This window comes from Ptychodera flava, chromosome 11 (assembly GCF_041260155.1).
Source record: "Ptychodera flava strain L36383 chromosome 11, AS_Pfla_20210202, whole genome shotgun sequence".
Classification (NCBI taxonomy): domain Eukaryota; kingdom Metazoa; phylum Hemichordata; class Enteropneusta; family Ptychoderidae; genus Ptychodera; species Ptychodera flava.
The window spans coordinates 39,894,785-40,023,108 of record NC_091938.1 but is presented as its reverse complement, the minus strand read 5'-3'; the positions used below and the strand labels follow the sequence as shown (position 1 = coordinate 40,023,108).

General features: G+C 36.9%; 5 protein-coding genes across 5 annotated transcripts; 3 read left to right on the top strand and 2 right to left on the bottom strand.

Annotated features, from left to right (window-relative positions):
• Positions 1-6,810: 6,810 nt before the first annotated feature.
• LOC139144255 (uncharacterized) lies at positions 6,811-12,106 on the top strand. The gene is made up of 3 exons (XM_070714923.1): positions 6,811-7,075; positions 7,365-7,535; positions 10,547-12,106. Exons 1-3 carry the CDS (start codon positions 7,054-7,056, stop codon positions 10,936-10,938), a joined length of 585 nt encoding a protein of 194 aa, XP_070571024.1. The 5' UTR covers positions 6,811-7,053; the 3' UTR covers positions 10,939-12,106.
• A 15,598-nt stretch (positions 12,107-27,704) lies between these two features.
• On the top strand, positions 27,705-84,990 carry LOC139144254 (adhesion G protein-coupled receptor L4-like). Its single transcript, XM_070714922.1, has 26 exons — positions 27,705-27,835; positions 35,482-35,506; positions 60,340-60,483; positions 60,850-61,049; positions 61,623-61,773; positions 62,164-62,385; positions 64,031-64,137; positions 65,071-65,262; positions 65,829-65,897; positions 67,077-67,185; positions 67,846-67,944; positions 68,311-68,389; positions 68,904-69,009; positions 70,412-70,452; positions 71,241-71,352; positions 71,499-71,602; positions 72,007-72,109; positions 72,792-72,942; positions 73,343-73,409; positions 75,103-75,169; positions 77,088-77,173; positions 77,498-77,624; positions 78,561-78,602; positions 81,878-81,958; positions 82,244-82,310; positions 83,599-84,990. Exons 1-26 carry the CDS (start codon positions 27,779-27,781, stop codon positions 83,616-83,618), a joined length of 2,628 nt encoding a protein of 875 aa, XP_070571023.1. The 5' UTR covers positions 27,705-27,778; the 3' UTR covers positions 83,619-84,990.
• Positions 84,991-91,737: 6,747 nt separating this feature from the next.
• On the bottom strand, positions 91,738-92,613 carry LOC139144263 (sperm-specific protein PHI-2B/PHI-3-like). The gene has a single exon (XM_070714931.1). It carries the CDS (start codon positions 92,562-92,564, stop codon positions 92,010-92,012), a length of 555 nt encoding a protein of 184 aa, XP_070571032.1. The 5' UTR covers positions 92,565-92,613; the 3' UTR covers positions 91,738-92,009.
• Positions 92,614-94,451: 1,838 nt separating this feature from the next.
• On the bottom strand, positions 94,452-110,432 carry LOC139144261 (creatine kinase M-type-like). Its single transcript, XM_070714929.1, has 8 exons — positions 110,191-110,432; positions 101,107-101,293; positions 100,471-100,587; positions 97,374-97,541; positions 96,376-96,547; positions 95,881-96,004; positions 95,507-95,696; positions 94,452-95,126 (listed from the first exon to the last, which is right to left on the bottom strand). The coding sequence occupies exons 2-8, from the start codon at positions 101,282-101,284 to the stop codon at positions 94,954-94,956; spliced, it is 1,122 nt and encodes a 373-aa protein (XP_070571030.1). The 5' UTR covers positions 101,285-101,293; positions 110,191-110,432; the 3' UTR covers positions 94,452-94,953.
• On the top strand, positions 110,361-127,956 carry LOC139144262 (tRNA (adenine(58)-N(1))-methyltransferase catalytic subunit TRMT61A-like). Its single transcript, XM_070714930.1, has 4 exons — positions 110,361-110,853; positions 122,331-122,497; positions 123,353-123,452; positions 127,262-127,956. Exons 1-4 carry the CDS (start codon positions 110,523-110,525, stop codon positions 127,690-127,692), a joined length of 1,029 nt encoding a protein of 342 aa, XP_070571031.1. The 5' UTR covers positions 110,361-110,522; the 3' UTR covers positions 127,693-127,956.
• The last annotated feature ends 368 nt before the right edge of the window (positions 127,957-128,324 follow it).

Genomic DNA, 128,324 nt, shown 5'->3' with positions numbered 1-128,324 from the left:
TATCAATTCACCCAGAAAAAAATAATTAATATGATTTTAAATAATTGAATTAATTAGGAAATCATCAAAGCCAAAATAATTTTATGTAGAATTATCAGAAAGTTCAACCTTTTTTGACAGTTCGTAGTGAAATGCTTACCATCTTGGAGGATTAAAACATGTAAACGCAACTTTCCTGAATCCCAACTTTGACATATTCTGAACCGTCATTTATTGTGCCCTGTATGTTATCTAAAAGAAATTGCTCAAAATAGTCAATAGAGATAGAGATAGAGAAAGTTCTAATTTCCATTTATGGTTGACTTGGTAAGGATAAAATAAAATTACTTTTTGAGGAAAAAAGTGGTCAATTAAAAGAGTGGTCAAAGTGATAGGGTTTTTATGGTAAAGCTTCGCTGTAAGATTCCTCATGTGCTATTTATAGCAATTGTGCAATCTGTGTAAACAGTGCAATGAAAGTTACATGATTCCTTATAATGCTTTTGATGACCTTGAACTTCTTAAGTTTCAAACATTTGTCTCTTCAGTGTGCTTTCTCTGCGTATGTACAGTCTCAACTTATTCAACAGAACTCACTTACAATGTTAATGAAAGATATCCACCTTCATCAATACATGTGTCACAAAAGGTTATTCTCTACATATTACACAGCAGAGCTCTGTCAACTGTTGAGTTGCTTGTTTTTTCAAAACCGCTGGTCAGACAGCTTTAACATTTGGTTTTCAAGTCCCTAGGATGACCTATTAAAGTGAGATAAATTTCATTCAGTCAGGAAATACTTAATTTGTTATCCATGTCTATTGTAGCTTCAGGGACTTTGGCCCTATGTTTTGTTACTCTACTTCTCAACTGATGTCAAGAAATCAAGAGTTCAACTTGACAACGCTGCCTGTACATGTGTGTGCAATGTCAAATATTACTGGTTACAAGTGAATTTAGTATTGACCAGAACGTGTTTTTCAGCAATAACGCTGCGCAATGTACACAACGCGTTTTGTTGGCAAAGTTTATTCTTTGTATTTCAATACACTGTAGAATGAAGATTAAGGAAGTGTATTTATTTCATGGAACAATAGCAATGAAATATTATCAAACATGAAAACTCTTGTACCTGTCAGTCTTAGTAACACTGCATAAATATCAATTTTGGATCCACAGTACTATGAGCACTTATTGAATCCTTTTGGTTCGTACCAGTCTTTAGTTTGGTCAGTTATGGTGTTCTGAGAAACTGCAAATATCACTTGAGGGAAATGTCGTTGATTGTGGCTGTTTATGTGTCCGTAGTCACTGTCACCAACCTCACTTGTCAAATGAAAACAGTGAATCTGACAGTGTACACATGATGTACCGTAATTGTCAACACATGAGTAGTGAGGAAATTCTTGACAGTGTTCAAGTCATGTGAATTACTGCATGGCTTGACAGAGAATGGCGATGAAGTTTGTTGAGTTCATGTCGTGTCAGTGATAATTGCAACAGGATGATGTTCCCTGGTGAAATGAAAAGAGTTTTTGTTCATCCTCTACCTTTAACCCTTTGAGTGCTGTAGTTTTTCCCACCAAAATTTTAGTGCAACATTTTACCAATTTGTATGAATTTTTCTGTAAATTTTTTGATAATTTTTGATCAAACAGACATCACATTTCATTTGCTACAGTTTTTCATCAAAATTGTGGCAAAAATCTGAAAAAATTTGACTAGGGTACATTTTATATAGGCAACAAAAATTGACTTGGTGCTCAAAGGGTTAAAGCAATTGTAATTTGTAACTGCTGATCTGAGACAAATTGTCATGTCAGTAGAAGTTGAAATACTGAATACATGCTGTAGATGTTTTCATTGCTTTACAGAAGTTATAACTTATTTGCTCTATGTTTTCTTTTACCGACACCAGACATAATTAATATAATATATCATGAGAAAAAACTGCTGGTAGATTTTGTCTAGTCTGTGTTTGAAATAAAACAACATCGCTATGTAAGGTACAGTACAGATCAGCAATAGGTTTCAAACCTCTCCAGCCCGGCATTAGCTAACAAGGTATTTGTTGTGTATTGAATTTCTCAGAGGGCAAGATGCATGGTTGGAGAGGACCCTGATCCAAGATATCTATAGGTGTGAAATATTTTCATAATGAACAAATCAGCAAATAAGGAATCAGACAAGACAAAATCTATCAGCAATGCCTTGTATGTTGGCAATTGAAATTACATGACTGAAACAGCAGTGAAGTTACTTAAATTGATAGTTTTTCCATGTCAAACCGAGGAAAAATAACTTCAATTGATGTCATATTGTATTTGAGATTTCTGTAGGAAGTCCTATTAATTTAAGGCAATACCTCTCTACAGAGATTTCCAGTGGCACGTATGCAAGGGCATTGACAAATTTCCAATCAAGTCAAACACTATATTGATATTGTATGTTATGGTGCTCATGTATTATTGGAATTGTCAGCGGGCATCAACATTATTGCATACCAGTAGATGTCCATGAAAGCTTGACTTTCTGTGATAGACTTATCAGTTAGGATTAGACAGCCCTCATGTGTATACTGGTACCTTGAGAGTGATGTAGTGAACCAGTATGTGGCTGTGGAAGTTCATATAATCAAGGCATTGTCAAAACGTACACCAGTACTCCTAATGGGTATCAATGTGTTGGTATTGGCTGAAATTATGTGGGTTGAATTGGAAGAATAAGGCATTGTTTGTGTTTCAGAAATGTGTGAATCTTTAAGGAGTTACTATTTGCATTGAATAAATTGATTCACAGAAAGGATAGAGTGTTGATTTGTTTATTGTTCAAATATGAGAACTTTGTAATTATTTAAAAAGGAAACATTTCATTTGGCAGAGCCATCTGAAAATTCCAGAGATTTCCTTTGTTTGTCATCTCTTTTTAAAATATCTGAAACACATTTGAAAATCCCATTTTTCCAAAGTACAGCATATTTGATGTGATTTTCTGTCATTAAAAGGAAAGTTCTATGTAAAAGTACTGTTTTGTTTTGTTTTGTTTTGTTTCATCTTCAAAACAATTTGAAAACTAAATCTTTCTCATTTGTCTAGCTGAACTTTCACTTTGACGGCAAATCATGGCACCAGAGTAAATCGTTTCATGTCAGGTTGTTGACAATCACATTAAACTCAAGGTATCTAGAAGATCATTGTAATGCACTGCAGTGACATCATGGATAATGCTGCCGGCAGATTCCACTGTATGCTAAGATAAAACAAGTCTCAATGCCAGATTGTTGTGTAGAGATTTTCTCAGGGTGGCGAGACAACACTGGTTGGAGAAGACCAAGATCAAGGTGTTGATATGCTTAAAATATTTGCGTAAGAGCATACTACCGGTATTAAATCCTTGGTTTTCCAATTTTTATGCATCCAGCAAGGCAAATCAACCATCAACATATGGCATATGCACTGTCACTATGAAGTCAATAAAAATCATGTTTATGAATGTCTTGGCCAGAAATGTCTGAAATGTATTATTTAGAAGTCTTCAAGTGTGATATGATATGACTTTGCTGGTTTTAAATCATGATCTTGCTTCAGATGAAGGTATATGTATTAGCCAACTTGACCTGATAGCGGCAGATGAACCTGGCAGTTAAAGGAATATGTTATGTTATAAATGATCATTGTGTCAGCTTCCATCACAATAGTACCATACTCATAAACGATGTTGAAAGCAGTATAAAAAACACTACAAAGATTCCGTGCCACTTTAAGATTGTAACAAGTGTAATCAAAATTTCACTCTTTGAAGAGATCTTTAACATTTATGATTTTAGATTTTAGGGACTTGACATTGGAGTGTGGTGGTGATTGTGAAATAGAACTTTCATTTTTATCTCACAATGTATGTATATACAGCAAAGAGAGCTTATATGGTAAGTCGGGGTGGCATCTGTATTCCTGTATGTATATATTGTATGTATGTAGGTATGTATGATGTATGTATTTACGTATGTATGTATGTATGTATGTATGTATGTATGTATGTATGTATGTATGTATGTATGTATGTCTGTCCACATCAAAAACTCAAAAACTGCAGCATCTACCATATAAGTATTTGGTGTACAGGTGCTCCCAGGTATGGAGATGTGAATTTCTTCAAATGAACATGTCAGTGTCAAAAATATGCAAAAGGTAGAGAAGGGGGAAAATCCAGGAAAATTGCTCAAACTCTGTAACTGCAGGCCAGATTTGGTTGAAACTTGGTATGCCGATTCTTTATGGCAACTTTACTTAGATTTGTTCAAATTGTGGTAAAATTTTCATATTTGTATTTTTGGAGCAATGTTGCCTTTTTTTTGGTCAAAAATAAGTTTCTCCTAAAGTTCTTGTTCGATTGCTTTGAAACTTGATATCCTTGATCCTAGGGTTGACTTCTGTGGGATTTGTTAAAATTTTGGTGAAGTTTTCATATTTGTAGTTTTTGTGGCAATTTTTCATATTTTTGGTCAAAAAAATCATTTTCGCTAAAATAACGATTCTGATTGCTTTGAAACTTGGTATGCATGTACCTAGCGGCATGCTTAGTTGAATGTCTTCAAATTGTGGTGAAATGTTCATATTTGTATTTGTGGGGCAATTTCTGCCATTTTGGTCAAAAAAATCATTTTTTTCTGAAATCGCTCATCCGATTGCTTTGAAACTTCGTATGCATGTCCCCAGGAGTAAACTTAGTTAAGTCTACTCACCCTGGCCTGCCACATCAAACCAAATGTGAGCCAAGTGTCATTGACACTGTTTTTTTTCTGAATGGAACATTCTGCTGATCAAAAGCGGAGCTGAATTCAGTACTCCGTTTTAGATCAGCAGGATCTTCCATCTCATAGTGTTCAACATTTCTAAAAGAATGCATGCACTTATATGGCATTTTGATGAACATCTAGTGAAAAGCATGCATCATTCTTCACGTGCCCCAAAACATTCAAACTTTCACAGGAGTACATGGTATAATACAATGCATCATGGGTAATTTTGTATCTGAAGGTAAACTGCTAACTACTGTTCAGACACAGTAAGGTTTGCCATTTTTTCTCTTCTGAAGACTGTGGAATGATATTTGCAGATGATTTCAAGATGAATTTAGTATAAAACTAAAGTAATTAAGTATAAAAAGTATCAAAATCAATGATAATTCAAAGTGCCCAAATGAAAAGTTATTACATGTATTGGGAGGGTTGCACATTGGTGTACCCCTCAAGGCCCATAATGGATGAAAGCAAACTCCGCGCAACATAACATACGAGGCGAGTACACTATGTCATGCAAAATTTGATTGAGTCCATTATTCAATATAATTATTGGCTGGGAGGGGGAACATATATCTACTATTTTATACTTTTGGCAAGGTCAGTGAATTTTTAAGTGTAGAAAACATGTGGGGCTACAATACTGGATCATAGTAAGATATATAATTAGTAATTTGGGGATGACGTCACAAATTCACTGGTATTGACAAAGCTGTAATATAATTCTTCACTGTGGAAAGTTTTCACAGATTTGCCATTGCTCTTGGTAGTGATATCAGTTATTTCTGTTTACTAAGCTTATATCTGTGGGTTTGGTACTCTGTTCTGAAACAAGAAATGATCAGTTCATTTGAATTAGAAAGATGGTGATTTTATCAGCGAATGGTGAGTACTTTAGGGGTTCAGACACTCTGTAGTTGTTTGGTTTTGCTTATTGAATATTTTTTATCATAGAGAAGGAGCACCTATATCGATATTATCCGTTCTTTCCGTTTCTTTGAAGTGGCGTCAAACGATGTACTTGACTCACCAATTTGTAGGATGCCTTGTAGGAAAATAAATACCAGTTTCACAGTCTACATTTTAAACGGAAACAGTCGTCGGAAATGCACCTGTGCGAGTTTCTTGTTTACAAACAATGTATTTCGTGCACGATGCACCTCATCATCATATCTGCAACATTTAAATTATACGATGTAGAATATGACAGACATGTTTTAACTTTCATCAATCACCATCGTACCTTGGATACATTGTTCACGTTGGTCGTGTGGGTCCCATACGACCGTTGAGCGCAGTTCCGACGACTGTATCCCTTTAAACCAGTCGTGTATCCTAACTCCTGGAGTTCAGAGTTGACACACTACAGTACATCTCTAACAACAATGTGACTCACGTGTACCAGTATAAAAAGCTTCTCTTGAGTGAAGTTTCAGTTTTAATATAATTGACATGATGCAAAAGGCATGGAACTAAGAAAATATGTACTTGTCGAGATCTGAAATTTATTTCTATTTGGGAAGCATATTGATGGGACTTTGCAGTTTTCGAGAACCATTCCGTAGCAGGGTGATAATGCATGTCGTTGATTAGAATTCTCGAAATCGCTCTTCTGTATATCATATGCGTCATATATTTTGCAGTCAGCCTGTTTGTTAGTTTGTTTATCTGTTTTCTTGTTTGTTGCACCTTTCATTTATTTCTCCTTTCTTTTGTCTATTTTGTATGTCCGTTTGTTTGTTTATTTGTTTTTCTGTATTAATGTTAACATACATGTATGCGGCCTGTTCTTCCTGTGTTATTATCGCCGCCATAATTTTGTGAAATCGTATCTACCAGTACTCCTGTTTACTGTAATATTGCTACGAAAACAGCAGGCTAAAATTGTCCTGCAGCCCTGCATTGTATGTTCTGTTTCTTTAATCTATTCGGCAAGGGACGCATTGACATCACTTTCAAATCACGTTACAAAGCAGCCTACCAGCCTAACAATTGACCCCCAATACAGAGGTCACGTACTGTAGACAGTTTTCAAAGAGCTAGATTCTCTCTTAAAAACCGTGCCCTGTTTACAATAGTGTTCGGTGACCACCCATCAATTTGCCACCGCTCACAATAGCTTTAAATACCAAACGTCAACACACCTAGCAGGCGCTGTGTTGTCATATACATGATTTCACATCGATAGCAACGTGAATTGCGTGCTGTATTCAGAAAGATATAACAATATACGCTCTGGCGATTTTCACACGATAGAGTTAAAGCGACAAGTAAATATGTCGTGGATACGAAAAACTGGTAAGTGAATATGGAAAATCCCCCTTTGTAGTTGTACATGGAACTATGGCAAATTGCGGCCCTGGGAAGTGTATGTACTATGGATTAACAGTTTATACTCTCTATACCGTAGCTAAATGAATGTCCATGTTATCAAAACAGCGCTATATGTTAGAGAGCCTATTCAACAATTAATTTTGACGTCAGGATATGTATTCGCCCGTATGACAAGCGTGGCAACTGCATACTTAGAACTGACGGCAAACCAATTTGTGACGATGTTTTTGCATAAAATGTTTTTATCTTTTAGTCCAGCGACCAAAACCAGGACTGTCGAAGAGCGAGGCGTACGGCCATTTTAATTTTGATTTTCGGGGAATGAGAAAAGACACACTGTCCTTGTTTCATCCCGTGAGAGCTAAACGTGTGAAAGATTTGGAAGAACAAAGCCAACTAGACGCAAATACCATCATATATCAAGGTATGCTTTGTCCCATCAAAACGTAAATAAATAGGTTTTATGTGCGCCATCTTGCTCATCAACATAATATAGTATCTCGTCTGTGTACTACCACATTGTGTGAATAGCTGTTCTTGCTACATGATAGCTCATCAGATATGCAATAGCAAGCAACATTCCAACTGTATAAGCTTCGCTCCTTCGTCCAGTTAGAAACGCTATGTTAGCCTATATCAGATCTTTTAATAATGAAAGGATGACCGACACAAATTAACATTTCAAGATTGTCTCCAAGTTTAATGAATATTCCATCATTTTTGGTCGGGTCAAGATATGTGCTGAAGTAACGTTCAGTTCACACTGATGCACATTCATCAATAACTTGTATCGTGCTTCTGTTGAAGCAAAGACATTTCTAAACAAATACATGAATGTTCGATACCGTATGTCTTTCGTTACTGTACTTCTGTCAAATCGCAAGATGTAAGAGAATGCGAGCTGTGGAATCTTTCGTATATATTTCAGGTATTTTAGCAAAAGTAATTAATTTCTGATATTTATAATTGCACTACAAAACTTGTACGGAGATACTTCCCATAGCTTAGTGTCTGTATCAGTGTTCACCTTAGGAAACATTTATGAAAATCTAGATTGCTTGATTTTCTTTGCAAAACACGCTTTTTGCAAAGTGCAAAAATCAGTTTTAATAATCGGTATATGATAAAAAGGCACACTGGCGACTGTAAGAAATTACCGAAGTATAACTTCTCAGAACACATTAACATGTCAAACAATACAAATTTACAAAGTTTCTGATAAAAACTGTGTCATCTAGAATTTCTTGACATATGCCGTGCAGATTTGTCAATTTAAATCGATGGATCTGACAGTGATTGAAAAGCTATGTCGCGTCAGCGCTTTCCTTCACAAAAATAATGGAGAAAATCTAATTATCTGATAAATCAAGTTTCATTAAATACACTGAGGTGCAAGCTCTGACGAGTCAGAAATGTGTCTACCCTTTTGGTAACGCGTAATTATTTTGCTGAATCCAAATCCACTTTGATGGATAAAAGTCGACTTGATTTAAGGGACTGGTCAGTTTCTTCAGCCTGGGGGGGGGGGGCGGTGGATTATTTTTTGCCGACGTCAAAAACTGGTTGACCCCCCCTATTCCAAATTTTGAAAACAGGGTGACCCCCCCATTCCAAATTTCGAAAACAGGGTGACCCCCCCCCCCGGCGCGCGACATAGGTAAAACAAAAGGTGGACATAAATTATATATATATATATATATATATATATATATATATATATATATATTATATATTATGTATATATTATATTTTACATTTTACATATATTTAAATAATTTAAATTTTAAATAGTCATTCTATGTTTTAATGAAATTGTTGACATGTCAGTTGTAAGATAGGATTTCAAAATGTAAATCTTAAAGTTTGAATGTAGTACATTTTGAATGAGCTGTATTTTGAATGAGCTGTGAATGTATTTCACACTTTCTATGCTTAACCAGATGTCCTGAACTGTTGCACAGAAATGGATGTCAATCATTAATATCAAAGAGGAATTAGCAGTTAATCAAAAACTTTTATGGGTGTTAAGACTTGCCAACGATCCAATTAAATCTCCTGAGGAGCCATAGAGAGCTTTTTAGCCAAATCTGATGTGTACAGTGTCTGAGAGGACCTTTTCTTGTAACATTGAAACCATAAAAGCACAGGTAATAATGACAAAAACTGCCTTTTTTAACTGTTATTTTGTTCATAAAAAAGCATCTTTCTACAGAAAGCCAGTGACACAAAGGAAAATAATTGCATCAATGAGAAGGAAAGATATCTTGTCATTTTTCTATTTCTAAAATAAGTCACTGTATCAAATATATTGTGAAATATTTGTGCATGTTGCTTTCTCATACTGAATTCTCATAGAGAGAACAGAAAAGTATCAGGAATTTGTCATCCTTTTCATATGAAATGCAGATTTCATAATGGTACACTTTCACTTAGCAAACATCAAGATATCTCTGAAATATTAAAGTATGGCGCCCGAAGGGCGCGCCGAAAAATATGAAACATCCTGATATCTCCAATATATATGCCTTGTATATTAAAGTCATGCACCTGAAGGGCATGCTGAAAAATGTCTGATATATAAAAGTAATGAGCTTGAAGAGCACGCTGAAAAATATTGAACATACAGATATCTCTGATGTATGTATGCTTGATATGTTAAAGTTGGGCGTGCTGAAAAATATGACTGATTATTAAAGTTATGCGCCCAAAGGGCGCGCCGAAAAATTCAACTGAATGATGAAATTTGTGGCTGACACTAGCATTTTAGGCAATGATGAGCCTGTGTCAAAATTCAAAAACACACTGACCCCCCCTATTGGGCATTTCAAAAACATGGTGACCCCCCTATCACCAAAGTCAAAAACAGGGTGACCCCCCCCCCCCATGAATCCACCGGGCCCCCCCCCCCAGGCTGAAGAAACTGACCAGTCCCTTTAAATTAAACTACATTTAGGCTGACAAAAACTTTTCCTTTCAAAATGCTATAATTTAGACTGTCAAATTTATTGAAGAATTCTTGAAATTAGATTTTTATCTTAGGACATGTACAAAGGCACGCGTGGAGGTAATACCTGGTACTTGGTCTCAAATGTTCTGCTCCTGTCAATAGCTCAAGGAACATTTTGCGATGAATACAACAAATGTCGGAAATAAACTTATGTTCAGACGACACGATGCTTATAGAGAGATCTCGGAAAACAGTTGCCTAGCCTGTACACGGACTTACAAGTATGTTTTAATGGTTTACCGCACTCGTATGTATTTGTATTTGTATATATGCAAATGTTGGTAATTTACACTGAAGTTAAACCGACATGTAGTATCAAAGTCATTTCAACAACAGTCGTGTGATTTATGGATAGTGTTTGTCTGGTGTATCAGTTATACTTGGTACCAATGAGGAAAACAGCTAAACTTCCAATTATGGTCTTTCAGGTAATTGTGATGATGTACATGCGCACAGCGCCGTCTTCCATGCTCTTTGGATGTATCGCATAACGCGAGAATTTGGTCCCGTTTTGGCCAAGGACTTCGGTGATTCCTACGAGCTGACACACAGAACTGAAGATGAGTTTGCAGAACGTCTCTTGGATCTGTACAACAACTGGATGGGCAGAGTACTGGCGTCAGATCATGAGAATGTACCGAGAAATGACATGGAGGTTATTCAAGAAGCTCTGAATAGCGGTATCCTGCAGACAACTCTGGATCCTGCATACAGCAAGGAACGTCTACTTACCGAAGAAGAAATACTTAGAAGCAAAATATTTTCGTTCAATTTCGTTGAAAAGCCGAAAACTTACAACGCTTCTCTTATCCTAAAATAGACTTACATGTCAGTTTAAATATCTCTTGTGAACTTTAAGTGATATACAACGCAGTTTCAGAAGTATATATCTCATCAACGTATTGCATAGTGTAAAAGGCTAAAATTAAATGCAGTTTTATCAGAAACAAATTGCAACTCTGCTACAATATGTAAACCTTGCACCTAAGCAACTTTCTGTATTATACTGATAAGTCAAAGAGGGAACTTTACAACTTAGTGGAACCTATTAAGAAAGATGTTCACTAGACTTGCACATCACAGGATTTCAAAGGCTTAAAAATCTCAGGCAACTACGACAATATATTATCTAACCACTTATGCCAATTTAGGGGATACGTAATTAACACGAATGAAGTGACTATCGTATAATGTTCAATTCTTAGTGTGAAAGTCAATGTTTCAGTAGCTGATTGTTTAAGAAATGTACGCTAGCATACACGTATAAAACGTCATATGTAAATATTCATATAAGAGCTTTAAGATTTGCACAAAGTCCAGCCGATCTTTGCATCACCTTATGGAGAACTGAGTTTCATGTGTTCCTCCGTTTATCACGTCGATTTAGAGAGAAGTAGATCTAAGGTAACTATTTTAGTTGCTAAGAGAGGGCGCTGTCTTGAAGTCTCATCACGACCGCCATTTCTTCAAAAATATCACATTTATCCGCTTCGATATTGAGGCCACATCCACTGGCTGTAAAATAATATATTTGACTATTAAACCTAACTCGGCTATGTACATGATGTACTTTGAGGGAAATAAATATGTAAATAAGTGAGTAGATATTTTTACAGGATCAGTTGCTGTAACTTTGATGTTTTTTCACTATTTTTGTTCTGACTTGTTCTACTCCCCAAAAGCTTGAGATAATCAGTATTTATCTTGTAGACTCGGCCTGTACACGTGTAGACTGCATTGTTATTGTTGACAACTAGAATTCAAATGTAAAAAATAACAGTGAATTTACACGTATAGACGTTGTGTTGACAAGCTAAATAGTTGGTGTTTCGACATACTTTGGGAGTGAAAGACGAACTTTCAATTGACATACATAACAAAAGCAGTCAAAAATTCATCAAAAGTTACAACTACTGGCCATTTCAGACAATTCTATAGGTTCCAATTAGTGATGATGTGATCTGTGTAAATAAATTCTTATACATCAAGTATAATGTTTGTGTCTTATTGCTTCTGCAACAGCAACAACGTACTGAATACTGTATCTATTACATAATCAGTAAACACCTTTAAGTGAATAATTTCAAGTCGCCAGTATATTTTCTTATTATTACAACATCATTTAAGATGTTTTCGGAGATTATGGTTGACATGTCTACACATTTAATGCAAATTATCAGATGAGATTTATAAACTCTCTGAAAATACTATAGATTACTTGCCCCAAAGTCCAACATGAACACAATAATATGTCCCAATGTAAATCCTACTTCTCTGTGACCAAATTTGTAAAACCTCTGCAAAGTAGCGGTACAATGCTCAGGTAAACCTTGATTAAAGTGAAATTACGTCATAATTGCTTGGGATGGTATCAGACACAGTAATTTATTCATTCCTGCCACGAACCCACCTGCTTGAGATGAAAGGTTGCGTCAGATATTTCTTACGTGGTAAAAGGACGTGTTGACGCATATTTCAGTAACAGTTCTATTTCTAAGTGTGCGTGAACTGCACTTAAAATACCTGCAGGAGTGGGCTTTTCAGACCTGAATTGCATATGTGTAATTCCTACTATAAACCATGATTTGTGACCCAAACTCTCACAAATTACTATCAGGCCATGCCAGTCACTGATCTGCATGACATGCCACCCTGTCACCCTTTGTCATTTTGAAATATTCAAGATTGCCACCGAAACATGAAAAAATGGTCATATGTCAGCACTATGAGATGCGGTGAGGGCGGTTTTAGTGTCCTTTGCAAAGTAATTGGAATGGAGGAATTCATGTTTTACATCGGCTGACATTTATAATTAATTTGCATGATTATCAACATGGCCGCCAAAATTACTGTTTCAGTGCATAAGGGGGCATTCGTTTTTTACGGGGGGGGGGGGGAATCGGTGGAATCAGGGGGAGTTGACTTTACGAAACCGTTTTTAGCGGGGGGGGGGGTCAAATATTACAATTAATCACTGGGGCTCAAATTTTACGAAGGTTTGTATGGAGTTATGGCAACAAATTTGATTTTGGAATTTCACCGAAATGTTGATTCTCTATACATTGTAGTCTATGAAGAAACTATGAATTCTTTTTTGCAATACAAAACTAGCTAAATCTGTGGTTTTATACATGTTTACAATTAATGTAGATACGTAACACTGTTATGTTGGTTCGGATCCACGGCATTTCGAGCTCGAGAACTGCTACTTACTTCTAACGTCAAAAGGGTCGACGATGTTCTACAAGTCTTGTTAGAAGTTGTTAATTAAGAAAATTATCACTATGATGCAGGAATTGCAATTTGGCTTGCAAGAATTGGTACTTTTTGTCATCCAAAATCCTGGAGGGCAGTCGATACTCGCCTTATTCGACGTTACCTTGAATCCAGAGTCTTTCAGCAAACTTCTTGCTCTCTGCACAATGACGGAACGAACTTTGTACCATGAACACGAAATATTAATTTTCTTTGCGCCAATTTGGAAGATTTAATATGACATTGCTCTAAAAACAGAAATGCAGTATTAGGAGCGGCACATCTTTGCTGTCACATATTTCTCGTCCTATTCAAAGACTAGGACGAATGCTGATTGGTATCTTTGGGTGTGTAGGCATGTTGATGACAGATAGTGGAATAATACAAGTAATGAAGTCTGCCTTTCGAGGAGTAAGCTGTATGCTCAGTTGAAAAAGCAGATCATGTTAGCATACGGCGTTGGTCATCGGTAAAGCAATTTAACAACTTAAAATGCTTTGAAAAAGTCTCAAAATCACGAAGCTTGGTACTCCTGATGCCCATATAGATGAAACTATAGCAGAAACTAAGATTTGTTGCAGCGTGCTGTGGTAGCAAAACTAAAGGCACTTTTATATCGGAGAGGTTTCTTTTCGCGAGCTAGTGAATATTATTCTGGCTCGTTTTGATTTGCATGTTTCTTTATTTTGCGTGACCAGATGTGTTAATGATTATTAATTTTATAAACTCACACATTGCCATGTCGCGTTTGTTGCTGTGAGTACTGTGCCTATAACTCCATATTCATTTCCACTTGTGTGTTTGGATCTGACTCCTGCGTAACTCTTTTGTGAACTGTTCGTTAAAGTGGAAATGTCTTAGAGAGAGAGAGAGTTTTCAAAACCGCAGACATTCTACATTCTTGAAAAAAAGAGATGAGAGCCCCTGCGGCAGATATTCTACGTTCTGATGTCAGAATTGGAAACGTCTTAGACAAGAGTTTCCGTGCTGCTGAATTCCATGCGAGTTCTTGGTGTAAACTGTACGTCACGGTACCACGTGACTGTTCTGCAGTAATTAGAGCGCGCTCTTATCGGACTGTGAACTTTTATGTTGAAAGCCACACAGTATTTCTATTTTGTCATTGGAATTGTGGTATACATTTTGAATATTCGTAGTTCATTTTCCAGTTCATGTAACGAAAGATACTTAAATTTTCTGACCCCGAAAACCTGTCCAAATACACCAAAATTAGTCGCATAGCTGGTACTTGAAGTTGATTGAGATTGGAATTGATATCCACTGAAACAGCCATTTAGGCGACTGTATTTGATTTCCATGCAAATTAAGAATTGCACATGTCAGTCAGTGAAAGAAATCATTCGACCCCATTTACCTGGCAAAGGACACCAAAACCAGTCTTACAGCATCTCATGGAGATAAGATCTGACCCCTTTTCATGTCTTGGCGGCTGTTTTGAATATTTCAAAATGCCAAAGGGTGCCAGAATGGCATCATGTAGGTCCTCATTCAGTAGGCTTTGAAGATACAAAAAAACCCAAAGAACCATTGCGGGGCCAAAATTTTTAGGTTGAACCAAACGTTTAGCTTTCGACGTTGGACTATATCGACAGAGTTAGGAAAAAGATTACACACAGAAAGGTCGATTATTTCCTGCAACGCAGACTGCACCTGGCCTTATAGCTATTTATTAAATTTGCATGAATCGAAGTTCATCCAGAAAGGCAAATTTTAGGAGAGAAAATATCAATTCGGAATGAATATATTGAATTTCGTAGAATTTTATAGTTTTACTAGTCATTAAATAAGCAAAATATCCCTGTCGAGTGGAATGTGCAAGGTGATGACCAAATGGTTTCGCGTGCTCGTGGCGTGTACATTGAGCACCATGGTTCAAACGTAGTCTTCATTAACAGGACACTGAAATACTTGAACACAATTATCATAAAACCAACACACATTAATTCAATAATCCCCAGCGATGAGTAATGCAATCGTCAGATTAAAAATGTAAAGTGACCGTATGAAGCCACTGCATCATTGTAATGCTTCAGCCACATTTTTCTCCTTGTCTGTGCTTCAGCACAGCAAATCAATGTCTACATACCATATATGAAAAAAAAATTCACTAGCTAAGATTTTACCAATCCTCTTTTGTTATCAGTGATATCGTTTAATTGATATCCTTATGACTCATAAAGAAAACCTCATGAAGGAAAGAATTGTTTGTGATATGAAATACACATACCAAACATTATGGCTGAAAGAACGCTGTTCCTTTATATACAGTGCATGGTGGCGTTATGAAAATTCATCTCAGACTTAATCGTGTTGTTTTGATTGGTTCAGCATTTGGCATTTAAATAGTCATGGAAAGCTAAAAGTGTACATATTGAACACCATTACATACTTTTTCAATTCTTTTTCTTAATATTTCCGTACACACATCTGACATAATAACCTACATGCATGGGGCATCGGAATGCTGACAACATCTGCTTGATGAAAATTCATAATTTGGTTACCTCTTCCTGCGCCATATCTATTTCATAACATTTTAAACACTCGCAAAGGACGGGATAATATCCAATAAAATTTGAGATATGTTGGACCGGAGCAAATTTATTGCAAACACATTAAAACATTTCAAGTTATCATAGAATAATTATCGAAGCAGTTTTGAATATGCTATAGGAGACAGAAATCTGTGAATTACAAAATTTCATCAAATTTCCTTCGCTGCTTACTCAGTCTTAGATTTAATACACATCACCATCTTACATGCGTAATGCATCTTACTTATATATAATGTGACAAGTATAATAACTTTGAAGATGTGTGGTACAAGTTTTCACAATGAACCATTTATTCTATTGTGAATTACGTTAAATCCCGATTCTTCTTTTCCTAAAAGACCAAATTTCTCGTAAATGAGAGGACACATATCAGCTGCTATGGTTAGTGCTATTCTACAGCTATCTACGTGTTCAGAAAGAAAATACTAACCCCTCTCAACCTCTGTATAAATTTTGGGAACTATTACTAGCCTACAAACTTTGCGGTATTGTGGCACATGTACTTATACTAGTCAACCCTACGAAATGATACCTTGGAGGGTCTGTGATGGAATTGGGTGAAAGTTTGATACCAGTTGATACAGGTCGACTAGGGAATAGCAATTGTTTGTGGTAGATATTTGAATCGCAGCGTAAATCACTGTATTATCCTAATTTTTTTCAAATATATTACATTTTTAAGTGACAGATGCACTGCAAGATAAATAAAAGAAAACAAAGATGAATTTTGTCTCCGAGGTATCTCGAGAAAAAGTGACAAGTCTACGTCGCAATGCTGTCATATTTTACTCTTTCAGTGATGAAAGTAGGGGAGACTTATCAAGCAAAATATAAGCTACCTTAGGGTATTGAGGAAACCAGCCAGTCATATGATTCGATGATGAACATCTATCATCGTTTTAAAATTCTCCGGACATGTCAGCAAGTATGGATATCTTTGTGAATTTTATGATAGCAATGTTCAGGAAGCGATGCCGTTTGTTGGCGCCGAAAGGTATGGCTATAAAATGTGGTAGCTCTAGTTTGAGTTTGTCATTGCAATTCAGTACTAGGGTAGGGTCTTTCCAGCACATTGTCAAAGATGAACGAAAGAAGACACGTGCTCTCTTCATCGAAAAAAATGGGCTTTCTTGCAGCAGATTTTATTTGTGGTTGGACGATCCCAGTTCGCGTGACCCAAAGTATCATTGATTCGGACACGGTAGTAATTTCTAAAAACAACGTCAGAATAAGTGTGAAATCTTGAGAGTTGATAACCTGGTACGATGTGGTCGAAATAGAGAAATAATGTGAATAGAATCATACCAACACGAGAGAAATGATGGAGATATGACACTATCTAAGCTTTGACACTCTAAAATTGTGTTTTGAGAGCGTCACATGAAAGGAAAAAAAGAAAAAGAAGAATATCTGGAGTATTTGATCACACATTCGACTGATGCCCGTTACTTAAGATCGTTGTCTAAAATCAGCAAAAGCATGGACTTCATCATATCCGGGAAAAAACGAACATAATTTTGGTAAATAGAATCTAGAGCAAGCTACTTCAAGTTGAACTCGCCTTATCAGGTTTACGTTTCGTTATGTCTGTGAAATGTATGGTTGTTATTGTCGATAATGAGGGCGTTCTAATAAAAACCACTGGCTGAATGTGTGCTACCGGTGACATCAGTCGTCCATGTACACGTAGCAGATGGATTCTCACAAGATTTGCAATGTTAGAGAGTCAATTTTATGGCACTAGAGGTTAAGAAGGGATTAACATCATTTGCTTTGTCCAATAGCAAAAATGAAAACTAAATGACATGAAATCAATCTAGTTTATTGTGCATGTGACTTCAGAAAAGTATGTTTACCTAAGGGTAGACTAGGGTAAATGGGAGCAATTAAGTCATGTCAACAGATTCTGGAGCGTGTTGGCTCCAGGATCCGTATTTAAAATACAAGAGTCAGACCCTCGGAGTTCAAAACAAATGAAAGTATTTAGTTTAGAGAACAAATAATTCACATGAAAACTATTTGCAGAAATAGTGACGTAATCAGTATCTACGAACTGCATACCAATCTGATTATTTCTGTTCGACCGTACGAAGTAGAAAGTGATTTCTCTGCAAAAGAATGAACTGGTCAGTGACGTAAGACACACCTGTCCCAGATAACAATGCTTCATACCAAAGGTGGAACACTTCTTACATCACATTACATTTATGCAATACAACTTGAAAACTTTACTGATACTTTGGTGTAGGAATTTAAACTTACACTCTCTTCTTCTATTCAATTATGACCTGCAACCTTTTTGTACAGAGAAACTCCTCAGATGCACCAGGACTTGAAAATCAAAATAGTTTCTATTCGCTGTATTAACTCAAACGCTGAAACGAATCGGATCAAAACTTAATTTTAAAGCCATCGAAATGAATGCATACAAGTTGTAGACTTGCGATGCATTGCGGCAATATCTGCCATCGATGTGCATTCGGCCAGAATCACCTATCATCGCGCCAGATCATACCTCCGTTATATGTGTTCCGCAATTCACCAAATTCTATCCTACGTGCCTATAACTGACTTTACTTTTCACTACACTATCAATATTCATCGTACAACTCTTCGAAATCTCCTTTTCATATTTTCTAATTAATCCGCATTGATACACGATGTTTGCGGTACAATGACATTTCTGGTGCATCATAACTTTTGGTGTTTTGATAACGATGACAGGAATTTTGCTCGTATCAGGTTTTATTTCACAGTTTGAGTGACTGACTGCTTGCTGAAATCACAGCTATGTCACTGAAAGCCGGCATTAACGACATGCGTCACTATTACGTCACTGGCTAGGCAACTGGTAGAGAAAATAAGTGAACGTGTTCTACTTGTTACTTTTACACACACAGAAGTGATAAATGGCGAATGAAGATCGCGTGATTCTGTCGGTAAATATTTATCAGTTTAGTGACCTGAAACATCGCCAAATAGTTTAGATGTAGAATCCTGTAAAGCTTTATTTATCGATTTGTACAATCATTGATTTATCGCAATGCAAGTAACATTTCCAGTTATTGAGGTTGGATGCGGACGTTGCTAGGATTAAATCCTTGAAATTTCTACCAACATAAATAACATGAGTCATACAGCGTATGACATTCTCAGAATTCACAGTCTCCTTCAATATCCAGGAAATGTAATTTCCCAAACATCAAAATGTGCAGTTATTATGGCTGGAACTAACCCCCCCCCCCCCCTCTCTCTCTCTCTCTCTCTCTCTCTCTCTCTCTCTCTCTCTCTCTCTCTCTCTCTCTCTCTCTCTCTCTCTCTGACCAACGCGCACTCATACGTTGGCAGAAATTATGATGGTAAATTCTGTCAGCTGTAATCTATTGCCTTGCTTTCGCAAATTGCATCATTTTTATGCTTCCGGAAATGTCATTACTAATCAACAGAATAAAAGGCAGGAGAAAAATTGAATTAGAACTAAAATGAAATTCTAACATAACAGGTTTTCCTCAGTTGATCCTCAGATGATAACATTTCGACTTACAAAAAATAAATAATTTAATCACGGCATAAGGTAAACACCGTTGTTGTGAATAATAAAACCAGGAAATCAAATAAGAACGGTACGTCGTACACCTGTCATTTCCCTTCATGAATATGCTATACATTCATTTTGTCGCGTGATTTTGCTCCAAGTTGGTCCACAAGTAAATGCTATCATTTTTTAATCTCCACCACAATAGATGAGTTGCTAAAAGTAACGCAGGTGAAGCGAAAATAAGGAAACCGCTGACACGTCTACATTCAATTTGAACACAGCGGACTCCGAGTGAATCAACAAGTTAATACAATACCCACTGGAATATCCAATACAAATCTAAGAATGTTCGCGTCACTATTGTTGGCACAATGTTGTTGTCGCTGTGATCACTTGTAGAAGAGCAAGATAGTTTTACTTGTCATACATCGCCAGCTTTGGCTTGAACCATCATGACTCTCACGCACTCTTAGTCATGTTTCTGTACAGCCACTCTCTCCCTATACTTAGACACCGGATACACTCTACACTGGCTGCCAGCCAACACAAACTAACTTTCCAGACACGCAAATAACACTCTTTTCACAGCATATTGATTTGAAAGTGGTAAGGCGAGGTCTGTCAATAACATTACTCATCTATTTTGGACAGTTCAGTGATTGTGTTGTTGAATTCAGTGTACGGAAGTATAAATAAGGACAAAGGAAAGCTACAGTAACCAAGGCCTTGGTCCCCCCAAAATTATAGTGTTAATGTGAGTGTAATGGCAACATCAATAATATTAAGACAAACAAACAAACAACAACGACAACAACACAGTGGTATCCCAAATTCCACCAACAAGTAACAAGATTTGAACTAATTTGGGATAATTGGATTCTAAATATTTTTCAAATATCTCAAAAGTGTTCGGTCCCGTATAGCTGAATGTTGCAATATTACAAATTACTCATAAAAAGAAGTGTGTAACTTAAGAAGAAAATCAGATGAGGTTACATTTGCAGACTAAATTGACATTACTTCACCAACCAATTATCCCAAATTAGTTCCAATCGTGTTAAGAAAAAAATTACTGAGGTCCCTGTGGTCATCCTCGAAATATATTTCTTTTTCATTCATTTATTCATTTTATTCAGTACTTCGGCCACCGGTCTATGGTACAAATATACATTGATTATATATGAAAATACACACGGACACAAGAGGGATATATACAGTATACAAATATTTCATATAAGGATAAAGTATACTTTAGAGCTTGAACTAAACATCAACCTGGTTAATCAACTCAAAGTTACGCCTTTCTCTGCGTCTGAAAGCAAAAAATACAATATAACAGTAGCTGAAATATATTTCTCCGCTGAACAAAATTCATATGGAGAGCAATTTCAAAGAGAGCTTTAAATAATTCATTGGTGTCGTCTTTACATCATCTATCTCTTAGCAGACTGCTTTAAAACAGACACGAGGATTAATGAGATAAAGGCGTCACATTCACGAAGGAGCCTTGAGGCCTGCCATAATTGCGTTCTGGGTAGTGGGCCAACTGTAATTATAAGCTGCCGTGTCTCATGATAGTTAGACATGCTGTTTCTATCAAACAGAGTACGGTTTAATTTATCTTTATGGAACTTGAATTGTCTGCCAGAAAGACGAATATGTTTAATCCGAGGACTGACGAAACGCAAAAGCTAGATAATCCCTTTCTGGTTTGAAGGTGTGAAGTTCGATTTACATGCCTGAGTTGACCGTCAAGTCTGTTCTTTAGTGAACGACACAGACAGAGGAAATTGATTTGGTGTAAACTTGATGGTTTTGACAACAAAACGCGAATGTTTTCTTACTGAGAGAGCTTTCAATGAAGATATGAAATAAATTAATTTACCAATTTACCTGCAGACTCATTACTCTGTTTTCCAACTTACTGCCTACCTATCTTTTCTGTCGATATATCATGTACTAAATTACAAACAATAGATAGAAAGACAGATAGACAGTCAGAGTCAGACAGACAGACAGACAGACAGACAGAAGATAGATAGATAGATAGATAGATAGATAGATAGATAGATAGATAGATAGATAGATAGATAGATAGATAGATCTTAGTGCCACGCATCGTAATGTTTCATCAAATTTCCTACGGTTCCTTTCCTTAAGTTTTAACAATTGCAGTCACGTTCCAATGACTTAATGGACACAACTTACATGGTAATGTCAGAGTGTAGTACATACAACTCACAGCTAACCCTGTCAGCATGAATACCGTCTTCTGTGTAACAAGCATTTTGCTTTGCAATGCTCTGATCGCGTTTTAGAAAGGCGGAGATATGACACCGCAATTACCGAGAAATTGCCAATATCGCAATTGACCTTACAATTTCTCCAATGGCACGTAATTGCATCGATCCAGTAACGCTGGTTTAATTTTGACATTTCTACCGATTTCCCAGAAATTACACAATCAATGCGGGAGGAGAGAGTGAATCATGCTCTCGTTACCCAAGGTGGAAAGATTTTAGACGATGAAAAGAATCTTGAACATGTACTTTTGTCAGGCAGTAATCAATATTACAACGTGATTACATGTTTATCAGCGTTGCTATGGCTACTGTCCAGACCCTTGAGATCTGATGTTGTATTACATTGAGGAAAGAAGATGGATTAATCGGGGAGTAGATACTCCCTTTCAAGCAAAAACTGTCATTGGAAATCTATAATCACGAAAGTCTAGCAGTCTTTTCACTTCTTCGTCTATGTGAATTGCCTGTACTAACAATGCGATGAAAGGTTTTCACGGCCTAGACTACAAGTTTTCATGGTTATATTATTTAAATGTGTAAGTTTAAAATCTTTCTTTTATGTCCATAGTTCATTCCACTGGTCACCACTTGAAGGTAAAGGACATATACGAAATGAAGAGTTCAGTAATTTCATCAACTTCTCACTAATTCAGAAGTAGGCCTAACTAAACTTATACGAAGTAGCATTCGTAATCCATGTGACGCGTTGCCTGGTATTGCTATATATTACACTGTGAGCGCACTGTATTGCCTGGTATTGCTATATATTACACTGTGAGCACACTGTATTGCCTGGTATTGCTATATATTACACTGTGAGCACACTGTATTGCCTGGTATTGCTATATATTACACTGTGAACAAACTGTTATTGCTAACTGGTATTGCTATATATTACACTGTGAACAAACTGTATCGCCTGGTATTGCTATATATTACACTATGTGAGCACACTGTATTGCCTGGTATTGATATATATTACACTGTGAACAAACTGTATTGCCTGGTATTACTATATATTACACTGTGAACATACTGTGTTGCCTGGTATAATTACTATATATTACATTGTGAGCACACTGTATTGCCTGGTATTGCTATATATTACACTGTGAGCACACTGTATTGCCTGGTATTGCTATATATTACACTGTGAGCACACTGTATTGCCTGGTATTGCTATATATTACACTGTGAACAAACTGTATTGCCTGGTATTACTATATATTACACTGTGAGCACACTGTATTGCCTGGTATTGCTATATATTACACTGTGAGCACACTGTATTGCCTGGTATTGCTATATATTACACTGTGAACAAACTGTATTGCCTGGTATTGCTATATATTACACTGTGAGCACACTGTATTGCTTGGTACTGCTATAATTACACTGTTAGCACACTGTATTGCCTGGTATTGCTATATATTACACTGTGAACAAACTGTTATTGCTAACTTAGCGGCGCCTTTTGATATCTTTTGCGTAATTTTTGTTGCTTCTGTTACTTGGACAGCTACCGTTGTTTTACGATTTTGTTTAAAATGTCGACTGCAGGTTCTTATTCTACTCGCAAAAGCATGTTGAAACACCAACTATTTAGCTTGCCGATACAGCTTCTTTAAGTGTAAAATGCGCTGTAATGGTTTACATTTGAACATTAGTCCGCACCAAAATTTACTTGTCAACAATAACAATGCAATCTTAGCAATATGTATACGCAGAGTTGAGAAGCTGATTAATATTTATTTTTATTTGTTTTTATTTATTTATTTATTCGGGTAACCAACAGGAGTAAATTCCCAATTACAGGCTCCGCAAAACATAGAAATACATAAAATACAGACAAACTCAAAAAGAACGCAAAGGACAATTACAAGAACATACAATTCATGAATACAATCATTTCCTTACAATTGTTTTAAAAATGTCAATACTCGAGCGCCATTTTGCAATATCGTTATAAGTGCTTAAAGCACGTGGCAAAAAAGAGTGTTTACGAAAATTGATTCTGGAAAAGGGTAACCGAAATGGTAGGTTTACCCGTAGACTACGTTAAACGTTCAGTGGGATTTGAGTTGAATGAGAACAATTTACAACAGAATGAACATATTTGATACAGGAAGCTAAGATCAGAAACCGTCCTACGATTGTATAGAGGAGGCAAAATGAAAAATTTGCATAATTCTGTGTATCCTGATGAACAGTAACGCATATTCAGTTTAAAACACAAGTACTTAATGAATTTCTTTTGAACACGTTCAACCTTATCAACAAGATTCTTCTACCTCGGGATTCCAGATAACAGGACAGTATTCGAGGGCGCTCCGTACCAGGGCGATATACAGAGTTTTTAAAGATTTAACATCAATGAAATTTCAAATCGCTTAGGGGAATATAACAGAATCTGTATAGACATTAAAAACAACAATTGTGAAAAAATCATCAAAGTTACAGTTCCGTCCCTTTGATACGTTGGAAGTACAATGTGGAACAAAAAAAACCCATCATTTTACACAAAAAAAATTATTATCACCAGAACAAGATAGGATTACCAGCGTGAAGATGAAACCACCACATTAAGGTATTATGCGCCTCCAAAGTGAATGACTTAAACTTTTTCTCAAACTTTTAATGAGACTTTCTACCATACTCTTACCAAATCAAGAACAAAAGTCAAGGGTCACTCTGCAAATTTTGGTACTTAGAGAAATAAATTATCTGACATTTACCGATATTTTCAATTCACCACGCCGCCATCCCTATGTAATCTCTGTAGGAAAAATAAAATTTTCGAAAAACCAAGACGGTAAAAATATTTCTAACTCCAACAGCTCTAAGCTTACAATGAGCCCAAACAAGTGGTAGATCAGAAAGAAAATTGTGAGTTTGGGCATCTCGAGGGTCTATGGTTTGGGAGTCCGAGTATATGTCCCCGAGAGACTTTCTACCTTAATGCGATAAAAATGATTTCAATATTTACTTTAACTTCGCAAAATATAAACATTTACAGCGATTTTCTATTTTTCATATTTGACAGAACGACTCTTCCTTTCTACTACAAACACTCAGTAAGCCTGGACAGAGTCATTACGTCATTAAACAATCTGCATGATAACGAACGGTTTGGCAGATGTCTCAGTAACATTTCAGTATCTATCTAATATGTAAGTTAGGTGAAAGGTAGATGTGGGTTTACATTTTCCGAAGATAACTCATGCATGTATCCATTTTAAGAGCACACGTTGATTACAAACACGTACTTTACTTCACTTTCCCTCCATATATTGCCTTTGCATTTTCATTATTTTTGCTCAAATCATATACCTTATTTCTACATTATTATACACTGACTATCTTGCATCGGTAAAAGCGCAGCTCGCTTTGATAAAAAGTATAATCGACATTCCCTACAAATAGAATCGTTTGTTTCTATACAGTAGCATCGTCTTCTGCTATAACAACTAGACTTTGTCATAATTCGACCTGACTAAGCTTGTAATCATTATTGATAGCACTCCTAAGACGGAGTAATCGCCCTGTAAGTGTATAAGCCTTAAGCACGGACCATTCCCTTGCACCGTCTGTTTTAGAAATGCACCATTCTGATACTGCAAGTGATTTCAACACTAGAGAAAAGTATGATGGATTGGCATCAATGTAAGCATTTTACAAGCAGCATTAATGTCGATAAAAAACCTAACGATTACTGGATGTCATAAACTATTTGTGAATCGTGCTTCGAAAACGATAAATTCAGAGAGAGAGAGAGAGAGAGAGAGAGAGAGAGAGAGAGAGAGAGAGAGAGAGAGAGATGTATTATGTCGTGAAAGGCTGTGGTCTTAAGATGTGCAATCTAAAAGAAACAGTTTATTAATAACCCATCGTAACAACCCATGACAACGAAGAACTTAATCATTCTTGTGTTCCTGGACGACCAGGTGTTTCGAAAGCGGCACTCTTTACGTTCGAATACTTACTGGTGTCGATGACCAAGAGTCGTTTCCCTTTACCGGTTTTGTATCAAGTATATATGATAAAAAATCTCATGTTCAAGGTCATTAACAGGACACTAAGTATGACTATTGAAAAAGGAAAGCGGCTTATGCCCTCAGAACCATAAACACTCTTCAGAACGACAGGATTGATGGTGGTACACAACCTGAAGTGAGACTGTCGTATCAAATATCTGGGAAACGCAGACGGAATAGGTTGTCTTGTCAATATGGAGGTTTACACTTCTCACTCAGTATTCGTTGTTCAGGCCACGATTCCCATCAACCTTACATCGTGGGAAATAACACAAGCGTCGAAGGATTGATTACCTGTCGTCAACGTGTCTCAAAGCACATTTGTTTCTTTCTTCGTTTAACCCTTCCGCCTCAAAACAATCGTTCACGACCAGCTCAAAGTAAATTATAGTACGCCTGAAAAGACGAAAATTTAAGCATTTATTTCAATTCATTTGTGAAACAGAATATGAGTGGTACAGGAGACAGGTCGTATTATCCAACACACTGGTACGATCCATTATCGCAACAGCTTTACGTATGCGTACAAAATACATTCCAATGATTAATGTGCGACTTAGAAGACTAAACTTCAGCAGAGTTTCAACAAGCTTTATAGCAACGTGTGTTTGCGTGAAAAATCATCACTTCTCATAATCAGAGTTTGCCGATTCGTCTAGTCTTACTTGTCAAAAGTTTACTCAGAGCTCAAATCGCATTGTTTTGACTGTTTGTTTGATTTTTTGTTTGTTTGTTCCGAATATTTTTCAACGATTTGTCACGAGAAAGATTAAGGAAACATTGACTTACAAAACCAACAAAATCAAAAATACATTGGCATGCGAGGAAAAGAACAATGAACCCAGCCTTGAGTAGTGAAAAGCTGGAAGATTTGATTCAATATAATAATCTTCTACAGAGCGACGGTGAACACAACATAGGGAAATGTTCATTGAACGAGCCACATGCACTTTTATTTTTTTTAAGAATAGAGTAAAACATTATTTCTTGCCTCACGGCTTATCAAACTGATAACGGCCTGTTGAAACAATAATATATATTGTTGGTGGTTCCCTCAAATAATAAAGATATTCAGTGACATAGAGTGATTTCTTTTTCAGTGCCTAGGTAAAATCTAAGAGCAAAAGAAAATGATTTCAGCGATAAAACGTTCCGTTTTTGAATATAATCCCAGCAGGAGACTAGGACTAACAATTCCTTTCGGGTCACTTGTGAAATTTTTAATGAAATGACGTCAAGAGATAAATATTCACAGTACAAACATATTTCGACAGTGAGTACCCGAATCTCCGCATGAAAGGACATCGGCTACCAAAAATTGTGAAACGTAGAGATTTTAAAAGCTTACTAATAACAAACAGGTAGTCTATCCTGAAGCTTGTTGACAATGCACCGACTAGAATGCCGAGCATATGTCTATTATACATAAATTGATCTAATTTTAATCACACGAAAAACACTGATTTAAATAGAATTTCATCGTTTGCTATGCCCGAGGCACTTTAATATCACTGCGGTGCCGATACAAAAGATAAAGGAAATCATGTAAGGAAAGACACATTATGAATTCAATTTCTATGACAATCATAGTTCTAAGCGAAAATGAATTTCGATATGTCAAATATGAATTCAGCTTTTTCCGACCTTTGATAAGAATTCAAAATGTTCAAACTTATTTTTATGATTGATTTATAGTAATTGTGTGCTCAAGCTCAAATCTGGTGTTGAATTCAGGTGCTGTGATTTGTATCGTTCAAAGCACTCTGCTCGCAGCAATAAATGTATTCGGTTGCTCGGAGATACAGTAGTAAATGGTGAAATCACGTGACTGGCTGTTTAAGGCTGGCGTGTAGCGTTATACGGCGTACAGAACACCGGAAAGAGACGATAGCAACGACATCGTTCAAAGTTTCATGCCATAGAATCTGTCTTACAAAATGATATAAACCTCAAAATGACGATGATAAATTGTCACTATATTCTCCTACTGTGTACCATTATTCCACATGAGGTGAGTACAGTCTTATTTTCTTCCAGTTTTTTACATTGCTATACTCGTTATTTTAATTCTAATGCACTGTGTTCTGCTCGACTACTTCAATGTATTCGACAGGCCCTTACCCTAGTGAAAACATATTTAGCTGAAGTTGTCTTTGTTTTAAAGTTTACTTTATGAATGTTTGATTTTAACGTGCGGTAAATTTATTAACTTTGTGTGACAGGCTGTCATGCAATGAATTTGACTTCGACAGAAATATCAAAAATTCGTCCTTTTAAGAAATACAACGATTTTAGATCAAGTGCATGGCTGTGATAAAACCAAGGACCACGATGCATCATTCTTTTTAGAATGCGGGCGTGCTTATAACTTAAGCTGCAGAACGAGGTTACTTTCTATAGCATATTCGTAGAGTAATAGGATCTTGATAAATTTTGACTTTTTGGAAATGTCTGTCTCACCAGTATGCCTTTTGTTCTTATTCATGTTGATTTTATTTTGGTAGAGTGATAGGCAAAATAACGTATGTCCTTCCCTTCCAAAGTGTAGAGTGATAGGCAAAATAGCGTATGTCCTTCCCTTCCAAAGTGTAGAGTGATAGGCAAAATAGCGTATGTCCTTCCTCTCCAAAGTGTAGAGTGATAGGCAAAATAGCGTATGTCCTTCCTCTCCAAAGTGAAGAGTGATAGGCAAAATAGCGTATGTCCTTCCTCTCCAAAGTGAAGAGTGATAGGCAAAATGGCGTATGTCCTTCCCTTCCAAAGTGTAGAGTGATAGGCAAAATGGCGTATGTCCTTCCCTTCCAAAGTGTAGAGTGATAGGCAAAATGGCGTATGTCCTTCCCTTCCAAAGTGTAGAGTGATAGGCAAAATGGCGTATGTCCTTCCCTTCCAAAGTGTAGAGTGATAGGCAAAATAGCGTATGTCCTTCCCTTCCAAAGTGTAGAGTGATAGGCAAAATGGCGTATGTCCTTCCCTTCCAAAGTGTAGAGTGATAGGCAATATGGCGTATGTCCTTCCCTTCCAAAGTGTAGAGTGATAGGCAAAATGGCGTATGTCCTTCCTCTCCAAAGTGTAGAGTGATAGGCAAAATAGCGTATGTCCTTCCTCTCCAAAGTGTAGAGTGATAGGCAAAATAGCGTATGTCCTTCCTCTCCAAAGTGTAGAGTGATAGGCAAAATAGCGTATGTCCTTCCTCTCCAAAGTGTAGAGTGATAGGCAAAATAGCGTATGTCCTTCCTCTCCAAAGTGTAGAGTGATAGGCAAAATAGTGTATGTCCTTCCTCTCCAAAGTGTAGAGTGATAGGCAAAATAGCGTATGTCCTTCCTCTCCAAAGTGTAGAGTGATAGGCAAAATAGCGTATGTCCTTCCTCTCCAAAGTGTAGAGTGATAGGCAAAATGGCGTATGTCCTTCCCTTCCAAAGTGTAGAGTGATAGGCAAAATGGCGTATGTCCTTCCCTTCCAAAGTGTAGAGTGATAGGCAAAATGGCGTATGTCCTTCCCTTCCAAAGTGTAGAGTGATAGGCAAAATAGCGTATGTCCTTCCCTTCCAAAGTGTAGAGTGATAGGCAAAATAGCGTATGTCCTTCCCTTCCAAAGTGTAGAGTGATAGGCAAAATGGCGTATGTCCTTCCCTTCCAAGTGTAGAGTGATAGGCAAAATAACGTATGTCCTTCCCTTCCAAAGTGTAGAGTGATAGGCAAAATAGCGTATGTCCTTCCCTTCCAAAGTGTAGAGTGATAGGCAAAATAGCGTATGTCCTTCCTCTCCAAAGTGTAGAGTGATAGGCAAAATAGCGTATGTCCTTCCTCTCCAAAGTGTAGAGTGATAGGCAAAATAGCGTATGTCCTTCCTCTCCAAAGTGTAGAGTGATAGGCAAAATAGCGTATGTCCTTCCTCTCCAAAGTGTAGAGTGATAGGCAAAATAGCGTATGTCCTTCCTCTCCAAAGTGTAGAGTGATAGGCAAATAGCGTATGTCCTTCCTCTCCAAAGTGTAGAGTGATAGGCAAAATAGCGTATGTCCTTCCTCTCCAAAGTGTAGAGTGATAGGCAAAATAGCGTATGTCCTTCCTCTCCAAAGTGTAGAGTGATAGGCAAAATAGCGTATGTTCTTCCTCTCCAAAGTGTAGAGTGATAGGCAAAATAGCGTATGTCCTTCCTCTCCAAAGTGTAGAGTGATAGGCAAAATAGCGTATGTCCTTCCTCTCCAAAGTGTAGAGTGATAGGCAAAATAGCGTATGTCCTTCCTCTCCAAAGTGTAGAGTGATAGGCAAAATAGCGTATGTCCTTCCTCTCCAAAGTGTAGAGTGATAGGCAAAATAGCGTATGTCCTTCCTCTCCAAAGTGTAGAGTGATAGGCAAAATAGCGTATGTCCTTCCTCTCCAAAGTGTAGAGTGATAGGCAAAATAGCGTATGTCCTTCCTCTCCAAAGTGTAGAGTGATAGGCAAAATAGCGTATGTCCTTCCTCTCCAAAGTGTAGAGTGATAGGCAAAATAGCGTATGTCCTTCCTCTCCAAAGTGTAGAGTGATAGGCAAAATAGCGTATGTCCTTCCTCTCCAAAGTGTAGAGTGATAGGCAAAATAGCGTTTGTCCTTCCTCTCCAAAGTGTAGAGTGATAGGCAAAATAGCGTATGTCCTTCCTCTCCAAAGTGTAGAGTGATAGGCAAAATAGCGCATGTCCTTCCTCTCCAAAGTGTAGAGTGATAGGCAAAATAGCGTATGTCCTTCCTCTCCAAAGTGTAGAGATAGGCAAAATAGCGTTTGTCCTTCCCTTCCAAAGTGTAGAGTGATAGGCAAAATAGCGTATGTCCTTCCTCTCCAAAGTGTAGAGTGATAGGCAAAATAGCGTATGTCCTTCCTCTCCAAAGTGTAGAGTGATAGGCAAAATAGCGTATGTCCTTCCTCTCCAAAGTGTAGAGTGATAGGCAAAATAGCGTATGTCCTTCCTCTCCAAAGTGTAGAGTGATAGGCAAAATAGCGTTTGTCCTTCCTCTCCAAAGTATAGAGTGATAGGCAAAATAGTGTATGTCCTTCCTCTCCAAAGTGTAGAGATAGGCAAAATAGCGTATGTCCTTCCTCTCCAAAGTGAAGAGTGATAGGCAAAATAGCGTATGTCCTTCCTCTCCAAAGTGTCCTTAAAATATAAGGTTTACATGATAATTACCAGATGCATAAATTCCCACGATTTCCATGACCTTGACTGGAATACAACAATCCGTGTTACTTTTGTCACATGACTTTGGAGGTTGGTTGATTTGACGGCACGGGAGAATGGCAGACACGATAGGTAGACAGAAAGCTGGACGGATCTGTAGACAGACGGTCAGACACTCCGGGCATACAGAGATAAAAAAACGTATGGACTGATAAATAAATAGTAATTTCCCGATACAAGATTAAGAAAACATAGATAGTTAGATATTTGCACTTAATTGCTACGATATGTTAATAGAAAAGATGAAATGCAGATTCTCTGTTTCAATCTCCCTCGATCAAAAAGTGAACTTATATATTACTGTATATGTTGCTATTGAACAGGTGTCTTTAGGGACAACTACTATCTCTTATACCTTACGCATCATATAATTTAATAGCACGGTCCTTTATGAATCGTCAGAATCGTAGAGTCAGTACACACGAATGGTTTCATCTCTTTGGATACAGACACTTGCTTTTTTGTTTTTGATTGTCACTTCTTCAAAATCCATTTGAAGTGTCATCAACGTTTTGATTACTGAAACTTGACATCATCAGATATCCTCGATTTGCCATTACATTTGACATTACATTGCATTCACGGAAAATGCTTACTTTTTTCAGTCAACAATCCCAACAAACTGTATTCAGTTGCCTGCTCCTCTCTTCTCAAGGAAAATCGGAGGCTTAAATCAGTATCCTCCCCGGCAATACCGAATCTGCAGTTATTTTATTTGAGGATGGGGGCAGCTTTCCCGACTGATGTTTTACATTTGCAAATAAATAGACGTTTCAATGCATATTGCAACCCTAACGAGGATCTCTCTGTCGACAACATTTCAATCATTCAACATTATTCGATGGGGGACTTCTCTACACAACATGCTTTCAATCATCTTTTGACCTTTCAGTATGACATACCCTTTTCACGGCTGCAATAACTGCAGAATAAATTAGCTATAGCTTTGGACTAACGGTTGCATTCAGCTCAATGTTTTGTGGAGTGACATCGATTTCTTATATTGCAAAATGCCCGTGTAATCTTACAATGGAAGTAATGACTTGAAATCCACAGAGAAGAACTTGAACGATCGCAAGTACAAAGTATCTTACTTCATCTTTCGACTCTAAGCAGGATAATTCCCTGTTCGCCTAAAGGCGTATCGATTGTCCTCTGCCTTAAGCTTTTTATTTTGCAAGATAAATTCAGGTATACAATCGAATACGGGTTTCTTGTCATTCTGCCAACTCAATAAATTGCTCGCTGTGGATTGAAATTTAGTATTTTTAACCTGTTGCCAATGACGCCTTTTAACTAGGATTATAAGGAACAGTCAAAAGGGACTTTAAACAACGTACATTTTCGCATTCATGGTCTTCAAAAAAAATAACATAGGCTGAATCAAGACATCAACCGATGATTGAAGAAATAGTTTTCTCATGCTGGAATGCACAATGCCATGACAGTGGACCTCCATTTTGCTATTCATCTATACTATACAGCGCAGACTTCTGCTTCCCTATGTATGAGATTTGATTGCAACTGTAACATGCATCTAATCATTGCAAGATTAAAATTGAACGCTGATTTCGTCAATACCATTTCTCTCTCGGTAGCTGTCGTCTGAATTTGTCTTGGATTACATGAAATGAGGAACTTGTGAGCGTTGCATATTACTGGAGAGTTTACTTCTCAAATAAGAATGGCTATTCATGCTGATTTAAGACGAAAATTTCTGTCGTTCTTCATTAGTCTGCACATGTTAAATTTCCAGTTGAGTATAACTACTTGAAGCTTTGCTTATTTCCACTTTTAGCTTCAAAGTATTGTAATCATTACCATGATCTATCCCATAATGCATTGTCATCTACAGGCATCATCATCTATGTTACGTTAGATCACATTGCGACAATAATCAAATCACTGAGCTATTTATATTGTAAAATCAGAGTCAAGATTCTATGTCCGAACCAAAATTTCTCGTAAAGCAATCACATTGAACATATATGTGTGAGCGAGTATGTATGTATGTATGTATGTATGTATGTATGTATATATGTATGTATGTATGTATGTATGTATGTATGTATGTATGTATGTATGTATGTATGTATGTATGTATGTATGTGTGTATGTATGTATGATGTATGTATGTATGTATGTAGGTGGGTAGGTAGGTGGGTGGATAGGTAGGTAGGTAGGTGAGCGTGCGTGTGTGCGTGCGTGCGTGCGTGCGTGCGTGAATGCATGCATGCATGCATGTATGTATGTATGTATGTATGTATGTATGTATGTATGTATGTATGTATGTATGTATGTATGTATGTATGTATGTATGTATGTATGTATGTATGTATGTATGCATGCATGTATGTATGTATGTATGTATGTATGTATGTATGCATGCATGCATGCATGTATGTATGTATGTATGTATGTATGTATGTATGTATGTATGTATGTATGTATGTATGTATGTATGTATGTATGTATGTATGTATGTAGGTGGGTAGGTAGGTGGGTGGATAGGTAGGTAGGTAGGTGATGCGTGCGTGCGTGCGTGCGTGCGTGCGTGCGTGCGTGCGTGCGTGCGTGCGTGCGTGCATGCATGCATGCATGTATGTATGTATGTATGTATGTATGTATGTATGTATGTATGTATGTATGTATGTATGTATGTATGTATGTATGTATGTATGTATGTATGTATGTATGTATGTATGTATGTATGTATGTATGTATGTATGTATGTATGTATGTATGTATGTATGTATGTATGTATGTATGTATGTATGTATGTATGCATGTATGCATGCATGTATGTAAGTATGTATGTATGTATGTATGTATGTATGTATGTATGTATGTATGTATGTATGTATGTATGTATGTATGTATGTGTGTGTGTGTACGTACGTACGTACGTACGTACGTACGTACGTACGTACGTACGCACGCACGCACGCACGCACGCACGTACGTACGTATGTATGTATGTATGTATGTATGTATGTATGTATGTATGTATGTACGTACGTACGTATGTATGTACGTACGTATGTATGTATGTATGTATGTATGTATGTATGTATGTACGTATGTATGTATGTATGTATGTATGTATGTATGTATGTATGTATGTATGTATGTATGTATGTACGTATGTATGTATGTATGTGTGTGTGTATATAGTGCTTATCGCGTCTCTAATTCCGTTGCATTGTTACCGTTCGTGTTTGTCCAATTCCGTTTAAAGGTTCTCTAAAGTTTGTTTACTTCAAGGTAAAAAAATGTTGTCTACCTATCTGCGTGCGAAAAAACGCTTCTTGTTCATAGAGGGTGATGCAAAGAGTTTCAGATAATAATTTGCCTATCGACGTATGTTGAAACCAAAAGCTTTTTATGTTGAAACCATTTTGAGACCGCCCGATTTTAACAAATATCAGCTTATACTGGATGATGCAGTATATACAGTCCAGTGACTGGTAAACATTTGGATTGAATATAAATGAAATGCACAATTAGACTTCTAAATTGTTAACGTTTCGTGCATTGGTTGACATATGGATTTAAACCTCCTTGCAAATCAGCTGCAGTTAATGTAAATGTTGCCTGCTAGCGACAAATACCACGACAAAAATAACAAAAACCACGACAAAATATCCATGAACTTATAATACCTGCCAATGTACATGTAAACACAACGCCCCTTCAGCTGCTATGCTTTACATATGAAATCGTACATGTGCAATTGGCAAGGTGCCAGATCTAGACAAACTGACTTGGTGAGGCATTTTTGAGTCCTGTCTTCAAAGGCACGCTGAAATTGGCTGTAAATTAGAAATATATTTCGATCTCCCGCAATGCCAATACTCCGAAAGTGTTCATAATGTTATAAATCCTAGTTCATATCCTGACAGGATATTTACAGTGAAAATCATGATTTTTCATCACTTTGTTATGGTTTAGATTATTTACGTCGATGTCAAATTCTAACAAGCTACGGACTATCCACTTTTACAAAATTTAAGCCCCCTTAGGACTCTTTGAGTCCATGTTGTTGATAACGATATAATAGCTTAAGGCGCAAGTACACCCACAGTACGATCGCATCCGAATAAATATATCATTTTAACTTCTGTAAGCGTCGGCACGATGCCTTGGAGACTTGGCAAAGGAAAGCAGTATTGAATCACAATTTCTGCGACTATTCCTAGTGGCGGTACTCAGTTCTGAGTGCACTTGATTTTCAAACTGACAAGAATGCAATAGTAGTGAAATCAATGACTAATAGGGACTAATGTGCGGCGTCTCGAAAGCTGTTATCCAATTGGTTGACTGAATCTTACCGAGGACGCTGCACATCAGCAGAGTATTAGTGACGAGTAATTTAAGTCAGTAATGATGAACATACTAATACATAAGGTGATTATTCTTTTATCTGATTTATTTTCCAGATTTTTGGTGCTGGTGAGGATGTAGGTAAGACAACATCTTCATTTAGTTATTTCTTTTATAGATGTTACTGATGCGAATAGTCATTGAACAAATATGACTTCTACATTCTGGTTTGATGGGAACTTCATGGAGTGCATACATGAATACTCACATACGTAAGCGCGTGTTTACACCAAAGTGCAAAAAAAAACCCCGACCAACATGAACATATTTCCATCCTTTACACATCTTGGCAGTCATGATGATTTCATTAGTTAAAGTAACTACTGCCGGGAACTCTCAGCAAATTCGGCAAAGTTTCTTTTGATGATAACTGCAGCGTTCCAGTGAAAAGATGATAATCACAGCTAGATGACTCCCTAGACACTGACACGGATTTCCTTAATCAAAGAGAACAACCGAACAGCAAATGCAATGAAGGGAAACCTTATCAACAATTCGAAACATCTGTAACGGCAAAGTGAGGGAAAATCTTGAGGGAATAACACGACTCACACAATACCTGCGTTTCGTCGTTCATCAAGCCAAACTTTTCAGGGTCTCCTTCGACTTCAAATTTCAAGACGTCGCGTCATATTGAACATAATATAATAATGTACTAATTACTAGGTGATCCTACTTGGACAAAAGAGGGTTTATTGAAATGGATTATCTTTCTTTATTTGACTATAACGTATATTCATAGAACGTACCACCTATGGCATGGTATCGTTTATGTGGTTTGAGTATCACGGCATAAGATAATGTGTGAATACCCAGAATATTAAATATAATGTCAAAGATAATACAACGATCACTCCACCAGATATACGTCAATGGAATTCCTCCATAAAACAATTGTTCGTTTTTCTATAGTTACAGTTTGTAATGTATAACACTTTACTTTTGTAATCATTCCCATCAAAGTTGCATGAGCTGTATTTCACCGTCTTCAGAATCCTAACAACCTCGTTCCTTATAAAGAAAAAGAAACATTTTACGGGTTTAGAAGACAGGTGTACATTGGTTACAGATCTCTATGACACAGAACTTTGTTTTATCGGTTAAAACCTATCCTTAGGACCGCAAAACACACATTACTACCGTTTATTTACGATGCATCTATAGCTGACCCCCGAGAGAAAGTCGTAAAGATTAATAGGGTTGGCTAGCAAGGGAGAGAAATGACGTAGAATTCACATAGATGCCTTGTTAATTGAGGACCTGACGACGAAAGGATGGGAGTTGTTTGTCTATTTACAGAAAAGGAGTACATTAAGAGAGCCATAATCCAAGATCGTGTTAAAACATTTGTTTTCTGTGCAGGTACAAAAAGAGAACTGTGAGCGAAACAAAGAAATCCAAGTGACGACAGTAATTGAACGTTACTTTAGGCACTGCAGTGGATTTAATCGAAGAATTGCTTTATCATTGTGTTCACCTTAGAAAAGTGGAAAGCTATCAGACCATGCCTCCAATAGAATCGAAATATGTGTCTTCATCGTAAACACATGAAAATACATGGTGACGAATTTCAACATTAGTTTCAAGAACATAAACTGTAACACTGGCAGTATATTCTATGCGTCCGTACATTCAATAAATACATGTATTCATATTACCATTTACCGGTAGAAGCTGACGTCAACGGAAAGACTAACAGAAAAATCATTAACATACGTTTTTTCACGAAGTGTTTATCAAATTGATTAACAAGAATGCTGTTAGAAACATGTCGCCCGTCTCTCTCTCTCTCTCTCTCTCTCTCTCTCTCTCTCTCTCTCTCTCTCTCTCTCTCTCTCTCTCTCTCTCTCTCTCTCTCATTCCCTGCAGTGTGCCTTAGTCTCTCTACGTGCATGTCTCAAAGCACACTCAGAAGAAGGTGAATACACGGGGCTTGCACGTTACCAAACCCTGCATATGATCAACAGTGTTACACTATTCAGTGTACAAATTGATCGATGTCATTTTATCACTGTCTGCAATATTGCATCACCGCTTGGTTTTTAAGGTTTTGCAAATTCTTGCAAATTGGTATACATGATGTAGACTCATTCATTTCCCTTGCATACTTTTCATTAATATAGCCAACAGAGGATGTCAGTACTGTATCGACAACGCAGTGCAGCTTTTATAGAATTATGAAGATAAATCGACAAATATTGCATGCAATCGGTCGACATATCTGTATAGACATTGGAATATATAGCAAACACGTAAACTCAAAGATATTGACAATTTAAACTCTGTACATATATTTCGAAGCATCAAAGCTGAGTCAATCCTTGCCCATTTTACACCATCTTCATAGATGTAGCTGATATTAGAAACATTATTGAAGTGAATGTATATACTCGGTAAGAATTACTTTTAACAAACATATTCTGTGTACCATGGTTAGGGTAAGATTACCAGAAAATAGGGGAGCAACACTCTCCATTTTGCTCTCATTGCTTCTGTTGTTTTTGTCGAGAGATGACATGACTCTTTTCGTACGGCATCGAAGCTTGTTTTCCCGTAATGATGAGTCAGACTAGACTGTTTAGACAAGCCATGTTTTGAACGCGGTCAAGTTCTTTACAAATAGACATTTTTCGAGCGGGCGATGGAACTGCAAAACATAGAAGTTTAACGAACAACATCATAACAATCCATCTTTTGCAAAATCAACGTTTTACGTATTCTGGCCATTGATTCAGCCTTAAATGCTGACTGTGACATGTACACGTTTTGTGTGACATTATTGGATGTCACAATCAATAAGCGCAACACAAACGTGGTGACCTTCTTGGCACTTTTCATGATGTCAGATAATGAATATGGTAGTCGGATTTCACTTATACTGACAGAACGCGAATTTGACATTAGTGATCAATACGACCAATAGAGACAAAGTTAAAGCTTGAATATATGTTCATTACGTGCCTTGCCTTCAGCACATCACAAATATGTTACCGCGCAGTATAGCACCAGGAGTACATGGAATATTGTTAACAAAACCACCTATCTGAGACCTAAAAGGGGAAATCATTCGCTTCTATAAGAGAAAAAAGCGGAGAAACGAGTACAAGTACTGTGCAGGATACATCACTGTAAGCGATAATGTCAACATTTTCATTGCACTTTCAATGCTATTTGAAATTTGTTTCCTGTATATCCAAGTCAATACAAACTCACACGCTGTAAAGAACGCGTAAGCGATAGAAATTGCCTTTTGGTATTTGCAGATATGACTAACAAGCACATATTGTATGATAAAAACGGAATGAAATATCATATTTGTCCGAACAAAATATAATGAGAATGATTATTTCCATAACATGTCTACTAGTGTTAAACGTAGCTCAAATCATGACGTTGAAATGGTTATTAATGATAACTTTTACATCTGTGAATATTTAAATTCCACTGAAAAGGCATCAAACAGACACACCACAAAACAATCTTCGCACAAAATGTTGGTCAACGGCTAGGGCAAGGCATAATGCTTCTAAAGCTGCGTACAATGTATTATCGTCTTTACAGTATTATGGTAGCACAAGCAGGAGAAAGTACCTGGGATCATTCACGATATTCACAATGAAACACACTAGTATTTCTAAGTATATAATCACAGGAAAACACCAGGCACGCATGAAACTATAGCCTCTAGTGTTTGAGAATCTTTCTCCTGAATATTCTCTTAAGGTAGTACGCGCCTCGAAAGTGAAAGACTTAAACTTTTGCTCAAACTTTCCTGAATGAAATTTTTAAACATTCTCTTACCATATCAAGAATAAAAATCATGGGTCACCGGGCAAAGTGTGGCATTAGAGAAAGAAATTACCGAAGATTTACCGATGTTTGGTATTCAAAATGGCCGCCATCCCTGTGTTAACTCTATGGGGAAATATAACAATTTCAATTTTTAAAAAACTAAGAAGAGCTTTAAAATAACTCCAAGAGCTTTAAAATAAGTCGCCATAAGTTGTAGATCAGAACTAATTGTCACATATCAGAGTCTGAATATGACCCAAGGTGCATTCTACCTTAACAAAAGTGATGCGTGGATTATTTTTACTTGGAAGTTACAGTATTAACTGTTCAGTATTTTGAAAACTGTCCAGTACGTTGCCATAGTAGCCATCTAATTTTTTATTGGGTAGACACGTGCTATGTGATGTATCAATGCCTGTAATTCTAGTGAATGTGTCGGGTTTGTGGCTGAGGATTTGAAGACGAAGAATGACAACACCGAAACCTCAACTGTATAGTATGAAAGTCAGCACTGTCTGAATTCAATAGACTGCAGATGGATTGACACCGGTAAACGATAAACATATTTAATTTCCAGAAAGACAGTTAATATGACTAACAGTATATGTTGGCGCTACCACATTGTCAAGTGTCTAGTCGGAGATTTATTTGATAACGCGTAGTCTTCTTGAGAACACGTTGTAATATTACCTTCAGTATAGCAATTACCTCACATCGAATAAACTTGACCCTTACATGATACCTCTCTCTCTCTCTCTCTCTCTCTCTCTCTCTCTCTCTCTCTCTCTCTCTCTCTCTCTCTCTCTCTCTCTCTCTCTCTCTCTCTCTCTCTCTCTCTCTCTCTCTCTCTCTCTCTCTCTCTCTCTCTCTCTCCTATACCAGACTAAACGAACGATCGAGATAAAAAACAGATCCGATAAGTCACAAAAGATATCATTCAATTTACCTCACATAACGTAATGACACTAAGTTTTGTAAAGTCACGAAATGTTGCCAGAAACAGACATATTGTGGCTAACTTGATGACTAACGGACGTGTACATTTCACTGAATGCGATAAATAAGGTTATTGTCGTCTCCCAGATTTGAATATCGACTGCGTGAAAAGTTGAAAAAGGTTTCCTTTGCTGGCCTCGGCGTCATGCAATAAAACTTAATTTCTGCACACAGTTGACACCCAGCTGTCTGCTATTACACTCTAGTAGCGTTGAATGTATTGCGTCAGGGTTCCATTCTCATCAAATTGGTTTTCACTTAACTTTGAATACACCCGTATACTTGGAAAGTAAGGCTTTCAGGAAGAAACAGCAGTATACAAGAGGCATGATTTCAAAATGCATTTCCCAATTATCCAAGGTGTGATACTTCAATTACACGTAATAGTGCTAAATGTATTCGCTACTTTATACTTAGCGCGAATGTTCTGAAATATGGCTCCTTTACAAAGGACAAATGTAAGAACTAGAACGGGTCTAAGTCCTCTTACGAGCCTCAAAGTTACCAATAGTAATGGTAAATTGAGGTTGAGATTTCTTTTTTATAGCTGTTAACTCATTTTTAGCATGCAGTCTTGGATTAGCTCGGAAGTGACATCACGTAATGCGGGGCAATACAAAGATATCGTATAGGGTACGTTTATGTAATAATTAGACAATTTATTATCAGAAGGATAGCTCATTAAAGAAGCTGAAAGGCAACATCGATGTGTAATGCCCTGATAAACGTGGTACAAGGAACCGCACACAGTCGGCGAGCCTTGGAGGCAAGCGAATATCTGACATTCAGATCTGCATAAATCTTATCCTGAAAATGTCTCAACAGAACCTGTAAACGTCATGAAAAGTGCTGCCACAATTAGAGTATGATAGTAACAACAAGTGCACTGCATAAAAGACATGTGTATCTCAAGACAAACAGTGCACGTTGACTTTATAGGTACTAGGTTGGTTTCGGCAAATGGCTCATCAAGTTGCCCAAACTTGTTCTTTTCGTACATATTACATAAAATATTTTCTTTGTGACTTTCATAGATCGTTATTATTTTTCAAAAGTTTTAGCAAGATAAGATGGCACAGACGAATTCCAATACTCAGAATTACTGTCATGATTGAATCGCGAAAACATTTTTAGAAGAAGACGAATAGTTTATTTCATTACAATAGGCCACCGGCCTTTCGTTACATGTTACAGATCACAAAATGTAGTTCAAGGTCAAAGGTTACATCTCAAAAGGACTTTTACACATAAGACCTGTCTTACTTAAGAGGTCTATCTGCAATCTGTCTCTTTTTAATACCCTTATGGATGTACTTGGCCAGACTAAAAACCACGTACTTTTATTTGTTTTTCATCAACTCAATAAATTTAACGTAAGAAACATTTTCACGGTAGTATACAGGTAAGTATTCTCTTCGTAAATTTACAAATCAACAGAACATGGTATCATCATCTACTGCATCGTCTTCACAATATCTGCACAATCTCATTTGTCTTTTTATTTTGAGCCCCTTTCCTTTTACAATTTCCAATTTGCTTTCCGCCGCACATCTGATTCTAGTTATCGCCGATATCAGATGTCTTTCTGGTAAGATATCAATGTATCTTTCTGGTTCTAACACTAATTTGAAATGAACATAATTAGAAAGTGAATTTTCATTATTTATGTTAATATACCATGTTTGGATACAAACTTCGACCACTCTTGAAATAAATAATTGCAAAAAATACTCAGGATTTCCTATTTCGTGTGCCAACCATGCATAATTAAAACCAAAATTTTGAAGTACAACACGCACTTGACTTGCCCAGGTTGTTTTCCCGTCTTCATCCAGTCTTTTGAGCATTTGATAAGCTCTAAATGGACGTCGGTGTCTATCCATGTGAATTACTTTCAACCGATATTTAATAACTTTCTTTACACATAAAAAATACATTGGCAGTCTGCCACATTCACCTAATACTGCATTATACTGTATTTGATCTTACAGCTAGTATGTTTTTGCAAAATCTTGACTGCACCTTTTCAATATTTTCATGTTTTTTATAACCCCGTATTTCAGCGGAATAAGTCAAAATCGGGGAGACCATACAATCAAACAACTTAAAGTATAACGATAAAGGAATATTTCTAATTTTGTAGCAAAATGTCCTCACCGTCGCCAAATTTTACTTGCTTGTTGTTTTCAAAAGTTTTAGCAAGATAAGATGGCACAGACGAATTCCAATACTCAGAATTACTATCATGATTGAATCGCGAAAACATTTTTGTATATCCGCGATCTGTTCTCCTGACAGTAAGAAAACACAGTTCTGCACAGTTCACAGCCAACATTTAGCAAATTAAAAGCTAACGCGAACGCTCATCCCTTCTCTAAATATGTTAGAGTGATCCCCACTTATACAGTAACCCCCTGGGCCGAAGAAACTTTAGTAAGAGTGCATCCGGACAGTTACAGTTTAGACGATCCGTCCCCAAGGTATTTGATTTAGCAACCACTTATGAAATACTGCTGCCTATACCGTGCAAAACGATTCGATCCAGTCCTGACAAGACTTGCGCGATCTGCGCAGAAAGAAGGGACTTTTTGGACTTGCTTTGACGTCATCATTTACTGATAAAACTGCGTGAGTTCTGCCGAAATAGCTATGTGTTTCCTGACTCTGGGAAACATTACGGAAAGAGTACTTTTACAAAAGACAGTGTAATTTAGTTTGTGGCCAGTGATACAGTTGGCTTACACGGCCCTGCTTGTGGATTTCAATTCTGGTACGCAAATATATGTCAATATCTGGTACATTATTAACAATGCAGACCTTCTTCATAACTTAAGCCTAAAGTTTTTATACATGTTCGCTAAAGACACAAATCAGGGTCAATTTTGTCAGAGCCGCCTGTCCATCAAAATGAAGTGATCTTCACAAGGTGCCCTCAGCAACAGACATCTGAATAAATTATTATTTAAATGAGGCAGAAACAACCTTAATGCAGTGAAGTCTGTATTACACGCATTCTTTCCTTGATACAAGTCATTTACGCGTCGTCGAGCTAATCAATTTTGTTCAAAGACGAAAGGTCAGGTGTATTTTGGTTCAATAAGTAATACTTTCGTGTCCTTTGTATGATATATACGAATAGTCTAGTCAATTACAATGTCTTTATAACGCCTGACTAGCGTCCATTATCGTGCCATGTACCACATGCTGATGTTTTGAAGTAGTGAATATTGGAGTTAAATAAATCTATCTAGATAATAAATGGAGGAGGCACCGTATAATCCTTGCTTCCCACATATCACTGTGTCTTGCCGAAAGTTCAAATTTTACTAATCACAGGTTGGTCTGCATTCTATCTTTTTTCGCCTGCCAGGACGTTCAAAAGACTGCTCACCTCGTTTATTTCATTTTTGCAACTTAGGTTGACTTAGTAATAGACAGGTCGTTACATATTCGTTGCAACTGGCTGCCTTACGAATTCAGATCTTTACATTCATATACGATATACTAATTTATAACGCACGCCGGCTAGAAATGTTCGTGTTTCTCTGTATTATTGTAAGTCGGTGCATAATACAAATACAGCTGTATAATCTGTACGTCTTTTAATAAATAGACCAATCCCTTGTTTTTATCCAGCCGCAATATTCCGTTATTTATGATAGCATACTTACTTTGATGAAATCGACAAAGATAACGATGCTTGGTCATAGTAAAGTACGCCGCCCGTCTACGAAAACAATCTTCCCGAAACCGAAATGGACACTTTAGGTGCTTTGATGTTCAACGCCTATTATTGGATTTATCCCTTGCAATTTTGTTATTTATGTAACTGTTTTCAGTTGACATTCGTATCACATTTATGATCAATATAAATCGGAAAAGTTACAGTGCGAAAATATATTGCTTAATTTCTGAAACTTCCAAGGAATAAGTTTATGTTCGCCGTTTATCGAGTTATGGCACGGTTTTACAGTCTTCATCTATTCAACTATGCCTCGCCTTATTCAAAGTGTTTCGCAAATTGGATTCTTTTATGTTTGTGGGTTTTACAGTTTCATCACGCTAGAGGGAATTTTCGATGTAAAATTCTGTTAGTACAGTATCTTCAGCCTTTTGTGTGATGGACCTGTAATGTAATTACACGCCAGCGTCTACGACTTGGCAATGTATCAAACGAGAGCAGACCTTAAATCCCATAAGTCAACATCTGAACTTAGAATTAAAAGTATCGTGTTACGAGCTCGATTTTCTTGGAAATATTTGTACGATTGCCAATTTTATGGACAAGCAAGCCCTGAAGGAGTTTAAAATTAGATTTCCTGTTATTGTCAACATATCAATATAAATAATAGTTAATACCTCTTATAGCACACTTAATTAAATTCGAACAGATATCATCCGTAGGAATAATTCTAACGATATCGCAGATTTCAGTGTGTGTTTTGTCAAGACTGCTCACCTTTTAAGTTGGTGTTACTTGTTTATTTCAGTTTTTACAACTTTTGAATACTGTTTGTGAAACATGATAATTCAAAATCATAGTTATGATAAATCAAGTGTATCAAACTTTACCAATCTTCCAATCTCAGGAAATATAATTAGAATCAACCGAATAGGAATAATGCCTGTGAGAGCTAAAATGATATCAGCACGTCAGTACTTGGCACTGTTACCATGGTTACGATACTCGTTGAACGAGCAATCGTTGGATAAATAATGATAGCGAATGAATATAATCAAGCTGTTGTTTTTGGAAAAAAACTCTTGTAAACCATCCATGAGATGAATTATCAGTCACGTGATGTTAAGTTTACTGAGAAATGAAAAACCTGTGATGAAGTATTTAAATTATGTGACAGGCACGTGTACTTATATTAATTTTCTCACAATAAGTTAATCACATAGAAAAGGGGATGTTTTAATAGTTTCAGTTAATGATTACAAGTAAATGACTGGCGATAAAGTCAGGTCAGTCGCTAATTTCAGTCGTATTCCCAGTGGTGAGTTGTCAACATTTTAACGGCTCCAGAACGAAGAAAAACATAGTATTTGACTTTAAGTGCAGCTTAGAGACAACACGACAATTAACTATGCCATGCACGTCCTGTGCCAGGTACGTTTCACTGCAAAAACAGATCGAGGTTAGCGGCAGCGGTGTTAATCTAGGATATATGAACAAGATTTATAGATCTCGACTACATTTTTACTAATCACTAATTGAAAACACATGGTTTGTAATATGATGCATTTAATAATATACCTTTGCAATTAATAGTTATTGCAAGACTCTAACATAATGACGCCACGATGCACATCATTAACGGTAGAATGATCCGACATGCCTTCAACTGAACCGACATTTTACATCGTAGTTCTGTTAACAAAATATACGGGACATATTGCCAAGGCAAGTGAAAACATTTCGACCATGAATATACCACCTTCAAACTTGAAACTTGACTAAACTTGACTAAACCAGGTTGGGCACTGCTGGAAAGACATGACTCGCAATCAGCAATGTACCCGTTGCACGGTATCTTTGGAGTGTACAGATATTAATCTCTCTCTTTCCAAAATTAAGATCTGACATTCTCCGCTAGTGTGTTATCATAACACACTAGCGGAGAATGTCAGATAATGAATGAAAATGAATAATGAATAAAAAAGATAATGAATGAAGAATTGCCAATGGCTTTATCTTAATATCGCGAGTTATCGTATGGACTGTCGAATGAAATGCTTTGTGACGCATAGTATATAAAGTATGTATTGCAGTTAAAGACAGTGAAAGTGATTTGGGCCAAGATTGGAGCATTCTTTGGATAAACTTATCTCTCCCTCTGTCCCAGAAGCCTTCCGGTGCAAGACTACAATTCTACATCGTCATACAGGAATCCCTGGAAACTCGTAAGACAGATTTGAATGTGCTCTGACATTTATGAGAGGCGTAAGTCGCAGTTCAAATATGTCTTTAATTGCCGTTTTGAACCGAATGTGCTCCCACAACATCATACGTACTAGAGTACATGGCTGACCTTTTTCATCGGCAGTGCACTTCTTGCTTTGATTTTAGTTGTCAGATGACCACGGAGACACATTCAACAAATACGATATTTCTCATTCGTTGTAAACACAATGTTCAACTCCGTGCCTTGAAGTACTGTAAAACATGTTATCTGAACGGATTGAAGACAATTTCATAGGCACAGCTTTGGCAGAAAATTTCCACTGGAACAATAGGTTTGCTATCAATTTCGGATACCTTCAGAATCAAAGCATGAGTGTTAAGAATGGATTAATAGATTTCGTACCGATCTCTTCAAAATCTTACCAAGATTTCAATGACTAGTATTATTATGTCGACTAGTATTATGATGTCACACCAGATTATCCTTCGTATTTTTAATACGTTGATGTATATTGCACGTGTAATTTCTTACAAACACTAGCCTTCTTAAGCCAGGAACTCCATGGTGATATCGTCATCAGCATCACCTCAGACAAACGGTAGAAGTTTCAGTGTTTGCGTATAGGATTGACGTGTCGTATAGACCATCGCTTGTGATTCTGAAAAACCATGCTAAAATGGCAAAACTGAATATCCGAAAATGCGAAGTAAAACCAATTTATTAAAAAAATTACTGTAAACTAAAACCTTGACATTTCCCTTGAATCTGAGTCTGCAACTAGCAGCTCAATTGAGAGTGTTTGATAAAGAGCGATGTACACTAACTTTGAAACTCAAGAGTAATGCTTGTTATAGGAAATATAGCTTTAATATTCTCATTTTATCATATTCAGCTGAGTAAAAAGCCAGGCTGGTCCTTGCTATATCGCTCTGCTATGATGTCATCAGATTTCCAAAAAACCGCAAAAAATGATCAAAGTCAGAGATAGCTGCGTATAAAGTCTCCTGAGGTCAGATTTGGACTGAAGTGGTTCGGAGGATGAATAAACAAGACTGTTCCAAATAGAGTTTATTTCTAAAACTTCGACGTTTCGATTCCACACAGGGAATCTTCATCAGGAATCTAAAAAACAACAAAAATTACAGTAAATATGGGACTAGTAAAAACGAAAAAGAGCAACACTGGCGTAAAAACATTAAAAACTATTCGAAAAACTGAGTTGTTGGTTTATAAAAGGAACTATAGCTAAAAATCAATCTATACAGACGAGAAGAAAAAAGTTTTGAACTTACAAACAGAAGACGAGTGAACACTCAGTCTAAAAGTAGCTATGTTGACCGCCGGATCGTACAAAGCCAATGGCGCGAAATACAATGAAAGGAGGGCTCCCCAGAACAAACAACTTGTATTTCGCGCCATTGGCTTTGTACGATCCGGCCGGTCAACATCGCTACTTTTAGACTGAGTGTTCACTCGTCTTCTGTTTGTAAGTTCAAAACTTTTTTCTTCTCGTCTGTATAGATTGATTTTTAGCTATAGTTCCTTTTATAAACCAACAACTCAGTTTTTCGAATAGTTTTTAATGTTTTTTACGCCAGTGTTGCTCTTTTTCGTTTTTTACTAGTCCCATATTTACTGTAATTTTGTTGTTTTTTAGATTCCTGATGAAGATTCCCTGTGTGGAATCGAAACGTCGAAGTTTTAGAAATAACTCTATTTTGGAACAGAGTCTTGTTTATTCATCCGCTCAACACTACTCTCAAGACCAAGTTTCATTACCACCTAGTACCTGCTACTGTAGTTGGACTGACCCCAGTTCTAAAAACAAACTCATCTGAAGTGGTTCAGTTACTTTAAATGTCTACTTACTTCTTTTCATGGACATCGATTACAATCATTGTTCATTCTAAATCCTCTCTTGTTTCCACGTTTCTTTGGAGGGCAAGCCTTCAATGAAGTTGTCCATGAGACGATACAACATGTACAATGATTTGAAAACGACATTGCAGAGCTTTTACGGCAAGAAAAACTGGGAACTTAACCATCAAGGTTATATGTCATTATCAGCTTCCATTTTCATGAAAGCTTTTAAATTAAAGGTTCATTAAATTTATGTGTTCCTACTTTGTTTTGATAAAGAAATTGCATTTCACAATTTATGACATAGTTGATTATTGATCACGTAGAACAAATGCAACCGGATGGTCACTACTTTCACTGAAATAGTACTTAGCATGTAAATTACATTTGTAGGTCACCTTTAGAATGGATATTATATTCTTGATGACCATGCAGTATTTCACTGTTCAGTTTGTAAATGGGAGATGCCATAAAAAAGGGAATCACAGCTGGGCACGTTGTATTTTTACGATACTTGCGCCGAAAATAGCCCCGTAAATTCTCAGTCATATTTCGATTCTTGATTTATTGAATCTACATTTTGTTTGTCTTTCGAAGACAGCAGCAGGTTGAAAAAAATATCAGTTCCCTAGATGAAAAGAGACAAATTGAATTGTGTGTCCTACCAGACAATGTAATCCTTGTGCCGATATTTTACGACATTTCCATCATTTATCCATCCCCACAGCGCTGTGTTACCGGCATTGGCATTCTTCCATTTTTCCTAGAAACCCTTGCAATAAAACAAAGTGTCCCTTACAAGTCTAACCGATAGTTATCATCTTACTTTTTTATTAAAAAAATTCAATTACAATAAGTTAAAGGCACTGCTGCAGTGTTTGTCTTAATTTCATTTCAGCCACACAGGTTTATATTTCAAACGTTATATTATTGTCATAGACACGCTGCCATGTATTCAGGTGAACAGAGAATGTCTACTGCTATCATTAAATTTCTTTCAGTGGCAATCTATAGCAACATAAAAGCTGTTGTGTCTTTTTATACAAACGTTCTGTTGCTTACACATGTGGGTGTACATCCCCTCTAGAGATTGATCGCTTTTCACGTAATGTTTTCTGGCAGTAGAAAACAGAAAAAGACGTCTTCGCCAACAAAGAACGGAAATCTACTGGGAGTTTTCTCATTTATGGTACAATCGAAGCGCCACATCTCGTAAAGACTGCAACAAATCAACCAAGATAGCGACAAGTGAGTCTGATACCACGCTCCAAATAAATCGTTAAAACATTCCATCATGGACATTTTCCACGCCACTAAAGGGAATTAATTGTTACTAATCAAGCTTCAACTGACAGGGTTAATATTTTTACGGATTCTTGTTTCGGCAACAGGTGGAGTCTGTGAACGTGTTGTTCATCTCTATCATGGCAACACATTTTTCACACTTCAACAATGACGATGAATGACAAGCATCATTATTCATCAGAAAGAAATCTACACTTGGTGATGAACCGATATTGAAGGCAAAGAATTTGAATTGATAGAGACTGTCAGAATGCCATCCTTGTATAAACCCTTCACTGTAGGATACTAATATGTTCAACTGTGAGCTGAGTCACTTCACTGGATTGTGTACTAAATACATTAAACTTGACTGTCTATCGCGTTTTAAAGGGCCTTTAATATCTGATTGTTGGTTTCTAATTTTGAATATCTCTTTGTGTTGTCAAAGCGGCACTTTCATCATTTAAATCTTCCTTCTTATCGTGTAAGAAATAAAACAAAGCAACAGTAGCGCATCCTGGGGTCACGAATTCGAAATTAAAGGTTATGACAGTAGCATCAACACCGACATGACGTCACGCGGAATTTTGCTGGCAACCGAGTCAGGATTTTCAAAAGTTCTATTTTTGACACAGCTGTTTCATTCTTATTACATAGATTGACATAAAAGGTCAAAGCGTATTTTCGATGAAGATGTCAACCGATTGATTGACAACTTTGTTTATTGAATGGTTTCAGTCAGTTTCCCTCGATTTGTTGCCATAGTTACAGAGATCGTAGAGACACAATGTCCACGTTCAGTGAAGAGAAACACGAGATTTAAACCTTTACCGTTCTGTAAATATAGTGAAGGTACACACGTGTAGATTTTAGACTGTAGATGTAGCGTGGAAAATTCAACATATTAAAATTACTTTAAGTGTACTCGGATATTCTATGAGGCTTCGATAAAACTTTCTCTTGTAACTCAGGCGGATCAATGTACTCTTCAGAGTAAATAATTTCAAAAGAATATAGCCTTTACACAAACCTAGAGGTAAATGAGATAAAAAGATAGCGTTTGCACACGCCCTTCTCAGTGGTAGGGACCTCAAGAAAGACTATACGAGGTTATCTTGAAATCTGAAAATCAGTACTGTGATTATAGTATCAGACTATCGAAGGATAGTGAGTTCGAGACTCTAGCACGGTGTTGTACCCGTGAGCAAGGCATTATACTCCTTATTATTGCGTCACTGGGTAATGGGCAGTGGGTAACTCATCCTTCAATTGGATTTTAGACTGTTGGATGATGGATTGAATGAAAAAGAGAGAATAAAAAATAAGAATCCTTTGCTCATTTACAGCTCTTGTGGACACGATAAAATGTAAAGACTATACGAAAGAAATTTTTCGCCGATCTGCAAAATATCATAATTTGATTTTTCCCCTTTATCCAAAAGAGATAATGGCGACCATTTGAGGATAAGATGAGGAGAATTTATAATTTAATCTAAAAACGTAATCGATGACCTTTGTAAGCTATAATTGTATTATTCTCGTTGGAGGAGAATAGTCTACAGTATCTCTAAGCAAAGTATGGGCAGATGTTTACAACTGTAATTTCTGAAGTACTCATTTTTAAGATGGACCTTGCCTCAGTGATACAATGTGCTTCATAATTCAAAGGCTGACGTCTGTGCATGGCCATCTCGGGGGCATTGATCATTGAACAGTGCCATGTTGTTGTCGCAAACTGATACTTATCATGATAATCCTAGGCACAATTTGCCGAGTGGAACGAGAAAGCACTCGATATTTCTCTACTTGGTACAACGATATTTCTCAAATTATTTGCATAGGCATCGCACATTGTGATTGTATAATTCTTTTTAGTGTAAAATAAGGAATCGATTAATTATATTGAGAAGGACCGATTGAGAAGAACAGGCTTCCAAGGGACTGAAAATGAACAATTTTGTGATAGTTCTTGCAGCAGAACTGTCGTTCATTATACGCCACATCTAGCTTTCAAAGATGCATTGCGATGGAACTTGGCTGAATATTTTGTTACTTTTGACCGTTCGAATGAGCAATTGAAATTTATTGGAAAGTGACTGAACAGTAGTAAAAGTACTCAAATATGAAGACCTCTTTTCATCGATCTTGGAGCAATATGATAGATATAGGGAAAGTTGTTTACCAAATTTCAACCAATATAATACTGCTTTTAATCGATGTTCTGCGCCATTGCTTTAGCATTGAAAATTATTTTAGACTAAAATGGCAGGTAACTAACTTAGAAAGCGCCTCATATAATATAGCGTTTATCTCACTTTTATCATCTTTGATTCCGTCCACTGTCTTGTCCTCTGAAAGGAAATCAAACGATCTCTGAACTGTAAAACATAGTGTCGAAAATAGTATATTTATTGTGTCCATATTCATGTACATCAACATCGATTGCAAAATGTAGGAATGCAGCATAGTGTAATCTTGTCGAATCGAATGAATTATCATCCCCTTCACTGTGAGCAAAATAATTCAGCGATCATGCAAACTATCATTATAATCTTGATTGTTTCTCTGCAAGAAGCGAGTTAAGATTCTTGCGTCGTTTGGGGGTGCAGCATTTTATAACTCGTACGCAGTAGGAATAAGAAAGCATCTCATTAACTTCTGGTTCATGTTTACGTATTGCCTAAGGCGTCAAAAGTAAAATGAACCGAACATACTGAATCGCTAATTGCGCATGTTTGCTTCCTGTGTCTTAGAATCTTAATACGTGTTTGCAATAAGTAAAAGAACGCATGATTTGATTTCATTTAATATACTAAAGCACTGAATGGAGATACTAAAGCACTGAATGGAGAAATTTCATTTAGGTTCATTATTCGACAAGAACCTGAAGCAACTTTTTGACATCTCGAACGTACTTCAAAAATCATGACTTTCGTAAGTATTTGCTCCCAAAACTGCATTTATGCATTTTTACGTTATTTTACGTTATGTTTTTATCGCAATGAGTTATCAAATGCAACTTAATCCATTAGCTACTGTTCATCCAGACGACTCAGCATCGGCCATTCCTAGACTTGTGCCTGAAGATGTCGTAAAGTAATTCATAATAACACTACTCTTATAAGACAAGACGCATACACCGTGGGCAGAAGTTCAAATTTGTGCAAAACATCAACAAAAGTGAAGACGAGACTAGAATACAGCCTGCAGATCACCCATCTGAATTTGATTTTGAATTGATAAGTATTAGAATGATATTCAATTGTGTGTTTTCACATATACAATTTCAAATGTAAATAACTTGAGTTTTGCTTTTATGTATGAAAACATCAATTCTTCACATTCAGTTTAGAAAATGCAAAGATAATGAGATTCAATCTACAGGTATAGAGATAGCGATCTGCAGAGAAATATAACTTCATTTTCGAACGACTTTTTTCCACTCAAGTATCTCTTATTTTCTCCTGATTGCATAGCAGTGTTTTTTCCATCTTTTTATCAATATACTTCGAGGTTTATAGATCTGCAAGTGGCATACTACGATCAACAACTTCATAATACTATAAATATCCTATACGCTTTCAATAGTTGCTCAGGGAGTGACTCAAAATGGAATTCGGCATTATGACGTACTCAGTACAAACAGATAACTAACTATACTGCATTTCTTCGCCACGCATTGTGACGTCAGTCTGCTGAACTTAAAATTCAGAGAAAACAAAGCAATACACGGACTCAACGGCTATATCATGACTGCTTGTTTTCTATTTAAGGGTCTTAGAAGTGAGATCAGTTATCTTGAAATATTTCTTCACCTCTAGGGTCAGTCTTTATACCAACGTGTTCATTCGGTCTGTTGTTACGCCATTCCGTTTCCTGTAATGTATTGGTTGTTGCTCTAAACAGGATGCAAAAGGAATATACGATACCAGGACAATCTGAGTGAACGGCTTTCTGTGCCCTGCTGTTATCCTGTACAATTGAATCGCAAAGAAAAATGTTCAACAGTTTCTGAAGGGATCGACACCTCATCGCCAAAGCTTGTTCCGTTCTTTTTTGTAATTTCTACAGAAATTATCCTTGCCTTTTTTAATAATACAGCTTTGTATAGTCAAATATATTTCGTCCTGAGTTGATTAGTTGTCATTCCGTTGTATTAAAATGTAAGGTCTAAGGAAACTGAAACACGCCATAATTTGTATACATCGCATTTGTTGGTTTTCAATTTTGTCACTTGTCATGAAAGAAATAAGATGCTTCAGATCCAAGAAAACAGTTAATAGACTCTGCCTTACAGATATAGATTATAGATTATACAGAAATGAAAGCAAATTATTAACATGTCAGAACAGATTACTTCAATCAACGGTATATGACCTATTCAATCTTGAGCTGCAGATATTTGAAATCAAGGTGTTATTTTTAATATATAGAGGTTCAACTATCAAAAGTTGAGAATGAATGCATCGACTGTTCCCGACATAGAGTTTAACTTTCGACGTTAAAAGTGTCGTATAGGGACTTCAGTAAATTCACATTCAAACGCACCAGTAGAATCGGAATTCCTGCAATATGAGGTACTTTACTCTGTTTCGTGAGTAGTTACTGTGGCAGACTTTATTAACTAATAATAGACATCAGGCGGCAATTATAAGTTTTTAAGGTAATATGCGCCTCGAGAGTGAATTCAACTTTTGCCCAAGCTTTCATCAAGGAATCTTTCAACCATTGTCTTTCAAAATCAAGAATGAAAATTGAGGATCGCCATGCAAATTTTGGTACTGGACGAAAGAAATTACCCAAGATTTTACCGATACCTGAAATTCAAAATGGCTGCCATTCTTCTGTTAACTCTAAGTAGAAAAATAAAATATTCAATTTTTGAAAAAACTAAGACGACGAAATTTTTCCTGACACCAAGAGCTTTAAAATGAGTCCCCAAAAGTCCAAATATCTGTACCGAGGCGCATTCTTACCTTAAAAGAATCTCCCATTTTTCAAAACTCTTTTGTTTTCAAAAGTAATTCGTTGCTCGCTGTTCTAAAACAATTCAATTCTATACTTTCTGCTGTATTGTGTCACTGTTAGCTTGAAAAACACATTTTACCGCATGTACGTACATTTTAATTTAGTGTTACAAATTTGACCTTTGACACTATTTGAGAATTTCCACTGATAACTTCCTTTTTCAAAGCCGCCGTGACATTTGTAATCATTTCGTCGCTACTTATTCATCTATTATCTAAATATTTTTATGTAACATTTTTCCGTCTTTATTTCTTGAAAACAAGTGACGCTCTTATGGATAACCTCTGGTTGAATAAATAATGAATCATATTGTTATAGATAGTGAGCTTTAACATTGTAACATGGTATGGAAATCTGACCATAAGAAATAAGATTAAACTTAGTAGTGTAATCAACACGAAAGCAAAGTTATAGGAACACAGAAAGTTCCCCTGTTGGTCTTATACCACATCGCTATGAAGAAAAAAAACGCGTTCAATTCTTAATGATGTCACACATCCAATTTACATGTTTCCAGAAACTTTCGTCTGGGCGTACATATCGAGTGCCAAGAGCTGGGAGAATATTTTACAAACATAGTTTATACCGTCAGCAATATGTATTTTAAACTCTAAAGAATGAGTTGAACTCATTTTTGAAAGTTTTTAACCACTATTTTCATTTACACAACTTTCATGTGCTGTTAATCAGCAGAGTCTTTGCGATGTGTCTATTGTCTGCCGTTTTAACTTTTTTATCTTTTATTGTATGTATTTTACTGCGAGTGATAGAAAGACGATTTTCCATCATATGAACAACAAAGTTATTCTAATTCTTATAAATAAATAAATACATTGGTTTATTTAATACGAGATGACGATTGCCGTGATTTTTTGCTACTATAAAATACAGTCAGACAAGCAGTATCAAAGCATAGTATGATTAAGGGAGAGTTTTCATTTTTTCTCAAAACTGTGCCTTCATCATGAACACGGCCCTAAGTATATTCATGGCAATCATGCATCAGAAAGACAGTTGTTTGCCAAGACTTATACGTCGATTGAACATTTCCAACACAGACTCTCATTTCTCTTGAAGTCCATAAATCTTGTATATCGGCTTGTTCTATCAACACACTTTATTACACCATGCACTTTAATTTAAGTTTTATGGTCTTTTCCTTACCGCCGATACGTGCCAAAATAGAGAACAAAGTCAATAACTTTTAAGACTGTCAACATAAACGTTGTTAATTCAAGCGTATTTTCAAGAATGAATCCTTGGCTAGAGACTGCTGTTTACGTTCTCAGAGAGATGCTAAACAAATGCTCTGCCGCACACACTTTTACTGTTGCTTTCAGAATACACCTTGACAGTTTTAATTCTACACCCACTCAAACAAAACTCAATACTTTCCATACACAGATGGCTCTGTCAGAAAAATTTTGTATCACTCAAAATTCTTATACGTTTTGAGGATTTTTGCCAGTTCGTCCTTGAACTCTGCTGTCACGTGTTAACATTCCTGGCAAATTTAGTGCTGAAACTTTGAGCGTAAGGTCCGATGAACAAACAAGTGTTACACAATTTTCTGGTATCATAAAGTGTAGCCGTATATATTGCCAAGGTAACACAGAACACACCTTCACATATTACGCTGTGTGTGTTTTTCACTCACTTACAAAGTTTACAAAATGATCGAAGATGCAGTTCAGTTATTTAGTCGAGCGACACAATCAGGCGAGCGAGATTAAGCGCTTCATTGACTTATACACTTACGGCAGATTTCAGGCGTACATACTGGCACTTATGATTGCTTGTCATTGTCAGATACCACAGAGTGATTCATTCAACGACAATACGTCTCTCCCTCTAGTATGTTCCTAGCTCTACTTTCTCGGTGCGTTGAGTGTTTGTAGGCTTCTTATGGCTATAATTCTCCCGTTGCCATGGCGCTAAACTCTGTGCTAATCCCTAACAGTGAGAATGCTGAACACAGCAATACATACTTTGATCGCATATGGTTTCGTAAAAGACTGTTGAATGATACAGTAATATATTATTCATATACTGGTGGAGTGTTTTACAGTTGTAGCAACTGCAGAAAAGAGTTCTGCTAATCTCCCGACTCACGAATAAAAACCCTTACGTGGAGACAGCGTTTATTTGTTTGTGTTTTCCTCTTGCATACAAAAAGCCAGTGCTAGTTATGGCTTGTGGCTGGCAGTTTTCTATCACCTTGCTAGCATAATACTTTTAAAAAATTAAGGTGTTTACGTTGGTGACCTGCATGATGTAAATCCCGCGATAACCGCGTACTATATTCAAACTCATGCTTACGCGCATTCCTTATTTCACACGATGCATCCCGCAGCAAACATCAGTCAACAAAAAGATTCATTAAAATGGAATAAAGGAAAGATATAGACACAGTAACGACTTTTGACATTTCAAGGTACTTAAAAATACAGGCTGTGATTTGACGGACAGTTCAACCTACATGCATCGGCCGCAGGGATATTTATATTGTAAACTTTGACGTCATTAAAGCACTCCCGTATATACAATATCCAGAGATTGCCGTTGAAATCCTAAATTATAAAAACACTATTTCCATTATGATTCTGGCAAATCCAGTGCATGCGTGCTGGCAGGAATCTCTCAGAAAATTGATTTCCAAATAATCGCTGCCGTCGTGATACTGAGAAAGGATTTGTTAAAGCTGTGTAATCATCGTCGCGGTTGCAGATTTCTTTTCAGTCTCCACATCTTTACAAAATGATGTCATCTTCTGTTGATATAGTGCATTGCACGGGCTGGTCGCTCTGGTTTCATCGAAAAAAAGGTCACTTTACCATTTTCACCAGTTTAATCGTCCTGCCCCTGTTTCAGAACCAACGCTGGTATCTTACAACTCTTTCGTCATTACTGCCAGTTTGTTCATGTGCGCCAGCATGACGTGGGAAATTTTAGTTTTCTTTTGCCCAATAAAACGTGTGATTTAACGATCCTGCTGAAGTTGAGCTTTTATATCTCCTTGAGTCAATGTAGATATATGGTGTTTATCAAAGAAAGATTGGGCGCAATAAAAGGTACTTGAACCATATTCAAATATGTATTATAAAACTGGGCACAGTATAACATGTATTGCTTCAATGGAAATAAGCATTATAGCTATGAAATTATAATTTGACATGGTATATTATACAGAGACCAGCGAAAGAAAAATTTTATTCAGGCAAAAAAATAAAAAGGCAGCTTCGTTTCTCATCCTTGGCTCTTACGACACGGCATAATTTGTATAATTTAAACTGTCATCTACCTATTTAATTTAATGGGATAAAATCTGTTTAAGGAAAAAACGTGCGAATTATCTAAAGTTGAATGAAAAAATTATAATTTATTTATATTTGTTTAACATATCTTTCTGGTTCTAGTTCTGTTTTAAAGGTATCCTACTTTTTTGTTCTGAGGTGAATCTTTCATGGTCAAAATATTCTTTGACCAAAACATTTATTTAACATCACCTCGACAACGTTATCGGCGAGAGATAGAATAGCATCATTTAGCGAGAACGTCTGGAACCTTAATTCTGGTATTCTAAATATAAGCCCTATCGATTCGTCTCATTTTATTTGTGTTTGTCATAATGATTCAGATATTGTAATTCTTGAAAATAACGGCAAATAGGCATCTTCGATGCCATCATTGAATTTCAATAATATATCTCCTTATATCACTGTTTGTATTAATTTCTTCGAAAAGTAAAACTCTCTTATTGACTTTTAAAGAACCTAGCAAATGACTGTCTCCTTCTTATAATTCAGTAAATTTTCGATCAGATTGGAACCCACAACGTGCAGCACCTAGTCGCCTAGCCAAGACATCAATGTCAAAACCGCTAATATAAGTAAACCACTTTATAAGTAAATCGCGATTGACTGAGTAAACATTGGAAAATGTCAGTATTTATGTCACATCCGTTGAAGTAATGGCATTCGTGTCCGTCGTATTCTGAAGCTTTGTTTTGTTCAGGAAACATGAATCAATATATGGCATACGACATGCTTGGGGAACAAAAGGCTTGTAATATACAATACTGCTGCATGTTCCTGGAATTATTGTTTGCGCTCCTAAATTTATCACTAATGCACATTTATCTACTGGGGGTAGTAATAAACTAAAGTAGACCTACACGGCTGTATTGTCTCCATGTCTATGTGTACCTAGGGTCATCGATCTGTTTTTAATGATGACACATCGAAAACAGGTCATGATTTATAAGAAAGTCAGATTTCTCCGTGTCTTGATTAAATTTGTTGTGCAATAGTATGCATGCAGTGAGTGAAAAGCAACAATTATGACAGCTTTGTTTCCTCCTTGGAAACGCAGTGCCTTTTGAAATGCACTCATAATTTGATACTAAAACTACACTGGATAGGATAATTTAGCTTATAAGAATAAATGATCTATCTTATAATGCACCATATGGGCAAAATAGCAGCAAATGTCTGGCATTTGAACAGAACAATTTGTCCACAGAGTTTATCAATTTAATAAAATATGCAGAAGAGCTCTTTTAGGTTTTTGTGATATTTTGTCATATTCCGTAGACACATCACCAATAAAAATATTTTCCTTCAACCAACGCTCGATATATTCTTCTCTGTACAAAGTTTCCGAGGCCAAATTAAACAAACCAAGTCCTAAAAAATTATGCAACAGAATAACTAATATGTTTGTGTTTTAATAATTTTTTTTCCGGGTGGGCGAGACCAAAATTATCTGCTATGTAATCTTTCTTTGTTGATGTTTTTACGAAACTCAACGAAAAGCATCCAATTAATTGAAACTGGAATTTTGACTAAAAGTGATAAAAGACTAAAATGATTATGTGATGTTCTCATGAAATCTGTTGTCAATAGAAATTTTTCATAAAAAGTGACTTTCTAAAGTGTTTCACCAACTCTTTCACATCAACTGTAAAGAGACCTATTTAAGATTACGATAAGAATTGTGTTGTTCACAATCGGTCCACGGGTAGGGTAACAGTCGAGCCATACTGATGGTAATTACATACAATACCGGATATTGCACCATCATAGTCACAAGTGCTTACTTCAACGGTCAAATATCTACTATATATAGGAGAAAATGGAAACACTCAAAATTCAGTTTATTGGAAAAGGGAATCTCCTGTAAAAGAAAAAACTCCGAAATAAAACATTCCAAAATGAGTATTTAATTTTGAAAGCGAAATACATAAGAGAACCTCTTACAATTCACTGTCATGGCGAACGAAACTTACGTGACAGGAAATTTAATTTCCTTCACATGAAACCAATTTCCATCTATACCTCTGACAACCATGCAAGAATTACAATGCGTGTTTCCACAACAAGAGGTGTAGCATTCTAAGGCAGATTTTCCAGCAGCTTTCAACTATACTTGTCACGTTTTCTTATGAAAGATCTTGGCGTTAAAATATATATTACAGAACTAAACAAACTAAAACTCCATATGTAAATTAAGTTTCCTAGCAGACAAATTTCGGGTAGAATTTTTTCCGCGTTTTCGAAAGAGACGGATACAATTAACTTTGAAAGGGTTTCTTCATTGTCTGTCACATAATGCTTATAAAAGTTTGTAATATGTACGGTTTATTGCTTCAATATCGTGAATTTACCCATTTACTAATACAAACCCGCTCACCATTATGTTTGGAAGTATGTTGTTTGGAAATAATGCTTCTTCTGAGTTCCGAGAAGTTTAACTTGAAAGCATGTGTGAGAAATATGCTGTGTAGTTTCAGAGTGAAATGTTCTTATCGGACAAGCGTAAACAGCCGCCTTCCGTTTTTAATTTGCTTACATTTGAGATCATTTAACCATAAATTGTCTCAGTGCAGTGAATAGCGTCACCAGAGATTTGTATATTGATTTCTCTCAGTTTTGATTAGCGATATGGAAAAAGCGTTTCATACCTTACATCAAAAAATAAGAGCTAAATATTCCCACATATTGCCGAACCTTAACATGCTGACGGACTTTTTTCTTTTATTTACAGTATTTGACTCATCGACGAATTTTTGGTCCTTTGATCTGTTTTACGAACATCCAAGTATACCGGGATATTGGACGACACCTGATAACCAAAATAACTTCGATGGATTAGTTACAACCCATGCTCAAGACGTGACACTGGTTGGAGGTAGAATCATATATTCAACTGGTTCAATACTTGCTTTCTCTTCAAATATTTATCTCTTCGGCAAACGACTTGGGAAGTGGAGTTCGATCCGGGATAGCTGAAAGGAGGAGTATAAAAATATCCAATCCAATTCGCCTACTCCCGTAAAATTTGAAAATCAGATATCCATCACTTGTACAGTCGAGAAAGCAAGCAAGTACGAAATAAAGTTGAAAGAAATCAAAGAATGAATTTATTTAGAGTAAACCATTTCATTGTTATGTTACATGTTTTGGAATCGTAACTTCTTTGTGATTATGTCTTCGCGTAATGACCTGGAATGTTCTTATCGATGCAAAGTTCCATTTCTCGTCTTTGTCGATCTAGGTGTCGCAAATAACTCCATCAGTATCCCTGGTACGACTACCGTTCTCCTTGGAGATGTATCTGGTGCTTGTCTTGGCGATCCAGAGAAATGTAACACGGGTTTCTCTGTGGCAATGTGGATACATATAAACAGCAACCAAGCCAGCGCATGTGTGTTACTAACTACCGGGGCTGACACAGGTCAAAGCCGCGGACTTTACGTAAGTTCAAGGACATGGTCTTTGTGATTATGGCGTTTTGCACTTATACAGCTTCAATATATTATATGAGTTCGGTGCCTAACACATTGATAAACTGCCTATTGTCTGAGTTTTGATTGCAAGTGTGCGGCATTGTGGTAGTATGCACTGTTATGGCAATGCATGTAAGTTATGAATAGAGAATAAACATATAGATTGAAAATTCAAAATTATTACCTACAAACTAAGTAATGGGCGTTCCAAATCAGGCAATGGACAAATGTATATTGTAAACCTAAAAAGTCATTAAAATTTAAATTTCTCTGACATATACTTGAAATGAATGTAGAAATTGAAGATAGAAACGTCCTAGTTTTTGTCCCAAAGCTTATAAGGAGATTAGTTGTATCTCACATATCATGAAGAGCTCTCGATACTCACTGGATGCCATATCTGTACAAATTAGTTTCTCATATTGTGACCGGCATTCATGTCGTTGTAGCCAACGAGTAACGAGATAGCCGAATATTTTGTGAAACAAGCATGACACCTCGTTTTTAATCTATAAATACTATGTAATAATCCAAATGACAGATTAAATATCTTGGAGATGCCAGCAGTCTTTTGAAATTCTACGTTCACAACGGAACGCATCATTGGAGTCACGAGGCTGATATATCAAGTTATCACACTTCTGATTTCTGGAACCATATTGGACTTGTCTGGAACACCACAATTGCAGACGGTAAGAAGGTCTGAACAGGCGCTGCCATGGACGGTTGGTCTTTAGTGCCTGTTGGACTTTTGAATTTTGATTACTGAGAGAATTGGGAATACATTTGCAATTTGATTTTATGTACAAAGAGAAAAGCCACTGCATCATAAGTCGGCATGGCTTAGTCGTTTTATTTGACATCTTTGTTATATAGACGTCACGTGATCTATTTTCCTTCCTCTCCTGACTTCAGTTCATCCCGATAACTAGAAGTCACATTTGTGCATAAAGTGTGGCTTCCTTACTTGCGTGAAGAATTAAAAGTGAGAACAAAGATAGGATATAAAGATTATTTCCCTGTATCATGTGTTAACATTAGGAATTGACCACACACTGTGCCACAATGCTCTTTTCAAACAGCGTCATTAACTGTCTTCATAAATGGTCAAGAAATCGCCACTGCGTCCGATGGAATTGGTGACGTCATAGGAGGTAATGTCGACAACACAGTATACTTGAATGGCAATACGGCTGCAGGAGAGAACTGTAATGCACAGTATGATGAGTTAGCGATTTGGGAAGTTGGACTTGATGAATTTGATATATATTCTGTGTACCAGGACGGTTACCTTCAGCTTCATGGTACGTATGCCAGGTAATAAAATGGTCTAGCAGCTCAAATTGTTGTTTCTGTGTGTGTTAAAAACAAATTCTTCATTTTGCACGTCAGCGTCAAGAGAGCAGGTAAATACAAACAATTGCTGTATTCTCTCGGTTGAAGGAACGTCACCGCCTTTTCTGGCATCCAAGGCCGCCATTATGAAAATGTTGAACAAAAATAAGTGTGCTATCGTTACGGGTATAAATCCTCGGGCGCTTCCAAAACAATTGTAAAGACACAAACAACCTCAGCTACTTTTAAACACGCAAGAATTTACCATTATACACATGTTTTCCTATTGTGATTATCCAATCACGTCTACCTGTATTTCCGCTGCTGAAAACATAACTGTACTGTCCATAATGAGAATAGAATCAGTCAATCAAGAATAAAGGCTAATTTCCACTCTATAAAACCCGCGTCTCTTGTTTTGAGCAACATAAAACCGCTAGAAAGATTTTTTTCACAATGACATCAGTATCTTTGACAAGCTTTTTGCATTATATACTCACGTACCAATATCGTTGTTAAAACACCTTGCAAGGCACTGTTGCTGTAGCGTATTGGCTCATTTGTAAGACAGAGTGATTCTATGCTCTTTATACGCGGTGGGCAGATAAGGCATCTATGCTATTGAAGTAACGAGTCTATTGATGCTGTAGGAATACTGGATAATCTAGATATATGCATACCTGACATAAGGGGGCTGTATCTGTTGACAAATCATTTTGATAAGTTCGTTCGCTTTCAATAGACCGTTATCTAAAAGAGCCCTCGACTACGCACTAAATTTCGAGTCTCATTTCAGCGAATTCAAACACAAAAGATTCACATTTTATCTGCCTAGTTAAAGATGGAACTGGTAATTTCACAAAATTTAGAGCCTGAACTCAATGGGATAATGACTTTAGATGGCGCCTGGAATTTTTACTACTTTTGTGCAACTTAAGTAATGATGCAGACCAGTTTTCGCTTTATTAAATCAACAGTGAATGATTTGAATATAACTGTAATCGGGGACACAAAATTTCTGCCTTAAATGTTTTCCCAGACATATTGTATAAATAATTCTTCTCTTTTCTTTTACTTAAACATTTCTGCTTTCTGTCTGACCATAAACTAGTGACCTAACCTAGTTTAACGACGCCGTTGTATTGCACAACATCGTAATTGTACTATAAAATGAAATCATTGGTCTATTTAATACCATAGGATATTGTCAGGGGGATGTATCACTCATAGCTAAGGTTAGGAATAGGTAATTTGAATCAGCTACGCAGCAATTATAGCCAGCGCTGCGTTCACTTTGCCGCAATTCATCGCTTGGTTGGATTTAGATTTTCCGAGTTTTATACAATCAAAGCAAAGAAACAAAGTCTCCATCCTTTTCCTGGTTCACTGCTTCACGAGTACTCAGCTGGTCGCTGTCTACGTTGATTCTCATTACGTGTGCCTGCCTCTACGAGTATGTCTTTTCAATATGTGAGGCGAACCATGTATAATTTAAACTACTCGACAGGCCATGCGTACTTTCAGTAAGCTGCAAGGAGTTAACGTTGTGTTGTCGGCAAATCGTCTTCACTATCAGAGTAGAATTTTACTCTTTATGCGTTTCTATGGTTACAGAGCCTACAACGGTGCCATCTCTATTATCCACCGGACAAGCGTCTACAATTATTGTTGAGGTCTCCAATCATGGCGTCATGTCCTCTCTGGAACAGATCTACATAGAGGTAACACAAGCAAACTGGCCAGTAATTTACCTTACTCTCTACAAAATTAATTTATGCAACTTTTATTGACTCTTCCTTAGAGTTAAATCGGATAAAATGTTTTATTCGGTCATTTTCTTTCCCATAAATAGACACATGTAATCGCAGCCGTCAATATTTACGCTTTACGTCCGGGACGTGACTGAATTTGACGGCTTGTATGTATCGTTGCTAGTCTGTTTTAAAGATTGAAGGAAACCTGCATGCGTTTGGAGACATGAATTAATTACACCTCTAAAAAATTCTAGTATTTTTGTTTCTGATTTTGCAGGCCAGTAATAACTCTCTTACTTGATGCCATGTAGTAATCTAACTTCACCACGTTCATAATTTTAAAACTTTGAGGTCACATGACACATGCTAAGTTAATTGTGCAGTGACCCAGAGTATATGTGTAAACAAAGCCACAGGTTATATTCCTGTGTTTGAAAACATGAAAACAAAATCACACAAATATTTCTTAGTGTAACTGTTAGTCATCTAGAAGACAGCGTCAATTCTTTACGTATAGGTCAATGTATGGTTTACATTGAACATCCAGGAGTCTATGTCTCTCCCCTTCATTCCCTCATTACCTCCCCTCTCCCCTCTCTCCATGAATACATCAATATATATATTATATATACATATATATATATATATATATATATACGTGTGTGTATATATATAAATAAATAAATAAATATATATATATATATATATGTGTGTGTGTGTGTGTGTGTGTGTGTGTGTGTGTGTGTGTGTGTGTGTATGTGTGGGTGCATTTATATGTATATACATATATATGTGTGGGGGTGGGTGTTGTGTAGCTGTGTAGGTGTTTAAAGTTGATGTAAAATCTGCAATTTTGCCAAATATTTCAAGCCAGACTTACATGGCACCTCTGAATTTCAGCTCGATAGTGACACAATTACGCCATCGGGTGTTACTTCAAACACAGAGGTATTGGTTGACTTGACAACATCAAATCATAATATGACGTCAGAAGAACTGGCGCTCACTTTGGATATTTTGGATAAAATATCTGGACTGCGGAGTTATACTGATATGCTTCCAACAATTGAGGAGAAGACAACAATCAGGAATGTAAGAATAAAAACCTTTTTGAAATTTCAACACGAACAGGAAATTTGATTGCCTATATGCATTGTATGATATTGGTTTTTGAATATCAGCCGTTATAGTACGACGACCCATTTATGGTTGTGACGGCCAGTATTGAAAGAGTAAACGACACAGTGAAGAAACAATGTCAAATTTTAGTCGCGGTTTATGAAGTGAGAATTGAAAAAGATGTATAAACAAAATATATTCCATCTGCTGAACTTGATATTGTCACTAAGGAAACATCGTGTTTACATTATGTCATCTCTACATGTTCTTCATCTGTGTATCCATGTAGTTCAGTTTCACAACATCAGACAACTTTGGGGAAACTGAACCATTTGAGAGAGATTTATACATCTTGAAATTCAACTTGAGTGAAAATGTGTATAGATAACAGGCAAGGTTATAATGCCTGATTTCTCAAGAAAAACAATTTCCAATAACGTGGTCGGCAATATTATTATCACCACTACATATTAACTTAAGCTTCAAATTCAAGGTGTGTTTAATCAATGTATCTTACTGGATCGTCATTTGTCTTGTAGAGTTTTGTGAAGACAATAAATCAGTTGGTTGATCCCAGTAAATCAGGAGCTTGGAATGCGCTGGTCGAGGTATGTATCAGTATGGTTTGGCAGGGAAAGATTCATACACTGAAATTTGACATATACCAAGGCCAAGGTCAGACATACACGTGACATTTATGCTATTGTATTTATCCATTTCCCTTTCTTTCATCTATGATTTGTATTTACAAATACATATGGCTGGCTAAGTCAAGACTGTTCCGGTCGACATGTATTTTCAGCTCTGACCACACAAACTCTGCACACTTGAAACTATTGCACAACAATGCAGGCGGCAGTTCATTCAGCGGTGACAATACAACATGCTCTGACGACAAGTAGTGACGTCAGAGATTGAAAGCACATCACCTTATATTTGTACTGTCTTGCTATGAACAAGTTCATATATATCATACTTGTAAGCCCGATGTTGCTTGGTGTCACATCGGCATACAATGCTCTAAATGTATGTAGGTAACAGTACATTCACTGTATGTTAACGCGTAAACACAAGGTGTAACACATTCAATATGCAAATGAGACAGCCAGGTCCTAAATAATAATTCTGTTGCGTTCGTTATCCCTCGAAGTACATGTCCTAAACCAGCAGAATCATTAAAGGTTCACAAAATAATCCAAATTTTGACAACATGACGTCAATTTCACGGATCAAAACATTTGATATCTATCTGGATCTTTCGATGCAAATCCAATATTTTCTTAAATCATCCAACACGCCAAAATGGGTTTGTTTCCTTTTCAAATAGTTAATACAGTACTCAAGTAAGACTTCGAGATATTAATGTTCGATGTCTAACATTTTCGTCCAAAAGCAGCTTATGGTTTTATTTCCATATGAAAAAGAATCATGAATGTTTTGCGTTCAGAAATACACGCAAACGTGTTCTCACAGGGACGAGCTGTAACGTTGCAACCAAGTTTTTCGCCTACAGATTACCATAACGTGACATTTAGGGAGAATACTTTACATCATCGTTCAGTCATGTGAAGTCAAATTAAGATTCAATCCTTGCAAGCGATGTTTTCAATTATATAAGTTTTCATTCGTAAAAGTGATTATTTCTTCTGAAAACATTTCACCTTCGTTGAACTATTAAGATAAAATCAAATCAAAAACTCACTCATCCAGAACAAATTTGTTATAAGTCAGCTTTAATTGGATCGCAGCTTGGAAATGTTCAATGTTTTTCTGGTTTAATTTTTCAGAACAACTCTGACGTGAGTTTTCGGTTGATGCACACAGTTGACAGTTTTGCCGACACTATTCTCATTGACCAAGAATTTCAACCTTTCGAAATCACTGAAGATAATATCGGTAAATATGAGATGGATGTTTCTATAAAAGCTACGTAATTTTCTATGATTGCTCCCTGTATTTAATTTCATGACTTGTTCCTGACGTTCCCTCTCAAATCTTGACTGATGTATCTTGCTGTCAGCTTACATTGATTTACTCTGCGTGAATGAACACTTTACACTAAATCTTTCTAGAAACAATGTGATACTGCGTACTTTTTACACATATTATGATCATAGTTTTATCGATGAATTGAAAAAAACTGTTGGCGGGAATCTCTTGTGACATTGTCGACTCAGCATGGAATGTGATGATGAGCACACGTACTCATTACAGGTTGTACCGGTTCAAGTTGTTAATAGTGCAATTCCACAGTTGAATGAAGCGAAATGCGATTTGGTCATGTCGTTCTCATTTCGGTAAAAATCAAAACCGATGAAGACGATCACGCCATAAACATATGAAATTAATTTATAAGAAATACACATATGTGGTTGAATGCTGGGTAATAGTTGGCAATAATATAACATATGTTTTGAATAACGTGATCGGACGCGATCAATCGTTTCATTCATTAGAAATAGAAATATCGTCACCCTTAAATTAATAGAAATACGATCTGGAGGCAGTAACAAGGTTTGAAACGGCTGTTTTGCTTGCACGTTTTAACTACCACAGAAATGTTAGGCGTTATTGGCTCCGCTGGTGACGACATATACATCAAACTGAACCGAGGAGAGGACCTTGTTGTGATCCCATCATCAGCATTTGCTCCAGGTATTCAATTTACAGCGTTCTCACTACACCACATCATAAAACGATTCAACATCACAGTGTCTGACATCATATAATGGTATCAGTATGTTAAGCCTACATAGCCAACACTGATAACGATGAAAATAGATGACTTACGCCCTTTCCAATTAAATGCCTAGAGTCTTTCATACCACATTTCTCTTCCTTTATCGTCGAACTCAATCAATTGTCAGCTTATTGGGCTGTATTACTGTGTATGAAACGACAGTTGTGGAGTTATCGGTGAGATGACATTTTAGAGTGTAGAATTGCATCACTAAGTCCAGATAACATTGCTATTTTATGTTCAGCTGTTTCTCTCTGATCGTAAGGTTTTACTATCGACAGGCACCGTACATAACAAAGTCGTGACGACTGTGGTATTTGGACTTCCAAAACTTGTTAATCATGCACGGAGAGAAAGCAAGTTAGTAATTCCATCTACTTAAAGTTACTTATGTGTCAGTCAAAGGTGAAAAAAGCCTGTAAGCTAGCGTTCCTCATGGAACTCCGGTATCACTACACAACCGATGCACTTTTCCGTGTGGCACAAAGTGTAAATTCATGATTAGGCAAATACAGGGCACGAATTCCTTCATAGTGAATGTGTGAAGAAAAAAGTGTTCAATCACGCCACACAAGCTCTATAAGTGTTGATCGCATATAGTTGTCGTTGGACTTATCTTGTCAAACGCTCTAGGCCCCTATATATTTGAATATTCGGATTGTTTCTCATTACCAACTTTATACAATATGTATACTTCTTTCCTTTGTAGTCTCCTGATAATGTTACATTTATATGGAAGCCTTTATTAACTTCATATCTAATCTGCTTTACCAAACATTTCTATCTACCATTTACCATCCAATCATCTTCTCAGTTTCCTTGACAATGTTCAATGTCTTGACAAAGTTTGTTTATGACACGTTTTATTTTGCAGTCAGTCAACAAGTAGAATCAACAGCGCCATCATCAACATAGATATCAGCCAAGTTGCTGAAGGAACTTTTCAGGACGATGTGAAAATGTTCTTTAAAATGGAAAACGTGAGTATATTTATGACACTTGGTTGAGTCTATAAAAGATACTTTGCTGGAAAAAAAACATCATAGTTCAAGGTGACATAACAATAAACTCGTGCAAATATGTCTTTATTGCAGAAATTAAATGTTGTTTATATCGTTGGGTCCGCAGACTAAGTCACATTAGGCCCTAATACTAAGATGAACTTTTCTTTGTTTTACGGTACCACGTGACATCGTCAAGCTTTCTATAAATACGAGTCCGTCTGTATCTATGTCCGTGTAGTTGGACACCAGTATGTATGTCATAACATCATTTCATTTTCCTTAATTACATTTTGCGAAGACAAACGTACCAACGTTAAAAGTTGCGTAGGGTCATGTTTGTTCCATGCTCGAAAATAGAAATAATACAAAACGTGTCTGTTATGAAAAATGTGTATATATATTTAAATATAATAGTAATATATATAATATATATTTATTTGCATATATATATATATTTATATATAATAGGTATTATATATAATATATAATTTGAGAATTTGCATACCATATATAAATATATATATATATATATATATATATATATATATATATATATATATATATAGGGTGTAAAGGCACTGAAGTAGGGAGACGAACCTCTAAATGATGATTACTTTTCCATCGTTGCCACCAGCAACACGATATACACATTTAAAAGTGATGTGCTCTAGTGCCAATTTCTTCTCGTGTAAAACATACAGTAATTTCATGTTTATGACGTAGTTCTTTATTTATCAAACATGAATCGCCATTTGTAGTGGCACATTTTATAACGTAAATTTGTACAATAATTTCATTACAAGTAACAGATATGTTTCCATTTACAGTGAGTACAGTATATCTGAATTTATCTCTTCATTATGACATCCATCGCTCAGCTTTTCTTTATCAACTTTTCTTTACCTAGATGTGAAAACCGAGGCTAGTTTATTGACTAATAAAGAAATTAAATAATGACTAACGGTTAAGCAGTAATTTTGTGCTTTTACTGAATGACTGAGTTTACGCAACATTGTTTATATATGAGCCAATGTCACGTGTCCCAGCCTTAAAATACACTGATTGGTATGACTGATGAGCACTCTCAAAACCGGTTAAGATAATATGTCACCATGCCTTACCTGTCATGTTCAAAGAACTAGGTCATGCAGAAGTAATATGTAACTTGCTGAAGGATGCGTTTCTCCTGAATCAGGCGTGAATCACATATTCTCGCCAGAATTTGACAACAAAATCAATCAAAGATTCCAGTATGTCCAAGTCCCCAGAGACTGCATACCAAAGAAATGTCGTTCATCGATTACATTTGACTATCATGTGTCACAAAAGAGAAACTGTCTCTAAATATCTTGTTCTTATTAATTTGGTTCGTTGCTAGGATACATATTCAAGGCCGCAATGTGTGTTCCTTGATGGCAAGTACGTAAGTTGTTCTGTCTCAACTGCAATAATTTTCCCAGATAACATCACAGTATCCCTTCCCTTAAAGACAACTTAAGCAACCCATGAGTTTCGATAAAGTGGATAATCTGATTCCGTGCCCTTTGAAATTAAGTTTTACTACACTACACTACACTACACTACACTACACTACACTACACTACACTACACTACACTACACTACACTACACTACACTACACTACACTACACTACACTACACTACACTACACACCACACCACACCACACCACACCACACCACACCACACCACACCACACTACACTACACTACACTACACTACACCACACTACACCACACCACACCACACCACACCACACCACACCACACCACACCACACCACACCACACTACACCACACCACACCACACCACACTACACTACGCTACGCTACACTACACTACACTACACTACACAACACTACACTACATTACACAACAAATGGTTTGTTTAACGATTGATTTTGCCCTTTCCGAGGAAGACATTCAAATTGGGTTGTCATCCCAATATTTTCGTTAATATCAACAAATTACTGTAATGTCTTTATTGTTTTAGAATCTAGAGAAATGCTCTGACTTTGTCATGTTGTTTATTTTCAATATCAGAGTGTAATTACTTTGGTTTCGTGTGCTAGTAGGCGTCACGATAATGACAGCTTCTCAGTTACGTTGTTACCTTGTTTATCAGAAACAGACGATTTTACCATGTTGATCAGAAACACAACTTTATACTTTCCTACGTTATGAACAGAAACTGGTCGACAGAAGGTTGTAAAGTTGCTGACTTCACGGGTTTAGTGACTGAGTGCCAGTGTAACCATCTCACCAACTTCGCAGTGCTGATGAGTGTCAACACCGTTGAGGTAGGTAGAACAAAGCCGTATTTGTGTTTCGACATATATAGCCTTTACGGAAAAATATTCTCGCGCTTGTATGCATGGACTACTGAGGAAGACAATGCATTCTTTCATATTGCTACTGTATGACTGACTTTTTTCTTTTATTGCAGTTAACTGAGACAGATCGTCTAGCTCTCAAAATAATTACCTATGTTGGGTGTTGTATATCGCTGATATGTCTTATTTTAGCCCTTCTTCTTCTTTTATTCCTGAGGTGAGTGAACTCCGTCATTCTGAGGAATTACAGTAAAACCTTCGCTTGAGTGGTAACGGAAAGCTGGCAAGGTCATACAGACACACATGCTAACACATTCTCGGAATTGCATTTTACGACCTACAAATGACATACCCTTTTACGAGTCCAGAAAAAACTACTAAACGTGGAACCAGTCGTAAAATATATAGCAAATAAATTTGATAGATCAGGGAAAATAAGACAGGAACTTTTCCTGACATGTTAATAGTAAACACGTTTTGTTTTTGATTCTTGGCTTCGTGACGTACAATTAACCTTTAAGTTATATACACCCCATGGAGTAACCTTTAAGTCCTTTGTTATTAAGACTGTTAAATGTGTTCATGTGAAATTACATCAAGCATTGTCATTATTTTTCGCAGGGAACTATCTTCATCCCGTATTACGATATTGAAGAACTTGATAGTCGCGTTGTTAGTAGCTGAATTGCTGTTTGTAACGGGAATTCGCGCCACGGATGATGATGTGAGTTAGGAATCGTTCCAACTACCTAAATAAACAGAGAAACGGAACAATATCTAACAACAGCCTAAATGGAAATTTTTCTTTTCATTTTAAGTAATGAAGACATTTTTCAAACCAAATCACGGAACAAATGCACATTCAAATACTGCATAAGCTTATTTCCAGATTTCACAAAGGATTCTCAGATTATTCCGTCAATTCAACATATTTGTCATTCTGTATCTGACATCAAGGCATGTAATGTCGTTTAACGAGAACGAAAACCACAGGGCCGAGCGCGAAATACATTGATTTAGTGATTATGAGAATCAACTCTTACTTACTAACACCAAAATAGTTATTTAAAAAAAACCCAGTCAATATCCTCCCGTCTATAATCGTTAGAAATAACTAATAATCTGGGTTAGGGTAGGCAATTAATAACTATAGACTATTTTCTATTAATAGTTAATAGTATACAGAGATGGTGAGAGTAGCTGTATGTTCACACTAATACACTTCAAGCTCTTGTTGTGAAATGTTTAAAATGCTATAGTTATTATCGTAGTGAAGCACTTACTCGCTGGACCCTGAGGGAATATTCCGAAGCGCTCAAGCGGTCATCATCACATATATGATGGTTGCGCTTAACAGATTTCGTGGTTCGGTCGCATTTTTTAAAAATTTGCATTTCTCGTTTCAGATGCTATGCAGTATCATTGCTATTTTCTTACATTACTTTTACCTGTCTGTATTTTCCTGGATGTTAGTCCAAGGAATTCAACTCCTCATAAAAATTAGAAAGGTTTTCGATTCCAACATCCGGGTTCTACATTTTTGCCTGCTAGGTTGGGGTAAGTTTTCGAAAATAAATGGAAATAATTTCACGTGTATATTTTACCACGTGTCCTCTTTGATCGCTAAAGTTGACTAGGCTGCGAATTCGACTTGGAAATGCTTAAATTTAATAGAAAAGTTGTATTGACACAATGCTGTAAGTTTCATTTAGTACCATGACTGAAACAGTAACTGCGCATTTCTGCATGTTCTCAATAATATCGTTTGCAATACGTTCCCATGTAAGCATACAAATGTGTATTGAAGACTAAACATCAAATCAAGCCGCTATGAAAAGTTACACTAGGCCCACTTGCCCTCCCTTTTGCACTGGTTAATAAAATCGTACATTTTTCTCAAATCAATCTACATTGTCTCTCAACAGGCAGTCCAATTTGTCTGTGTTCTTGTTTACAGGATTTCCGGCGTTGGTAGTTTGCGTGACGCTAGCCATAGATCACCATGGTTACGGCACGGCTTCCAAGTAAGTGGCTATTCTTAGCTTTCGTCAAGCTAAAGTTATCTCATCATTGAAATTGCGCCTCGCGTGACAACGTTTTCACTGTTACTGCAGGCATACTTCTCATCCCACAAAGCACAGTTTATGGAGTCAACATGGCATTTTAATTTCTCAGGACGGAGAATTCTGCCAGGTTTTCGCAGCTGTAACTCGTCATCCTCTAATAACTTACTTCCAACAAATTCGCGTTAGCAATCTTTAGTAGGCACTAAACTCACGTTTACTGATGTTGTAATTCATCCTCCGTGACAGTATTACGTTGCACTCAGTGAAAACATAAACTTAACGACGAATTGGACACTCTGGATATGACGGTGAACATGGCGTGTCTGTGAAATTAATCCAAAGAGACACCCTATGTTTTCAACAGTAACCTTAGGGTTGCCATGGGAAAATGACAAAACATTTATATTTGACGTAAAATTGTGCTTTACTGTCGACATTGCTAATGGAAGGAGCTTTTTGCTGGTATAAACAGGAACAATTTTTACCGGCGGGCAGTTCTTGAAATGCCAGATTTTAAGATTAAGAGAGGAAGTTTGCCGTAAAACATATAAATTTTCACAGCTGATACTGTCAGCTGATACTTTCGTCGTGACTCGGATATTTTTCTGTATATATTTGGGCAAACTGTTTAAATAGCGTTTGAAAATGCCTTCTTTCTCACCAAATTTTATTAAATTACCACTGTCGTCTGTCATAAACACATTGCACATTCAAAATAAGCCATGGCTGTATTATTATACGTTTTGATCAAGTAATCGATTATACCTGTCAAATATTAGGGTTCTCTCTTGACTAATTAAGTTTGCCATCATCTTATGATAAAATACAATTCTGTCGTGATATACTCTTTTCGTTTGATTGCAACACTCATGGAATCAAATTATAAAGTATTGCAGAAAAGAATAGGACATGGCCGTACGTGAAAATAAGATCTATTAGAAAGTGTTCGGCTGGAGTAACTGAAAACTTTGTCTGTGTACATTAGTAGGATGCATTTTATGTAGCCCTTGCAGGAATCTGTAGTGGAGTTAAGAATTTAATGTTTCCAGGAAGATTGTGGGTTACCTAAAAATGAATTTACTATTTACTGCTCGAACTCCTACAGAAGCTACGACTAAAGTTTGTCCGGTCTGCGCTGGGTTAAAAATTGAGATCACAATACTAGGTCGCTATTATGTTGAAGCGTTTCTCTTTGAGAGCAAGTCAGTGGGTTGAAAGAGACCATTATTAAAATTTCACTATTTTTTGTGTGAAACATTTGCATATCTGTATATTAATGAACCTCTTACGTCGCAGAATGTTTGTATTCGGCCGGCCGAAACCTGGCAGCAAGATTTTCTGTCTTGAAAAGTATGCATTTTATCTTTCACAATATCACATGATGACATATATTCCTCATACAATCGTATTTCTTCCAAAGAATTCATACCAGGTGAAAACAGTGAATTTAATAACATTTAAATGGGGGTAGACATATGTGTGTGGTACCTCCATGGAGAGACTTGCATATCAATGCATGCATAAACAAACATGATAGACGAGGGAAAATATATGGATATAAATACATTCTATGGAGTAGACTTGGTGGACGTGTGCTTACATGTTTATCTATGTACAATTCTGACGAAAACATGGCACTTTTTATTTACAGCTGTTGGTTATCAACTGAGCGTTATACCATCTGGGCTTTTGTTGGACCCGCCGCTGTTGTCATCCTTGTAAGTAAAATCGCAAAGATCCAGCGATTACAAATTAACTAGGACTTTTATCGACAATGAATCTGTAATTCTTGGCAGTGTTGTTAATTTAAGTATTTGTTGGTGATCTGGCTGTTTTAATTCTTCTGTATCTAGGATGTGATGAATTACAGGTTTCCATCAGTGTATTGTGTGCAACATTGAAGGTGTTGTTGATCTCAGACGACAATTTGCCATTATCCACCGTACAAGTATAAAGCGGCAGTCTAAGACATTACGCTGCCTATAATTAATAAGATGGTCCATTGTTTCGAATTCCACGACGCCGAGAATTTACGCCTGTGTGCGTATAGGATGAATTAATTTAATGGAATTGAGTCCCTTGAAACGGAAAAGCGTGGTTTACACGAGTTTTTAATTTCCTTAAGATAATGAAATGTATCGAAAATTGCAGAACCGGGACTTGTAGAACTGACGTATTACGGTTTGCCTTCAAACGAATTATGTAGAACTATATATGCATGGAACATTTCTTAATATGCAAGGAACATCAGGTAGAATGTGCCTCAGGGATAGATATTCGGACTCTCAAATTTTACAATTCTTAAATTTTTAAAGCTTGAAGAAAGAGTACACATGGTTTTCCGCAAATCGATTTAACACAAGTGTGGCGACCATTTGAATTTCAAATATCGGTAAATGTTGGAGGATTTGTTTCTCTAGTATCAAACTTCGAACGGTGACTTCTGATTTTCATTCTCGATTTAGTAAGAAAATGGTTGAAAGTTTCATTGAGGAAAGTTTGAACAAAAGTTGAAGTCTTTCACTTTCGTATACTACATTAATGCAATGGCACAGAGATTATGCCTGCGGATACTTTTCTTTCACTCCTTTTTTTTGACTTTTCTTTAAAGTATTTGCCTGTAAGTTTGACTGTAGATCTCAGTCTCTCTCCTTGATATCGACAGACTTTACTCGTCCCTTTTCTGACATTTTTTAGTCTATCGCTTTGTCTCTGACCCTATTTCTCTGCCCCTTTCTGTTAATTCGCTTTTCTCACATACCACCAATGTCGTTGAGAATAGCTAACGAACAAAACAGTTACAGTTACAGATATGTAGTGCAACAAAAATAATGTTTACTGCTTACGTCAGTAACAGGTTTGACAGTCAAAGCACTGAAGTTGTACAGAAAGAAGGAACAAGCTTATTTTAAGTAATATGACCACGAAACAAGATGTCAGTGTCGTCTTCGTGTTCTGTACATCAAACCGATTGATAGTATTATTCCTAGAGAACCTGTCGGCGTTTGAGAAATCGCGAAATTGATTACATTTGTCGCATGTTTACATGATATTTACGCAGGTCTGTCCAAGATGGATGATTAATTCAATATGTTCAATCTACTTGGAAAGGAAAGTGACAGACAGTGTTATATAGTAGTGTAATATATCATCAGCAGTGCACACCATCAGATACGTGCATGAAGTGATTCAGTCATTCTTTTGATGCTTCAGTAATGTAGATGGTCATTTTAAAAATATCTTGAATACTTTATCTCTGAATAAAATGTGAGGCATTTCTTTAGTCACGGCATAATTATCTCAGACAATTTACCGTACGTAGAATGTTTCGAAAGGATAATATTATCAGCTCAAAGTAGTAACCCCTGTATGTTAATTTGTCGTCTCTCAGTGGATTTGTCAATCACACTTATTTTGAAATTTTGGATACAATATTGTAACAATATTCAACGGAAGCTTAAGATTCGGACAACTAAAAATATGAAACTGTCGTCATTTTTCTCTGTACTAGGCTGCAAAATTTTATCTTCTTTAATAGTTTAAAGAAGTATTTGGATTGAAATTCCGAGATTATAGTACAGGGATGTTGTCTAGTCATTTACCAAATGACAAATAATTGTTTTCTCAATCTTGCAGGTAAATACAGTTGTGTTGATAATGGTATTACGAGTATTTATGAGTGTCAAATCTAACAAAGATAAGACAGAAGTTCAGAGATTTCGGTACGTCCTGTATAATTGTAATTTTGATTTTTTTACAAGTTTACGGCAATAAAGGACTTGAGAGAGAGAGAGAGAGAGAGAGAGAGAGAGAGAGAGAGAGAGAGAGAGAGAGAGAGAGAGAGAGAGAGAGAGAGAGAGAGAGAGAGAGAGAGAGAGAGAGAGAGAGAGAGAGAGAGAGAGAGAGAGAGAGAGAGAGTTGTGTTTATACTGCCTGTTCCATCTGCTAATCACACTATCTGTCTGAATCACTGTCTCTCCCGCATTCTGTATTTACTACCTTTTCAACGATGAGAATTTTTTCGCTCATGTGATCCATTCCCATAGGTCAGGTTTGCGGGCAACGGCGTTACTGTTACCGTTACTGGGTTTGACATGGGCATTTGGTCTGTTAGCCATAGATGAATCCACAGTAGCTTTCCAGTATATATTCGCTTCATTAAATTCACTCCAGGTAAGATAAGTGATCGATTTACTATGGAAATCACCATCCCTTTCACACCTGTCTCTTTGTGTCTATGTCTGTTTGTCTGCCTGTCGTTCTGTCTGGAAATGCTCGGTTATTTTGAACATGTGACCACAGTGCCTCTATCCACGATAGAGGGACTGTGATGTGACTTACACTATTCAATCTCTACAGCATAAGCTTGTTTTCATTATCTACACTCCTTTGTTTAATTATGTGGCCACTTTAGTTTGTGTCCGACACAGCGATGATATTTGCATTGATTCGATAGTAGCAGAATAGTCTGCAGAGTACTGTCATAAATGACGAATTTTTCATCATCTAGGGATCCCCATTGTATTGCCTTTATTATTATTTACTATGTGTTCACAAGGCATTAAGACTCTCGTTGATTTATTGTGATCTCTACCATAAGTAAAAATTTTCACTGGAAGTCAAAATGTCTGTAATTGCTTAAGTTCATTGCCATATGTTAAAAGGTCAAAGATCATCGGTAACTGTGAACATAAGGGTCGTATCAAGCGCAGAATCGAAGCTGCATGGATCGGAACACTCGTGAATTTGAACAATGTTGGCAAAGACTAATCTTGTGCTTCACTGATTCGAATGAAATTACCCATTTTGTCGACCTTATTTTTCCAGTATTTAGTGTGATATTGCTCATCGAAGCAATGCATCTGTATCCTTTTCACATTTAAAGAGTAACTACTCATCTCTCAGTAGCTACTAAGTGTCAGATTGTTCAGTAATTGTCCTACTATTGCTTGGCCAACGTAATTTTTGTCATCCGATCACCGACGCCAGGAGTTAATGTCTGCCGACAATACACCAGTAAAATATTCCGTTTAGTATGTGAAAGAATGGACGATTTTATAGAAGTTTGAAACGATTGTACCTTAAACTATATCGCCTTTTCTTTTTCAGGGACTTTTTATTTTTATTTTTCACTGCGTTATGAACGACGAGGTAAGTTCTAATTTTTGTCGAGCACATCCAAAGGTATGCATTGTACGTAGAGGGTTTGGTATTATTTGTTAGGTTGGCCCTTGAAATACTAGGATGAGAGCCACCTAAATTTAGCAAATCAACCAGTCAGTGAGAGATCATCTAGTTTTAATCTGCTTTTAGGAAGTGGCGTTTATTTAAGTACGAATGTTTAAGGAAATCTTCACAGTTAACAAAGAAATTCAGGTTGGTTAGCCGCCAAGTTGAAAGAGCAGTTACAATACGAATAAAACATTCTTAGTTTTGTAAAACAGAGTGCCATTTTAGACGCTTATGACATTTTAGATTCACTTTTTAATGAAAGTTACTTATAATATTGTGTTTACTAATGAATGAATGAATGAATGAATGAATGAATGAATGAATGAATGAATGAATGAATGAATGAATGAATGAATGAATGAATGAATGAAATTAGTTTCCATCATACAGGGAAAGTGTATGAATCATTCACAGGTATGACATTAAGAAATGGTAACTTGTGATATGTGCGTACTTGTAAGCATACACCTATGCCAATAACGCTTACAGCAGAACACGTGTACGAAAATCCAAGTGAGGTAGTTTCATCGTAGGGCACAATAGTTTATTATTGGTTATCTATGATGAATGAAATACCCGAGGCTGCTGGAAAATGTAGTACACTGTGATATGTTTGAAGCTTTTCACAATGTATTATCATAGAGTTATGGGTGTGAACAAACTTAGCATCAATAATTATACTATAACCGTATACTATAACTTCGACAGAGCGACTGGGTTAAGCTGAAAAGATTTTGTTTTCGACGCTTGAAAAAGCAAAATATTGAAATAATTTTGTTTAAAATTTCACCAGAAAGCATAAATGTGGGCTTGATTGAACTGCGGAAACTTCTATCCGTGGATTGATAGTTTCAACGGAATGGTCTTACCCAGTAAAATGGGTTCCTTTCTTAAATATGTTTGAAGCGTAAAATCATTACCCAAGCATTGAGATTTTACAAAAATATAGGCAGTTCTAGTTTTTGTTAACAATGCACAGATTGCCATCTTGTGGTTGCTATGCACGGTATATTTATTCAGTTTATTCAGTTTTCACTTCCCTGAATGGACAGTAAGAAGACTCCTACACATGAAAGTGCCATGTCTTTCAATTTCAGAATAATTTCACACTATCGCAATATAATGTCATCATCCATCCAAAATATCTGCTGTGATAGACGTAAGACAAGAGACGGCTTTGTAAAGTTACGACTATCACAGAATTAATAAATAACAATTTACTTACTTTTACTTTTTGTATATGCACTTGAATTGTTAACGTGATGAAATTTATTGGCCAGCTGACTGATCATAGCGGTCCCTGTATTCTGATGAAAACATTGCATTTGTTCATGTGTATACAGGCAAGCACTTTAGAATCTGGAGCCACAATTGAAATTACTGTACGAAAAGCTTTGCCAAAACAAATGGAGTATGAGATTTATCAAATGAATTCAGCCAGTAAGAAACGAATAAAATTTCACAAATTCGGGTAAAACGTTTACAGGAGACAGTGCATGTCGACCCTTGAATCTTATCATTGAATTTTGAATCTTATCTCACCAAATTCCATCTTACTGAAAACCAAAACGCTCATACAAACCCCGTTCACTCAATACTTCACAATCAGAAAATTATTACACTTGCTTTGGCAGTCTTTGGCTTTATGTTATACGAATCAAGGAAAATTTGCCCTTAATTCAACACAAATTGTCTCGTTTCCAGTGTCATGCTATGCACGTTGCCAAAATATGACAGACTATAATTCGTTGAAATAGTTCACCTAAAGTAGATCCTGCACAGGGCCTTGTATCAAAATTGCTAGTAACATATGTGTTTTCAAGCAAGGACGTCACCATGCTTTAACAGGATTACGAAAAAGGGTCTGTGTACAGTGCATTCCTGGGGCAGCTCGCAGATCTCTCTCGTAAGACTGACCAAGATTGACCAATTTTTGAACTTGTTCGACAGCTGTGTAAATCCTACTGCCTGAGGTTACCAGCTAAACTGACAGGTCAAATTGCTATATACAATGCCATACACAATGGCTCGTTCAAAATATATCTTCCTGTTACACTTTTGGAATCTGCGAGATTGTCTTGCGCTCGTTGTTAGGGGAATACGAGTTGACGTACCTGTCTGGATCGTAATGCTTTCAGTAACTGAAGCTGACATACCAAGATGCTGATTGTAAACACCACTTCAGATCTTTATAACAAGATGGCAAACTTGACGTTCTAAATCTTGAATTCTTCTTCTTTTACATTCTCCACAAATTTATATACTTTTCTAAATTTACATAACTACAAAATTACCATCATTATACAACGGTCGTCTTATGGAAATTTTCGTCAGTCTTGTTTGTTTCTCTGGTAAATCAAGATCGCACCACAAAATATCCAATTCTCGATTGTTCTCACTCAAGTTTTACTAATAATTAATGAAAGGTGTGGCGTTATCTCAGTCTCGTACGATCTTGAACCAACGTCAACTTTCCTATGCCTTGGCCATGTGAGGGACGCTTCGAGATAAAATGTTTACCAATAGAGGGCGTTACGATTGTATGAATTTAACGGAAATAGAGATAGTTTGTGCACGAACTGTCACGACCTTGAGCAACAGGAGGGAAGAAGTATCTCTCGAATCATTCAAATATACCGAGCATTTGTTAGCAGGCATTGCATCTCAGACCGGGTACATCCCAGTGCTTTTACTTAGGAGATAATAGTGATGTGTGAGGACGGAAATTGCAAACTACGTTTGTTTTCGAACTATCAGACCTTCAATATTTATTTGAGTAGGCTTTGAAAGTAAATACAAACTTTTATCGGCCTTAAAATTGAACCATGTCACACCCTGTAATAGGGTCAAAAGAGATAACACAAACTGATGTCCTCATCCTTCATATCGGAAGGATGAAATTATTTGAGTAATTGAGTCATCCAAGGACATGTCTTTGTAACAAGTTTTAGTGTCTCGTTGACTGACTGATAGTACAACACAACACAACACAACACAACACAACACAACACAACACAACACAATACAACACAACACAACACAACACAACACAACACAACACAAACAACACAACACAACACAACACATCACAACACAATAAAATAAAATAAAATACAATGCGATGATATTTTAAAAACATTTTGTAATCGACGACAAATTTAATTTGAATAACTCGAGTTCATTTTGTGTTGCAGGTGAAAAGTGCTTTAAATATGCGTCATCAGAAACTAGTCTCTCAACCAGAAGGGGAAAGCAGCTTCTTTACTAAAATTATGGTACGTTTTGTTGTCTGTCGATGTCAGTCAGTCAATTTAATGTAACGGTTGTAGAATATGCCTGACATGTAATGCATGGAATTAAAAGGTCTAGTACCACATTATGGTGACATCTTAGAGTAGTACAGAAAAACTACTGATTGAATAAATCACTCTCTTCCTCCGATCAAGTTGTCAGAGATTGATAAACGTAATAACAGATTTCAGCAACCTAAATTATGTACAATGCCCGATGTAACAATCTCAAGAACGATATTTACAGCAAAGATGAATTGACATTTACAGAGAACGGGAAGGACTGCAGTCCGTCCTGATGAAAGCTCATCTGTCACCCATTCAACTCGCGCCACAGGTAAGCCAAAAACCATTGTGTAATCTAACGTATGAACATAGGGGGCGCTTCATTTAATTGCTCTGACTGACATCAAATGCCCCTTATCACTAAGTCGAAGAGTTTCTTATTTTTTTCAAGATACATATAATGTCACTCTATACTTATTCATGTTCCACACTGGAATGGATTTTTAAAGTCAAGTGAATAATCGTTTAATGTTATGTAATTTTGCATGAAATATCCCATATCTCTATTACAATCGATCGTCCTCAGTAGCTGTTGTTGTGTTGTTGTTGTGATAAACACAAGACTCCTCTTTTTATCGGTGAATATGTACTATTCCAAGTTACAAAGTTTACTACTGTTAAGCACCTGCTTGTAAAGACAATAATTATCGTTTTTGTGAGTTTCTTGTCCACTGTAAGTTTCTTGTAATCGTTAGTAGCCAGAAAGAAAAACATAAATTGTTCATCGGAATCGCCGCCTCTACTTTGCCCGATTGGAATTATTTTTGATTTCGGCAAATTCATACTTCTGCATTGGAAATACTTTAGTGCCGCCGCTGGCGGCGCCCTACACTTCGTCGGGTTTTCGCGGGCATGAGCGATTCTGAAAGAGACTCCCGACGTGTCTGCATTGAGCTCTGTCAACACGTTGTTGCGACGTGTGAATATTGCAAATCACGACACAAACTTGGTCAATTTTTGGCTGAAATTTCTCCGTTTTGTCAAGGTTAGTACATAATGACTACTAAAATGATCGCCAGCATTCGACGTAATTATTTTGCCTTGTTTGCATCCAGGCCTAAAAAATGGCCTAAAAAAATTAAAAAAATTTCGCTCGCCGCTCCTGAACCTTGATCCAAAAAATCCGATGAACAAGATTTTGTTTTTCCTCTGGCCTAATTGTAATTTAATGTTATCGTCGAGATGCCTAAAAGAGCCTAAATTCGACCAGAGACCAATTAATTTTCGTCAGTAGAGTTGGATTAATAGTTTTATATTCCTGTTCTACAGCACACGCCATCCATTCATAGTTCATATTCAGGTCACAATTAAGGAGTATTGGTTGAAATAAGATCCAGAAATAATAAAGTCAGTGTTAACATCGCTATATCGATCATGCATCCTGCAACATGTTCCCATAGTAACGCTGATATTACCCTCAATCAATTTATATATCGGACTTGCACACAGCCCTAAGAAAGCAATTATGTTTAAGTAACAAAACAATTAACCTCACCAAAACGGTCACCTTTAATTATCTCCGGTGATGACCACTGTCTTCGTCCCTTTCTTCTCCCCAGCCAGTGCAACGGCAATGTGAATGGGCGGTCAACGAAGAAAGACAGATCACAGCTGACAAAACTTGAGACAAGCCCAAATGTACGTTCACCGTCCAATAGCAGCACAGTAGCCGACTACTTACAAGGCACTCCATATGGAAATTCGGTCGAATTTAGAAGACTTCATTTTTCTATCACTCACAAGATTTTGTGTTGACGATTTAATAATTCTCGAAGTGTCAGGAGAGTTATAACCTGCACAGTACAGTCAAATCTGCCTTAGTGGACACCCTTACATAACAATCACCACTTTATAGTGGTCACTTTGTAGCGGCCTAGTAGCCAGTTTACATGTTAAAGGCCCTTTACAGAACAGCCACATCTCTATGTGGTCAGTGAACACATGAATTACTCTAATTTGGAACAAAACATGCGTATATTGGTCAGTATAGCAGACTTTGAATGACCTCTGCTAAAAAATACCTTGAATGGAAAGCAAGAAATGGGTCTATTTATTAAAATGATTTGTGACTGCAAAATGATTTTCATAAATTATATGCATGTATCAAAGAGATCTTTATTACTGCTGTTATCAGTTCTTAGATTCATCACACAGCACATCACTCACACAGAAAGTAATACCAAGCCCATCCTCTATAGAAGGCCACCTCCATAGAGCAGTATATTTTTCTTGGTCCCTTGTGTGACCACTATACACAGATTTGACTGTCAAACATTTTCTTGTAACACTTTGTATTACATTTTCAATATCCTCACTACCCGTTGTCGACATCAGCTTACGTTGGAATGTTTGAATTCAGCATGGAGTGAATGATATTTCCCCTACTAAGGAAAGTTGAAAACGCCGCTAGGTGCACTGAATAATGCACGTTGATTGAATTGTGTATACTTTTGTATAGAGCCTTGGTCCATTGATATTTAATGTCTTATTGACTCCATTATTCACAAAAAGATCTAGACAATTCATCGATCACTAGTGAACGTATGTACGAAACTCCAACCAAACTATTCCTCCATAGACCTACGTGGAGTACTTGTACCAACAACAGATGCGATGTTGCTTGTAAAACTTGAATATTATTGAATGTCTATCAATTTTAGTCGATCACAGTGAGATTAATGTACTATTCATGACATGATGAAAGACGTTCAGAGTTCAGTGTTATTTGTAGAAAAACACAAGCAGATAACTGATCAGAACTGACCTTGATCAGCTCTCAAAATCGATGTTAGTTTGGACTTACTCGACCCCCGCTACATTAACTCATCCTATTATCATACACTTATGTATACCCTATTTGAATCCCGTAATATAATCAACTCTTTGTCGATTCTTACATTCAAGCTATATTGTTCATAAACAGGTCAAGAAGCCCAAAAAGGTGGCTGAATATTGTTATCTCTATCTGCCCACCGGTTTCGTGCATTCGGTACATTCCGGATAGTGTACTAGTTTATCAGATATTTGGTTCGCAAGTGACAACTTGTTTAAATTTAAAATTTGGAATATATATATATATATATATATATATATATATATATATATATATATATATATATATATATATATATATATGCTGTTTTTATGAAATTGGACAGTACAATAAAAGTTTAGTCGTGTCGAATAGGTAAAGTATACAAACAAATTTTTCAGTTGATATCACTATTTTCTCATTTTAATTACCAGTTTTAGTTTTTACATGTTCTACCAGGATCATTGCGTTTGTAGATCACGGACTGCAGCTGAGATATCCTTTTCTATTAATTTTGATTCGAATGATGTACGATGTAATATACTCATAGAAGACAAATATTAAATAAATTGTAATTCAGATGTCTTGTTTCTACATGTCCAATATCTATGCGATAAAATTCGTTTTGTCAACATCATTATGATAATTAATGTACATGGCGGCTGATTATGGATTTGACTGTTAAAACGTGCACAGGGCTGTGTCCAACAATATGAAATTGTTGAATTATTTCCTTTCAAGTAGAGGCATCACTATTTGTGCAGCTAGTAGTATTTGAAAGACTAGTACTTGCCCAATTGCTCAACCATATTTACTAAATTCACGTCACGTGCGCTCGGGCATCGCCTTGAACTCGATGGCCAAAATTAAGTGTTGAAGAAAACGTCACAAGGAGCTTGAATGATAATACTACAACACTAGCTAATATGTTTAACCTCGCTGTGTTTAAAGGTTTAATGACCATGGTGTATAGAACAAAACCCATTATTTTTTAATCTTTTTGGTTGCTTTAATGTGGCGGGTCTAAGAGATCTTGGACGTCTCTACAAGTTCATCTTGATGAAATATATACCTTTGGGAGGGTATTGTCATGGGAACGTGAAGAGTCTTCTTCAAATACAGTGGAAGGAACAAAGATTGAAAGATGGTGGTTATTTTTTACGCCCCTATGAGTTGAACACATATGCGTATAGCACTACGAAAAATACATCAACTGATTCAAAAAAGCTAACATGAAAATACACACCTTGGTTTAAGTTCAGGGCATTGCAATAACTGCAAGTATTTTAATTCAATCCAATATCCAATAGTGGTGATCTGACGCTCTGCTATACAGTACAAATTGATGCAATCTAACAACTAACATAACTTTTTTGTAAAAACAGTTCAAATTTTGAGACTTTGACATGTTGTGAACATACACAATTAAAGATCTTTAAAGGAACAAGATCTGTCAGAAAGCCTCTGCCTGCAGTTACCGCCAATTTGGTCCATAAAATGTTCTGAGTACGAAGGATTTGAGCCTCGTAAATTTAAAGTAAAGATAAGACACAAAAAACACTTTACACTATTGAACCAACCGGACTATCCTTTTAAGTAGCCAATACTCTTTTCACAGAAAACAGCGACATCCTCAGTCAACGATGACAAACAAACAAATACTAATATTGCAAATCTTAAATGAAGACAAAGTCCATATTATAGTCATATTGCAGTTCTACGGAAGAAATAAAAGGTATGTGGATACCTTCAGTCATTTGATTGTCAAATACGTACTGAAATATAAAGGATCGCTCAGATTTTATACAAAAATACGGTAGCATAGACCATTGGAGTGTGGCATGAACAAATGCTACTATCACTGCAGTGAAGCCTTTGAAACTGACAAGACGTATAGTGTGGCACATTGTAGTTTATTTATGTATTTCAGTATGCCTACATTTGCTCAATTTAGGTAAAGGAGTAGACTGAAAGATCCGTGGCTCGAGGGTGCTCTCTACGCGAACGTAAAAAAAGGGGAGCGTACAAGAGAACGCCCTCGAGCGTTCAGTCTAGTAAAGTAGAGGAGTTGCTTTATTTTTGAACTGTTTCGATTCAACTTGGTTATGTCGCACATGGATACAGGTTTCAAATTGCACGTTACGCTAAAGGATGTCAAAGCTTGTCAAGCCGCTATTGAACAATTCTCAATCAGGATTTAGAGAGCACCATTCATGCGAAACAGCCTTGATTAAACTTAGCAACTTGTGGCTAAAAGCTATGGATAATGGAAATATTAATGGAGTAGTGTTTTTGGATCTTAAGAAAGCTTTTGATCTGGTTGATCATAGTGTATTGTTAGAAAAATTATCATTTACAGGTGTGATGGTAAATCTCTTCGGTGGTTTAAATCTTACCTACAAAATCGCATGCAATTGGTTCAATTTAGAAATTTTTACTCTACAAAGCAACATATTTTGACCTGCGTTCCCCAAGGTAGTATACTTGGGCCTTTATTTTTCATCATTTACATAAATGATTTGCCACTTTATATTGATAATAACATTGACATGTACGCAGATGATTCAACCATAACTACCAGTGCAAAATGTATTCAAGAAATTGAGACAACTTTGAACTCTGACTTAAATAATGTTCATAATTGGTGTAAGAATAATAGAATGGCCATTAATTGTGACAAGACAAAGACAATGATTGTAACAACGCAACAAAGACGTAGACATTTGAATAAACAAACTTTAGACTGTAATCTTGGTGAAACGGAATTGCAAGCAGTACACTGTGAAAAGATTCTTGGTACGCTTGTCGATGAAAATCTGTCATGGAAGCAGCACTGTGACAAGATTTTTAAAAAAGTAAATAGTAATATTGCTTTGCTCAAGAGAATAAGACAGTTTTTACCTATGAATATAAGAAAACTTTTTTATAATAGCTATATTTTACCACACTTGGATTACTGTTGTCATTTATGGGGAGCATCACCGTTTATGAAAAGGTTGCATAAGATTCAGAAACGTGCTATCAGAGTGATGTGTGATGCAAGGTATAATGCTTCGACCGAGCATTTATTTAAAACAATGCATATAATGCCATTACCAGATAGAATAGTTTATAAGAATGTTTGTATGGTTTTTAAATGTTTAAATAATCTTGCACCGCAATATATGACAAGTCTTTTTACCGAAATTGATCATAAAAGAGTTACAAGATCTAAGATGCAAAAATTGTTAGTGGTTCCTGCAACAAATAAGGATTTTTATCGAAAAGGGTTTACTGTAAATAGTGCCAATCAGTGGAATAATGTCGATTTAAATATAAGATCTAGTAACTCATTGAGCAGTTTTAAAACTGCTTACCTGAAAGCTTATTGGGTATAATTTTTGTGTTTGTGAGTTTTAGTTTTCTTGTCAAATTTGTTTTTGTTATCTAGTGTGATTGTGCATTTTTTTCTCCTGTGTGCAGGTTCACTCCTGGCCACTTTTTTTGCGCATTGTATTGTTCTAGCTTTGTTGTCATGTTTCATGTTGTTCTGCTTTGTATGTTTGTATGTTCATTGAGGGCCCTGGGGAAGATAAGCATCTTTACTGAAACTTACCAGCTACCCTCGTTAACAAGGTTTAATAAAAAAAATAAAATAAACTGTAGGGAGAAGTTGTAACCACCTTTTTGATTACGTTATGAATCTCTTTTTCCTCTAAAATTGTGAAATACCATTCAAGCCCTTCCTCTAAGTAAAATAATATGACTAAACTATGTGACCATTCGGATCTGTTCAATTGTTCACATCTATATGTAAATATATTTTGCTATATCGCATATTTTCATATTTTAATTACCCGAGTGATGTCAGAAAGCTTACGACGGCACTCAAATTTGCCAGGAACCAAGGAACCATGAACAATTTCAAGACTCCACTTCAATAAGATTAAAAGATGAGCAACGACTTCAGAGAAATGGAAAAAATACGATTCCTCTTATCGGGTGGGGACTATTTCGTTGTCAAAATGAGATTCTTCTGCGCAAATAATGAACAGACAAGTGAATTCTATTTGAGTTTCACATTGAAAAAGAAAACTATCGCATTACTAGCATTACAAAGTTGGGCTTGGACCTCTTCGGTCAAGCAGCAAAGTGACGGAGAATAACCCTACCATTTCGGCACAGAATCACTCATCCTCATTTGAAAAATTAGAGTTTTAGAACGATTTATGAAAGGTAAGTTACGTTTTGACGATGACAGTGGCAACGCCTGATTTTACACAGAACAGTCTTCAAATTCTTCTTGAACATTCAACATGCAAGATAGAATTACTAGAAAGGCATGATGAAAGAAATGTGGAGGCCAAGAGGCCCCGGATGTCAAACCATACATAAATTATTACTCATTAACTTGTCATAAAATATCTACATGACGATGCAGAGCATCCTTGGAAACGCTTCCCAGATCACTTGCTATCGATGGGAGGAAAGTTTTTTTTCAAATGCAATTAATATTGTGAAATCTCTATCCCCAGCATTAGAAGTAATTACCTCCCTTTCACAGAGAGGGTCTTGAATCATGGTCCATTATCAATGTGTGTGAGGAAGACAACAAAACAGTCTCCAAAGCCAGATCATCTCGAATAATGAAAACATCGTCACCCATTGGAAGTCAATATTTACCTCACATTACTTAGCAAAGCTTCAACTTCATCACCAGCTTTCTTCACAAACATGGTTATGGCGTTCTGAGATGACCTTCTAGCCCAAATCTCTAAACGCAGTGCTTCATCTATATGGCATGATAAAGCCTGTCTTCAAAATGGTCAGAACCAGAATTTTTTAAAACACCGAAAGTACAGGTAGATCACTTTTACTTTTTCGTTGACTAACAAGCGCCGATGAACTTACCAGAAAATATTTAAGAGTGGTTCAAAGTGAATAAGACCATGTACCACTGAGTAAAAATATTATGAGTAGAGCTTCAATCAGGCCTGGTCTCTTACGTACTCTTTGCAGGCCCTTCAAAGTGGCTTTAGATACAGGAATTTCAATTTAAAATTCTTTATCTTGTACACGAACTATTATTTCTACATAAGTGGTCTTGACAAACACCTCTCTCATCTTACTGTAATAGCAGTGACGAAACACTTAACCATTAACTCCTGTAAATTCTCTGACATTTTCTGGAACGATTTTTTTATTTTTATACTCGTCGTTGTTTCTTTCCTCCTGTCGTGAAATCTAGTCTTCAGGATGTACTTTTTGGAGATACAAGTGCTCCAGTTATTTACAATCATCTCATACTTCAATGATAGCAAAACGATTTACTTGTGCAGTGAACATAAATAGGAAGCATCGTTTGCTATGCATTTACTACAAGACTAATTAACGCCTATAGTACAAAAATGCTCTGGAAAAAGACGAATTAGAGAAACATAGTTGTAAAAGGATAAATATGCTACGAACGATAAAAGATAGTTGGACACTGCACTGTTACACCTTTCTGATAACAACAATAACCGTTCTTTACTGTCATCAATAAAACACATTCAAATACAAACACGTTGTGTCGCGAGTAAGTTGGACGCCTACTCTTATGTTAATTGAATTTGACATTCTCTTTCACTGCTGATTATGTTTTCGATGTCGTCAGATCGGCACAGTGACTTTCCTTGGCCGAACAATCTTAATAACCGAAACAAGTCGTTAGATAAGTTTATGCTATTTAGGTAAGTTGTTTCTGCCGAGGGAGACAAATTGTTCTGCGTGATACCCGGTGAGGGACTGTGGTGATACAAAACCACTATAATGAGCGTACAGAATCAAGGCATTATTTCCCGCTCGTCAGGTGTTGGTCAGCTGGTGGTCTCACCATCTCTTCCCACCTCCATTCACCATAGACTTGGTTCAAGTCAGTGAATTGAAAAAAGTAAAAGTAAAATAACTTGCAAGTTTGTTTCGTGTCTCTTCTATTTCATACTAACCTATCAGTAATAGTATCGAAATTTAGCAGCTCAGGTGCAGCTTTCCTAGCGATCGGACGCGTTAGCTTTGAGTCTGCGCAGTAGTGAGTTAGTGTCTGCCTGATTCCGAGTGAAATTCACCTGTATAGCGTTCACCCCACTCACACGTTTCACAGGAAAACAGAACACAAATCATAGTGTTCGCCCTACTCAATCGTTCACAAATCACAGACTTGAACCAAGTCCAGTCTCACCACTGCTGCATTACGTAACGCTATTATGATGTAAGATATTCCTGGTGTGTTTTGCGTTGACCCTGCAAAGCTCTATTTTGTATCACCTCTTTTCACCTTTTACTGGAGTATTTTGATACGTTCAGAATGATTACTTAGTAATGACTAAAAGGAGGTGGATTTTATTTCCTTTCCGTGCAAGGTAACGAGCTACTCCATCACTCGTAGACTTTATTCGATAGGAACTTAATAGCATTAGTGGTTATAGAATCGACTACTCCGCTATCAGTTCAATGGCGGTTACTGAAAGAGGTGCTAGAACCAAACTATTAACTTATGTCACCGACCCTTGACGTAAACTGTAGGATGGGGTAGTGTCAGATAATACTTGCAAAAAAATTTCACCACAATAAACAGAACATGGGCGCTAAGAATTTTGTCTTTACACGGATTGTATGTTTTAAGGATTAAGGTTTGGAAGAGGATATTTGTATGCAAATGTAGTACTGTCTGAGAGGTCAAAGGAAAAAAAGACAATAGAGGCGAACAATTGCTGCCATGACGTTATTCATATTCGCCACAACAAGGCCACGATTTTCGTACGTTCTTATTTCTATTCTCAGAGCTTGCGAACAATTCATCTCGAACAATTGCCATGGTCAAGGCTGCCATGACATTATTTATAATCCAACAAAGCCACGATTTAAGTACGTTTTTGTTTCTATTTTCAGAGCTTGCGTTCAATTTAAGACTTATCTTTTCACATTTCCTACTTTCGAATCGCATAAAAAGGAACTGTGGAATTCCTCGTTTAAATAAATGAGTAGACAAAAATCGTGTGATAATGGGTTATGAACAAAAATTAGAAGATGGTGAGTTTGCTGCCTAAAAACATTGATGGGTATATAGGTATTCTCTTTCGGAGGATGTGGTGGCCCTGAAAAGGGCCGTTTGTGATTTGGGTTTGACGCCAAGAATACTTATTTCTTAGCTTTCTTTGCAGCTGGCTTCTTTGGCTTTGAAGCCTTCTTTGGAGTTTTCTTGGCTGTTGCTTTCTTTGCTGGTTTCTTCACCTTTTTGTCGGCTTTCTTTGGCGTCTTCTTCTTGGTTGCTTTCTTGACTGCTGTTTTCTTTGGTGTCTTCTTCGTCTTATCAGCCTTCTTTGGTTTCTTTGCCTTGGGTTTCTTAACTGGCTTCTTCTTTGGAGCCTTCTTCTTCACGGGTTTCTTTTTTGGTTTCTCTGGCAGCTTACCAACTCGAAGACGACCAGTGACGCCAGTTGCTGTTGAACCCTTCGGACGGACCAGTTTACCAGATTCTAAACCGGATTTCAGAGCACGGCGAAGGCTTGATGTGAGGTGAGATTGACTGACGGTAGGATAGTGAGACAGAATGTAACCCTTGATGGCCTGGACTGAACTACCTTTGGAGTCTTTCAGGGACTTGATAGCTTCAACGACCATGTCAAGAGTCTTGGGATGAGTTGGTGCGGCCTTAGCCTTGGTCTTCTTCGCGGGAGCACTTGATTCAGCCATGGTACAGGTTTCACAGCGTACGTTTAGCTAGCGGTAATTGTTAGATAATTTGACCGATATGGCCACAGAGTGGTTCAGCCGCTTATTTTATGCAGCCGCCGCGAACGTCGGAGAAAACAACACGCGAATTAACAAGTACAAAACGACTTTGACCGCTGTTCTGCCAACCTAGACTGTGTTTCTGTTCGATAGTTTTAAGGACATTTCTGCAAAGAAATAATTCAAAACGAAAATTTCTATACCGAAATCAGGTAGAATGGTTTTCAAGTTACCCTCTCATACCTATTATTCTGTGTATCGATTTCGTTTGACGAAATTTTTAGCATTTTATGAGAGTATTGGTCTACAAGCATTTCTATTTTGGTGACTCGTTTGTGTTTCCTGACCTAAAAGTGTTTTATTTTCTCGCCTTCAAATGTTGCCAAGAGGACTTTTTCTCGAGACAGCAACTACAAAGTATACTCAAGAAACTGTTTCGTGGAAAACAAATGCCGGGTTGCCGCATTTCTATCGACAATTCGATCTGTTATATCTAAAGACGTTGAAGCGTCGAGGTTGTGACGCCGACCCCCATTACTAGGATGAGCAGATTTGCCTTCTGCACTGACAAGATATTTAGCAGAAAGAAGGCCAATTTCAATCATTATCAAGCAAGAAAAGTGAAAGTAATGTTGAACTGGCCAGATAAGCACCAGAGGAGGTCACGGTTAATTTATTTTCCAGGTTTATGAATCGTACAGGACAACATTATTGCAACAGACTCGAGTCACACAGACTGATAGTAGTGCCGGTAGTGGCACCTTTTTTACTCGTCAGGGACGAACTTGTAGGGTGTAGGCAAACGCGTTGCGAAAGTACTAGATACATTTATAGACGCAAGACCTAGAAGATACTACGTCCATCATATAAGTGTACCAAAGTTAGTGGTTAATGTCATTGGCAAAGTATTATTGTGAGAAAATTCATTTCATACCGTCGACTGCGTCGGACCAGTTACGTCACATGTTTTAGCGTCATGATGAACAGTCTCCTATACCAAGCATTGGTATCACCGGCACTCGTGCATGAACTAGGCTATTTTAGAATTACCGGAATTAGATACTCTCACATGCGACATCCTCACACCGATTATTTCAAGATTACTTTGTGGACCTGTTTCTGGTAATAAGTAGCCTCAATTAGTCACATCGCAATCACTATGAACAATTTTTTATAATCTCACCTGTCGGCATAAAAACCCGGCGGAACTCTTCCAACAACTTGTAACTTGGAGATCTTCATAACAATCTGTTCTACGGCCAATTACTTAGTGTCGATATGTTATTAGATTTGTGTTGTTTATTTTCCAATGTCTGATTGTCTTTATACATTGCGTACGTTTGAATATATATTTTTGGCGATCAAATAGACTGGATGTGTGTAATTATTTAAATTACTTTCTTATGCACTATTTGTGGCGGTTCACGGGATACTGTGTGTCGTATTGGTCGGCATTTCAATTCATGTATCTCTAGAAAAAACATTGTTATGGGTAACAGGGGCCTTCGCCGCGTATCTAATCACAAGTGACTGTGGGTTAACATCAAGGCAAAACGCAATTCAAGCTTCACCGCAGATGTCAAAACTTAGATTTTCATGTTTTACTTTCGGGAAATCAGATACAAGCATCTCTCGCTCTTCCTTACACATATGTTCATGGTTAAGAGGATAGCAGAGAAAAAAACCCAGATTTCTGTGAATTATTTTTTTCCGTTTTCCACTTTGAGGCATTAAATTTCATAATTCAGCCCCTACCCTCAGGCTGGCGCTAATAGTAAAGAACGTATACAGAATTTTGCAAATAAGGGTGTGCGGAGTTGAAGGACAAAAGAACGATGACGCAAAATATTCTTTTTACATTTATTTTATGTGATAAACATGTTTACGATGTATATATACAATACATACAGGGTTGAGCGTACACAGATGTGATAGGTTTAGTAATGCCCATATCAATGATCATTACCCATGACACCCTGTAAGGCAATCTGTTCTGTCACACAGTGACAGTGATTGTAATTTTAAGTAGTGAGAGTTTTGTCTGATGTCACTGGGCACATGTAAACTTGAACACTGTATTCATGTTCATCACATGCTAGTCTACTAGCGTATCTGAAGCCTGGCTTTTTGAACTTTGTTTATTGCTGATGTGTGATTGAAAAGTCTTGTTATAACTGTAACATACTTTGTGATGGCGATGGATATTTCAGTTTTGGTGATGAAGATTTCCCTCGGGTATCGGTTTAAAAAAAAACAAGAACACACATTTCAACAACACACGGTAAGGAAAATATACTGTGAGATCCTCTCTGACGAGGAATGGGCGCGATTGTTGTATACTGATCTTCGTCTACTTGGGAATGAGATCATCGACAGATTTTCCAGCTTCAAGACGTTTCTCCATCTCAATGAGAAGATTGACACCATCAATCACGCACTGCACCTGTTGAACTTCCGATGAACCAAGACGATCGGCATTGGAGATGTCAAATACCCCGCCCTCAGCGGCAGTATCGACGCCACCTGTCGTGCAATCACATACGACTCAGTTAGATCGTAAAAGAGAAGGCCCACAAAAAGAAACAACAGGAAAAAATCGGTATAGCACTCCATTTATTCGTTCGCAGTCGCAACAGAGTACAAGTGACGATTATTCTTTGCAAATATTTGGATATTGAAAGGAAAGTTTTTCCTGATTCTATATGTAATCGAAAAGTAAGGAATTCCCCAATTCCTTACCACTAATAATAAAAATGATGTATGCATTAACTTATTTTCACACTCGTCGATTGTATCAGTCCATCACATTACTATTATGACCAGGACAAAGACGACCGCTTGGCAATTTGAACTGATTGACATCACTTGAAGCTATGTGTGAACAGAAATATTTCGCAACCTACCTGTACCGCGTTTTTGAAGTTTCATTTTCTTCAACACTTCATCAAATTTGGGATGCTTGCTGGCATGAGGAATCTTTATGTGAACACCACCACGGAGACCGGTGCCAAGGTTGGATGGGCAGGTCAGGACGAAGCCGAGATGTTCGTTCCACATGTATTCATGACCCTTGCTCTTAATCAGCTTTTCAATCTGAAGCAAGGCAAGGAAATGACAAAATTGGAATTGAGGTTTCTATGAAGTTCGTTGTGAGAGACAGAGAATCCCTCCGGTTACCGTTATGGATTGACGATGGAAACTTTCCAACTCCGACCTAGTTCACGGCAAACACGACTTGTACACTGTACCAAAACAAAAGATTTGGGAAGAGGCGTACCTCACCGAGTCCCTTGCAGAAGCGTGTGAAAACCGCCTTCATGTCACCACCTTTCTGCATGGAAATCACACGGGTATGATCTTCCTCGTTCACCCAAACCAGGAACGTTTTGTTGTCATTGTGCCTATACAAAAGATAAAATGAAACATCAATTCCTTGCACCAAACCACACAAAGCACAGCCTAGCTCAGCATAATATAGACAAAAGACTAAAGAGGCCGGTTCAACAACCGTTCAACGTAGTGCTCAATGTAAAAATGCGACATGTAGTGAGAAGTACATGATTTGAGTTGAAAAGCGTGTCAGAACACTGGTACAGCTCTGCTTTGATTATGATTTCGTGTCAGATCTCTCTCTCTCTCTCTCTCTCTCTCTCTCTCTCTCTCTCTCTCTCTCTCTCTCTCTCTCTCTCTCACACACACACACACACACACACACACACACACACACATCGATGGTCTTTTGCAAAAGGAATTATTTCTAATTTCGACTAACCAGATACCACGTGCATCAGGCCAATCACGTGCCATACCAGAGGCAGTAAGTAAAGGAGACACTGGTTTGTCGAAGAGAAAGTGATCAGCGATGAGTTTTTCCTGGTCTTCTTCAGTCATACCAGGCAGTGGGTAATATTTTCCTTTCAGTTCACCAGACAAGCCGCCCAAAGCTGTTAAATAAGAAACACGAAGGAGTTAGAGTGTTGTTTGCCGTTAAAAATTGGAAAAGAAAAGTCGAATTTAAACAAAACACCATAGGATATCACGCCTACGCTCTGTTTGTATATAGGCCTATATTAATCAACAAATGAACTGACAAAAATTATGACATAAACTGGCATGAAATAGAATAATGACTGTAAACCTGCGTTATTATATGTATTTTTTATTTTCGCAAAGGTTTTACCGAGGAGTTACATGGTTCTCAATAAATATTAGGAAATAATAAACGTTCATAATATTTGAAGTAACGACAGACCTCAGCTGGATTCCCGACAGGTGGTTTGATGCAGAGATGCTGTATGATTAGATTTTGATATTATATTTTTCCACGGGTCGTATTGCCATGGCGACAGTTTACTACGACAACCTTAGTATTCGTGTAGTATGTGTCTCGAAAAACTTAAACTTTTGCTCAAAATTTCCTCAATGAACCTTTCGTCTATTCTCTTACCAAATCAAGAATTACAATCAGCTTGGGTCACCAAGTAAAATTCGGTACTAGAAAAACAAATTGCAGAACGTTTGCTAATATTTGACATTTTTTTTCAAAATGGCCGCCATCACTGTGTTAACTCTGTAATAAGGGAAATCATTTTTTTCTAATTTCTGAAAGACATAAGACGGTAATTTTTACTTACACCAAGCTTTAAAACTAAGCCCCTACGTGTGGTAGCAGAAAATTACCGTAAGAAATGAGAGCCCAAATGTTTGCCCCAGAGGCGCATTCTACCATACGAACACGGATACGAGTACGGGAGTTTAAGTTGTTCTTACCGTCGATAACAATCTTTTCCACGGCTCTTCTTTCACCTCTGGTGTTGAAAGGTGGCAGTGTATAGCCCCTGATGCTACGTCCAGTTCTGACACGTGAGCTCAGTACGTACTTTTCATCGAACGTACCTCCCTTCAAATTATCAGGGTTTAAATCGGTCTTGTGCTTGTCTGAAAGAAGAAAAACAGTACCACACATTACATGTTATGACATTAAGACTACATATTACATGTTATGAATCTGTTCAGGTACCTATCCACGGACACATTCGAATATAAATGAGCGAGATTCTTCGATGTTGTTGTTTTCAATCGTTCCTTCCGGACAATTATCAAATCAACCCCATGATTGTTTTCCCGATTAAAATTCCCGGTTAAAATTACATCATCAGTCGTTTTCATCACCGCGTGTATGATTTTTATCTGTACTCAGCAATCGTCATACGCAGCTTTTGAAGTTTATTTAGCCGCGTACGACGTTACGATGTTTGCATGTACATCTTTTGTCGATGCTACCAGTGCCATGATTCAAGTACTAAGCAGGCAAACAGTACCATTCTGGTGCAGTCCTCTGACGTTTGACAATGAGCCTCGCTGAACTAAATCAAATATAGCTACTGCCATGTTATGAATTGTCTTCCATACCAGAAATTTTATTATACACACGCAAACCACAGCTACATTGGAAGTTAGGATATCATAGGCAGTATATATTCAAGGGCAGTGTCAGGTGCAGCCAACAGGTAATGTCGGTCAATTCCATAAAATCATCACTAGCATGTTTCGAAGGCTTATGTATCGACTTTTTATATTTTTGACCTTGAACTTGAAATTTTGAAGGGATAGTGGAGCTTTTTGTATCTGCCTTCCTTCTAATTTGCCCACCGGCTGAAAATCGGCCCACGAACACCTTTTGGCACGAACAGCTTTTGTTGGCTGCACCTGCAGCATTGTATCCAGTGTGGGCTTGTTAGGGAACGAGCACAATTAACGGCAGGGGGGCTGGAAGAGAAAATATGTGGTGCATACATTTTTTACAGCCCCCCCCCCAACACGAGCAAAAATTTTAGTGCCCCCCCCCCCCCCCATCACCGGTAAACAAAATTTTGTGGCCCTCCTCCCCAAAAAAGAAAGATTACATAGGTACAAAGTTGTACACATATATATAATCCTTATAACTTTTAATATATGCTTTAGTGAAAACAACATTCTTGAAATAAATAATAAACAAATAAATATATAAATAATAAACAAACAAAATAACATATGTTCAAGCTTTACTACTTGTAACACCTACAGCTACTTTTCAGTATTGTGTTGTGCTATTTTAATCTCAAAGAATGATGAAATTACCAAATACCTTATAAACAATCTACAAGTTCATTCAGTGCTGTTATAGTTGTTGTAGTTGAAGCATTGATTTAGACATGAATTATTTTTAATGATGACAGTGTTCACTGCACATCTCCAAGTTAGTCTAACAAGCTCAAGTCAATTTTCAAAATAATATTGCTCATTTTACACAACAACTGCACTGTGAGGTTTAAGACTTGGTATTTCATCATGCTACAAAAAGTTTAACAAGGAACTCCAGCTTCAACACGGAACAAAAATGCTGAAAATTTTCTCTGTCTGTCACGGTGTTAAAAAATTTTGGTGGCCACCCCTTACCTTCCCTGGAATTTTCATGGCCCATCCCAAGAACACTCATTTTTTTCGTATCCCCCACCCCCAGTTTCTCTCCCCCTGCCCTTAATTGTGCTCGGTCCCTTATGTCTGCCAAATGTAAATTCAAAAATGCTCTCTGACAGATATTTCAAATTTATGTAATAAAACATGTCTATCGACAATTACAAATCTCTACATTCAACACACTTTCGGGGTCTATTTCGAGCCATCAGAGTACGTCATCCAATTGTAGCCGGTATGATCAAACACTGAAAATGTTCTCAGTGTAACTCGACGGTGAAGTGTGTTGTGACGTAACTGAACACGGGCAGAGAATCGTTTGGGTAAGCATTTGATGTGTTCACGTCACCTAAATCTTAAGTTCGAACAAGACGTGTTCAGTCATGTATATTGAATATTAACGATGGTTAGAATGTCTTCAGATGAAACACCACCGAAATGTAACGATGGCATATTAATTCGAGAAAATAACGAAAAAGTATGACAAAAACTCGACCCAGGTATTACGGAGAAACTTAAGGCGACATTAAATGCTTTAGGACATTGTTGGCCATCTTTCTCCAAGACATACAACGAAATATATTTTTCATTTAACTGAATGGAATTCTATATATTTTGTTTGAAGGGTATTTTCGCATCGATTGAACTGATTTTCACCCTTCTTTTAATGTTGTCGATTTTTACAGATTCTCATAGAAGTAAACTTTCAGTCGACACGAACTCCCCATCTCTGCACACTGAGTCAGAAAGAAATGCAACAGTAGGCATTCCGTAGAAGACGTGCATTATTCATTCCCGATACAAGTTTCCTTAAATGCTCATAGAAGCGAAACAAATTTTTCGTGACTCGTGAGAGAATGCGTTGCCATGACGTTCGCTTAATCGTTAAAACTAATTCTGCCATTGGCCAAGCAGGGGATTCGCGTGCATATAACAGTCTATGCCTGTAACAAGTCCCAATCCGTCCCTGTGATAAGTGGACCTGCGTCATGTCTGTCCTGTATGCTAATGAGTAAATTTCTGACAGGTTCAAAACATGACTTTGTTGGCATAACTGTATCCAGTGGTGAATCTCAACGACTGTTAACCGTAAATTTCAAAGATTTTGGCTAGAAACCTTTCAGAATTGTCAGGTATGTCACATGACAGCTATACCTCTATGTAACATACGCACAGGAATTACAGACTGACGCTATCACGCTTCCTGGGCGCAGAACCCTAGACGTATACAGAGGCCAACACGCAAGTACTCAGCGTAAAATTGAAGCCCTCTCACACATATATCAGCCTATGACACATAATTGTCTGCTCTTTGCTATGGCAGACAATTCAGTTCAGTGGATTTGTGGCAGAGTAATAAATTAATAAATGCTATCTTAGAAATGAGTTTTACTGTGAGATGATAACATACCGTTCTTCTTGAAACCATTGTGGCGAGCTTCAATCACTGGGTCGAAGATGTCAGCAAAGGTGTCATAACTCTCTTCATCTCCAGCTACCATGCCAACGGTCATGATGAATGGATGGCCTAAAAATTATTGATAAAATGATCAGCTAAGTCAGGGATACATCAATATAGGTAATTACAAAGTTCAGAAGTGAATTGCATTGACAAAAGCATCTAGATCTATCCATCCATCTATCTATCTATCTATCTATCTATCTATCTATCTATCTATCTATCTATCTATCTATCTATCTATCTATCTGTCTAGCCATCTATCTATCTGTCTTTCTGTCTGTCTTTCGTCTGTCTGTCTGTAGTAGTTAGCTAGCGGCGATCGATCGATCAATCAATCAATCGATCGATTGATCGATCTTTTAATCATTCTCTCTTTCTCGGAATACGATAAGTTTGACTATCCTATACATGATATATCTCAAAGTGAAAATAGCCGTTGTGCTGTATTTTGTACTCGGCGACTAAAGTACACAGAGAAGATGATTTGTCTTTAGTAGAAATAGTTAGACGTTTCTGCGCAGTTTATGTATACACATGCGTGTCACGTTGTGAACTCTGTTACGCAGAGGTCAAAACTCTACAAACCTGGGTTGTCCACACCGGTTTGGATAGCCTGATCCAAAGTGTAACCACTGGGTGTTATCTTGTCTCTTAGTTTAGCATAAATTTCAGCTGTCATACATTTTGCCATGTGGTTGTTGTGCTTAGAGAAATCTGGGTAGTCTTCCTTTGCCTCGTACTTCTTTTGGTTTAGATTGGCCATCTTGAATTACTGCAAAGGGAAAAACAAAATCGATTTCTATTAATAATTTATATTTCATTGATATTTTGTTCGTAAATCATCGTCTTCAACTGCCAAATGGGAGACGCCTTTGAAAATGACATCAGACGTTGCAACACAATAAAACTTCAAAAGATTCGGCGAGGGGTATATCCTTTGGATTCATCGGAATTTAAACCAAGAGAGTTTCTTTAAGCTGCTGTGAAATGCAAAGCCAGCTGACTAGCCAAAATATCTTGATGATGTACTTGTAGAGTAATTACGAACTTTGAGCTTAGGCCCAAATATGGAAATTCTTCAGCCACTACCTTCCTTTTGCACCCATTTATCTTTGAATAAATTATGATAAGGAAACCCAAGTAAATTGATTCAACATCTGACATCTATCAACTGTTACAGGCCTAGCTGTGCCAACATTAAATCTTGCTATATTTAAAAGCAGGGAACACTAGTGCCTGATTATTGTCTGGTAATTCGTCTTTGTCATCGTGATTTCTTAGCACGACAGTTCTTTGCAGTGATAAGCAATTATAATAATACTCCTTTTTGTGTTTTTACGCTTGCGAACGAACATCAAGCAGCTAGCGTTGTTGCTATGGAAACATTTACCAAAATAGTGATTTAGCGAAAGAAGAGAAATGAAACCGATTTATCACTCCACTCGAATTTAGTGCTGGCAATGCGGTAAATATCAATACAAATTACAAATTCATGACTGTATACTGTTTTAATAGTACAGTGATGAGGTTATCTGCACCGAACAAAGGCTAATCATCGAATACTTGACTGTACGGCTTCTCGTTCACGTGATAAGTCTGACCCAATCATCGATTTGACCTGGATGGCTGCGAGTTTTTGATGATCAACAAGTAGTGAAGTTAACGCTGTTTGAACAGAAAACGCTGGGCACTCTTTCCCTCTGTTCCGCTTTCATGTCCGACTCGCTGAGACTTCTCCAGGTCGGCATTGAATAATGTAGTTCGTGTGCCTTTCCGTCACGCTCCAAACTCAAGTTGGTACACTGCTGTACAACATACGGGAAATAAACTGAACCCATTATTCTGCTATTTCAATCATTGCAGTGCCCTGCACTTGCTCTACGCCTAAACTTGAACATACTTGCAGCTTGTAGAGCCCATCTACGACACTGGTTTGAACACTAGGTTGATCTCAATATAGATAAAGTAAATTGTTAACAAAAACCGAACCACTCTAATTTTTACACATCCCTGATTAACGTAATTGGCATGAAAAACATTGAATTGATGTATTTTCTTAAATTCTGTGAAGACATTCGTGTACTTTGAGAGCATTTGCAACCGCATGGTTGTATAAATGCCTTTATCTCGTATAGATAAATTGACTTGGTCATACTCGCATCGTGGTGAACCATATTTGGAGTATGGTATTTGGTGACGTCAAGAATATAATTCTATATGTAAATCGTTTTCTGTGAACAGAGCCCTGAATTACGACAGAGTGAAAGTGGTATTTCATGTGACATGATAGACAAGTGTGGTGTTGCCATCTGTCTACAACGCGTTATTGCATTAACTGGTACAGATGGAAAGCTCAAATTCTACAGAGAAATTAATGACCAGTTCATAGTACTGCATTGACGATACAAAGCATGTGTAACAAGTCACCGGATCCTGATAAAGTTTAGCAATGGAATAAAGTTTTTAATTTAACTTCGACTCAGGCGTAAATCCGAGCTTTGCTGCTAATGTCGTATCTCTTCATACCTTTCAACCAAAGTTTGCCGACAACTCCATTGTCATGGGTGATCAAACACAACTTAGTTCAAGAATATACAGCAGAACCGTAGGTTGCTTGTTGGGGTTCCAATCAGTGTTACGTATCTCACAAAACCAGCCGTGTGGTCTCTGTCGCTATAGCGACACGCGGTGACTTCCTCGAACCACAGAGTTACGCAGTATTCAACGCCCTCCCCGGCGTATCAATAGCAAGGGACTAATTATTCACTACATAAAATGGAGGGTTTCACCCAGTTCATCAAACCAAATACCATTCGTCAGACGAACCCATAAAATTTGTCTACGGTTGGTAAACAGAAGAGTTAGGGACTGGACATAAATTACAGGGGGGGGTGGGCCGGTGTTTTTCGAAAAACCGCTGCGTAAAAAATAGTGACCCTTCAAAAGTTCATGCACAAAAATTAGTGACCCTCCCCCTTATCCGTGCATGAAAATAAGTGACCCTCCCCTGTTACTCAATACCCCCAAAAAAAACCCGCAATGTGTTAAAGACCCCCTTCTGACTTGCTATACTTTTTAAGTCGCCCTCCCGAAAAGAAGACAAAATGTGGCTGATATAACGCGTTGTCCAAAAAATATCAAATCATATGTGTGTTATTCATGTAAATGTACTTTGCTTGAAGTGGCAGGTAAAAAGTGCATGCCTGTACAAAAAATGTAATTTTTAGATTTTATCGATAATGTTGATTCACTATACATGTAGTCGACTATAAGAAACTACGAACGTGTATTTTCCAGTATAAAACTAGCTATATCTGTTCATATACAGATGTTTAATAACTGATATAGATATACTTGATTAGCATGGGTTGTTTACAAGTGCACATGTGAACAAGATATTTGATTTTGGAATTTCTGTCAAAATGTTGATTCACTATACATGGGAGTCTATGACAAAACTATACATGGGAGTCTATGACAAAACTGTCAAAGATTTTCAGAATTAAAAATTTGCACTATTTGTGCATATATGGACCTGAATAATTGACATAATTGTGCTTGACTAGAAGAGGGTGGTAAAATGTGCATCTGTGTACAATAACTTTGTTTTTGGAATTTCGCATAAAATGTTGATCCACTATACATGGGAGTCTATGACAAAACTGTAAAAAAAAAAATTTCAGAATTAAAAATATGCACTATTTGTGTATATATGACCCTGAATAATTGACATAATTTGCTTGATTAGAAGAGGGTGGTAACACATGCATCTGTGTACAATAACTTTGGTTTTGGAATTTCGCATAAAATGTTGATCCATTATACATTGTAGTCTATGAAGAAACTATGAATAATTTTTTTTAAATACAAAACTTGGCAAATCTGTGTATTTATGTATGCTTGATTATTGATATTTATGTTCTTGATTAGACTAGAGTGGTTACAAGTCCATGTGTGTGCAAGAATTTGATTTTGGAATTTCACCGAAATGTTGATTCACTATACATGGCAGTCTATGGTGAAACCCTATAAATAATTTTTTTCCAATACAAAAATAGGTAAATCTGTGCATCCACAGTACACTCAATTATGGTACTAATGTTCATGATTAGACTAGAGTGGTTTCAAGTCAATGGTTGTGCAAGAAATTTGATTTTGGCATATCACTTAAATGTCGATTTACTATACATGGCAGTCTATGATGAACTGTGAATAATTTTTTCCAATACAAAAATAGGAAAATCTGTGCATTTATGTACACTTGATTATTGGTATTAATGTTCATGATTAGACTAGAGTAGTTTCAAGACAATGGGTGTGCAAGAAATTTGATTTTGGAATTTCACTGAAATGTCCATTCACTATACATGGCAGTCTATGATGAAACTATGAATAATTTTTTTCCAATACAAAACTTGGTAAACCTGTGCATTTATGTACACCTAATTATTAGTATTAATATTCATGATTAGACTAGAGTGGTTTCAAGTCAATGGTTGTGCAAGAAATTTGATTTTGGCATATCACTTAAATGTCGATTTACTATACATGGCAGTCTATGATGAAACTATGAATAATTTTTTTCCAATACAAAAATAGGAAAATCTGTGCATTTATGTACACTTGATTATTGGTATTAATGTTCATGATTAGACTAGAGTAGTTTCAAGTCAATGGGTGTGCAAGAAATTTGATTTTGGAATTTCACTGAAATGTCCATTCACTATACATGGCAGTCTATGTTGAAACTATGAATAATTTTTTTCCAATACAAAACTTGGTAAACCTGTGCATTTATGTACACCTAATTATTAGTATTAATATTCATGATTAGACTAGAGTGGTTTCAAGTCAATGGTTGTGCAAGAAATTTGATTTTGGAATTTCACCAAAATGTTGATTCACTATACATTGTAGGCTATGAGGAAACTACAAATAACTCATAGGTTATCTGATCCTAAATTGTTATTCAAAAGTTGTTCGACCTGAAGCTTCCAGTTGTTATTGATGACACTATGCACTATTCTGAACAGTTTGTATTCTGTAAATGTCCTCAAAAAATAAAAAATGTACATACAGCGACATGAACTTTGACACCGACCTATACCCAATGTATTGTCAATGAGAGAATGATGTCAAATAAGTAATCTCCCAAATTGTTATTGAAAGAGTCATTATAGGGGACAGTTATGCACAATAGTGTTGAATAAGTAGAAATCATGACAACTTAAATCAATGTGGCTGCTTGGATCATCAATACATTGTTTATTATACCTGAAATTTGCGCCCGAAGGGCGCGCCGAAAATGGTAATGGCAGAAAATGAAAGTGCCAGGAGGTATTTTTTCTTTTTTCAGTATTCCATAACGTGCACATGCAATTTCAGCTTTGATGCATGAAAAAAGGTGACCCTCCCCCATAGGCTTGCACAAAATTTTATGACCCTTCAAAAATGCTTGCGCGAAAAATGGCGACCCACCCCCAAAAAACACCGGCCCCCCCCCCCTGTAATTTGTGTCCAGTCCCTTACTATTCTAAATCCGTTTGCACGCACTAAACACGAACTGTGACTGATATATATCGTCGCTGTAAGTTTTGTAAAGTACACTTCAGGCTCGAGTCACTTCGATCACGCGATTTACGGATCTAAAGTTATAAAATTGACATTTATTGTACAGGGCAGTCGATAAGGGCAACAATGTCACGAGGAAAAGTGCATTTCTGGTTTAATAGCCGTTTACCGGTGATGCCACAGTAAAACCTGTATCAAAATAAAGATAAATCCCGGCCTTCTGCACCAGCTACGCTAACCGATGTTTCTTTGCTGTTGCTCTGCTCTCTTCTAACCCTTCATGATTCACGTTTACCAAGGTGACTCCAATATTGGCTAGCGTCGCGTTCCGTGTTTTACTTCTTCAAATATTTACTTTAACGGTAAATTACACCGGTTTACACGACGGCCAGCGTACACAAAAATCAAATATCGCGTGCAAAGTGACACAAAAAATGATCAAAGAAAAAATATTCCTACAAGAATTGACACCAGACACAAGCTTTTACAAAGTTAAACAAATTTCTACTCAAAAGCGAACCATAAACAGGCTCTACTGTCTATATGACCGAATAGGGCAATAATATGCCCAATTTGCCATTGTAATTTCCTTTGGACGAATTAATCAAATATAATCCAGTTTAATTAACCATGACAATGGCTAAACGTTACGTGATTGTATTTGCATCAGCGCATCGATACAAAGAAATGTAGAATTTCTCACGAAACGTGTCAATCCTCTAAATTTTTGAAGGTTGTATTCTTTTACGAACTCCGAACGGTCGATCTCAGTTTGTTGAATGTCAAACATACACATACGAAAGAGCCTGTGTCTGGTCAGAATGCTGATATACATTTCATATTTGCATTCAAAAATTTGACAATTTTGTTTAATTTTGTTTTATTTACATGTCATGCATACTACCTCGAAATTCCAACACTTTTTCGGTCGACCTTCATGTGTTTTGTTTAATGCTGCATCGCTTTAGTTTTAAAATAGACCCTCGAAGGTCTATGGTTTTAGCAACTTTTGCTCAAAATTTTTTTTCAAAATTGTCACCACCTCTTTGCAAGACCTCATTCTCGATTCCTAAATTACAATCTGGAATGTTAGACGCACGCGCGTGATTTATCCAGTCTTGCGTTAGTGCAGAGTAGCTTTAACATAATTGATCTGGTAATGTATGTTCAGAATGAAAGTGATTGAAAATTTTCTGATTCTTTCGTTCGATGAATACTACGGTCTAAATACAGTATCCACAGATGTAATTCCTAAAAATGGCATTTTCAGAGAAACGCTTTACTGCAATCGTTGTTATCCAGTGCATCTTTCTTACAATAGGGATAAACATCTCATTTATTATATATGCTTATCTAGAGTTCTAAAAGAGTTCCATTGTGATTTCTGAATAACTATTTCTAAAGACCTTTTGTTTTGATTGAAATCCACTGTCGGTCTAATCACAGTCCCGTAAAGGGACCGGCGGTACAGTATACCACGTGACTCCTTCGTGTCATTGACCTGTAGAATTTAACTCATTGAACATGGCGTTCCAAACATATCTGTGTCACGTACAAATGATAAAATGGCGAAGTCTGCGCCATTTATCAACATGGAGGGCAAGCTGCCGTGACTTGATGCAGATTACTATGTATTGTGTTACAATGCTGGAATGTTTCCAATGCTGAACATAAGATGCTACCATACTGTTTATTCTGTCAATATGTGATGTGCCCGGAGCGATGTGCTTCCCTTTGGTCTCTTTTATAAAAGGTTCCATTAACAAAAAATAAATCATTTGTCGCAATAAATTATGACCATTCAGTTTGAAAATCCCTAATACACGTTTCAGGAAAAAAACATGAAGCGTCAATAAGTGACGTCATACGCAATTTGAACCTCTGATGACCCGTGTCTGGACCATTCTTCTCACAGGTAAACACCGCCGTAAAGTAATCTGCGGTACGCATTGAAATATCAGTCGTGCCTTTGAACAGGTAGGATGGCAGCTGCACCGACTGAAGTTACACACGCGGGACAAAGGCTTTCATTCAACACCATTTGGGAACGGGCCCTGTACATTCTCTGTACGTAATCAAAAATGACTTAACTCTGCACAAAGGTCTGCTTGCTTGAGCTGTGCCATTCACAATTTGATAGGTGATGCGGTGCCATGCTGTTATCTCCTGTTTTTCAAATATCATCCTATTCATGAACCCATGACCTAACACGTATGCCAGCATTGCCCAGTATGCATTGTGGTTTATAAAAAGCTCTCTTTCCCGCCTTAAGAAATATGCTCAGAGTTGTCCATGTTCTATGCATCACGCTTTCTCTGTAACAGTTGTGTAGTGAGGCACGAGCACCGCGGTAGAAATTCTGGGCAACCCTGGAATCTAAGACCAGGAACTTCCCTATGTATGAAACTAAAATAGTATGCTAGGGTATAGGAAGGAAGGTCTATTCTGAAATTCACACCAGGAATATGAAGTCAAGATTCATGTTAAATGATTTAACATTAATCATGGAGACCTCCATGCATTAATGTACTCTCATTGGTAAAGGAACACAATTGTAGTTTCGACGATGTTTTAATTAATTGTTTCTTAGTTCACAATTTGACAAAGCTCGTATTTTGCGGTTGGTCTAGTATTTCTGGCGGTTCTCCAAATATAGAAACGTAGACACGTGTATCAGTTGCGGCCTCGTGGTAGCTTGGAATCCTAGTCGTTCGGCCAGCCCTAGAGGTCAGCAGTAACTTGAAATGTTGGAGAGCGACAATTAATTCAGCAGGGAATTGATATGTGCGGCCATCATGACGTCAATACTCAGTATTCAGATCTGAACTAACCGAGATAAACTTACATCTCATTTAATTTCAATCGATCACAGGGTTTAGAACACAAACACGTTAACTCATATTAATCTGCAAACTGAATCACTTTTCCGTCAAATCGATTATTGTTGTGTCAGCGTTATGATTTTGCATTGACGTCGCTAACCGGGAAAATTTTATGACCTATTTTTATTGAGTATTTTCCCTTACGAGGCCTCTATGATAATGAGGATGCACTCGATGTCATCCAGAAATCGATAGAAGCGTTCTCTATTAAACATTCCTGGGGCCGTTTATAAGGATTGTGCGATAGAGTGCACGATCGTGCATAACCTTTTAAGTAACCTGCCCTATGTTTAACCTATGCAATGAGGCTGATAACCTGATACCGTGTTCGATAGTCGCACAGATAGCCTACATACAATATCGAGTAAAATTGTCAACAGTGTCAAATGCAGTGTTTGAATAATTAAGTCTCTTATTATTAAAGTCTGCGTATTCAGCAATCCGGCCTTCAAGCCCGGCCTTCAGGCTTGGTTAAATAGGCTTTGTGTCTACAGACTGAAACATGTCTACGTGCAGAGAGTAGGCCCTACACTGCAAGAAGAAATGGGAAGGTAGCCATATTGTTGTAATTAAATTGGATCACAGTACAATCATTACAACATTTTCATTTCTCGTCTGATTCTCTGAGCGCGGTTATCTAGAAACTGATGATCAAAGTCTTCATGTAATGCACCTGAAAATTACCGCCGAGTTGAACATCAGTTATTCATCGATGTCTACACGTTAAACCAGCACGCTCTTATATTTGCATCAGCCTGATAGCAACGACAAATATTGTACATTTTAATGCAAACATTTCCCTAATGGAAACGGGAACTTTGCGGCACGTTTTAACCGTTGCTTCAGTTTATGAACAACAAGCCGCGCCGTCTTGCGTCGTTCAGTGGACGTATTTCGAGTGTCATCGACAAAAGTATTGAAAACAAACACTCGATATGTTAACACTGTCTCATTAATACTACGATTTAGAAAAAAATTGTCTCGTCACCAAATTAACCTTATTGTTGGAAGTGATTCAAGTGAATATAATTGTCCCTGTCTATATTTCCGAGTCCTGGATTGGGCAGTCTACTGTAACAGTAAATTCAATTTTCCAATCAAAACTGGTTTCTTCTAAATAAAAATAATTTTTGCATTAGGCTAGTGATACTAAAAATCAAAGTGAAAACTATACAAAAGCGAAACCGAAGAAAACGACTGAATATATCACTCTCACCTTCTGATCGCAGTGGAGGACTTAGATCCAGCTAACTCTCGAGACCAGTGTATGGGCTGAATGCGAAGTATGCAAAACGTGCCAAACATTAATAGCATACCGTTTTCATACAGGAGGAGCCTCAGTGTTTGACAGCAATTGGTCAAGTAGAAGGCATAAATTAGTTTACCATATTTGGTGCTGTGGTAACCGCGACACTGCGACAGATACTGTTTTGCGACGCTGTTGCGACTGTCGAAAAAGGGTATTCACAATTTTCAAAATGGCGGCCTACGTCTGAAACCACGCTAGTTAACTAATCGCCTTTAATACACACCGATATTGTCGTAAATATGAGTTTCATTGAGTATGCAGACGAAATTAAAGATGGAGACATCGTCATTCTGTATCTCGGAGTCGATGATACTCTCGCTTTGAAGGTTAAAGCCGGCAAAACACACCAAACCAAGTACGGTGCTGTACGCCACTCGGACTTGATCGGGAAGAAATATGGAAGTAAGATAAGGTGTGTTGGTGGGAAAGGATGGTTGTACGTACTGCACCCAACACCAGAGTTATGGACTATAACACTTCCCCACAGGACGCAGATCGTGTATAGCAATGACATCAGCATGATTACCATGCAGCTAGATCTCAAACCCGGCAGTGTTGTTTGTGAATCAGGTAAGTTGTAAAATAATATATAAGAGGTCTGACCTGAGAGCGAGCGCAGCGTAGGGTTTATGTCATTTAGGTTTTCAGGCGATAGCATGCTAATTTCTGTGTTTGATGCATATTTTGGCCATTGAGGTTGAATTGCTGTCAATTGTTTTCTAGAATAACATTTATAGATTATTATAGCAATTTAACTCGGAAATGCCAAATTCACAAACGAAAATTATTTAAAACTGGAAATTACATGATTCCGATCAGTTTATTGTAACAGGGTGGGAACAGAGGCAGTCTAATGTAAAACACGTACTTGATATTCCCGTCGGTAGCTCTCAAGCACACGATTTTTAATTCTCGCGTGAGTTGACCGTTCGTTCTCGCGAGAGTTGGCTTGTTTCAAAATGGCGGCGCCTAGTGATGACCGAACCAGGCTTTCAAAAGTGATCGAAAATAGTCATTTTGAACCAAATTTCACACTTTCTTTGGAATACAGAGATTCTTTTGTCGGAAATACACATTGTCGAGTAGGATTTGTGGTAGATGACATCTTTAATTTCACGCAATCCGTGTAAAAGTATTCAAAATGGCCGCCTCCATGTAAAAGTGCTCTCTTCTCAAACTCGTAGGTATATAGAGATTCCATTCTAAATTTCATGTACACGCGTTAGTCTTAATGCTCGCTTCGCGAGCGGCCTTCGGCCGCTCTCGCTGCGCTCGCTATAATAAGGAGTGTCTGTAGCTGCAAAATTGTAGCTCTACGGTGAGGCGGTCGGTGAGTTTGGTTTTTGCGACCTCGCTGACCAGTAGAGCTACAATGCCGAATGCCCTGAAGCATACAAAATAAGCACGCTGCACATGGCACGGCAATTTTGATGTAAAATCCCATATATTTACTGCATTTGGTCATACCAATATATCACTACTGAAGATTAAACACTATACTCACTAACCTTGTCGTGTATGGGGTTTGGTATCTGTTCGAATACGTCGATCGCGTTCCAAAGACATTTCTTGAAGCCGCCATTACCAACTTCCAGTAATGGCGGCTCCAAGAAACACGCTCAATGTTTATGGAACGCGATCGACGTGTCTGTGCCAATACCAAACCCCATAAATGACAAGGTTACTGTAGTTTAGTATTTAGTCTTCAGTAGTGATAAATCGGTACGACCAAATGCAGTAAATATGTGGGATTTTACATGAAAATGCCGCGCCATGTGTGACGCGCTTATTTTGTATGCTACAGAGCCTTCGGCATTGTAGCTCTACTGGTGAGCGAGGTCGCAAAAACCAAAACTCACCGACCGCCTCACCGTAGAGCTACAATTTTGCAGCTAGGGGTGTCTATTGCTGGGCCTTAGGTCTCTTGGTTCATGGTTGTCATCGCACAGGCGAATGGGCTTAATACACGTAACATGAAAATTCAGTGAAACATGCGTTTCAATTAAATCCTAAAATAAGGATAGCTTGCGCTTTGTACCTTCACTAGCGTGCAAGTATATATTTGATTCAACAACCTAGCAGTGCAGTCACAGACAATTGTGTTGTAGGCTAATACATTATAGGGGATAATATAATGACGAATGTAGGTCCTCACACATATCATAAGAAGAAACGGAATAAATCTCAACACAACTATTGATGGTGGATTTCAATTTTGAACAGATAAAATGCTCAGAAGGTAGAGTTGTTCAGGGTATGTTTCAGGTAGCTGCAGTACAGTAGCTGGAGGTTTTGCCTGGGTATTGGGTTGGACGGCATAACCAGATTTTGCCGTCCAACCCAAATACCCAGGCAAAACCTCGAGCTACTGTACTGCAGCTGCGGTTCAGGTAGTGTAACGGTGTTCGGGGGTACCCCCGGGCACTTCCGTGGCAGCATACTTGAACAGGTCCAAAGGGTTTAGGGTCGAGTTGACTTAGGGTCCAGTTGACTTGGGGTCCAAAAGACTGGGGTCCTATATGTTTTGGGTCCAGTCGTCCAGAAATTTCTATGCCACACACGTGTAAATAGCCAACTTTGCTATTGCCACGCGCATGCCAACTTGGCTATTGATATGATTGACAGGCTAAGAATTTTGGGAGACAGCTTTTGTTGACTATTAAGTTGAATAAAACTGCTCCTAGTTTGTGTAGATATTGCCGTAAATAATTTTTTTTTGTAGCACAATATTCACCCTTAGCTGCAAACTTGTAGCTCTATGGTTAGGCGGTCAGTGGTTTTTGATTTTCGTGACCTTGTTCTCTATTTGTGCTACAATGCCATTGGTACGTTCGTTTTCACAATACTAGTAAGGGTAACATGCAAAACGGACACACGCCTAATGTTTAGTTTTGTCGATGATATTTGTTGAGTGTGATCGCTGTGTGGTAGGTGATTTTTAACCCCTAAAATAACAAGGTTAGTGTAGATGATTGTTGAGTGTTCTTTTTTGATAGATAGGTACAATGATACACAGTAGAATGTACATATTTGGTACCTTGAGTGGGCTCCACTGATGTCCCACTTTGAAAACAATGGCATTGTAGAGGTACTGGTGAGGAGGTCATAAAAAGCCAAAATTCACTAACTGCCTCACCATAGAGCTACAATTTTGCCGCTATATTCACCTTGTGTTCGGAAAGTTGGTCAATGAAGCAGTCATCCCTACAATTAACTTCAAGACATGTGACAGACAGTACGGTACACTGCATGCTCAAGAATGCATTGTAATATAACAACCTGTGACAGCACAACTCAAAATTTATTAATTTTAGCCCGAGAAAAAATGTTTCAGCAGTCATGGCTGACTCAAGAAACCATGAATATGTATGAGGAAAGTAATTGACCTGTCATGCACATTTGCATAACAGGGTTCGAAATTTAATTTTTTATTTGGTGGTCATTCAAGTTTGACCACCAGATTCAAATTTTGGTGGTCAATTGCAAAATTTGGTGGTCAAAAAAATTGGTCATATCAGAGTAAATCTTGTGGAGGTTTGGGTCCATGGGGGTGAATAGTGGGCTGTACATGCTGTTTTGGAACCATTTCACCATGCTGCTACACATGTTAAGTTGGTTTACATGTATGTTGGATGCCCAGTAAATCCACTGGAAAATTTTCAGTCATTTACAGATCAACTTGACTGCTGCATGAGTGACTGACTGACTGGTTATATGCAAAGGACTTGAGTTACAGATTTTAAGTTTTGACAGAATTACTGTGTAATAAAGAAATGACAATTACTGCTGATAACATGACAATTATTGCATTTTTTTGGACTATTATAAAGTTTTGTAAGAGTTTTGTACATTAATCTGTGTCACTTTAATGACTAGACGAAATTTGCTAGGAGATGTTATTCAACGTTTGCAGACTTTATCACAATAATCATAGCAGTAAACAGTAAAACAAAGAGAGACATTGTCTACCCAAAGGAACACTCAGTTGAGTAGAATGGAGTGGGGTTGAAGGACTGACAGTGAACCACAATGGAGGAACTACGATTGAACAGATAAGACGTGTACTACAAAACTGCTAAAATATCTATCTCTGAGGACAATGTATTGTTTCTGGATACTCCTACTCCTAGCAATAAACTGTGAGAGGGAGGTAAGATTTACAGCTCTGCAGTGCACTAGTGTGACCTCCAAAAACTTAGTGGTCAAGATTGACCACCCAAAATAGAATCTGGTGGTCCAAATGAGATAATTGGTGGTCTTTTGACGCATGACCACGGGTATTTCGAACCCTGCATAATGACCATTTGACTTGGCCAGTCTGAGTTGTCAACGAACATTTGCTCAGGGCTTCTTTCAAGTGTTAACGAAGTGCTACCATGCTGGGCACTTTCAGCACTTTCTTATAATGGTGATACCTTTGTTTTAGGTACACCGAAGTGAATGTTTTGTATTTTTCCTGTGGTACGAAACTTTTCATAGTGACCCTTGATTTTAGGTTTTTACAGTGTTTATTTTATTATTGTGTAAATAATACTAATAATTATACATGTGCTTCAATACAATTCCAAGTATCATTTGATTGTTTCGCCTGTAAACTTCCCCGGTCAGAGACCAGGCTAGCACCTTTGTTTAGACTTACAAAATTAGCATCATTGTGTTCTTGAGGATGTTTTTGTCATATTTTTGTCTTCAAATTTTTCTTTTCAGAAACCACATGCTTGTAGCTTATAATTTTGTTCCTTCTGTATTATGAGAAACAACCATACCTAAAACTTTATAGTGGCTGTGTATATCAAATCAATATTTGGTTTCAAGATGCTACATGCGTTGTAGATTTGACTTCAAATAAAAATGCAAGTCCCAAAATGTGCAAATTAGCTTTAAAAATATGAAAATGGTAAAAACTCTTGAACTCAGGCATTGCTCAGATAGTGGTGATACTGATCTTAAGTAGAGTCTATGTAGATTTGTTTCATGTCATAGCAGTGTCTTAAATTTTGTATCTTTTGAATAGTTTATTCCATTTTCGTAAATATTTTATCTTAAATTGTTTGCTGGGTTGCTCTTAAATTATGCTTCTAGGTTCGTACAGATGTTCCCTTACCTATACATGTATGCATGTCATTCAAATCAGTATGCAATGAATAGTATTGTAATTTTGAGAATATTTGTGTCATTTTTTATTAAAAATCTTTATTCATGAACTGTGTGCTTTACAGCTTTAAAATTTGGTACGTTGTTTTCTTGTGAATGGCCTTATGAAATTTATGCCAAAATAAGCAAAATTGATATTTTATCACATTTTAGTGATATTTTTGGTGATTTAAGAAGCATTATATGATAAAGTCTGTTTGGTTTCAAGATGTGGTAAAGGCGTGAAATAGTCGTTAATGTCGCTTAATCCATGGAAAAGTGATAGAAGTCTACTGCTCCAACTTAAAGAAGTGCTAATTTCACCCCTTTATTCTTCTAATATCTTGCAAACATAGATAAATGAATGACCACAGAAATGTACATACCATGTCTAGTCAGTGGCCTACAGGACTCGAGTGATCCTAACCTTTGTTTGCATGATTTTCATTGGCATTAACAGTGAAGCAAAACCACACACAGTTATTATTCCCTAGACAGATTTAAGAAAAGCACTTCAATTCAAGACTTGAAATTTGGTGAAGAGATAGGAAAGGCCAAACATACTGGTATATTTTTAAGGAAAGTCCTCAAATATGACAGAACATAGCATATAGATTCTTGTAGTTGTTGGTAAAACATGTATCTAGTGTAAGGAGGAGAAAGCTTTCACTTCCATTTTGCTGTATTGCAGATGCATTTTTATAAAGCACATGGAAGTGTTAGCATACATGTAGGTCATTAGTAGATCTGTCTCCTGTATGTTTACAGTCTGACCACCACTGCTTGTGAAACCTTAGTATTGGGTATAAAGGTACATCTCGCATCATAGGTGGGATTTTATTCAAATTAAAGCTCCATAAGCTGTATCCTTTGGCTACTTTTTCAGAACTTTTGTTTTGTGGTTTCCCTACACTTTCTGCATTGAATACCTAAACTGTAGTTTAATGCCAAGTATTTAGCATATCAACACAACCTATATGAGTATAATCTCTATTGTTATTGGTGAAAATTGTATTCAAGTCCAGACTAGAATTCATTTGTAAACAATAAACAATGATCACTACACACATACAAGCTGTGTTGACAAAAAGAATACTCAAAATTTCAGCATGGATTAGGGTCAGACACAGTAGTTGATATACTGAAGCAGAATACTGAAAAACTTGCCACAAGTTACAGCTTATGTCCCTTTAGGGACGACTGTTCATCTGATCTTGATATATTGTTTGTACATACCTTACGTAGATATTACATATTTGTTTTATGGTGAGCATCTTGCCTACCTTAGTCAGCATACTAGTTGTGTTGATATCTAATACTAGTGAATTGTTGTAAATGCCTGTTAAAGGTTGACCAGTATCAGGCTAGAAATGAATTCAAATGAGACTGAAATCACTAGTACTTGATATAGATACAGGTCACATCTGTATCGATTGATTGTGATCAAATTGGAGATCAGTGTCATTGACACTATTTCTCTTTACAACTTCTTTTGCATTTCTAAACAAATCGATACATTTCAACACTGCGCTGGGGATAAAAAGCAGACATGACCAGAGGTGACGCCAGTTCAAACAATAACTACTACATACTATGCTGCACATTCACAGCACATAGAAATTGAAGGTTTTCATCATGATAAAATAAATGGAATTGGTCAGCAGAAGCAGCTAATAAATGATAAAGTGTCAAGCCCGTGTGAGTCAATCTACAGAATTTTTCGTATGTGTTATATTTTTGAGGTTGAATCAGTGACAAAATTTTGACATCATCATGGACTGCTGATTTACGGGGGTGGGGTGTTGTTTACCAGCACCAATGCCGTGGATGTGACTGTTGAACAACCTTATCCCAAACAATGGCCATCATCAAAACTCTGTGTATTCACAGCTAAATAGAGGATGTAGCCCAGTTTTCTCCAGGTGTGCTGCCCTTGAATAACTGCTTGGCTGCAAGATCAGCGGTGGTAGCTGCTGGCAGTCTTATAGTCTCAATTCAATGGCTATATTAGAAAACTCACTTCATAAATGTACATTCAAGGTTAGAACAGTGCAAACTCATTAGTATTATCATGTTCTGTATCACTGCATATGTTATGAATGGCAGTCGTTAGTTGAGAAAGATGGTGAGATAAAAATGCATTCCAGATCAACATTTTGAACTACCGGAACATGGCAAAGCAAATATACATGGCATGGAAATGTACTTGGTATTGAAATGTACACGGCATTGAAATGTACATACCATGTTAATTTTTATGCCAAGCACATTATTTTGCACAACAATCTGATGTAAAGCAATACTGATGACATTTCCAAACAATACTCACCATATACTCAGACACACTCATAGAACAGTTGGCAGTAACAAGCTCACAGGGAAAATTGTAATTATTGAATTTGATAACCATCCTTTTTTTGTTGTAGATTAAGTGTTTATTTACATGTATCTATTTTATTGTCTTGAGCCTTGCTTAACAAGTATGTGTAGCCTTGTAAACTGAAAAAAAGGGTTTAACTCCCCCAGGGCCCTCAGGATAACAAATCCAAAATCCAAACAACATAAAAAACAGGTTCAAAGGACAAATTCTATTCGTAAATTACAACAAAAAGACATTATGAAAATTCTTGCCAAACATGTTTTGTGTAATTTACTTCTGTTGACAGCGTACTCTCAATGGCACCAGCTTGTGTTCACTATGAGTTTTCTAAAACATTAACTTCGGCTCTGTAGACATCCGACATTTTCCAGCTCTAGCCACATGACCTTGACACTGACGGACAAATTCAAACATTTCCATCACATATGATGGATGGTACCTTACATTTCTAAGATTTATTAATAAACTCTAAACACATATTTCTGTATGCAATTCTATTAGGTCAAGACATAATATACAAAGATTTAAAAAGCTCCGTAGTAGGATAGTTGTAATCAGCATCCATCATAGCATGCACGGTGCGTTTCTGTAATTTGAATAAAATTAAATTTGCACTTGTTCCCCATGCACTACAACAATAGTCCAAATGAGGAAGTATGTACAGGCATTATAATATGTAGGTCTAGTGCTTGCTGGTAAACAACATTTTATACGTCTGAGCAAGCAATACGTGAATTGACCTTTTTATTAATTAAACTTAATCAGTATTTGACTTCAAGTTTAAGGGGGCGCTGCACCCAACACTGTATTTTGCTCAAAAATCATTTTTTCGCAAATATTCATTCAATTTTAATTTAATTTGTTAACCAAAGATTAAAATATTGGTTGGTTTCACCTTTAAGCTTGTCAAGCAGTTGTAAGTTGCGTGATACAGAAGTGTTGATTTATGTAAATGTATGCAAATCACCCGATTTCCTGGTTTCTTTTTCCTCCCAATTTCAAAATTTCCAAATAATGTAACTCCACTCTGGCTGGGTCAAATTTTCTGAAATCTTCACATTATATTCTTTACCCTTTTCCTGCCAAGTCCATATTTTACCACCAGGTCAAGATGGTTAAAATTATTATGAAACACAACATATTCCATATGGTGTATTTTAACATAATATTGAACATTTGAAGGCTGTTGAAAACATAAATACTGTAAACTTGATTTTTTTGGACTGAAGATGCTATAACAGACTAAACTACTGCTACCATACTAAACTTTAGAGTCTCTGCTGTTTGAAAATATATAGTACGAGGGGGTTTCCTTGTCATCTTTGATGAAAAATATTGCTTTGAAAAAAACTGTGTTGGCAACATGCAGCTCCACCTTAAGTGTTGATCAACACAACTCTAAAAAGTCTTTCTTCTTTTACAGAAAATATCTTGACCAATTTTACAATGGAGTGTTTCTTGGTAACTTGACAATCTCTGGCATGTGGTTATAAAGCACGGTCTTTGATTTACTTGTATTTATAACTTTTTTATTTTGCATGCACCGATTTCTAACTGATTCAAGGTCATCATTACGTTTTTTTTCAATTTCAGTCATAGCTTTCCCTTTTTCCATAATTGTAGAGTTATCGGCATACATTTCAATAGAATTACTACAATGTAACAACCATCAGTGGATTATTAAGGAATAATATGAAAAAAAAAATAGGCCAAAGGATGATATGCTGGGAAATCCCTTTACATACTGGCAGGGCGTCAAAAATTTCATCTTGAAAGTGGACAACTCGTTTCCTATTTGAAAGATATGAATTAAACCAGTTTAAAGAGGTGATATTGTAATTGTATATTTCAAGTTTTTAAAGAAGTAAGTCATAGTTTACCAGATCATAAGTCTGATATAAATCTGTAAAAGTTACACTGATTAGATTACCATCATCCATAGAATTTGACAAACTGTGGATCATTTTACATAATAATGTCTTTGACTCACATGAACAACCTTTAAGAAAACCTGACTGTGAGTCATTTATCAGGGGTTTCAAGAGCCTGTACAAAGGATTATGAACATGTTTCTCAAAGATCTTTGAAATGACCAAAAGTACTGAAACTGGCCTGAAATTTCCATGTTCTTCTAAGGATCCAGACTTGTATAAATGAATAGCTTTTGTTCTTTTACACCTATCTGGAAACACATCTGTTTTGAAACTTAAATTTTAGATGTAACACAATGACCTGGCAGCTCTTTAGTCGCTGATAATTTTAGAATCTTTGGACTTCCTTGACCAAGTTCATTTTTAATAGCTGTTGATGTGTTTACAGTTCTTTGAATACAAATTCTTCACTTACTGATGAGATTTCCAAATACACTTCTTGATTTGAATTGTCATGAATATAATTTCTGAGTTTGCAAAATTTGTGACAGAAAAATCTATGGCGAAGTAATTTGCTATATTCGTGAAAAATTTGTTGAAAGACTGCAATTTCCCTTGGATCTGTAATATTAGATCTCTCGTACTTTCAATGAAGTATTTGTATTATTTTCCTCTATGAGTAATCTATAATACTCAGTTTTAGCCTTTTTATCCAATTTATTGACTTATGTCTCCAAAGTTTATCTTCAGTATCATGTTTGAATGCCTTCAATCTATCTGTAGTGTGAAAAGCATTTAGAATATCACCATATAACCATTCTTGATGCATTTGTTTTTTAACAGTCGTTTTTCCATGCTAGGTAGCATATCTAACATACCAATGTACATTTTGTACCAACTTTCCATACAGACATCTTGGTCATCAAATGCGTCCAAAGCTGACAATGGGAGCTCATCAAATTCCTTAGGAAAATTTGTGTTGGCAAAGTTTTTGTAGTACCGATATTTAATTTTGATTGAAGTACATGTATCTTTTCTGAATACATTCATTTTGCTGACAAGTGTGGTTGGAAAATGTCACGGATTCCTAATGAAGGAATGTTGACACAATAGACATACTTGGCATTGCTAACTTAAATGTGATCTAACAATGAAGCTGAATGATCAGTTACAGTTGGTTGGGTAATAAGTTGATCCAATTGAAAAGATGTTATATAAGGCCAAAAAAACAAATTGAAAAGATGTTATATAAGGTCTTATTACACCTCACTCATTCAGCGTGCACATAAACACGACTCACGTGACATGTAAAAGAACGTGATGATGCCCTCTGCGAATGTGATGATGCCCTCTGCGAACTTGATGATGCCCTCTGCATTTGATATTACATGGATGACGTCATTTTACTTACTGCGCATCCTTTCTGCGCAAAACAAATTGTCGTTCGCTTGTTGTACTTTGCAGTCGGCAACTTATGGCTGCGAAACGTCATGCAGAGCTGTCACCGGCACAGTTAGACGATATTTTGATGCAAGTAAACAGCAAACGAACGAAAATGGCAACAATGAATGCAATTTCTGTGTTCAGCGACTATGCAAGCAACAAATTTGGATATACGCCACCGAGGAGATCGGCAAACTTTAGCGGCAACCCTAGACTAGGCAGTGACAACATTTTACGCTGAGGTCCGGACTCAGAAGGCGAACTGTACTCGAAGAAGTCTTGTGTTTTTTTTTCTTTGCATGTTTGCTTGTTCGGTGTAATAAAAATAATAACACATGAGAGCTAGGGCAATATCACGATTTTTTGCCTGCCCAAGGGATGGTGGTCATGATCGAAATATTGATGATGCCCGAGCCGCACGCTCTCATGTGTTATTATTTAAATGACAGTCACAATGTTGACCTTTCTTTAGGTCAACATGAGAATCATCTTGTTCTTTATTCTCAGTGTGAACTTTCTCAGTCATCCTTGTATCCCACCATACAGAGGATGTCAGCTTTATTCTGATGATTGTCCAGATACACATGGTTCAATTGACCGGTCTTTCCGTCTTACAAACCTTGTGCATTCCAGTGGATATTTTGTTTGCCCATTTGACAGTGAAGTACTGTAATCACATTTCATCAAATGTTTCATTTAAAATATTGGGCACCAGACTCTAGAAGGGTGACTTTGCATCGCATATTGGAGCAGAGATAAAGTTCTGGCTCCTGAGAATGGTGTTTGTCAACCATCAAAATGTGTTCATTGATTTTGGTTGATACAGTGCATGTACAATATGTGTAAGAGTTTGAGCGCTGCTTGATAGTGTAGGTGAAGTCTTCAACTGGCTACAGTACCAGTGTTTCCTTCTCAAGGATGATTGTAGACCTCAGAGATTGCAAAATACTAAATAAATTGCCTGTATCATCACATCTGCAGTCAAGTCTGAAGTCTTATTTTGAAAAAATGGTAAAATCAGAATTATCTGTCCACTAAGCACATTCTACCTTGATACACAAACTATTGTTGTAATTCTTTGATAAAAAGAGTGTAAGTAAACCCAAAAGGCTATGAACCAGTGGATTGATGATATTGATACTGCATCAATTTGCTCACCCAGTGACAGGATTTCTTTTGTAACATTTGCCATGTCTTATTTTCTATCTACATATCAACAGGTACTGGCAGCGGTTCTGTGTCCCATGCTATTATCCGTACCATAGCCCCCACTGGTCATCTCTACACGTTTGATTACCACAATCAGAGAGTTGAGACCGTGCGACAAGAATTCAAAGATCATGGACTGAGTGATTTGGTGACAGTGACGTGCAGAGATGTAAGCAAGGTAGGAAAAGTATACATACCAACTTTTTACAAATAAATAAAAATAAATGTATGTACGGTACTGTATTGGTATGTTAGTCTCTGTTGGTTGCAGTACAAATTTTTCTCATTTTCCTTATAAGAGTATTCCCATTTTGAGCAGAGAATAATATTTACATGAACAGTGTGCATGCTCTTGTGTTGATAGAAATGTATATCATTGCTGTGGTAATGACATAATGTATGTAACTTTGTTGATTGCTAAAAAGGCCCCAAAGAAATGTTTCTCATACAGGATTCAAAAAAGATGCCTTAATACGAATTTCTTTTTGTCTCTTTCTTTTGAAATAAAAATGGTCAATCCCTTTTTGGGGAATTCAAACATGACTGCCATAAAGTAAAAAGGCTGCCACTGAAAAAAACAAACCTGAGGAACATTGATTGAACATATCAACTGATCCATACCATTAATTCACAGGTAGATGTGTTTCTGCTAGTTCCATTGTCACAATCACAATTCAATGTACATTTAAGTGCAGATAATATATCCTGAGATTGCAAGCCCTAAAAAAAGTTGTAAAGCGCATGTTTTTTTTCACATGAAGCGCACAATGACAGAAAACAATAAATTTTTAGGCTTAATATGTTTCCGCAAACACTGTGAAATATCACAGTGCTGCAAATTACGCGTGCACATTCACAAAGTCAGCTATTTTGTCTATTACAAACAAAAAAATGCAGATGTATTGTTTCTGCAAAAGTGTCCTTTAATGTTTTCTTTCCTTTCTGATCTCATTAAAAGAGATGCAACAAAATGCTTTGTAATAACTTCCCCATTCAGTTTATCATTAAATATACATTTTGTATCTATTTTCAGGATGGCTTTGGATTAGATCACATAGCTGATGCAGTATTCCTTGATTTACCTTCTCCCTATGATGTCATAGATGCTGCAAAACAAGCTCTCAAGGTTCCAGGTAAGATACATTTTAGTAAAGTAAAATTTTCATAACAATTTCATCACCTTTGCTTGCAAGATGCCAAATTATAGATTCCATGCTTTCTCATGCAATGCAATCTATCATATTAGCATGTAAATAAATGATGGCTGTCTGGAGTTGATCATTTTGAAAACATCATAGCAGTTAGATTTTCCAACTTCAGGATGTTTTAGTGTTTGTTGTTACTAAATAACACAGGTGTTGGTAGCTTTCAATGACGTTGGTATCTTTTGAACTGGGACTGATCACAGTTGTTCAAAAGCTTTTTTTTTTTGATCAACTAATTAAATTTTGTGTCATGGTGGGCTGGCTGATGTGTTATCTTTTAAAGGGACAATACTGTAATGTTTGATTATAGCTTTGTCAATACCAGTGAATATTGTGACGTCATACCCTCAGACTATTACTGATAATGTATCCAATTAACTAGCATTGTGGCCCAAATGTTTTTTACATCTACAAATTCACTGGCAATGCCAAACCTATAAAGTAATAGCAGTAGTGTACCCCTTCTCAGCCCATAATGGACACAAGCAAACTTTGCAGTCCACAATGTATTCAGCTTCACCTCTTACATCATGTTGTGCAAAATTTGCTTTCATCTGTTATGGACCAGGAAGGTGTAGATTATTGCTTATAAATATTTTCATTATTACTCATGTTTTTTTCTTCCCTCCCCTGAATGTAACAAAAATTTGGTCATGTAAACACATGACATTGGCATGTTATTGTTGGCAAACAAATTCTAGTCCAGACGAGAATTCAGCTTTCAACAATAACGCTGTACATACCATTACATGCAGTCTGTGTAGACACATTGACCGTTGGCTTCATGTATTTCAATGGGATTTACAGAACAGAAGGGTATGTGCATAACAAGCAAAATGAATATAATAGAGAGTACATCAATAAGGTACAGCTAAGGGTTAAACATAGCACAAATGATAGGAGTAGAATGACTAGCTGTATTTTCAGTTTTGATAGTTGATTACATGTAGAAATTGATGGCTTGTCAATCACGTTTACTTTAATACTCTAGTTATTCTGTTAACTGTAATAGCGTTCAACACCGTGACTCATTATTCAAACACTTTTGTGATCAAATAAACTAAAATTTTGTCACATACAGTAGATTGCTGACTAAAAAATTGCTGTATGCTGTATAGAAATGCTTCTCTAACTCCAGTGTGTATGATATGTTTCTCCCTGCATGTACCCATCGGCGTAGCATGTACACAATGTCTCGCCGCAAGGGTGTCATCTCGAAAGAACTGTATTTATATCTGGCTCTCAAACATTTCTAAAGACATGGATTTTGTGTATGTGAATAACAGTCCATCATGCATACATGTAGATATAATGCAAACTATGTAAAATGCCCCATCTAGTAATAGTACTACATGTAACAGGGCAATATACCTCCCAGCAACATGGCAATAACCTTCAAAGTATGTCACATTTTACACAAATCCACTTGCTGTGTCTCAACCAATACACGGATATTAGAATAAGTAGGTGTCGTATTAATAATAAAATATAAAATAAATAATTCAGGACAAAAAACATTGGTGTAATTTACTACTGTTTTACAAAATTATGCATCCAGTATTCTTAAAGAGACAGCAAAATTGTGTAGTGGATAGAAAGAAACATGTAAACATGAATCCTTTGAAGCTTCCCCAGAGCTTATTTTTTGACAGCGGTTTCAAAGAAACTGTAATTTTAATTTTTTTTTATTTCTTGGAAAGAAGCCATAACAATGCATCTCTCAAGTTCCCAACAGAATGTCAATATGCATGTATATTTATTCAAATGTTTTAGAACTACAACATTGGAAGCCCCATTTTCCTTACAATAGCTTAGCTAACTAGATTGTAAAAGGCTGACATTTGCTCTTTGAAACTCTCTGATAATCATTTCTGATTAACAGAAAATATCACTGCATCCATTTATATTGAAATTTATTGGAATTTTGTGAAAAGATGCAAAGAATATAACTTGATTTTCCATTTTGCGATGTAATTAGTATGTATCTTACAAAAGCATATGGGACTTTTATCATCATGCAGTTTGGGAAAAAGGCACATGTGAATTCATGACTGCATACATGTCTGATCTCTATGGCAACCATATCATACCCTGTATAGTACTGGCACTATATAGGGGCTTCCAGATGTCCACATCACGCGTCATGTGAATAATATATGAGCGTCATGCTTTAGGTGACAGCATGTTTGGCTGTGATGTAATTATTAGGTGGCTATGTTTAGAGAGTCTACAAGCAAAATATCATGGTGTGTAAACATGACCTTATACACAATCACATATTAAAAAAATTGCATTGTTTGCCTAAAGAGAGGAGCTATTAGTGTCTGGCACAGCAGACTGCATACTGTTGGGTAGAGTGTTTTAGTGTCTGATTATACTTTCTGAAATGAATATTTATAATATGTGTAATATTTACACAGTAACCCATGAATAGCAGTACTGTACACATATAATGTGTCCTTTCATATACCATGCAATGTATGATTTAATGTGTCCATTTCAAGGAGAATGGCCAATGGGAAGTGTGCATGTTGTAAAGTCTAGCACTAACTTGTATACGTGTATGTCACTGTAGATGGCATACTCAGTGTGTTTCAATTTGACGGAAGACTGGCCAATTTAAAGTGTACATGCCAAAATCACGTTTGTACATTATAATAAATCATATACAAAACTTCTGTGTTTTACAAACAAAGTTTTGTTAACTGACTCCATCTTACATCAGTTAGTTTAGAAATCAGAGTTCAGTATGACTGTATCTTGTTGTGAACTGAAAGACTAGCAAATATCCTCTGCCTTCAGCCTTACATGTATGTTCAGACATAACATGTAAAGAGAGCAATGACAACATTTTGCTTACAACTAGAAATGTATACTAGGTGGGCAAACAGTTGCTGCAGCAAAATGAAAAGGTTGCCGTACAACACTCCGAAGTTATACCTGACTAAACTTGCACCTTGTTAACATCATCCTAAACCAGTAGTTCAATTCTCCTGACATCAAAATGCCCAAAACGCCAATTGTGTCCTGATAATAGATTGATATCAACATCTTAACTTTTAATTTTGACAAGTAGTGATATCACAATATCAGATAAAGCAATCAGCAATCCTGATACGTTGCTCATTCACAAAGTTCAATCAGCAGTTGCAAATTAAGGTCATCACCTAGCTTATATGTTCTGTTATAGTTTATGCAATAAAAGCAGATACAAAGTGGTAAAACCCAGGCCATGATTCATCCTTATCCTGCCAAATTCATATTTCACCATCAAGTCAGGTGATAATAAGTATTGTAAGGCGTAGCATGTCTTACATGTAGGATTTGAACAAAGACTTGACTATTTGAAGGTACTGGAAAACATAAATACCTACTGACTAGACACAGCACACCATACCAAGCAAGGTGAAAATTATGTTTAGGTTTTGGCCAAGTACCACTTTTATTGCCTTAGCCTTGTAGACTCAGGGTTTTAACCCTTTCACCACCGTGGTTTGGCCCGATCCCATTGTTATCAATGGTGGTAGTGGACCTGTTGACAGGGAATTGGGGTGAACAGGTTAAGGTTTTTCCTTGGGAGTGAGGTCACTCTGAAAGTTAAATTGGATATTAATGTCATTGTATGATGCTATTTGTGGAAATGAAACATTTATGAACAAAACTTCCCTTCGGTTGCAAAGTTTGAAATTAATTATAATGTAATTTACAAAGTCCTTTTTTCTCTTTTTTCTCTGTAGGAGGTAGAATCTGTTCTTTCTCACCATGCATTGAACAAGTACAGAGAACATGTGAACAGCTACGAAATGCTGGCTTTGTTGAAATCACTACATTAGAAAGCATTGTACGCAATTATGATGTGAAAACCATACAATTACCCTTGGCAGACATGGGACCTGAGACAACTCCCACTGAGGTTACTGACCTGACGGAGGACTCAAGTGATGTCACAGAGCCAAGCAGAGATACAGAGAAGAAGAGAAAACTTGATGAAAGTGAAGGAGACACAAAAAATGATGGCACCTTGAACAAAATGCAGAAATCTGAATCAGGTAGTGATTTTCAAAAAAGAAAATTCTCTTCGGGTTTTACAGCCAAGTGTGGAATATTACCGAGAGAGACGTCAGGACACACAGGGTTCTTGACTTTTGCCACACTTTATACTTTGTAGTGAGTCCTAGATTCATGCTAAAGTTGTTGTTATTTCATTTTCTGTATGAAAAAACAAAAAAATGTCCCAGTCAGTAACGTCCACAAACAATTTGTTGTGTGATTTTGATGCCCCAATACTCAGACTGCTTGGATTTTATAACTCTCCACTTGGTTGTTATGAACATACAGTACCAGGTAAGGTCTTATGTGGTTGATTAAAGGACAATGTGCAAGTTTCAGGTTCAGTTTGCAGCCGTTGTGACAGAACTGCTTATCAACATCAGATACCATGAAATCATCCTACCATCATTCATTCTAGTATTCTAATATCATGTCCCATTGTTGTTACTGCTTTCTGAGGTCCATCCTGATTGTTGAACCACTTTCTCCAAGCTCCAGTCTGTATTACAATGACCATTACCGTGAAACATTCTCTGTATAAACAAATCAGTATGATTTTATTTATACAGCCATTTTTAAGGTGATAATTTGCCTTCAGTAGCAGATACATAGTCCAATTGAAGACTTGATTGTCTCTTTGTTTTCCTTAGCTACAATATTTGCCAGTAGTCCTGAATTGAAAGTCCCAAATTTGGAAAGAGGACTTGGATTTTGTGCGATGTTTAGATTTCAACAAATTGATGTAAGAGC

What these genes read in the sequence shown, in the direction of transcription:
- LOC139144255 (XM_070714923.1), top strand. Translation starts at nt 7,054, where the DNA reads ATGTCGTGGATACGAAAAACTG. An exon ending in GTCGTGGATACGAAAAACTG is followed by an intron (nt 7,076 to 7,364) that starts GTAAGTGAATAT and finishes TTTATCTTTTAG; the next exon opens with TCCAGCGACCAAAACCAGGA. An exon ending in AAATACCATCATATATCAAG is followed by an intron (nt 7,536 to 10,546) that starts GTATGCTTTGTC and finishes ATGGTCTTTCAG; the next exon opens with GTAATTGTGATGATGTACAT.
- LOC139144254 (XM_070714922.1), top strand. Translation starts at nt 27,779, where the DNA reads ATGACGATGATAAATTGTCACTATATTCTCCTACTGTGTACCATTATT. An exon ending in TGGTGCTGGTGAGGATGTAG is followed by an intron (nt 35,507 to 60,339) that starts GTAAGACAACAT and finishes TTTTATTTACAG; the next exon opens with TATTTGACTCATCGACGAAT. An exon ending in GCTTCTTTACTAAAATTATG is followed by an intron (nt 81,959 to 82,243) that starts GTACGTTTTGTT and finishes TGACATTTACAG; the next exon opens with AGAACGGGAAGGACTGCAGT.
- LOC139144263 (XM_070714931.1), bottom strand. Translation starts at nt 92,564, where the DNA reads ATGGCTGAATCAAGTGCTCCCGCGAAGAAGACCAAGGCTAAGGCCGCA.
- LOC139144261 (XM_070714929.1), bottom strand. Translation starts at nt 101,284, where the DNA reads ATGGCCAATCTAAACCAAAAGAAGTACGAGGCAAAGGAAGACTACCCA. An exon ending in AACCGGTGTGGACAACCCAG is followed by an intron (nt 100,588 to 101,106) that starts GTTTGTAGAGTT and finishes AATAATTTTTAG; the next exon opens with GCCATCCATTCATCATGACC. An exon ending in CAATGGTTTCAAGAAGAACG is followed by an intron (nt 97,542 to 100,470) that starts GTATGTTATCAT and finishes TTCTTCTTTCAG; the next exon opens with ACAAGCACAAGACCGATTTA.
- LOC139144262 (XM_070714930.1), top strand. Translation starts at nt 110,523, where the DNA reads ATGAGTTTCATTGAGTATGCAGACGAAATTAAAGATGGAGACATCGTC. An exon ending in CAGTGTTGTTTGTGAATCAG is followed by an intron (nt 110,854 to 122,330) that starts GTAAGTTGTAAA and finishes ACATATCAACAG; the next exon opens with GTACTGGCAGCGGTTCTGTG. An exon ending in ACAAGCTCTCAAGGTTCCAG is followed by an intron (nt 123,453 to 127,261) that starts GTAAGATACATT and finishes TTTTCTCTGTAG; the next exon opens with GAGGTAGAATCTGTTCTTTC.